The sequence below is a fragment of the Gobio gobio genome, assembly GCF_949357685.1.
Source record: "Gobio gobio genome assembly, chromosome: 5".
NCBI classification, from domain to species: domain Eukaryota; kingdom Metazoa; phylum Chordata; class Actinopteri; order Cypriniformes; family Gobionidae; genus Gobio; species Gobio gobio.
Window position 1 is genome coordinate 35,099,635 of NC_137101.1, and position 117,064 is coordinate 35,216,698.

A 117,064-nucleotide genomic window follows, 5' to 3' on the forward strand; every position below is an offset into this window, starting at 1 on the left:
ACCGCTTGCCAGAGGCGGAGAATGTCCAGCACATATTCCTCTGTCAATATGAAACGCAACTTGGCCATTCTAATTAATGATCGGAAGAACGCGTATCGACCACCGTTACTGTAAAATATGCACGTATGTCCATTTAAACTCAATTTTGGTCAAATGTGGATTATATCATTAAATTGGCAAGAATATGGTTACATGTAAAGATGCCGTACCAAGTATGACAGCGCTACATTCAACTGCTTTTGAAATACAGTGTTTTTTTCACTTCCTGAAAAGTAACCGTTTTGGACATACGTGAGTTTCATCGGGCAGCGACGATATATTTCATACTATATAGTAGGCTACTATTTATACTATATTGTATGGGCGTCAGAAGCAAAAATATGTCGGTGGGTCCTTTAACAGAAACATTTTACTGGAGTAGATGCAATTAACAAAAAATATATTTAAATATATCGGCTTGTTTAAACGTCTGGTTGAGGCAGACACACCTACGGAAAACTAAATTCTCATCAGCAGCGATAGTGTAGGGGTAAGACGCATGGTGTCAAGATTTGACGTAAATTGATCTGAGGTTCGAATTCACCTTTTGCCAAACTCGCTCTGATCCTTTTTCCCATCACAGATAGGAAAGGCATTTATTTTCAATGAAAATGAAGAAAATATTAGAAAGTGAAAATAAAGCTTCTAACGCGTTTAATCAGTGTTTATCAGGGTATGTAAACAGACATGTGCTCAATTAGAGACGATAAAAGTGAGTGGGTCCAATATCATTGGTCTTAAAAATTGTGTGAGGCGATGCCATCTCCTGGCGAAACGCGGGAATTTATTCAATGCACGGCGCGACTCTCACAGTGCATTATGGGTATTCTCTAGCCGTCGAGCATACATCGGTTGTAAATTCGTTATTGTGGTGCATTGTGGGATTGAATGAGTGCACGTAACGTCCACTATGGTTTCGGACACCACTAAATGGCTGTTCCCTCAAATATTGCCCACAGCTGAATAAATCATCCATCCATCTTCCTAATCGCACTGGTCCAGCGCAATATCATGCATACAGGTATAAATTATCCTTTTTAAAATGATTATTATATTGTTTGATTGAGGTTACATGCTAGTTTCCGCGGCAGAGTTCAAGATAAATCTTTTCATTATTACTGGAGCTGCCAAACAGCAAGCACAAACTGCAAAAACTGCAGCCTTTCCGGCTTACTTAGTGTCCGAAATCACATTTTCGAAGTGGACTATATCAGTGGACTAATGTAGGGAATAGTGAATGAGGGTATAGGGGGCGATTTCGAACACAGCCTCTGACATAAACAAAGCTTCCTGAGATCGCTATAACATGCAGATAGACATGTCTCAAGACAATAAACACACAATCGTGACGATTTATGGTTTATCTGTGTTCTTTATACCATGTTGGGTGTATTCATAATAGATTATATTTATAATGCAATGCTATTCGACAAAGCTTTTATAATTATGCAGAATATTGTAAAATAATATATTTTCTGTCTTATTTAACGTAAGTTTGGAGTAAAAACATGGTTTTAATTTCATATAGTGTTGTGTTTTGATGGTGTGCTAAGCTAACATGCTAGCTAGCCCTAAGATGCTCTGCCACCTGGGCAAATACGTTATTTTTATGAATAATTTTGAATAGTAAAACTCACTGAAATGTTTCTATTTTCAACAAGGGCATTTGAGGCAGTTTAGAAGGTGAAGTGAGAAGTTTGATAAAAAAAAAAAAGAAGAAGTTTGAATAGATGTAGCAACAATGGTCTGATTCAATCAGACATCTGGCCGGATGGTCAAAGGATGGGACTCCACACACCAACTCGTGACTTTCCTAATCAAATCAGCCATAAACAAAGGACTTTTTGTGTGTTGATAGGGCTATCTTAAGTTAATTAACAACCCAAGGAGCCACAATGTCTCCGCAAGAGAATGGAGCGTTGAATGTTATAGCCCCGAGACATTCACATGACTTCATGTCCACACACACATCATCTGGTTTGATGATCATCACAAGTTTGTACGAATGGACACATACACACGCGCATTATTTGAACCATGTGGACCAAAAACATGTGGTCTCAATAATGTTCAAATATATATATTTTGTTGATTTAATGTCTTTATACGATGTATTAGAATAACTAGGATGTTTACTGTATGTAAATCAAACCTTGTCTGCCAGTAACTGTGATAATCCTGTATATCTGTACGCTCACGTCGCAGAATGACAGTTCTTGGTATCTCTGTTATCGCAGAGACCAGACTGTACCGAATCTCGTTCACAAATTACAACAAGATGCATTATTACAGAAGTACCAGCTTTCTAAGAAATAGAGGCTTAAAATTACCACCCTATGGATTAACCAAGAGGAGGGGTATCCAAAACAATGGAACACTCGCGCATTCTCTCTCCACGGACGTGATTGGATACCTCCAACTCTCTGGGCGCCCGCCATTCCATCTATAAGAACAGGAGCTGATCATTAACTCTTTGCACTCCGCCACGACGAGACCACCCCGGCCTTTGCCACCTTGAGAGAAGGATCCCTTTTGCATCCCGCTACGGAGAGAGAAACCGGCAGACTTCTGGAGCGACTTTCCTAAACTTCAAAGAAATTCTCCCGGGACCCGCAACTCCTTAGCAAACTTCCCAGACGATTCGAACTCAGACACTTACACGAGAAAGCCCTAATGCAAGTATTCTATTTCACAATCAAACTGCTTGTAAAAGGTTGTCTGAATTATTCCTGATTCACGGAATTGTGAATTTCTTGAGGGCTCTGGTGAAATTGCGGTGAAGCTGTCTCTCTCTCTCTCTCTCTCTCTCTCTCTCTCTCTCTCTCTCTCTCTCTCTCTCTCTCTCTCTCTCCCTCGTTAATTCTCTCTTTCCATCATTCTTTTCCCTTTGATTTTATTTGTTAAGTTTGATTTTTCCTTGTTTGTACCATATCGTTTCTTTTCTCCTACATATATATGCATATTTACCCCCGTGTGACTCGTAGCTTTGTATTCTGTAGTTGTTTTATTAAAACCCAATAATTGCATTAAATTGAATCCGTATTGTTTTGCTCACAAATATCGAAGTCAATGAGACGTACGATTTTAGCTACCCATTTAAGCTTGATTTTCCTGTGTTACTACTTCAGTAATACAAATTGTACAAACATAAGAAATATTATTTGTCCTGATCAAGCAGATTGATGTTTCTTAAGGTTTGTAAGATTTATAATTGATGAAGAAATCAATTTGGATAAAGGTTACTTTTAAATGATTAAAGGTTCCATTATACGTTAATATTGTCTGTACAACAAGCAAATCATATTCATAGACTCATGAATATTTATACCATTTGAATTAATTATTCCCCGAAACTCATTGTTGTTACATAGAACAGTTTGAATGAGTCGTCAGTGATTACAATGAAGACAAAAGAATAAGATAGTTAGAGCCATAACCAGGCCAGAGAGGTGTGAAAGTGTTCTGGGGAGACTGAAACTGAAACAATAGAGACAATAAACTGAATGGTAGCTCAGAAGATGGCAATAAACATCAGTTAACATTTTAGAGAAATCTCAAAATTAAATCACATGACATGATCTTGAAAAACATTTAATAAAATTCAGAGTTTTAGACTTATCATCTTCAGATTTGAAATATAACATGGTCAGACATGTGGCTTCAGCTGCAGTGCATTTCTAAAAAAGGCCAACTTCAATTTTATTTTCATAAAGATTTTAAACAAAGATACATTTCTAATAACTTTACAAAAATGTGAAGCTTATTATAACAACTTTTCTCATTATGACAATAATACATTTTGACTTTACAGTAAACTGCCAAGTGTCTGTTTTCAAATAAGATCACACTTATGCAAAGGATTCATGAACTGTATCTGTTTTAGTCTGGGTATGCCATTTCTTGGGATTTTTCAAAAGCGGGGGTGCAGGCTAACATTAAACATTTCATTTGTGGTATTCTGACATGCGCTTTTTCTGAGTGTGTACACCCGAAGCGCGCTTTCCATACATTACTTACTCTCATGTTGTTTCTAAACCTATATTCATTTATTTTTTCTGCTGAACACAAAATAAGATATTTTGAAGAATGTGGGTAACCAAACATTTGCTTGTCCCCGTTGACTCCCATAGTAGGATAAAATATACTTTAATTTATAATATACAGTTTAATTCTTCAAAAAAACTTTTATGTTCATCAGAAGAAAGAAACTCATTCAGGTTTGGAACAACTTGAGTGAGTGACTAAATTATGAGAATTTTCTTTTTTGGGTGAACTGTCCCTTTAATGTTAATACATTCATTATTGTTATCTTGTTATAGGTCCATCTGATCTGAACTGACGAAAAGGTTTGTTTTTAAATCCTTAAATCGTCCTTGAATCAAGCAACATTATAGTTTTCATAAGCGATGGAAAATGAATAGGTTACTATTGAATGTAACATTGGAATGATTATTCTACCATTTGTTAGCGTTTAAAGCACACCCACACATGTGTAACAGAAAAAACAGTCTCATTTTGCCCCTTATTTTATGAATAATTTTATCATAAACACGAATTCGGTCATTAGCAAGTAGTGATGGGAAAGAGTAAATTAAAGCAAATATTTTGCATGATAATTCACTGTTTAGAAGCGCTAAGGGATAATGGGTGTGTTACATTTATTTTTATGTAAGAAAATACTGTTTAGTTATTTTATATGTAGTTGATTATTCTGCACTTTTGCATGTTGCTAATTTTTGTTCACCAAAATCAATTCAAGTGGGTAACTTGTTTACAGTACTTACATTGTCTGCTGCTTTATTTAGCTACTTTTCAGTACACCACATTAAGTATGCCACTAAATAATGTAAGACTTTGAATATTAAAGTGCAAATTAACACCTGACCACTGTTGTGGGTTTGCTACTGTTACAATTAAAAACCGTAGAAGGGTAAAAACATGCCAAAGACACTGGTATGATGTAAGCAACACAGCTACAACTAATAAAATTGATAATGGGTGTGTTAGATTTATAAATTTTTAACAGTTGGATGCAAGTGATTTTCTCTGGATTTGAAGCAGAAATGTAATGTATTAAATTATTAGTTGTTGTTGTTTTTGCCATCCCAATGAAATCACTGGGTCTTCATTGAAAATGCATCACATTCTTTTTTTTTTTAAGGTACTTAAAAAATACTCCCAACCCATGGAATAAATGGTTTCTGCACCCAAACATGAAGTTTTATTTTAGACTGAATCGACATATTAGATGTGGTACACATTTACTTTGAGGATTTTACTATACAATAGTTGACATGAATTAAAATTCTGACAAACTCTGACATATTTTATACGTTGAATGTGTTTTCTGTATTTAAATCTCAGTGCATTCTTTGGTGATTTGGGAACAGGACTTTTATTTTGGTCTGGCGTAGTGACGTCAGGAGGCTGCGCCGCGGTCCTGCGTCTGTCATACAGCTGAAGAAAGGTTTGTTTTTTAATCCTTAAATCGTCCTTGAATCAAGCAACTTTATAGTTTTCAAAAACGATGGAAAACGAATAGGTTACTATGGAATGTAACATTGGAATGATTATTCTACAATTTGTTAGCGTTTAAAGCACACCCACACATGTGTAACAGAAAAGGTGCGTCTCATTTCGCCCCTTATTTTATGAATCATTTTATTATAAACACGAATTCGGTCATTAGCAAGTAGTGATGGCAAAGAGTAAATTAAAGCAAATATTTCGCATGATAATTCACTGTTTAGAAGCGCTCGAATCATCGCGCTGTGACGACACCTGCTGGTCAGAACGTGTAAATGCAACGAAAACACAAACATGTTTAATGTTTGTAACTTTACAAACCAATAGCAAATATTTTCAATAAAATATAATCTTTTAAATGTAAACTACAAATGAATAAATACACAATATAAATCATAAGTAAGCTTGGAGGTCATTTAAGGCCATTAACTATCACTCCAGTGCACTGACTACTGACCTGGGTGCTGAATGCACAGAGATTTAGTTTGTTAGATTTATTTTTCTTTCTGTTAATTGTTCTCATCTTAAACATGACAGGGTGTCCAAACACACTGAAAAACTCCTGGTGAAGCAGCTGAGATCCACGTGACACTATTATAAAGATGGCGTTTATTAAAGAGGAGAGTGAAGAAATGAAGATTGAAGAAATATTAATTGTGAAACATGAAGATACTGATGAACAAACAGGTTGGTTTCATTCTCAAAGCTGAACTCAGTCATTTGATCCTTAATATGTCAACCTCTACAGAAATGATTTTTTTTAACAAGGCTTAATACGGCCTTCAAGTGCACATAGGAAGGTGCATTGAATTATGAGAAATAATTCAGAAGCAGCCTAATCAAACATATTTTGTATAATACTAAACCCAGTATTGTCAACGTCTGATCTGAAAACAACGAAAGCCATTAATTTGTCACGTTATTATGCAACAGCACCCAACAAAATATTTTGTTTGCATAAAGCAGATATTGAAATGTTGAGTGGTCAATGTCACATACATTATGAACACAACATCACAGTAAATGGGAATCACTGCAGTTACACCCGATGAGTTGCAGAAAGACTGAGTGGAAGCAGTGAAAACATCTAAATGAGAGAGTTGTGTGTGACTGACTGCACAAATAGATTCAACAAGAAATAGAAGCTATCTTTTTACAGATTAGCGAAATGTACAGGAATTAGATGCAAATTGTTTGCTGCAATTTGCAAAAACAACTGGAATTCAGGGACCCAAACATGGATTTGGAGTTGCATTTTTGTGTCATGTATGTAGAATTTGGGGGGTTAAATCATTTACATCCTATATTCTGTGTAACTTTTCAAGTTTTTGTCAGTGTTTATTTGAAAGAAAACATACATTATGATGAGCTTTGTGTTCTACAAAGGTGGTTATTGTTGTCACGATACTGGAATTTCTAATTTCAATACAATACCTTTAAAAATATTGATTTTCAATACAACTGTTTTTAATGTTTGATTATTTGGGTCATTTTGTTGTAATAGCTTACACGCAGCACAGAGGCTTTATTTGAATCATTGAACTACATTAACAAAAGAAAAGTAAACCATCAGTAATAAAATAAGGCTTTAAGTTTTTCGTGTGGGGTCTAACAGTAGGTTATCATACAGGTAAAAAATACTTCAGAAATGAAAGTAATCAAATGTGAAATAACCCTGGATATTTTTCATTGTAAAAATTAAATGCAGATGTATGCTTACGATTAAGTTACAGAAGTTATCCAGTCAAGAGCAGCAGTTGTTTTCTCTTTGTCTTTTGATTAAACGGTTAGTTTACCCATAACTTTTTAATAAAATCTGAGCGATTTCTGTCCCTACAAAGACAGCTATGCAACTTACCACCTTGACACTTAAAGTTCATAAAGAGATCGTAAAACTGACCCTATGAATCGAGTATTTTAGTCCAAATTTTCTGAATAGAAACAATCACTTTATATGCTGAACAGATTTAATTTTGGCTTTTATTCACATTTTATGCACAATTACTGCACATTTCCAATTAAATGTGTCCTCTGTGGCTCAGATGGCTGGAGTCTATGAAGACTCTTATGACAGGTTTTTAGCGAGATAACTCGTAGCTGTATAAGTGTTCGAGTGATCGTTATGCCAAAGTGGCATACATATATAGTAAGTTATATCTACAGTAAAGAGTGGGAGAGTGATCCAACTCTCAAACGTGGATTACACCAAGACTCTGTCTAAATGTAACCATGACCATCCTGTCCATTGTCATTTACACACTCAGGACATCTGCAACTATCAACCCCAAACAGCTGCTGAAAGTGTTTTGACAGTTTCCACCTGGACACTTTAGTCATATTTGCTAATTATCGCTAATGTATTTGCCATGTTTTGACCCGTTTTCTTGGAATAAAAAAAAAAAAAAAGATCATCAACATTGTTTTAAGGAGATAAACATGGTACTTATCAACCTTGATTGGTATGTTTATACAATTATATCACATTATTTTGGCAGTTGAAGTTTTGGGAATTTTTTCCTTGGAGTGGGTTTTGTTGAGCTTTTGGGCTGGAAATCGTCAACCCAATCTGGAAACACTGGACAAGTGGCCAGATGGATCAAAAGTGTGTGAACTGGCGTTTGAGATCTCGTGTTGTTGATGCGTGTTAATTTATGTGCTTTTGAGCTTTCTGGCATTTCGATATGAGAGTGTCACTTCGCCATTGGAGAGAGGAGAGTGAGAACATACAGATGGGATTGGTGTATCGATACTGCAGAAAATAAATATTGGAACAATTTCAGGTATTTCAGTATCGATACATATCGAAATATTAATACTTTTGATAACAGTAGTATTACATAGCAAAGACAGCAAGTTTAGATAGGCTACTGTTTAAAATTCTGACTGATACAAAGGAGTTCTCTACACTGGAGTTCTCTCAAATCTACACTGCTAAACTCACTGCTAAAGTCTCGTCTGGCTGATGGTAACAGCTGACACTTATCCAGATAAATGTTTCTACAACAAAGCTATTCAAACAGCCAGAATATCCACTGATCTTGTCACTTAAATTTTACCCCATCTTGAAGCATGATCAAGCATCAAGTCGAAATTATTTGCATAGCGCTTTACAATACACATTTACAAAATATTACACATTACAATAATACACTCAAAACAATCAAGGTTGTGGGTGAAAAAGATTAACACGTCACAAAATCATGAGGTTAATCAAGATTACTTTGCTGTATTGACATTCATATAATTATTTTAAGTTCTAAAACCGTGTCAGAAATGACCTTTTCCATTAAGGGGCAATATTTGGCCACTGGATTTCCAGGGGCATTTTAAAAGTGCAAATTTGTAATAAATATATGCATCAAGGTTTATTATATATTTCTGTCACAAATTCTGCTAGAATAATGAGACACTATAGGTATTTTGCTAATAAAATGAAATGAGTATCATATTCAGTGAGGAATAAGATTGTGTATACTTGGCTGAAAAGATGCATCTTTAATCTAGACTTAAATTCAGAGCGTCTGAGTCCAAGACAGTGATGGCTATTAAAAGTGTTTAGGGGAGGCCACACAAGGAAGTGAATTTAACAAATAAACATTTAATCAGAAATAAATCAAAATAATATTACAAACATCAACTAAAGATAAAGTAAAGAAAAACAATCCAGGGCTGAAGAGGAAAAGGTGAACAGCACCACAATCTAACCCAGACCCTCTTTTCTCCATCTCCTTCTTTTTCATCCACCACTCTGGAAACACCCTGGGCCATAACATCTCCCCCTTAAAATAGTGGCCCCAAAAAGGGAACTCTGCAAACACTGATTGTACACCGCAAAAAAACAAAACAAAAAAAAACTGATTAAAACTCAGCATTTAAAAAATAAATAAATAAATCCTTTATTTAATCTTAGGCTCACATACAAATTATGTCACTTACCCCTTTTCTCCTCATCACCACCGCCTACCCAAACTCCTCAGGTGCCTTGAAAACACTAAATAGAGCTAAAGACCGAGGATACATAAACAACATTCAGTGGTTTCCGTTCATTTGATCATTCGTCAATCGGGGAACAGGACAACGTATCCGCCATGACATTGTCCAATCCTCAGATATGGCGAATGTCTAAACTGTATGGCTGTAGTAATACCGCCCAGTGAATAAGTCTTTGGTTAGGGCTTCACAATGATTGTAAAAACGTAAGCAGATTGTGATCTGAAAAGATTACCCACCCACATACACCTCAAAATGCTGTAATGCCCACACTAAAACCAACATTTTTGTTTCAATGGTGGAATAATTGATAGGAGTTACATTTCTAATTGAAAATTGGAGGGAAAAAAAAATTTGGTGTATTGACTCCATTGTCATCTTTTTGCAGTAATACAGCTCCTTCACCTATTTCACTGGCGTCTACATTTTTAGCCTTCAACAGATCTGTAAGCAGAACAACTGCAGTGGAAAAATTAGCACAGAAACTGCGATAATATCCGATCATCCCCAAAAATCTCATCAACTCGTTTTTAGTGGTAGGAGCAGGGAAACCATCAGTAGCTCGCACCAGACGCATTTTGCCCTGACCCACCACCTTGCCTAGATAAGTTACGGTAGCTTTTGCAAATTCACACTTCGCTAAATTGATGGTAGGCTTCGCTTCTACAAGTTGAGTAAAGAGAGCATGCAAACAACTAAGCTGCTCATCCCACGTCTGATTTACCCCACTACGTCATCTAAATACATGGCACGCCCTTCCAGCCCCAAGACCACGCGATTCATCAGGTGCTGGAAGGTAGCCAGAGTGTTTGTGGTTTCCTGTAGTGTAACCAGTTTCTTTTGTTATTTTGTTGGTCAGTGTAAACAGCCTTTCCCAACAAGGACTGTTGTCACGTTGCATTGCTCCGGAATTCCATTTGTCCGTTTGTCAGAAGTAGTGCAGGCACTTGGAGTAAGTCAGAAATAGAACAGGTTTTCTGTCTGGGATTTGTTGTCGCGGTTTTCTTAGGTTGTGAGGAAATATGAGATAAATAATATCTGAGTATCATTGTCATATCAGTGAAATCTAATGATAATATTCAAGCAGAAAAGCAGAGGACCTAATACTGAGCCCTGTGGCACCCCATACTTGTATTGATGAAATGATGAAAGATTTAATATTGTTGAAAGATGTAATAGCACTAGAAGAGGCTTTTGATGCTTTATGTTGGTTTTGTTACTTTAATGCGTTCAGGTTGGTTTTGATGTATGTCAGTGTCAATAAACTGGTTAACTTGTATTTGTCATTGTTTTTTACGACTTTAGGCCCTATGGCACTGAAAGAGGAGTGTCAGGAACTGGATGAAATGGAAGAGACAAATCAGTATGAAAAAAACGACGATTTCATGACTGGAGAAAAATCCACACAGACTGAAAATACTACTCCACAAAAAGGTGCTCAGAAAACCGACTCTAAGAGTTTTTTCACCTGCCATCATTGCGAAAAGATTTTCAATCAAAAACAAAACCTTGAAGTCCACATGAGAATTCACACTGGAGAGAAGCCTTTCAGCTGCCAGCAGTGTGGAAAGAGCTTCACTCAAAAACAAAACCTTAAAGTCCACATGAGAGTTCACACTGGAGAGAAGCCTTACAACTGCCAACAGTGTGGACAGAGTTTTACACATAAAGGAAACCTTAATACCCACATGAGAAGCCACACTGGAGAGAGCTCTTTCACCTGCCAGCTGTGTGGGAAAAGCTTCTCACGAAAAGAAAGTCTAAAGACTCACATGAGAATTCACACTGGAGAGAAGCCATTCATATGTGGTCAGTGTGGAAAGAGTTTCAGATGTAAAGTAAACCTTAATTGCCACATGAGGATTCACTCAAGAGAGAAAAGTTTTATGTGTCATCAGTGTGGACTGAGTTTCACAGACAGCAGTCACCTTAAGAATCATGTAATAACTCACATCGGAGAAAAGCCTTTTATGTGCCATCACTGTGGAAAGACTTGTTCAAACAGGGCAATCCTTAAGGTTCACATAAGAGTTCACACTGGAGAAAGACCTTTCATCTGCCCTCAGTGTGGAAAGAGTTTCGCACTTAAAGGGAACCTTAACATTCACATGAGGCTTCACACTGGAGAGAGGCCTTTCACGTGTCTTCAGTGTCAAACAAGTTTCACATTTCACACAGACCTGAAACGTCATTTGCAAACTCATTCTAAAAAGAAATTGTAGTGTTCCTCAGTGTGATGAGGTTTACAAAATAGAGCATTCACTGTGGAAGAATGCCATTTAATTTTGATCAGTGTCATCTCAATTATAGACTGACCTGAAATGGCATGAAGATATTTGTGTTCTTTGTGTGGAAAGAGTTTTAACTTTATTGGCAATTTAAAATGGCACCAGAAATTATGAATTGTTAAAGTAATTTAGATTGTATAAAGCTGTAAATCATATATTTGATTATTTAATACATCAAAATCAATATATTCAATACATTACCTCCCATATTTCTGTGAAATTCCACAATGTAAATGAATTTTATAAATATATGATATAAACTGAACACATTATATTGTAGCCTTCTGCTAAAACACTTAAACTATGGTGCTAGAAAAGTCTCAGAATGAATGTATTTACAAAATATGAATAAATGTATAAGCTAATTCTTATTCCACAAAAAAGCTCATATTTGCAAAAAGCAATTAAAAGACTCAGAACCTACACTGTGTCTACACCGGAAACAAGCGGCAAGACTCCACAAAAGACAATAGAATTCATCATATTAGTGATGCTGCTTACACTGCATGCGGTGTGATGTGACACAAGTCCTGACTGTAAACTGCTTTCTGAATGTTTCTGCATGTACAGACTGATTGTTGAATCTGCATTTGCAAATCATCATGTGTATGAATCGCCTTGTATTTGAGCTTGTACATTTTTAGACTTGACGGGGCTCCAGTTTTTTGTGGGTGTGTCCAGGGCTAAGTTGAACAATTGCCACCAATGGTCTCTACGATCAACTAAGGCTTACGATGCTTTTGGGAAATGCAGCCCAGAGCTGTTAAAAAAAGAGTTGCACTTGCAACAACCTTTGATCTCACTGCCACATGGTTACCCAGTTTATGCTCTCAATAGTTCCAAACAAAGCCGTACTGTCCAACTGTTTGAATGGATTCAAGCGGAGCAGACAGCAGCAGCGATTTTTCAGTCAAAATTAAAAGGAAAATTCACCCAAAAATGAGAAAATTGTTGTCATTTACTCACCCTCATGTCGTTCCAAACACATAAGACTTAAGATTTCAGTCCCTCCATTGACAGTCCACGCAATTACAAATTTGTCGCTTCAAAAAGTTAATAAAGAGTTTGTAAAACTAATCTATATAAATTGAATGGTTTAGTCTAAATTTTCTAAAGAGAATTTATATGATGACCTGATTTAATTTAGGCTTTTATTCACATATAAACATTGATCAGTGAACATAACCGCAAGTTTAAACGTACTTGCTTGTCGCACAAGAACAAACCTCATTGGTTCTTGCATAAGCTCAAACGTACTGCGTAATACATGAGAATTAACCTTATTGGTTCTTGCAAGTCAAGCAAACATGCTTGAGCTTCTGTTGCCCATATCTGATGTGCGTGTTTAGGAATGTCTATGTGAATAAAAGCCTAAATTAAACGTGTTCAGCATTTAAAGCGATCGTGTCTCTTCAGAAAACTCACTCATGTTTCAAAGACGAACGGAAGTCTTGCGGGTGTAATGAATAAGCTCAGAAGTGAAATATGAATAATTATTCATAACACATTATGATTATTCATTATGATTAATTATGAATATATGAATCAGTTAATGAGATTAACTTGATGTAGCTACATTAATATTACAATCAATCGACCAGTTCATCCTGTGAACACTCAGTATTGATTATTAATTAATTCTAAGAGAAGGATATTTTTCTTGGCCACAGAAATAAAAATAATTCTTCAATTTAGAGCGCATAACAAGATAAATAATTTATTGACAATTTGTTTGCAGGCAGGGAGTCAGAACCAAACATATATTGTGCACAAACTTTATTAACTAAATCACGGACAAGACTAAACTTACATAAAACACACATCACATGTACATGGAAAGAGGAAAGTTAAAGTGGTTGAACAACCAGGTCAGAACAGGTGGATGAAGTTATGAAAAGAGTCTAAAACCAGGGAGGACCATCAGTTAAGACAACAAGGGCCTTTGTTAGAACAAAGGGTTTTCCAGCTTTAACTAACTACACAGCGATTTAGTTCATAGTACGTTACTTGCATTTGCCTTGGAAGGCGTCCAGATATACAGTCGCAGGAGAAAGTATTGATGGTTCGGTCCGATGGTTTTGCAGTTGCGATCGATTCCTTCCGTGTTGGGCGAAGGAACAACAGTGAACTTGCAGAGACTCTGTGATGGGCGAAGAAGGTCCACATCGGGTCCCACACACGCACATGGCTTGATGTGTGTGTAGGCCCACCCTGCTTGGGAAAACTGCCGGGAGAAAGCCCGAAGACACAGCTTGTCAGTCGTAGGCGTGAGGGAGAAGAGAGAGGGCGGATCTGTGCGTCTCTCCTTAAACGTTTTGGGAGACGTCCCCAGCCCTTCCGTCAGAGAGCCAATCGTATTCAGGCTTTCGGAGGGAAAGTTTTACGATAATTTGTCTCAAGCAGATCGTTTGCAGATTGGTTGCTGATGAAGGAACTATTAAAGATTCTTGTAATACTAATATGTTGCACAGGTATCAACATATCATATACACAATCAGATCTTTAAATCACAACTTCGTAGACACCAAACATGCCATACACATGATTTTCGTTAACCGTAGTATGCAATTTTGAAACATAAATCGAACAGAGATTGAATTAATACATAGACCAAACCCTATAAAGACAAATCATGAGATGGATATATGTTTATATATTTCTCAAGTGGTTATATATAGGCAATATGGTTTTAAGATGGTTTATTTGTAAAATAATTGAGTGTCACAGCTCTCTGCACATTTTTTCTAGTCGTAAACCTTATCCATTCTTATGTGTTCTGTAACCAGAGACCTCTTCCTGGCTCTCATGGGCCTTTTGGGGGGGATGGGTCCATAGACCTTCAGAGTGAGTTCTAAAGATTATTTGTTAACCTGGACAAATAATTGTGTCTGATTTGTCTGAGTTGGAACGACATGAGGGTGAGTAAATGACTGTAAATTATCCTGAAGAGATTATTCAAGTGTTTTTGATAAGGTCTGCAGAAGAGAGTGGGCCACCCCTAATGACTAGTCCGCTATGGCCAGCTATGTATCCCAATCTTCAAGGAGGAGGAACTGGATGAAATATTCTGAATGATCAATCCACAATCTGACCTGTGATGCAGCCTGGAATCATAAAAACACAATGTTTGTTCATTTGGCCAGTGTTTGGGTTCCTTGACACAGTCACCTTTGGGAATACTTAAAGGATTAGTTCACTTTCAAATAAACTTTCGCCTATAATTTACTCACCCCCTTGTCATCCAAGATATCCATGTCTTTCTGTCTTCAGTCGAAAAGAAATGAACATTTTTGATGAAAAGATTTCAGGATATTTCTCCATAAAATGGAAGTCAATGCCCTCCAAACGGTTCAAGGTCCAAATGAGAGGTTCAGTACAGCTTCAAAAGGGCTTTAAACCACATCAAACGGTACCAGACGATCAATAAGGGTCTTATCTAGCGAAACGATCGGTCATTTTTTTAAAAATAATAAAGTTTAAGTTTTATAAGCACAAATGCTCGCCTTGCTCTGTTCATTGATGCACGCTCGTGACGTCACGTAAAACGTAATTACGTTGAAAAGGTCACGCTAGATGCAGGCGCAAAGACGTTTGAATATGTGTATATGGTCCTCCTTCCGCTCATTTGTAAACACTGACTCGTTACTTACGCCTGCGTCTAGCGTGACCTTTTCAACGTACGTGACGTCACGAGCGCGCATCACTGAACAGAGCAAGGCGAACATTTGTGCTTATAAAACTTAAACTTTATTTATTTAAAAAAAAATGACAGATCGTTTCACTTTATAGCTTATCCGACTATTTAACAATTGAGGGTTTTTTTGCATCATCGCCAATATAATTGAACTGAATTGAATCAACATTGACTCAAAATGAATAATGACTATTGTCTTCTGTAGAGCCGATTATAGCGGAATGGAACTCATTTCAATATTGTTGAGTCATTAAACTGGACTGAATAAACACTGAACTGACTAATGACACCATTGTCTTTTTTAGAGCTGCTTTTACTGCAGATTTGAATTCTGTTTGCATCATTGATCATTATTTTCCTGTTTATCACTGTAAAGTTGCTGTGAAATAATCTGTATTGTATAAAGCACTAAATAAATAAAGTTGGCCTCACTACTGTCATGGTCACATTCCACCACTGGAAGCAGACCATGTCATAGACCTCAGGCTACGTTTACACGTGGGCGGCTATTTTCATAAACGGACATTTTAACCTCTCCGTTTTCAAAAATAACATTGTGCACACATGTCAGTTTTCAGAAAAGTGTTCATTTACACATACTCGTGTATATATGCCGTCAAGAGCATGCCAAACCTGTAGGTGGCGGTGTAACGAGAAGCTCAGGCCCACGTAAGCCAATCAGAATCCCGAAAAAAGACAGCAGTTCGCCCAGGTCGGACCCAAAACCGGTGGCGCTGTCGGTGACGAGGACTGGGGTTTCGTGTTGGAGGGAGAAGTTGTTGCAAAATTGCTGACCTCCGAGCACTCATTCTTCTCTGCTCCTCGAAATAATGGAGCAGCTGTATTTGCAAATGCAAACACATGAGAAGAGTTTGCACCAACATAAATGCGACTGCTACTCTGAACGCTTCCATGATCACATGTAAACATAGGTCGCACTTTTGACGTAGGTGCGAGCTTTGGCGCATACTGTGACGTTGGCTGCCTAAACACCCGTTTGTCTCAGTTTACGTACAAACGTGTAAACGAAGATTTGCAAAATCTCCACTCTGGCTGGAGTTTTTTTTAGAAAGACTCGATTTCAGAGGCGAATTCTCCGTTTGCGTGTAAACGAAGGGAACAAATGAAGGGAAATGTCTCAGTTTTTCAAAATAACCATGTACGTGTAAACGGGGCCTCAGAGGAGACCAGGTCTTGAGTAGATCTTCTAGAGAGAACTGGGAGAAAACATTAGCTAAAGCTGGCAACATAAAATACAACTAGGTTTGTGAGAGGTCAGCTAATGTGGTGGTGCTGCACTTCTGACGACACAGACTCCCGTTGTTTTTGCTGACACGTTAAATTTTAAGTGTTGGTTTGTTACGTTCATTTGTATGTTTATTTTGGTTGAATGAGTTTGTTCTATTTAACTGTTTATAACTCACTTAAAAAATATCGCTTTGAACTATTTCAACTCTTACTAGTCTAGTATGAAGGATACAGATTCATGTGATCGATGCTTAGCTGGGGTCGTACACAGCAGGTTACCACATCAGCACCAGTTGACTGGTCGAAGTGTGGGCTCACCCAGGGTGTCATAAGTGTAGAGATTCCTAGGTCGCCTAGGTCACACTCTCGTCCCCATTCCAACATTTGTAGTAATGATCCTGACACAAAGCAACTATACCTACTCCGGAAATTGTTACGCTTGTTGTAAAGTTTCTTGTGAGCACGAGATATGTCTGTATATTTTTTTTATTTTTGCAAAGGTCCCATAAGGGGCTCCACATTAACTGAATCATATGATATAAATGAGAAAAAACTCATACACTATATTGCCAAACGTTTTGGGATGTCTGCCTTTACATGCACATGAACTTTAATGACCATTCTTAATCCGTAGGGTTTAATATGGAGTTGGGCCACCCTTTGTAGCTATAACAGCTTCAGCTCTTTTGGGAAGGCTTTCCACAAGGTTTAGGAATTTTTGTGTGTTTATGGGAATTTTTGACCCTTCTTCTAGAAGCGCATTTGTGAGGTCAGGCACTGATGTTGGACGAGAAGGCCTGGCTCTCAGCCTCCGCTCTAATTCATCTCAAAGTTTTTCTAACAGGTTGAGGTCAGGACTCTGTGCAGGCCAGTCAAGTTCCTCCACACCAAACTCACTCTTGTCTTATGGACCTTGCTTTGTGTACTGGTGCACAGTCATGTTGGAACAGGTCTTGACTGGCAACACTACGATTCAGCTCGTGTGAGCTTTGCGTGTCCGCCAAACCATTTAGAACAGAGTAATAATCAGTGCGACGAACTCGAGGAAGCGGCCAGGTGGAGCATTGAGTGAAAGCTCGCAAAGCGAAATAAAGCAAAATTACTGACCTCATAAGGTCTTCAAATGCAGGTTAGTTTCACCTGTAAGTAGGTTACTGTGGTTTTGTCTTCTTTAACGTAGTGAAGTATTAAACTGCTAGCAAATGTTAGCACCCCATTACTATCATCATATTAAAAATTGTAAAGTTAAGTAGTAAATAGTAACATAAATATATTGGATATTTAAGACATTTTAAGTTAAAAAAACAACACATGGTCCTAATGTGATTCTGTGCAAACAAATCATAAGGTTTTTTTTTTTTTGCAACTAGGTCTTCCTAACAGTAGACCTGCTGAAGAAGTGACAGCTACAAGAAAAGTAGCAAAAACGTAAACACACACAAGGGAGAGAGTCGAGACAGAGATATATCAGGGAAGATGTAGATAATGAAAAGGGAAGTAAAGATGCAGTTCAAGAGAGAACCTTATTTTGCATTTGCATTTAAACCTTTTTCTATGTGAGGATGACCGTACAAAAAATATGGTTCTCCATGGTTCTAAAACTTGTTGTCGGTGTATGGGATGGCCTGGATGGGTGTAACATTTCCTGGCCTGAAATTTTGTCGAGAGACGAGAGAATTAGGCATTTTATTTCTGGAAAAAATCCTCAGATGACGCAAATATCGTCATTTTACATCATCGGAGGATTTTTTGACCAGAGGCTAAAAACTACAGCCAGTAGAGGGAGCTGTTCCGCATGTTTTCAACCCGCCCACAGGGGAGAGATCTCACTCTCAGATACCCCTTTTCCACCAAGGCAGTGCTAGAGCTAATTCAGAGCCAGAGCTAGTCCCAGTTCATAGTTGGTTCGACTGAGGAGCCTTCTAAGAACCGTTTGCTTTTCCACGGGCTGAGAGCCACAACAGAGCCATGTCTTACGTCACTGTTTACGTCTCATCTTTCTCAGCAACGCTAGCGAGGCAGCGGCAGTGTTGCCAAGTCTGTGGTTTTGCCGCTTGCTGTTTTTTCATGTCCGCGGGATGAAGCGACCCCAATTATGTGATATTTAGCCCCATATTGCGAATTTTAGTAGGCAACCATGCCAAAAAACACATATTTTACCCCCAAATATGATTTTTACTGGGGAATCCCCCCCTGGAACGCGATTGGGCTTGTTTTGAGTAGCAATTGGGCGGGTTTGTTGTGAAAACCTGGCAACCCTGGGCAGCGGGAAACACACACACCAGGCTTGTTCGAGATGCATCGTCACTGCGCAGACCGATCCACGTATGATATAAAAAAAAATGCATGAGTGAATCAAAAGCATAAGGAGTCATATGCTCTAGCTGGACTCGTTATCATATGGTGATCGGTCTCTGCACAGCACCGCTGCGAACAAGCCTTGCATCAACAATGCAAACGTTGCGTTACTATTAATTCACAGGGCTTTACGATCCTACATCGGCATCAAAACACAACGCAAACACAGCGAATCCAACGCATTCATGTAGTTCGCCGTAATTTATATAGACGGAGATTACAAACGAGCAGCAGCTGTTAGCTCCATTAGCTGCTATTTCAAAAATGGCGGATCTCAAGTTTGTGTTCATCTTGTTGACCCCGCCCCCAGCGCCTGACGTAATCGGTTCTTACTTCTAGCCCTGTTCTAGCCCAGCAATGTTTTGGTGCTACTTAAGAACCACTTTTCCTGGCTCGGAGCTGGGGCTTTGTGTGTGGAAACACAAAGAACCGATTTGAAACTAGGCTCTGGCTCCGATCTAGCTCTGGCTCTGCTTTGGTGGAAAAGGGGTAAGAAAGTAAATGCGCTCGGCTCTGCCTCGGGCATTCATAACCGGAGCGCTGCAGAGCAAAGTGAGTGTTTCAACTTTTCAATGAATTCCTATAAAAGTTTAGCTTTCCATATGCGATCAGAAAACGCACCAGACTGGACACATGCTGTGAATGACAGCCGCGCTTATCTCAGCTCTGCTCAGATCTTACTTCCCTCTCGTGATGAATGAAAATCTGACTCCTGCTGTGTTTTTCTTGTGACTTTCGTTCGGCTCACTCACACTTTATTGAAAACACACGTTCAGTTTTTAATTGTAGTGTTTATTCTCTAACTGAACAAATTTATTGTATTATTATGAAGATCAAAATGACGTTGGGGGCGGTGTAGGGAGTGGCCTCGTAGGGCAGCGAAGCAGGTGCATTCTGGGAGTTGTTGTCTTTCATCCACGAGACAAAAATACGTTTTCTGTCTTTTCTCAGTCTAGAAGGCACAAAATTCAAAAATAATTTCACATTTCTACTACATAAATGACACCGTTTAAATACACATTCATCTTCCCAGTGCTGAAGTACCCCTTTAACCTTCTCAGAAAAGGCATGATCGTCTGGCAAGGTGATCTACCTTTGTTGATGATGGAGACTGTGGCTTCATGACGCAAAACATCAAGATACGTTTCCTAGACCACGCGAGACCCCAGATGACGCTAGCTACAGTTAACAAATACATTTCGTGAAGCGCGGATGAAACGGTGCCGGAAGACGGCTTAGGAAAATCGCTCAGCCATTTTTCGGCAAACCAAGGCCCTTGGAAGAATCCCCCGAAGCCGATGGAGGGGGCGGCATCGGTATATATATATAATTGTTCGGATGATTCGAAAACGTCATTATAGAAAAAGGAGATACTGTTCCAATCATTTAACAAGCAGGTACAGAATCTGAGCTCGGACAGACACCCTTCGTCTAGCTTGAGTGGGTCACTTAAATTTGTCACAGAGTGAGCTAGAGTTAACAGGTGAGAAATAAAAGCCCTGCCTTGAGATATAATGCTCATAGTGAAATTAAGGTGACCGAGGGAGAGCATGCCTTGCTTCAGTACGACGCGCAAAGAGGAGAAAGTTCCCAAGAACGACCTGATTCTAATAAGCTTTTCATTTGGAAGAGAAGCTTGCATATTGACCGTATCGAGAAAAATGCCTAAGAATTCTCGGTAGAGGGGCCGAGAGTTTTCTCTTCGGAGAGAGGAACGCCCATATCACTAAAGACTTGCTTGAGCGTGTCGAGAATTGAAGTTTGGGAAGATGGAAAATCGATCAGCAAAAAATCGTCTAGTAAATACAAAACAAATGGGAGCTTACAGATGTTCAGCAGGTTCCAACACAATGCTTCGGAAAGGCAACTGAAAATACGAGGACTGCTTCTACACCCGAACGTGAGCCTTAAAAATAAAATGTTGCATTCCATTTGACCCTGAAAAGTGGCCAGTCTGAAGGGTGAATTGGCATAGTCTTAAAGGCGTTGTGATGTCAGCTTTAGCTAACCAAGCACCTTGACCAGCTAACTTAATTAACTGGATAGCATTGTCGACTGAGGCATAATGCTGGGAAAAGGGGTATACACTCATTAACACTTGCTGTATAATTGGAGTGTCGAGAAGACATGACGAAGATGAGACGTTTTTACCGGAATATTTGCAAGTTGCGATTCCAATGGAATTTATGCGAAAAGGAGAGAAAGGAGGAGAAGCGAAAGGACCAATAACATAACCTTTATTTACTTCTTTGACAAGCTGGGCAGAAACGACGTCTGGTTCTGTTATACGCACTACCGGCGCATCCGAGAACATAACTGTCAATTTCCGCACCGCCCCTTTTTGGGGGAAAACAATCTAGACTTCCCATAGACTTCAATACAAAATAGCGTCCCAAAACAACGTCCATACACAGTGATTTCTTAAGTTATTCATGCTTGCCGGCTATAATTTTACATGTCAAGTAATTATATGTTCTCCCTGCCTGCCATAGAGCGTGAAAGATATATCCAACTTAATTTGAAACTTAATTTGATCAATTTAAAAACATGTCTCTTCATTCTTCCCGCGTCAAATTGGTGTAACAACCCCACCCAGTGGCCAGAGGTGTCTTACCCGGACATTTACTCATACCTCATATAGTCACCAGGTAAACCACTCAATGATTTTACTTAGTTTTTGAAAAGTAAACATTTTTAAATTTATATATTATGTATTTATATTTAGAGTACTGGGTGCACTTTTCTGTCCAGCCGTACAACTAGCCTGACTTAGCTTTCAGTAGCATCATCCGTAATTCATTAATTTCCATGTCCTGCTTTTTAATCAAGTTTTTTATGCAATACATTATTATTGAGATAATATTGTTCAATAATGTTTTGCCTGTCTGTGCTGTGAAGAGTAGATCATACTTTATTTTAATGATGGTGTTGTTTCATTTATAGGAATTTACACTGCAAGCAAAATTAAGAATTATAAATCATTGAACATTGGATTTCATTCTGGATTCCTCAACTTCTCTCCCTGACAGCTGTTTCCTCCCTTTTGTGAACGCTGGTGTAATTAGGCTGGCACCTAACAGTGCAAAGTCTTCTTGAAGGGTCAGCCAAGATCTGTAACACATGTATAGAATAATCCAAACTATTTGTTATGTATGTACAGTATAAAGGATATCCAGAGCACCATTACCTAGCCTCATTTCCCTATATTTATAAGGAATGTAATTTTGGCATAGATGATGTTGATCCACCTCACAAACATGTCCTGGAGAGTAGAGTGTCCTATGTTAAGAATTTGGCTAAGGAGGGCGACAGATGGATTCAGCCTCAGTATTTAGCAATTTAAACAGCCTCCCTGGACAGAACTGGACTAAGTATTCATGCAAGCATGAAAACACTTCCCAGCTAAGCCCTGTCATGTTTTTGCAATTTGAGTCATCTCCCTCTACTGCTTTGACACTAAGGCATTGTCTTGACAAGTTTTCCTGAGCAGTGTCTCTCTCCTGTCTAGCCTCATCTCTCTCTCCTTAACAGATCCATCTCTGCCATCATCTGAGCCCTTTCACTCTCTCCCAAGGGTCTTTCAAATCCAACCGCCAAGGGATCAGGCTGACCTGCGGAGGTCTCTCCATCTTCACTGCTAGACTGTTCACATACTGCCGTTGGCGCATCACACAAAGCCGCAGGAGGACCATCACACACCGAGGTCTCTCTGGTTCTCTTGCGTTTTGTATCACCCTTTGTATTATGTGATGCTCGTTTTATTGTGCTGTGAAAATGACTTGATTGTGTTGCAACAGACACGGCCTGTCTTCGGTGGGGGAAAACTGATGGAACAAAATCGGGGTGAAGTCTGTCGTTTATTTGGCTGCCTGTAATCACAAGAAGCTGACATTAGCTATGATTATGCCAATAAAAGTAACTTATACGACTTACCTATTCCCACCTATCCCCTGTTATCACCCCCAAACAAGACAGTACAGTAGGCTAGGCTAACATAACGTAGCGATGAGTTTTCAGTAGGCTAATTCAAATACATTGATATTTCAGTTAACGCATAACAGCATAATTATTAATGAGACATAATAATAAGCTATTTTAGATAGCTTAGGCCTACCTGATATGAAATGTTGTCCGCAAATATACGTGTGTGGAGTTACAGGATCCCACAGCCTCCTGTTGCTGTCTTCTCGACGTATCGCCTGCAGCCATAATTGCCTTCTGTCCGGAAATTTCTTTTTACATGGCAAAGGAATGAATTTCAATTTGGGGTTTTTATTGGTGCACCCAACCACACAACAACTCTTTGGCATGTTGTAAAGCAAGTCCACTTCCTTGATCCGATACTGCGATAAGCGGTTTGTTTTCTCCTAAAAGTGGGCATGAATCTGTTCAGAGACATTCTATGACGTTGCGCCGGTAGTGTGTATTGCTGATTGCAAGTTTTTTGCAATGTGGGACATAGTAAGATGGGAGAGGATGCCCACCCGCAATCTCTCTTCGAGTGCGGATCCTTGCAGAAGCTACAAACATGGTCAAATTTACATTAAGACTAATAACAGACAGATTAATTGAAATTGTTGCATCTGGAAACGCTGTTGAATCCTGAAATAGGGCAACCTCTGCCGTCGAGAGGGAATCTTACATTTTCAGCACCACGGACAGCGGCCGGAGCTTGGCTAGCAAATGCTTTAGCACTAATGGTGTTGAGTGTCCATGAGAGCTACAAATGGCGCATGCCAAGATTTTTTGGCCGCCAAAATTACGGACGAGCAGTTCGGTGTCGGTAACAGACCAGTCTAATCTTGTGTTGAAGAGGGTAATGAAGGAGGCGGATTTTGCAGAGAATGATTTGTGATATTCATAGAACAAGGTGTCCCCGTATCTTTGGTTGAAATCCACCATCATGGTTAAGTAGAGATCTAACTCTTCCCTCCGATTTGTAAACACTTAACACAGAATGTCTCTGTAAATACTGAACGAAATTACAAATTCGGCAAACGAAAGATTACGTTGCAATCTGGGATCGGAAGTTTTAAGGAAGACTGCCACGTCACCACATTCAACCATTTGCCTGTCAGCTGCAGGCAAAGGAAGCAGTAATGAAGCCAAGTTTAAGTCCTTACCGTGGAATATAGGATCGTAGTTGCGAAGACACAGTAACGGCGGCAGGTGAAACAAAATGCCTACCAAAAACTTGTGCTGGAGCTGCCGTGGAGAGATTGAAATTTGAATTTTCCGGTGGAGCAGAAACTCATTGAAACGGCATCTGAATTGTATGGTGGTGAGCTGGCATTGTAGAAGATGTCGAGGGCCTGCTCGAGGGATCGCTTGATCCAGGAGGAGCAGGAAAACCCGGTGGGATTGCTGAAGGGACCGTGAGAGAATTTGTGTCTAAATCAGATTCTTTGTTTCTAAACCTTTGACCGTTTGAGAAAGACTTTGGGCGGCTTGGATGAGCTGAGAATTCACCTCAGCAGGATCGGAGATCTGAGTCCTTTCCATGTGGTCAATATATATATGAATTGTTTGAATTTACAGAAAAGGTACTATATAGTGATATATTTTGTTATTGGGATATGAGATTGCTTATATCGTGATATGAGATTTGTCATATCGCCCGCCCTGTCCTGGTATGGTTTAAAATTATATACATAGCCTTTCACTGATGTCCTGCTGAACTGGTTTGTCTTAAAAAAACATAATACTGTACTTCTGAGTTTAAAAGAGTACATTTGCATGGGGCGATTTAATTCCTTCAGAAGCATTAGGCTTTATGAGCATTGTTACCCAGTTTTAAATACAAAACAGACAGGCAGTGCATATTTAGAAAAGTTCAAAAGGAGAGCGGACCGCATGTCATGAAATATTCCTCGATGTCTTGGTTGTCCATGGTGCTGACATCTTGTTCTCTGTTCACAAATTTAGTGAGAAGTGAATTTGTGATTGAGAGAGAGATTTCTTGATGTTTCTGTAGAATGGTTAGAAACCCACTGCATATCGTGGTACCTTTACGAAGTATTTTATACAACCTGATCTCACAAATTTCGGTGAAATGAACACGGGCCCCTTAACTCAAAATCCGTGGCAGTTTCACGGAATCGCCGAAAATTCCGTGATGGGTCCACGGAAGTGATGCCTATGTAAGTCAATGACAGTATACAGACGCGTTGGACATGGTTATCATCATGAAACTATGATTTTGAGTGTGATTCTCGATTTAATCAGCCAGCATAATTTTATTTACAATTATATTCATTTTTTATTTTATTTACAGTATTCAGAGACGTTTTGAACACGTAACCCAATCCCTTCCCTAAATCTACCCATTTGTGTATTATAAAAAACAGGATATAACAGGCAGATACGACTGCAGGCACAATTTATTCAAAAAGTACAAATATCCCAAGTGTTCCGAGGCCAAACGATTGATTTGTGTGAAGAAAATCCCCAAAAGTGATCAGCAGCGTCGAGTCCATCCGCCAAAGATCATAAACACATTTCAAATTTTACCGCCGGAAGAAACGTCACGTCAGCTTTGACAGCATTGGCTGTCGTATGTCTCCTGACCAATTGCGTCGTGACGTCGGCTTTGATTGTAAAATGCCATTGGCTCTTGTGTGTCTCGTGACAGATTGCGTCTTGCTAAAGAGTTGTGTGTATCATTTGAATGAGAGTGTGTTCACGGAGCGGCTGGATCATCATTTTAGCGATTAAAACATTAAGATCAACTCTGTTCTTTACATGAAGACATCGTGTGACTTCAGAAGACTTGGAATGCAACATGAGTTAATTTTATACTGTTTTTGGTCAGTTTTTGCAATAAATACCTGTGACTGTACTTGTATCTGCCTGTTATGTGTTTTATATTGTTGAGAGTGGGTAGGTTTAGGGTAGGAGTGGAGTTAGTTGCTCCAAAATATAAAAGTAGCCTATAAATATTCATAAAATCATGTCTACTTTTTACTGTCATTGACTTGCATAGGAATCACTTCCGTGGACCCATCACAGAATTTTCGGCGATTCCGTGAAACTGCAATGGATTTTGAGTTAAGGGGCCGTGTTCATTTCACGGAATTCTGTGAGACCAGGTTGATTTTATAGGTACTGCATCTGTGGAATTTGTCCTTTGAGGTCAAGGTATGTTGGGCGGTATGACGTTTGGGACATTGTTTTTTTATGGTGATTGCTGCACCTGTGATGTCTGTGGTAACTGTATAGTGTAGACGGAGGTGTTTGTCTGTTATCAGTAGTAGGTACTAATATTTTTGTGTATTGGTGTGACAGTGGATGTGTGTGTGGTAGTCAGTGTGGTGTTTTAATTGAATTTCCTGGTAGACACTTTTGTGAAGCAGTATGATTTTTCTACTTCCTGTCGTGGCTCAAAATCACAATGATTGTACTGTGTTGTATTGTATTATGACGGTATTGTTTGAAATGTCCATTGTGTGGACAGATGCTTCCAGTTTGGTTATCTGTAATGAATAAAATAATGTCTGAATTTAAGTACATTTTATGTTCATTGATTAATAACGAAACTATCTTTGCCTATCTTTAAAAATGAAGGCCAGTATAAATTGTTTCAGGATGATCAGGAATTGTTTAACATTCAAATGTGCTTATGTTTTTTTAAATACAATAATTTTGTCCCAGCTGTCGTACTGCACCACTGTCTGGTCTCAGACCAACCAAACCACCCTAAAGCCTCTTGAACTGCTTTAGAATTGTGCTTTTAAAATTTTAGATAAAAAGCCCATCAGATTTAATCACTGTTCTATTTTAACTTAACACAAAATCTTAAACTTTATGAATTTTTGTAGTTTTAGCCTTATAAAGCTTGTATTTAAATGTTTGAATAGACTTGCCCCGAGCCACTTTGTATTTTTTGTAAACGGACTGCAAAGTTTTAGATCTACGAGAGCAGCTACATGTGGATTGTGGCGACTGTAAAGTTCTATTTTGTAAAACATCTTTTGCTCAGGCTGCTTTTTCTGTGAAAGGAGCTATTCAATGGAACTCTCTCCCATCTGAGATAAAGACTTTAACTAAACTACCTACCTTCAAAAAACTGACACAATCCTGGCTCGTACAGCAACAACAGTGTGATCACACATCAAAACGTGTTATTTGTGCTGTTTGGTTTTTGGACCTTTTAATGTATTCACTGTTTTTTTTTTTTGTATCCATCTAGTGTAATATTTAAAATAAAAAGCCTTTCTAGGGACAGGTGTTGCAAATTAGCCTTGGCTATAAACACTATGATACTGACATGAGATTGCTTCGAGAAGATAATCTATGTTCACTGTATCTGTCCCTACCAAATAGATAAATAATTGTTTTAATCAATAAAATAATTAATCTACACTATTATCCCTTACATGTTTTTTGGTTACACTTTATTTCGATAGTCCACTTTAAACATTCTACTAACTATAAGTAACTTTGCAACTACATGTCAACTAACTGTCATTAGAGTATTAGTTGACTGTCAGTAGACTGGTAGGTTATGGTTAGGTGTTAGGGTTCGGGTTAGTAGAATAAGTTGAATTGTAGTTGCCACGTTACTTATAGTCAGTAGAATGTCTGTTGGGGGACCAACAAAATAAAGTTTTAGTAAATATTAATCAGACAGTCTACAAATACTCTAATGACAGTTAGTTGACATGTAGTTGCAAAGTTACTTCTAGTTAGTAGAATGTCTAAAGGGGACTCTCAAAATAAAGTGTTACCTGTTTTTTTTATTGAACTAAATACATTGCCAAAACTAAAACGCATAGCCAGGTTACTTTACTTCCTGAACAAGCGTGCACCGGATTCCGAAGCCACATCCGAAAACCTAGGCAGCTGACTTGTTGCCTCGCTGCTTTATCAAGCAATGACTTGTAAGCGCACGAAAGTACCTCACGAAGCTGATTTCGGACAGACTTCTGAGGAAGCATAACAGTTTACTGAGCAACAGCGAGTTTTGGTGAGAACTAATCAAATATTGAATTACTATAGTAGTAATTTCTCGCTAGAAATTACATCAGAAGTGGAAAACGTTGATCAAAAACGTACATTTACACACAAACTGACCAGAAACCGCAACTTTCAGACGCCAGTTTTCTTTTTCTAGCTCAACTGTCACCGAATGGAATGCATTGTAGGATATTAAAGGTCTATCGAATATCGAAGGATACATGTAAGCTGCCTTCAAAAATCGATCAGATGAAGGTCTCTTGGATGTGCCTTGATGCCTTCCTACATTGAAATGTGTCCTCCGAAGACATTCTTTTCTAGTTTTCGGACGCAGCCCGTGATGCTTTCACATTCACACGAATCATGCCACAGTTCAAGTGCAACCAAACTCAGACCACCTCCTTCAGGTAGTCTCGGGTTCGGTACCCCATTGCACACCCGGGTCCGCATGACAGCTTTCACATTACCAATTTGTTGTGCAAACATGCCCCCGTTCCAAACTAAACTGTCGGTGTGAAACCCCATTCACCGTAAATGCAGCGTCAGATGTCAAAGGCTTGGTCAGTGTTTTCTTTAACTTCCTGTAGTTAATAATTTACTGGGGTTTGAGACTTCTTCACCGCCATAACTCTAGAGCAAAGTTTGCACATTGCATATTTGAACTGTTGTTCTTTTTTCAGATGTAAGATGTTACCAGTATGGCACACAGTTATTGAAATAACTGTTTGGTGCTTGTCTGGTTTGGTCTTCATGGTGAAGGATTTTTTTTTTTCTTGAACTGATTGTAGAATAATGGGTTGTGGTTGTCATAGTTGGTTGTCATAGTTTGTCATAGTTTATTGGAATATTTCAAAGGGCAGTTTTTTATCGATACCTTTGAATTACTGGGGTCTGATGCGCATGCGCGGGTTGTGAGCGCGTTGTTGATGTTAGAGCTCCGTCGAATTGATTCATAATCCTTGATTTTCTCCTTATCACTCGCTTACAAACGATTATTTTCTATTATTTACAGCGTGTGAATATATCTCCGATACGATTCTCTATAAAAAACAATCGGATTGCTTTGATATCACTACTTATATCCGAACTTCCGCTACTAACCGTAGCCCACTAGCATTGCACGCGTGGTAGCTTATTTACACCGGTAGCCCGCTAGCATTGCACGCGTGGTAGCTTATTTACACCGGTAGCCCGCTAGCATTGCACGCGTGGTAGCTTATTTACACCGGTAGCCCGGTAGCATTGCACGCGTGGAACTTATTTACACCGGTAGCCCGCTAGCATTGCACGCGTGGTAACTTATTTACACCGGTCACCACTGAAACCGACAATTCGTCATCGCAGCACATCTGCTACAATGACGAATAACTCGGATGTGTGTCTAATGTTACCTTTGAGTGCAGGCAAGGACACGTTCGAGCTGCATTCGGTGCAGTTAGAGTTGGAGTCGTTGGAGAAGCAGATTCGCGATCTACTAGAGAGACAAGCCGTGCTGAGAGAGCGACGATCAGCGCTTGAAACATCACGCGCCGATGCGGTTAGTAACCTCTTGACTCCGACCTCGTCTACTCCGTGTGTTTCTCTGCACAGGACCAAAGCACCCAGGACGCGATCATCATCCCTGGTTTCGTTCACTCCGGCGCCGACACGACCCTGGGTGCTTCCACAGCGGAAGACGCGAGCCAGGACCAGAGCTAGGACCTCTCCGCCCCTCCCGGTCTTCGAGATCTCCACCGGGAACCGCTTCTCCCCTCTTCGCGAGACGGAACGCGACGCTGTGGTCATCGGTACTTCCATCGTCCGACATGTCCACGCTACCTCAGGTAAAGGCAAGGTAATCACTCACTGCTTTCCTGGTGCTCGTGTTCTCGATGTCGCTGCGCAGGTTCCCGAGATCCTGAACGGTGACGAGCGCATCGGAGCTGTCGTGCTGCACGCGGGAACGAACGACACCAGGCTGCGGCAGACGGAGGTTCTGAAGAGGGACTACAGGAGCCTGATCGAGACGGTGCGCAGAACATCGCCTGAAGCAACGATCGTCGTTTCTGGACCGCTTCCCACGTACCGACTAGGACATGAAAAGTTCAGTAGATTATTTGCTCTAAATGAATGGTTAATGTCATGGTGTAATGAACAGAAGCTGCTCTTTGTAAATAATTGGAATCTGTTTTGGGAGCGACCTAGGCTCTTCCGTCCTGATGGCCTTCACCCCAGCAGAATCGGAGCGGCTCTTCTGTCGGACAACATCTCCAGAGCGCTGCACACCACCATATGACTAGTAAGTCAAAGTCCAAATCACAGTATTTGCTGTCCTAACTTAACTGACATAAGTACCAATGTAGAACATTATATAGAAACTGTGTCTATTCCTCGTTTAGTGAGGTCAAACATTAAATCTACTGTAAGATCTAGGAAAAATCTAATTGTGATTAAACCAGAAAATCTCAATATTAGTGAACAAAAACAATGCTGTCCAAACTTAATTGACATAAGTACCAATGTAGAACATTATATAGAAACTGTGTCTGAACATAACTGTGTAGAACATTATATAGAAACTGTGTCTGAACATAACTGTGTAGAACATTATATAGAAACTGTGTCTGAACATAACTGTGTAGAACATTATATAGAAACTGTGTCTGAACATAACTGTGTAGAACATTATATAGAAACTGTGTCTATTCCTCGTTTAGTGAGGTCAAACATTAAATCTACTGTAGGATCTAGGAAAAATCTAATTGTGATTTGAAGGGTCAAGGGTCAAGCCAAACATCACTTGTCTCTTCATCAGACACATATCTTTCAAGTTCTCTATATTCAATGAGTGATTTTGATGATTGAGGTGTTTTTGCTGTGTGCTTTTGAATTCCTATTATTGTAACATCTATGGGATTCTTTGGGGACTCAGGGAAAAATGTACCTCTTTGATATATCTTCTTTTCTTTATAGAATAGAATAAAGTCACTTCTGCATTAGAGTTAGTATCAGCATGTTTTGGAGAAGTGCCTTGTTGATAGTTAGTTAAGACGTTCCGACCTTGATGGAAACTGTTTTTCTGGGAAACTTTGTGTGTGCGTCTCATGATTCTGTGCAGGTTCAGTATTGGAGATGATCTTTTCGGCAGACGATTCCAGACTTTGTGGCAGCTGTTCTGTGACCTCCGAGGTCATTGAGGACTAATCTGGGCCTGGGCGACACGAAGTCTACGCATTTTTAGTGATATATGTCCCTATCTGTCTACGTGTGGAAAATTGCTTATATTGCCTTTTGTTAGAACCAATCAGAATCATTCCACATGGCAGTAATGACGTGTCTAGACCTTGAAAACAGTATAACTGTTCAGAAAATTGTATGTACGTTAGACGGAGGCGGGGAGACTGTTAGAGGGAGCGCGGCCTACGAACTCCTCTTGAAGCTGGCTTCTGCTGATGAAACTGCAAACTATTCTTCAGTAAATTTTCTTTAATTAATCTGACTCCTGACTCCTGGTCTTCATTTTTCACTACTGGTCCTGGGTCCTAAGCTGTTACCCCAACAGTTTATGGTGGAGATTTGGCGAGCAATCATTCCTTGGTACACCTCTGGCAAACAAGTAGATAAGGTAGTATATTTTTATTATTAGACTTGTCTGACTGGAAGAGACTGGGTTAGGGGAACGGGAGAGCTTTATTTCAATGGGAAATAGGGAATAATTATACTAAGGATTGTGTTTCGGCTACTCTGAGTAAGTCGAGAGCTTTTTGAGAAACACACAAGGGGTATAAGAAGTCGCTCCAGTAGGCCAGTAATTTGGAAACGGGGTGCAACGTAGGCATGCTTAAAGGGGAGAGAGCTGATTAAGGGCTAAGGTAAGGATACCACTCCTAAAAGGGGCATGCGGCACTGGACAAAGGGGGCCAGTGCATCACCGCAAACCTTCTCCGTCTCTTCCAACTCAGATAGGGGATCCCCGAATTTAGGACAATAGACAGTTAGGGATTAAGTTATTAGTTAAACAAAATAAAAATAGATTCAGGGTTGTTTGCCAGGGATGCATCAGGAACGATCCCGAGTAAAATGTAAGGTATGACCCAAATTGGAATGGACCAGTAAGTGACTTTTTCGTATAAGTGTACTTTGCAGTTTCATCACGCAGAAGCCACAGCTGTGTTGGTTAAAGATCGCCGCCTCCATCTCTGCTGGTATAATTTCAGGTGAGTATGAACTTTGACTAAAATGATGGCTAAAAATTTGAGTGACATGATCAGTCCAGATAAAGATTTTGAGACGAAAGACAGCAAACGCTGTAAGCAGCGCTGCTCTGAAGCCCTGACGTCAAATAAATTTGAAATAATTATTAAGTAAATGGGCAGCCAAAGTTTTAATTCTAATTGGAAAAGTTAATCAGAAACTTGGCTGGCTAAAAGCTAAAAGACTGGAAAAATTTTAATTCCTAACTGTTGGTGAGATAAATTGGCAGAAATCACTGAAAATTATGTAGGATTTGGTCTTGAGTAAAAGGACTTGAAGTTGTTTTTGAAAAGAAAAAAGGAAAAAGCAGATATAGTCATAGTCACGGAGGGATTTTAAACAGAGTGCACAGATTGAAAATAAGGAAACAAGTAATAAGTTCATATATTGACGTCTTAAGGAATTCCTTTTAAAGGAAAGATCCATGATCTTTTTAAAATAAATTATGAGGTTAAAAATTAATGGCAGTAACTATATAATTAGAGACATAGAGGGTTTAAATGATAAAAAAATGTTAAAATGATTCGTGAAAAATTCTGATAAAGTTTATTTGACTGAATGTTGGTAAAAACACTGTAGGAGAATTGTGTTAAATGTGTAAATAGTGTTAAAAGCTAAAAACCCTAGAAGCTGATGTTTTGTTTTCAAAAGATAAGCTCCTGCAGAGCTGTAATAAAACAATTTGCTTATCTGAATCTGCCCCACCATGTCATTTCTGGTGCTGTGGCTAAAATTGGAAGAGTAACTAAGACTCAATTTGGATGTTTGAAGTTTAAATTTATTGTTTGGGCAAAAGACAAATATAAAATTATGGTTATTTGGAACCGTCAATTCTGGCAAAAGATAGAGTTAAAAGGAAAATGTCTGTCGCTTATTTGAAAACAATTTTAATTTCTAGCCAGGTCTTACGCTGAGATAGTGTGAAGTCTGATGTTTATTGGAAGATAAATGTGATCTCTAGCCAAGTCTTATGCTGTGCTAGATTGACAAGTTAAAAGTTTATGAAAAGGCAGTACCAGTACTGAATGCATAGGAGTCTCTCTATTTCAAAACCAGCTCAAGGCTGATATCTGAGCCTGTGCCACAGATGATAGAAGATATTGATGAGTAAAAGCACATGGCATCACTTGAAAATAATAAGACATGTTTTAGGGAAAACAGTGTTTAAAAAGGTATGAGATGAATTTCACATTGAAGTTAAAGTCTTAGAAGACTGTTAAAAAGGTTAGAGAGAGAGAGAGAGAGAGAGAGAGAGAGAGAGAGAGAGAGAGAGAGAGAGAGAGAGAGAGAGAGACTGCTTGTGGAAGCAGGGATGGTGCAATTTGTTATCGCCCTGCTAAAGCTGAAACAAAACAAAGAAATGATATCAGAACCAAAACAATCCAGCTGACTTTTGTAGAGACAAATTAATAATGAGCAGATGCAAAAGCTCAGTTTAAATAATAATTTGAGTAAACACTAAAAGTAGAATTTGCGAATGAGCAATTCATGTTTAATGTGTGTGTGGGTGTGACTGCTCTTTATGTTTTGTATGTGTTGTATGTGTTCCTAGAACTGTTCTGTCCTAATTGGGTGTCATTAACCTCTGGAATGAGTATTTGACCATTACAGATGGGTTAAGTTAAACGACAACCTTTAGAGAGACTGATAATTTTGAAGGATTCTGGTGAAAAGATGATCCAGAACACGGGACGAGCTTTAAATGGATTGTTATCCAGCTCTGTCTCTTATGACGACTTTCGTCATTTATGATGTTGATTTGAATTACTCTCTGGATTAGTTAAAGTGGAATTGTAAAGTTAAAGATTGCCGTCCATCATGGGTTAAAACCCTTGTCTAAATTCAAATGAGGGCTTAAATTTAATAATGTCAAGTGATTAAAAATGGTAGGCGTAAATGTTATAGACTTGACGGCAGAGACAAAGTGACAAATTGGCTGAAGTCACTATCTAAATTATCCAGAGACTCCCTCAAAATTCTGAAAGGCCGGAGGGCGACCAAAGAGATAACTTATAAAAATGAAAAGTTTTATTTTTACTTTATTTTAATTTTTTATGATATTTTTATTTATATAGAGAACCACAATTAATGTTAAAGAAGCAAGTGACTTTAAGTCTTTCTGTGTGACTGTGATTGAGATAAGAGGAAAATAATATTTTGGTTTCTGCAGAGCAGGAGAGATAAGAAACAATAATGATCATATTGTGTGGCATCTTCAGATTGATAGAGGAATAATGAGAAATAGCCCAAAGATTAATGTTGTGAAATAGAATTTAGGAACACCCGTAAAGAGTTAATATAGTTATAAATGAGTGATATTGATGAACAAATCATTCTAAAACAGTTTTAAGAAAATTGATGATGACTTATAGTCCAAATTTAAAGTAATATGGGAGATTATGAAATCTGTAAGTTCTTGGTAAAGTTATGACACGTTTGGGTGTAAGTGGCAAGATAAGGCTAGTGAGGTTTGATGAAGTATCACTACCAAGTGACATGAATTAAGAGGTTTAATATTTTGGTCATTTGGAGCTTCCACCTGAAGAGTTTTAATGGACAAGACATTGAGAATAAAAGAAAATTAAAAAGGGTACTTTAAGGAAAACCCTGATGAATGATCTTAAATATTTTACTAATAACATGGTGATTAATAATTTGGTATTTAGTATGATTAAGCATAATGTCAACAAGATAAAGATGAGTGAACAAGCTTATTGAATGGAATACGAATTGATAATTAAGTCATTTTGATGAAAAGGTTTTAACATTAACTATTTTATTTTTATTTTTATTTTTTTATTTTTTATTTTTTGGTTATGTTCATTTATGGTTAAAAATGATGTGGGCTATGATGAGTGAAAATGAGTTTGATGGAAATAGTAAATTTAGCAAAAGGGTTCTTGAGTAAAAATTAGGAACAAGTTTATTTTTTAAGTGGAAATAATGAGATGGATGATATGAATGTTTTATTTTATTTTCTATTCTTTTGAGAAAGAAATGTATAAAGGGTTATGCAATTAAGGTGGTGCATGCTATATAAGACTGAATGCAATTGGATGGACTATTCTGTTGTTTATTTTTATTTATTTACTTTTTTTTTTTATTTTTAATTTTTTTTTTTATTTCAGGCCACTATTGAGTTTTATACCTGAAAAGGTCTGTTTTGAAAAAGTAATTACAATCCTATTTTTAATTGGAAATTAGAAACCAGCCTAAATTGGTAGACCATTAATACCCCCACATTGGCCTCAGTAGAAACTTAAAGGGTGGGTTCTAGAATCCACTGCCTCTCCAATATAATTGTATATATATATCTTAATTAAATTTATAATCAAAGACTTAGTCAATATTTATCTTTCTATATTATTATCATGAATTGAATTATCCTCCCTAGGTATGATTTTGTTTCTTTCTTTATATTGTTTTAAGTTTGTATTTGGTCTCTGAGTTGCGACTGAGGGTCTATCCTAGATGTGTGTGATGTCTCACGAGAACACTCGTATCAGGAAAACTGTGTGATCAGGAACTATTATTAACCTGTCTCCATGTTTTTACTCATTTGAAAGCAGACCCGGGGCTCTGCTGACTCTTGAATGCACTTTCCAAAAGGTTCCAGAGAATATCGGATCCTGTTGAGGGTCAACGATCTTAAGCGATGACCAATGAGCATGAGGTGATTCGCCGATGACGGGTAAGCTCTTCTGTTGGCCAGCGGAGGACAACCTAAGCCAATGGGGGTCACCGCCATTGGGGCACCTCCCAGAAAGGGGGGTGTTTTTATGTGAGGTGTGTATGAGAGGTGAGGCAGATGTCTGTGAGGCCAGCAGCATCACTGTGGGGAGGGGAAGCTGTGTTTCGTAGGGGCCAAGGTCAAGACTGGACACAGCAGCCCCTGCCCTAATATTGGCCCCTCTAAACCGCTCACCAAATACCGCATAATTGAGAGCCAGGAAACACCTTAAAGATTGGCATTCAAGGGTCAGCTGAGATCATTCTGGTCACTTTAACCTTGCAAATTTCAGTCATGTGTTCAGATTTTGGAGGCATCACACACCTCTAACTTGATGGGAATGCAGCAACAGAGATTGCTCATTTAGCCCGGGTTCCAGAGATTAAATATGGATTTGTTTTTCATTTCATTTTATTTTATTTTATTTTATTTTATATTTCCTTCTACTGAAACCCTAAAGAATTGTATGAATACTATTGTACTATATTGTCTGTTCCCCTCTCAATGAGAGAAAGCACGTTATCAGTATGTTGATCAGGGGTTTTGAGAAAAGAAGAACATTGGGGCCCTGTTTGTGAGTGGAAGGGGTAAAAGAGCCTCAAAACGGGGACTGGTCTTTTTAGTGGCCAGCATGTCCGTGATGAGGTGAAGAGACAATTGTAACCCTAAAGGGAAACATGCGTCACCACTTGACCTTCCGTAGAGACCTCACTTGTAGACCAGACGTGGCGGTATGGGACCCCCACATATGGTCTAAAAGGGGGGAATGAAGGGTCAAGGGTCAAGCCAAACATCACTTGTCTCTTCATCAGACACATATCTTTCAAGTTCTCTATATTCAATGAGTGATTTTGATGATTGAGGTGTTTTTGCTGTGTGCTTTTGAATTCCTATTATTGTAACATCTATGGGATTCTTTGGGGACTCAGGGAAAAATGTACCTCTTTGATATATCTTCTTTTCTTTATAGAATAGAATAAAGTCACTTCTGCATTAGAGTTAGTATCAGCATGTTTTGGAGAAGTGCCTTGTTGATAGTTAGTTAAGACGTTCCGACCTTGATGGAAACTGTTTTTCTGGGAAACTTTGTGTGTGCGTCTCATGATTCTGTGCAGGTTCAGTATTGGAGATGATCTTTTCGGCAGACGATTCCAGACTTTGTGGCAGCTGTTCTGTGACCTCCGAGGTCATTGAGGACTAATCTGGGCCTGGGCGACACGAAGTCTACGCATTTTTAGTGATATATGTCCCTATCTGTCTACGTGTGGAAAATTGCTTATATTGCCTTTTGTTAGAACCAATCAGAATCATTCCACATGGCAGTAATGACGTGTCTAGACCTTGAAAACAGTATAACTGTTCAGAAAATTGTATGTACGTTAGACGGAGGCGGGGAGACTGTTAGAGGGAGCGCGGCCTACGAACTCCTCTTGAAGCTGGCTTCTGCTGATGAAACTGCAAACTATTCTTCAGTAAATTTTCTTTAATTAATCTGACTCCTGACTCCTGGTCTTCATTTTTCACTACTGGTCCTGGGTCCTAAGCTGTTACCCCAACAGATTAAACCAGAAAATCTCAATATTAGTGAACAAAAACAATTTCTAAAACTAGGTCTTCTAAACATTAGATCGCTCACACCTAAGGCGGTTATTGTAAATGAAATGGTCACAGATAATAGTTTCGATGTACTTTGCCTTACTGAAACCTGGCTTAAGCCAAATGATTATTTCGGTCTAAATGAGTCTACTCCGCCAGGATACTGTTATAAGCATGAGCCCCGTCTGATTGGTCGTGGCGGGGGTGTTGCAACAATCTATAGAGATATTCTTAATGTTACTCATAAAACAGGTCACAGGTTTAATTCGTTTGAAGTACTAGTGCTAAATGTTACGCTCTTAAATGTAAGAAAGAAATCCGTATTATCTCTAGCCTTGGCTACTGTGTATAGACCTCCAGGGCCCTATGCTGATTTCTTAAAAGAGTTTGCAGACTTTCTCTCAGATCTATTGGTCAACGTCGATAAAGCATTAATTGTTGACGATTTTAACATACACGTAGATAACACAAATGATGCATTAGGGGCTGCATTTACAGATCTATTAAACTCCTTTGGGGTTAAGCAAAACGTCACTGGTCCCACTCATCGTCTTAATCACACACTAGATTTAATTATATCACATGGAACCAACCCAACCGACATAGATATTATACCGCAAAGTGATGTCACTGACCATTACATGGTAACTTGCATACTGCGTACTGCTGAAATCTGTCATGTTGCGCCACGTTATCGACCAGGCAGAACAATCCTTCCAACCACTATAGATAGATTCTCAAATACCTTACCTGATCTGGCTCAGCTGCTCAGTGAACCCAAACAAACAGATGAACTAGAGGAAATGGCTAGCAGTATGAGCACGATTTTATCTAGCACATTAGAAATTGTTGCACCAATTAGATTAAAAAAGGTTAGAGAGAAAACTAAAGCACCATGGTACAACAGTGCTACACATGTTATCAAGAGAGAAACTCGTAACTTAGAGCGTAAATGGAAACAAACAAATTTAGAGGTCTTTAGAATCGCGTGGAAAGATAGTATGTCACGTTATAAAAAGGCCCTAAAAGCAGCCAGGGCTGAGCATCTCCGCAAAATAATAGAAAATAATCAAAATAACCCAAGGTTTTTATTTAACACCGTGGCTAGACTAACAAATAAACAAACATCGCCTGAGCAAAATATTCCGTTACAGTTTAGTAGTAATGATTTTATGAATTTCTTCACTGAGAAAATAGAAAGCATCAGAAACAAAATTGTAAATGTACAATCTTTAATGATGTCTTATGATTCAACCGCAACTATCGCCCGTCAAGAACTACTACACCGCTTTACAACTATAGGACAGGAAGAGCTAAATAAACTTATCATTGCATCTAAACCAACAACATGTTTATTAGATCCAATACCCACTAAACTACTGAAAGAATTGTTACCTGTAGTGGAAGAGCCTCTTCTCAATATTATTAACTCATCTTTATCTTTAGGTCATGTTCCAAGAATATTCAAGTTGGCAGTCATAAAACCTCTCATTAAGAAGCCACAATTAGATCATAATAACCTAGCAAATTACAGACCAATTTCAAATCTTCCATTTATGTCTAAAATACTAGAAAAAGTTGTGTCCGCTCAATTGTGCGCTTTCTTGCAAGAAAATGATATCTATGAAAAATTTCAATCAGGATTCAGGCCGCATCACAGCACAGAAACTGCACTCGTTAAAATCACAAATGATTTACTTCTAGCTTCTGACCAAGGCTGTATCTCAATACTAGTTCTACTCGATCTTAGTGCTGCGTTTGATACTATAGATCATAAACTACTCTTAGATCGACTTCAAAATTATACTGGTGTTCAGGGACAGGCATTAAACTGGTTTAGATCGTACTTATCAGACCGCTACCATTTTGTCTGTCTAAATGGGGAAAAATCAAAGATGACGTCAGTAGACTATGGGGTGCCGCAAGGATCCGTGTTAGGCCCTCTGCTATTCTCTATATATATGCTGCCACTTGGTAATATTATAAGAAAACATGGAATTAATTTCCACTGTTATGCTGATGACACTCAATTATATATTTCATCACGACCGGATGAAAACGCTAAATTATCTAAACTGACAGCGTGTGTTGAAGATATTAAATACTGGATGACGTGTAATTTTCTGCTATTAAATTCAGATAAAACGGAGGTGTTACTTATTGGTCCAAAAAACTGCCCACAAAACCTCTCGCAATACAATTTTACCTTGGAAGGATGTCCTGTCACTTTATCCACTACAGTAAAAGACCTGGGTGTTATATTAGACCGCAACCTGACATTCGAAAATCATATTTCATATGTTACAAGAACGGCATTTTTCCATCTTAGAAACATTGCTAAGCTACGTAACATGCTATCTATTTCTGATGCAGAAAAGTTAGTTCATGCATTCATGACCTCGAGATTAGATTACTGTAATGCTTTATTAGCTGGTTGTCCTGCATCCTCAATAAACAAACAAAATATGATCATATAACACCAATTTTATCATCTCTACACTGGTTACCTGTGAAGTTCCGTATCAATTACAAACTATTGCTACTAACCTATAAAGCCCTAAATGGTTTAGCTCCAGTGTATCTAACGGATCTTCTATCGCCCTACAATCCATCGCGCTCTTTAAGATCACTAAACTCTAGGCTTCTGGTCATTCCTAGGATATCTAAGTCCACTAAAGGAGGGAGGGCTTTTTCACATTTAGCTCCTAAGCTCTGGAATAGTCTTCCTGATATTGTTCGAGGTTCAGACTCGCTGTCCCAGTTTAAAACTAGATTAAAGACGCATCTCTTTAGCCAAGCATTCACATTATAATTATCTTTTTATACTACAGTTAAATCGGATCAAAAGCATTAATATAATATTCTGAACAGCAGCTACGCTAATCATTTCCCATCTGCTTTTCTGTTGTTATCTCGGGACACTAGTCCCGAGGTAAATAGTTAATCAGCTCCAGTTTGTATCCAGCCTCTCATGGAGACTTCGGATGCCCCGACACCTGTGATGAGACGACTCGACGCCTGTAAAGAGACGACTCAACGCCAGCGTTGTTATGGCCTAAATTAATACACGATTGATTAACTTTTTCGAACATTATTCTTTAACATTGTCTTTCTAACATTTTTACTGTACATCTATGAAATGCACTTTCTGTAAAGCTGCTTTGAAACAATGTGTATTGTGAAAAGCGCTATACAAATAAATTTGAATTGAATTGAATTGAATTGAATTAATAAACACTTTATATTTAGTTGGATTTTTTGGCACATGTTTATAAATTTGATCTCCTGTTTCTGATTCTCTCTTTGCCTTTTTGTCTGGATTCTCTTTTATGTCATGGATTGAGTTATTGTGGTTGTTCTCAATTGTTGGAGGAACCTCAGGGTTCTCTATCACCTGAAAGTTGTCACACTCAGGGTATGTCTGTCCCCATTGATCACCTCAGACTCAACTCTATCCATTTCTGTTTAATCTTTTTTCCAGATTCTCTATCAGCTTACTTTTGGTTAGCGGACATTCAGAGTCTTTTATGATGTTAATGTAGTTCTAATATTCTTCCAGTTATATGTCCATATAACAAAAAGCCATTGCCTGTTTTTTTTGGAGTATATTTTCCAAATAATTTGTTGGATAGTGTGTACCAGATTTTCAGATTTCTGAGTAGTGTCTTCAGTTACTATATTTTCAGCTATTAATTTTTTTAATTACCTCTGTTCCTCTGTCAGCTTCCCACAAGTCTTCCCTCAATGCTCTCTTATCTCTTTAGATCATTGTTCAGTTTGATATGTTTATGGACAACTTTGTTTTTTCTAATAGTATGACTGGACCTCCCTGTAGGCCTTTATACACTCACTGATTCTAGAGATAAGGGACAATATATAACATATCCTAAACACAAAAGCCATATTAATGTTTTTACGGCCTGTCATGACTCTGCTATTTTCTCTCCGTTTGAGTTTTATTGTCTAGGTCTGCCCTGCGCACCTGCGTGTTGTTGCTGATTAACTATATTAAAGGGATAGTTCACCCAAAAATGAAAATTCTGTCATCATTTACTCACCCTCAAGTTTTTCCAAACCTGTATGAGTTTCTTTGTTCTGCTGAACAAGAAGATATTTTGAAGGATGTTTGTAACCAAGCAGAGAGAGCAACCATTAACTACCATAGTAGGGAAAAAAATACAACCCCAAATCAGAAAAAGTTGGGACAGTATGGAAAACGCAAAAAAGAAAAGAAAAAAAGAAATGATTTCTAAATTTACTTTGACTTGTATTTAATTGCAGACAATATGAACACAAAATATTTCATGTTTTGTCTGGTCAACTTCATGTCTTTTGTAAATATGCATCCTTTCCTGTCATTCAGACCTGCAACACATTTAAAAAAAAGTTGGGACAGTAAAGCATTTACCACTTTGTAATGTTGCCATTCCTTTTCACAACACTTAAAAGACGTTTAGGGACTGAAGACACCAAGTGATGAAGTGTTTCAGGTGTAATTTTGTCCCATTCTTCCTGCAAACAAGTCTTAAGGTGGGCAACAGTACGGGGTCTTCGTTGTCGCATTTTGCTCTTCAAAATGCGCCACACATTCTCTATTGGACACGGGTCGGGACTGCAGGCAGGCCAGTCAAGTACCCGTACCCTCCAGTACTCTTCCTCCGCAGCCAGGACTTTGTAGTATGTGCAGAATGTGGGTTTGCATTGTCTTGTTGAAATATGCATGGACGTCCCTGGAAAAGATGTCTTCTTGAAGGCAGCATATTATACTCCAAAATCTCTATGTACTTTTCAGCATTAATGGTGCCTTCACAGAAGTGCAAGTTACCTTTTCCAAGGGCACTGACACAACCCCATACCATGACAGATCCTGGCTTTTGGACTTGTTGCTGGTAACAGTCTGGATGATCCTTTTCTTCTTTGGTCCGGAGCACACGGGGTCATTCCTCCCAAAAAATACCTCAAATACTGATTCATCTGACCACAGTACACGTTTCCACTGTGTGATGGTCCATCCCAGATGCCTCCGAGCCCAGAGAAGTCGACGGCGCTTCTGGACACTGTTAACATAGGGCTTCCTTTTGGCACAGTACAGTTTTAACTGGCATTTGTGGATGTAACTACGTATTGTGGTACTTGACAAAGGTTTGCCAAAGTAGTCCTGAGCCCATGTGGTGATATCGCTTATAGATGAATGACGATTCTTGATGCAGTGCCGCCTGAGGGATCGGAGATCACGGTTGTTCAGCTTAGGCTTGCGCCCTTGTCCTTTACGCACTGAAATTCCTCCAGATTCCTTGAATCTTTTAATTATGTTATGCACTGTTGAATGTGAAATATCCAAATCTCTTCCTATCTTTCTTTGAGGAACATTGTTTTTAAACATTTCAATAATTTTCTTACGTATTTGTTGGCAAACTGGCGATCCTCGGCCCATCTTTGCTCCTAAAGGATTAGACCTTTCTTGGATTCTGCTTTTGTACCAAATCATAATTACAATCACCTGTTGACATCACCTGTTTCAAATCACATCATTATTTAACCATTTTACCTCATTACTAGCCCTAAATTGCTCCTGTCCCAACTTTTTTTGAAATGTGTTGCCGGTCTGAATGACAGGAAAGGATGCATATTTACAAATGACATGAAGTTGACCAGACAAAACATGAAATATTTTGTGTTCATATTGTCTGCAATGAAATTCAAGTCAAAGTAAATTTAGAAATCACTTCTTTTTTATTTGCGTTTTCCATACTGTCCCAACTTTGTCTGATTTGGGGTTGTACTATGGTAGTCAATGGTTGCTCTCTCTGCTTTGTTACAAACATTCTTCAAAATATCTTCTTGTTCAGCAGAACAAAGAAACTCATACAGGATTGGAACAACTTGAGGGTCAGTAAATGATGACAGAATTTTCATTTTTGGGTGAACTATCCCTTTAAGGACACTGAAGCGGAGCATGGCAGGAGAGAGGAGATTCACCAGCAAACAAGCTTTTTGTTTTGTTTTGTTTCGTATTCTATTATTCCTTTTTTGGGTTCTTTCTTAAGTGTTTTTTTTTCTTCATATTTGTTGCCTCACTACTTTAGAGTTGTGTGTTAATTATACTTTAGAAAGAAATATCTTATCCTTTTTTCAATTTATTGTGTAAACATTTTAAAACATCAATGGAACTACATGATATTATGTCTTAATTACCTAGGAACATTGGTGATATTTGTTGAATATTAAAAGGAGGGTGGACAATTAGGGAATTTAGAGTTCATAATCAAAAAAGAGAATGTATTTTATGACTTAGCTCCTTTACTGAACATAAATATTGCATATTTGAAGAATTTACAGTTATTGGACAGATTAAATTAAATTAGCGGAGTTGACAATATTTAGAAATAAGCCTGTTCCCTTAGATGGTTCATTTTCTGAGACATACATTTTTAATAATGTGTTGTTTGTTTTTATTTTTTAACATCTAAAAAATGTCTTGTCCCTTATTTCAAGAATCAGTGCACTAAGTAGCAGTAGAAGCTTTTGATCACAGAAAATTAGCAACGTGTCCCCTTGGAATTATAAGGTTCTATCTGACATTTTTGTCAAAATTGAGTTATTCACATATTCTTATTCTGTGACAACTTCTTTACATTATGTGATGTTGTTTTTTACGTGTTTAAGTTTTTTGGAACTTTTTATTTAGAAAATAAAAAGGTTCTTTCTACACAGTCAAATGGAATGCTAAAACTTTAAAGCTCAATATCTCCAAACAAGTCAGAATGCAGATAGAACCTTATAATTCCAAGGTGACGAACGGAATGTGGCTGGTTTGTGTGTACATTACCTGTACATTACAGGTGACCATTGTTCTGATTTCTGTTCGCAAATGAATAAGAACATTTAGAACTATATACTATAATAGATATATATCCTGAGGTTCCTTCAACAATTGAGAACAACCATACTAACTCAACCAGTGACCTAAAAGAGAATCCAGAAAAAGTATACAATAATGTGAACTTATATTGTTATTTAGTTTAACAACATTCTTTCCGAATTCCAAATTTAGTTTGTGAAAAAAAAAGTCCCTGCTCCCAAACATTACAGTTTTCTTAGACTGAATCTCACATTTAGTCAGTACATCATTGGACAAAATGAATTTCAACAAGAAATAAACTCTGAATTTCTCTCACATATATTTTATTATCTGTATTGTGTGTACTTCTACACACTTTCGTGATCTTAGACAGCAGTGGGACTTTTGTTTTGGTCGGGGTGTGACGTCATAAAGCCGCGCCGCGCTACTACATCTGTGCTGCTTCGGCTAAAGAAAGGTTTGTGCGTTTGCTCGTTTAAACTCTTTTAACGTCCAAACTATTCAATTCTTTTTAATAGTTTTACTACCTTTAACTGGTGATGGCAGAAACGGTGCCTTTTGAAATAAGTGAACCAATTGATAGAATGACCGGTTCTAGAATCACTAACGTTAGTTTGAAACAACGTATTCGCAAAAGTTTTTAAAGCTTCACAAAGCGTGTTTTGAAAGCACCCATCACTAACTTTAACTGTAACATATAAACCACAAGTTGCAGTGCATCTAGATTAAGATGTGGTGCATTCAATCACCAACAAATATTTTAACAAATGAAAAAATAAAATTCACAGGTTTAGATGCAACAAGAACAACAAATGCCCATCTAAAGTCATCAAATATCTTGTCTCACCAGTGTCTAATAACAAAAGCAAATACCATAACCATAATATATGGTTTGCAAGTTAACATATATTGACATATGGTCCTTTAAATCATAGGTTATAATAAGTTATATAAATAAATAGGTTTTGACTATTGTATGTTAATGTAAAAAAATATTTGAAAAGGCACACTGAACACAACGTATCATGGCCACCTGACACACAGGGTGCTGGTGTTTGAAACTCTCCCTCTTCTCTTTCAATGTCTGAGCTCTCTTCGTCCCTTAACCCTCTCTCTTCCACCTCTTCAGGCTGTATTTCTTCGGTCTCATCACCTCTATCTAGCTCTTTGTTACATTTACATTTACATTTTTATGCATTTGGCAGACGCTTTTATCCAAAACGACTTACATTGCATTCAAGGTACACATTTTACATTTGGTCAGTTCTTGCTTTCCCTGGGAATCGAACCCATGACCTTGGCGTTGCTAGCGCCACGCTCTACTGTTTGAGCTACAGGAAGCTTTGTCATACATTTCTATATTTCTTTCTTCTGCCACTCCATCTTCTCCTCTGCTGCCTTCCACAACTTAATTTGTACATATAACTTTTTCTGTCTTATCTGCACCTTACACTCCCACATTATCTGACTCTGATTTTCCTTTTCTTTTTGGTTTAAAAAAAACTCTGGATGTCAGCCTTTCTTTTCATATTATCCCGCAAGACGTAACAACAAGTACAAAGTTTAGACTTTCTAGCTCTCTAAATGTACACAACACTCAATAGTTAATCTCCTTAATGAATACAAATTAAAACATTACGCCCGTTTCACACATACTCTGTCTGCAGTCCGCATGCGGTGCCTGATTCGGTGCGTATGCGATGCAGGAGCAGCACATGAACGCCCTCTGATGTCGTGTTTACCACTGGGAAGTTCGGAAATAATTTTGATACCCCAATTCCCGAGATGGGCGTGTCATAAGCTTTAAACATGGTGGCGGGGAGAACTAGACTGCTGTGGCAGGTGTGGTTTTATTATTTTTTTTCCCAAAACAGCTAGGTCGTCTTGTCTTGAAATTAATGTAGTACATATTTACATGTAAGAGTAATCATATGAAGCGTATTGTATGTTTGGTACACAGCGAAAATAGCCTGCATTTGACTGAAATGACAGAATCAGCAGAAAGCAGACTATCTGGAACGTTTATATGGTTGTCGGTGCATGGGAGACTACAAATATAATGTTGGTTTTTAATAAGATTTTCCCAATAAATAGGCAAGAATAACCTGGTGTCCACCATTCCTGTTCACTCCGACAACAAAGCACTTGAATGCAACAAGCTCGTAATCATGACTTCTAAAGTGGGAATTAGGAAATTTCCGATAGCACGTGAAGGCAGCATAATATACGGAAACGTCCTGGGTAATACGGGAAGTTGGCAACCCTAATTCAGTAACAGAAAGCGTGCGTCTCATTTCTCTCCCTGTTTGTCGTAAACATAAATTCAGTCACTGAAGTATTGATGGAGAAACGGAGCTTTTAAAAACTCAACTGAATCAATTGGTTGTGCAAAATTGAAAAATTTGAAGCGTTCAAATCCCCGCATGTGGACGAGAACTGAACGAGAACACAAACCAAACCGTGTGAACTTTTACAAACCAATTCCTATCGGAATTATTTTAAAGTGTATGTTTTAAAGAAAGTGAATTATTTTAAATGCAATACACCAGCAATGATAAAAAAAAACTTTGATAAGTCATTAATACCAAAATAAAATTTCTGTTAATGCACTGACTACTGAACTAGGGAGGTCATTGAGACGCACATAGAGATTTAGGCCCCGTTTACGCTAGTGCATTTCCATTTTAAAACGCATAACTTTTGCTATGGTTACGCCTGTCGTCTACACGACACCGGCGTTTTCGAACCCTTGGTGTTTGGTGGTTATAAATCGCTTCAGTTTGACGGTTTCCCCCTCAGTTGAAATAGCGTTCCGGGGCCCTTAGGGAAGATCCAGACCCTTCATGCCTCTGGGCCCACTGTACAGAGTCCCCTTTCTCAAGCTATGTATTTTGAGTTGTGCAAGTGTTAATATTCACATGTAAAACTGATATTACTACATTTAGACCACATTTTTAACTGAATGTTTTCTTGCAGTACAGGAAACCTGGTGAAGTGACTGAGATCAATGTGAGACATCATAAAGATGGCGTTTATTAAAGAGGAGAGTGAAGAAATGAAGATTGAAGAAACATTTTCTGTGAAACAAGAAGATAGTGAGACACAAACAGGTTGGTTTTATTCTCAAAGTCATTTGATTCTTATTAGAATGTTCAGCACTACAGAAATGTGTGTATATATATATATATAAATTTTTTTTTTTTTTTACAAACTCAAGTAGGGAGCAATATGCATATGAAAATATACACAAATAACATGTAATTAAATCTCCATTTGTATTTCTGTGCATATAGGCCTATGCCTATAAAATAAACAACAGCATACAGGGAGTGCAGAATTATTAGGCACGTTGATTTTCTGATCATATTTTTTTTCCAGGCACATTTGACCAATTCCAAACCACAGTAATCCTAATAACTACTATTGATTTAGTATTTAATAATGTATAAGTGATATATAATTATTCATGAAGGCTGGAAATGAAAATCACCTTATATTCAGGTGTGCAGAATTATTAGGCATGTTTTCTTTTACAGATAAATTGAGCCAAAAAAGAGATTTAACTCAGACTGAAAAGTCAAAAAGTATTAAATGCCCATGAGAAGGATGCAATACTAATGCAATACTAGACATTGCAGTTAAGGCGTGACCATTGGACAGTGAAATGCTCGTTGGGTCAGCAGGGTCAGACAAAAACATGTGGCGGAGAAAAAACACCTGTTAACCGCAAAAGAATTAAGAATTAAGGTGAAGAATTAAGGGTGAAACCATCAGGAACCCTTTAATCTCCAGCGCCACCATTTTCCAAAGCTGCAACCTACCTGGAGTCTCCAGAAGTGCAAGGTGTCAGGATCTCAGAGACTTCAGTTAGGTAAAGAATCCTAAAAAATGACCCCCACTAGATAAGAATCACAAGCTGAAGTGTTGTAAAATACATGAAGAAGGTTTTTTTATAGGCTTTATGGACAGATAGGTTGAGAGTGACTCTTGAAGGACCAGCACCACATCCTCTAATACCACTGTTTGAAGAATTCATCTTCCAGAATCTGGCAGTACGTTTTGAGAGTTCATTTTTAGTCCATCTCTGCAAAACGGACTTCAGGATGGACTAAAATGAACTCCCAAAACGTACTGCCAGATTCTGGAAGATGAATTCTTCAAACAGTGGTACTAGAGGATGTGGTGCTGGTCCTTCAAGAGTCATTCTCAACCTATAAAACCTATAAAGCCTATAAAAAAGCAGGCTTCATGTATTTTACAACACTTCAGCTTGTGATTCTTATCTAGTGGGGGTCATTTTTTAGGATTCTTTACCTAACTGAAGTCTCTGAGATCCTGACACCTTGCACTTCTGGAGACTCCAGGTAGGTTGCAGCTCTGGAAAATGGTGGCGCTGGAGACTAAAGGGTTCCTGATGGTTTCACCCTAAATTCTTCACCTTAATTCTTAATTCTTTTGCAGTTAACAGGTGTCTTTTCTCCGCCACATGTTTTTGTCTGACCCTGCTGACCCAACGAGCATTTCACTGTCCAATGGTCATGCCTTAACTGCAATGTCTAGTATTGCATTAGTATTGCATCCTTCTCATGGGCATTTAATACTTTTTGACTTTTCAGTCTGAGTTAAATCTCTTTTTTGGCTCAATTTATCTGTAAAAGAAAACATGCCTAATAATTCTGCACACCTGAATATAAGGTGTTTTTCATTTCCAGCCTTCATGAACAATTATATATCACTTATACATTATTAAATACTAAATCAATAGTAGTTATTAGGATTACTGTGGTTTGGAATTGGTCAAATGTGCCTGGAAAAAAAATATGATCAGAAAATCAACGTGCCTAATAATTCTGCACTCCCTGTATTTAGTACACATGCTTTTAAACAAAAGCATAATCTTCAAACATTTTAAGGGGGGTTTCAACATTACTTCACCAAGGGATTGATTATCTTTGGATAAGTATTTTATGGATGCTAGATAATTTTTATATTCATTTTTAAAACAAGTTAAAAAGTGTTTGTGGTTTTATTTGCCATGGAGTGGGTTGCCACATATGGAGATACTATGCATGTCATGAGAACCGATACTTCGGTACCAAGTCGGTATCAAGATTTTAAAATCCTAATTGTACTTGTTTTTTTTACACTACCGTAAGTACTGATGGTACTGAACATTTATTCACTATAGTGAAGGGGCAGGTCAGATACCTGTGTCTCTTTTTTTATACACCTATCCTTCTCAATGTTTCTTTTTATTATTTCCAAAATCTGAATAATCAAGGATAATCAATCTATGTATCTCTTTCTCTGCTTTCATATATTTCGAAAATAAACATTTGTAATCCCCTGCGGAAATAGAGGGTTAGACGGTGAGAATTTGGTAAAAAGAAACAAAAGATTATATATCCAGTGGAATACCTCGGAAAGTGTTGTTAAATTCATGGAAATGTGGGGGGTTTGGCAGAAAGGTTGAAAATATTAGCCGAAAATATGCCGCCGTGGCTCTGCTTCCAAAGATGCATAGCTCAGAAGCAACTGCTCAAGGTGCATTGCATTCAAACATAAGTGGACTGCAAAGTGGACTTCACAGGGTGTTCCGCCATCTTAAGTGAGATTCCAATCCGAAGGGAGCGAACATGTTCAGTTCAAAGGGCAATGCGAACGGCCTAGGGAATAAGGGAACATCGGCAGGGCTCTACATAGCGAACATTTTGGGCGCATTTGCGCCTGAAAATTACTGCGTGCGACTGTGAAAAAATATTTAGGCGCACCGGTGCGAGTGACCCGATCGATTCTCATGAATAAATGTAGCCTATAAAACAATCGGAATAAAAACTACAACTGCCAAAGTGCATCAACACTGACTGAGCAACAGTTGTGTTTCGTTCTGCGATCGACTGCTTGTCATGCCTTCTATCAGCAGAGCATGTGCAAAAATGGACTACACTTCACATATTGTTTACCAGGTGAAACAGGTGTGACGCAGCCATGCGCACTTACCAGACGCCTCGCGCTGATGTTTATTTGCAGCAAATCCAAAATAATGGCAAAAATGAATAAATAAATAATAATTGAAAAAAGCCCCTGTATGAGTTCTTGATTTAATCTTTATCAGCTGCAGTCCACAACTTTTCTCGTGGTTAAAAATTACTAGATGTATATGAGAGTACATTATAAATCCATTTTCCAAACCGTGTTTTTATCTTACCCTGAATCACTACGGTACACATATAACAAGCGTTTAAATTCTGACTGTCCAGTTCGGGTCGCATCGCTGCGGAGGAGCACAGTCCCTGTGTGACTCGCCAATCGCCATAGACACACACAGAGAGAAGTAGATCCGGCTGCAGTGTTCTTCCGCAAGATGCACGCAGTTCTGTTTATTAGCGTTAATAAGTTACAAGTTATAAGTTACGGACTGCAGCTTATATTTAAACATTCATACAACATTATTTACCCATGAGCTGCATTAAACAGTCTAAACACCACTTCAGATAGAGCTGCTGTGCCACTTCTACAGTGCAAAGATGGATATTTTGATACTGATTTAATTCGATTGGTAACAGTCTGATTGTGTCTTATTGCTCTAACTGAATTTTATTGTTTAAATTAACATTTTAAAAACAACTTTTCTATTTTAATTGAAGAAATTGACAAGATGATCCATATATTTTTAATAAGATTAGAAAACATTGCTCTTATAATGGTAAAAATGCCCCTGGACAATTTAAAGGGACAAAGATAGTCCTGTAATGGGAAAGTTATAATTGGAATGCGTGTTATTGATCAGAAAGTGCTCCTAAATTTTTGACTGTGCTCCGAATTTTTTTTAAATTAGGAGCACAAGTGCTCCTCAAGAAAAATGTTAGCGTAGAGCCCTGATCGAGACATCACTTCACAGGACGTGGAGAGTGAAAATCACCCAACTGTCATTGCGCACCAAGTCACCAGTCAGAACTAATGATGGAGCAGAGCCGTTGGAACTGTTTTTAAACGGCTCTGCAATGAAGGAGTTTGCGTATACATCTGAGTATTCATAAATATTGTTATTATTATACAAACTAGAGTATTTATGAATGGTTATGGCGATGAATGTTACATTTTGCATATTCTATTGTATGAATATGTAAACTAAGTAAAAGTGTTGAGAAGCAGCTGGGGCGCTGTCTTTTTTTCTTTTAAAACTTTATTTCAGGAATGTTTACTATATAGCTGCTCGTGGGAAAAAAAGCGCTTGAGATGAGACTGCTACAATTATTAAGACCATTGAAAACACACTTAGGCCCCGATCAGATTAAACTTTTTCAGGTCTGACTTCATGTGCTCAGAGCTCTCCTAGAAAAACGCAGAGGCGCAGCAGGCGGTTAAACGCAAGGCGCCCAGGGTGCATAAACAGTGGGCAAAACGCTCCTTGCAAATAGAAAACTATTTGAAAAAAGGTACCTCTCAATTGTCTGATCGGGGCCTTAGACATACTTATACATTTATTTTCATATTTAAGGACAAATACAGTACAGCTTCAAATCTGTTAATAGTCAATTACTACAAGTAGTCAATATTATAAACTTATAAAACTAATAGACTTTGCTTCTTAACACTTTTATTTTGTTTTTATATTCATATAATAATATGCAATTGTAACAAGTGATCCACTCATGGGCTGTATCCGAAAACGTAGGCAGCTGATTTGTTGCCTCACTGCCTCAGGAAATCATGCAATGACTCTGCAGGCAATTTGCGCATGAAGGCACCTCATGAAACGGACAGACTTCTGAGGAAGCGCAATGCTGCGTTTACACCGAACACGAATAGAGCGACAAATTTGCGTCTATCGCATCTAGTTGGACGCTTGAATATTTTGAATTGAATCGCGTGTCCATTGGACGCACGTAGAGTTGCTAGACTACCCAGGCTGCAAATTAGATTTGCTGCCGTCAGGGTGCGTCAAGATTTCTAGGCTAGAAAATGTTGGTTTTTTCCAGTTTTAGGACGCAGCAAAGTTCCGCTCACGCTTTCCATAAAAGCAAAGTCCACTCAAATAACATGCCGGCATGAAATTTCTCTGGCCTTGTTTCTGTTTGTAATAGCCCTACTGTGCAATATGGTATAGGATAGCCGTGCTGGGCAGCGCTGGTAAAGTGAAGCTACCTTATCCTTCACTGATCCACTCCCTACTATCTGCTCACATGTTATGATAGTTTTATAGGACTATACTTTACTTTGATAATTGGTCAAAAAATAAACCTGTTAAATCTGATTCTGTTGCATAGAACTGAATGAAGAATAATATATTGATATTAAGTCTAATAATAATACAATTATACAAACTCGTTTAAAATTCAAGTCTCTGGATGTTGTGGGGCTGTCTTGGCTGACACGCCTCTGCAGCATCGCGTGGCGGTCGGGGACAGTGCCTCTGGGATGGCAGACCGGGGTGGTGGTCCCTCTTTTTAAGAAGGGGGACCGGAGGGTGTGTTCCAACTATAGGGGGATCACACTTCTCAGCCTCCCCGGGAAAGTCTATGCCAGGGTACTGGAGAGGAGAATCCGGCCGATAGTGGAACCTCGGATTCAGGAGGAACAGTGTGGTTTTCGTCCTGGTCGCGGAACACTGGACCAGCTCTATACCCTCTACAGGGTGCTGGAGGGTTCATGGGAGTTTGCCCAACCAGTCCACATTTGTTTTGTGGATTTGGAGAAGGCATTCGACTGTGTCCCTCGCGGCATCCTGTGGAGGGTGCTGGGGGAATATGGGGTCCGGGGTCCTTTGCTGAGGGCTGTCCGGTCCCTGTATGACCGAAGCAGGAGTTTGGTCCGCATTGCCGGCAGTAAGTCAGACTTGTTCCCGGTGCATGTTGGACTCCGGCAGGGCTGCCCTTTGTCGCCGGTTCTGTTCATAATTTTTATGGACAGAATTTCTAGGCGCAGCCAAGGGCCGGAGGGTGTCAGGTTTGGGGACCACACGGTTTCGTCTCTGCTCTTTGCGGATGACGTTGTCGTGTTGGCCCCTTCTAACCAGGACCTTCGGCATGCATTGGGACGGTTTGCAGCCGAGTGTGAAGCGGCTGGGATGGGGATCAGCACCTCCAAATCCGAGGCCATGGTCCTCAGTCGGAAAAGGGTGGTTTGCCCACTCCAGGTTGGTGGAGAGTTCCTGCCCCAAGTGGAGGAGTTTAAGTATCTAGGGGTCTTGTTCACGAGTGAGGGGAGGATGGAACGGGAGATTGACAGACGGATCGGTGCAGCTTCTGCAGTAATGCGGTCGATGTACCGGTCTGTCGTGGTGAAGAAAGAGCTAAGCCGTAAGGCGAAGCTCTCGATTTACCGGTCAATCTACGTTCCTACTCTCACCTATGGTCATGAGCTTTGGGTCATGACCGAAAGGACAAGATCCCGGATACAGGCGGCCGAAATGAGCTTTCTCCGCAGGGTGGCTGGGCGCTCCCTTAGAGATAGGGTGAGGAGCTCAGTCACTCGGGAGGAACTCGGAGTAGAGCCGCTGCTCCTCCACATCGAGAGGGGACAGCTGAGGTGGCTCGGGCATCTGTTCCGGATGCCTCCTGAACGCCTTCCCGGGAAGGTGTTTCGGGCATGTCCAACCGGGAGGAGGCCCCGGGGAAGACCGAGGACACGCTGGAGGGACTATGTCTCCCGGCTGGCCTTGGAACGCCTCGGTCCCCCCCCGGAAGAGCTAGAGGAAGTGTCTAGGGAGAGGGAAGTCTGGGCATCTCGGCTTAGACTGCTGCCCCCGCGACCCGGCCCCGGATAAGCGGAAGAAGATGGATGGATGGATGGGTTTAAAATAAAATAAATTTTTTTTTTTAGTTAAGTCAGTTTTGGTTTTTGGCCATGTGCATCCAGATTTTCATACAAGTGCATCCCTATCTAAAACGTTTTGAGCTTGTCCACTTTCGACCACTTCCAAAGATAGTCAAAAACGCATTCGACCATATTGCTTTTGTAGTGTAAACGCAAAAAAACGCCTACAGAACTAATGCGTAAACATTACGGGAAGCGCACTACCCAGACAGTCAAGTCACCTTTATTTATATAGCGCTTTTTACAATGCCAATTGTTTCAAAGCAGCTTTACAGTGTTAACAGGAAAATAATGCAACAGAATTTGATTGGTCTGACAGCTCAGTTCAGTTCTCATATAGTGTCAATGCAGGCAGATCAGTAATATAGTTGAATATTTAGTGTCCCCAACTAAGCAAGCCAAAAGCCAACGGCGAAGGATGGCAAGGAACTAAAATTCCATCAGGTGACCAAATGGAGGAGAAAACCTTGGGAGAAACCAGGCTCAGTCAGGGTGCCAGTTCTCCTCTGGCCAACGAACAAACAGTGTATGATTATGATTCAGGCAAACATTACAAGTCAGAAGTCAGATTAGATCAGAACATTCAGAATGGTTGTCCAGTTCCATCTGGTTGAAGATCGGAGTCAGGATTTAAACTTTGTCAGGTGAAGACCCAAAACTGGTTTGAAGAAAACGTATCATGCACAATATTCTCTCACTATTCCTGATTTTTAACACACTTACAGTGTTTGGCGTGGTCTTGCGGCTGTAAGAGCAAAAATGAAAGCTGCTGCTCTCCGTGTGTTTTTCCGTTGTCTCTAGTCGTGGTGAATTGCGTGAGCTTATTTTGTCCATTAGATCAAAAGATCTGGAAAAAAAAGCCCATTCATTTACCCACCCATATGCCTCCCCTTGTAGATCATGACAGAAGTGGTTGAAAGTGGACAAAAGTGGCGAATTAAAACACCAGATATAAACGGATATGCGTCTCCCTCATCTACTTGTGATCCTATCGACCAAAACACATTTTAATACCAAGTGCAAACATGGCCAAAAGCTACAGCACGCTTGATTAATTGATTGTTAATTTAAATGGCGATAAATAATGGGAATGAGCATAAATTGACATTCCTTATCACAATATTGTTAACCAATCTGTTTGGTCACTATAATTATCATAGTATTGTTAAAATGCACACTGATATACATAAATTTAGCAGTACTTTGTACTGTTTGCAGAAACATTCAAATAAAATTTACAATGAAGTTACTTTTGTGTAGTTGTTGTGTAGTGTAGGTGTAGCTGTAATCAGATGCCAGAAGCAGACCTGACTCAAGCAGTGTTTGATAAGGGATTTGATAAGTGCCAGCTTGAACGTTTTTGGGAAATGTCCAAACGAAAGACGTTCTGAGATTACAGGAAACACTGGGAACACTTTATTTTACAGTGTCCTTCTTATGCCATTGTTATACTATTCATTGTTGTTACATCTACTTACTATATTGATAACAGTAAATTATGCATAATCACATGCAACTTACCAAAACCCAACCATATAGTATGTTGATAATTGATAATATAAAGTACTTATTTGTGTTATTACACTGTTACCATGGCAGCCCAGCAAACATTATGACGTTTAATGACCGTTGAAAAGACGTCCCTCTGACACGTCCCGTCATGGTTGAAAAATAGTTCCAAAATGAAAGTTGAACGGACGTCTTCGACGTCATCTGGCCGTGAATACCACGTCTTTTCTGCGCGTCCCTGGATGTCTAAATGCGTCGTCTTCTGGATGTTTAAATGTGTTGCTGCATAATTTAAGTGTGTATATATAAGCCTGCATATAAAGCCTGCTCTAAATGGGTGTTGGTGGGGGATGGAAGCATTACTTTCTGAAATAAACTCTCAAAAAGCTACATTAATAGGTTACAGTAATAACTTGTACTGTATAATTAAACGTGTTTAAGTTGAAAGTAACGTTTAGCCTACTAGCTAATTCTAGCCAAAACTCAAGTAATTCTCTGTTGACAACGTGGGCATCATTTCTTTCGGTTCCTTCATGTTAAACAAGTATAACTCAAGTAAATTTATCAAATACTACAAAATGTACTTACCCAACAGTAGATTTTTAATAATATATCAAACTCTCTCCTCAAGTCTTCTCCTCGTGGTTGTAGAAAGGAACGGGAGAACGAACGCATGGACGCTATCTCGCGAGATAATCTATAATATCGCGGGATTTTGAAATATCGCTAGATTTATTAATATCTTTTGTTACTACATCTTGGCAGCACAGTTCAAGTCAGACTTAATGGTGATAGGATATATTACTGTTTTACATATGTATATGCATACATTCCATAAAAATAATAACAACGAATACATAAAATGGGTTGAAATAATGACTCAAATGCAGTGGGTTCACATTCACAATCACTTAACCACACAGAGCACTTTGTGATTTTAAATATATTTTAGCCTATATTAAAAGTAAATTAAATATAGGCTAAATCTTGTATTTCATAAAGTTTTTTTTTTTTATGGGTCTTGACTGGACGTGTACGTGGGACGTCAGTGGACGTCTATTCACAACCTCTTAAAAACTACTTGGGGCACTTAAATTAATTATTGCAGTATTAACCATGCAAGGTGTTAGCAGCTTCTGCATATTTCACAATGATTTCATAGAGGGTCATGATGGACTACAAATGCACATGTAAAAGACGTCACCATAGTGACGTCCTCTCAGAACGGATTCACAACAGGGTATATATTGAACTACACGTAGCTAAAAGTCAAAGTAACTATTATACATGCAACCGGAGAGAACTGTAGACATGTACAAATGTATCTGAGTGCATTTTTAAGAAATGTTCTGTGTTAAATACTTATACCGATTTATGCCGTCCTACCGTGACTATTTTTGGACCAATGTTTGCTGGGAGGTTAATATAAAGTGTAACTAAACCAGCGTTTAACTAAGTGTAACTAAACCAGCGTTTAGTAAACCATACTAAACCAGTATGTTAGACAGTAAGAGGTGTTTCAATGTCTGTTGCTTTGTCTTTTTTTTTTAGACCTGATGACACTGAAAGAGCAGAGCCAAGAACTGAATGAAGACAAAAAGCAATATAAGAATCATCATGATTTCACGACTAGAGAAAAATTCACAATGACTGAAAAGATACCCTTGCAAAAAATTGCTCTGAAGACCAAATCTAATCGTGATTACACATGCCCTCAGTGTGGAAAGAGTTTCGATCAAAAACAAAACCTTAAAGTTCACATGAGAGTTCACACTGGAGAAAAGCCTTTCACCTGCCAGCAGTGTGGGAAGAGTTTCACTCAGAAAGGACACCTTAAGGCCCACATGAGAATTCACAATGGAGAGAAACCTTTCACCTGTCAACAGTGTGGAAAGAGTTTCACTCAAAAAGGAAGCCTTAAAGTCCACATGGGAATTCACACTGGAGAGAACTCATTCACCTGCCAACAGTGTGGAAAGAAGTTCCTTCAAAAAGGATCCCTTAAAAAGCACATGAGAACTCACACCGGAGAGAAGCCTTACACCTGCCAACAATGTGGAAAGAGCTTCACAACAAAACTAAACCTTAGGTATCATATTAACAATCACACTGGAGAGAAACCATTCTCATGTGATCAGTGTGGAAAGAGTTTCAGCCGTAAAGTAACCCTGAATCAGCACATGAGGATTCACTCAAAAGGGGACTGTTTTATATGTCATCAATGTGGAAAAAGTTTCTTAGACAGGAAACGTCTTAACGTGCATGTAACAGTTCACTCTGGAGAGAAGCCTTTCAAATGCCAGCAGTGTGAAAAGAGTTTCCGATTAAATAAAAACCTTAAAAGTCACATGAGAATTCACACCGGAGAAAAGCCTTTCACATGCCAGCAGTGTGGAAAAAGATGCAATCATAAAGTTACCCTTAGGATTCACATGAAACTTCACACTGGAGAGAAACCTTACACATGCTCTGAGTGTGGAAAAAGTTTCAGATATAAAGTAACCTTTGATGCCCACATGAGTGTTCACACTGGAGAGAAGCCTTACGGATGCCCTCGGTGTCAACAGAGTTTTGCATATAAAGCATCTCTTGAAGCCCACATGAGAAGTCACACTGGAGAGAAGCCTTTCACCTGCAAACTCTGTGGCAAGAGCTTCTCAGAAAAAGGAAATCTTAAAACTCACATGAGAGTTCACACTGGAGAGAAGCCTTTCGCCTGCCCTCAGTGTGGAAAGAGTTTCACGGTTAAAGGAAACCTCAAGAGTCACATGAGAGTTCACACTAGAGAGAGGCGTTTCTCGTGTCTTCAGTGTGAGAAGAGCTTCACATCTAAAAAAGACTTGAATTGTCATTTGCAAACTCATTCTGGAAAGAAACTGCAGTGTTCTGATTGTGGTAAGGGGTTTAGAAAAAGGTATTATTTTAAAAATCACCTTTGCATTCACTCTGGAAGAAGGCCATTTAATTGTGACAAGTGTAATAAAACATTTATTTTGCCATTACACTTAAAGATACACCTGAAAAGTCATGAAAATGTGAAACCCTATTTGTGTTTTTTGTGTGGAAAGAGTTTTAAATGGCCCAGTAATTTAAAATGGCACCAGAAAATACGCATCTGTGTAAAATCAAAGCTACGTTCAAACCACAGCTGAATGTGGGCCAGATATGATTGTTCCCCTTCATGACCACTTTCATTTGTATCTTTCACCTCTTTTCATTTGCTTTTGTCATATACATACAGGGAGTGCAGAATTATTAGGCACGTTGATTTTCTGATCATATTTTTTTTCCAGGCACATTTGACCAATTCCAAACCACAGTAATCCTAATAACTACTATTGATTTAGTATTTAATAATGTATAAGTGATATATAATTGTTCATGAAGGCTGGAAATGAAAATCACCTTATATTCAGGTGTGCAGAATTATTAGGCATGTTTTCTTTTACAGATAAATTGAGCCAAAAAAAGAGATTTAACTCAGACTGAAAAGTCAAAAAGTATTAAATGCCCATGAGAAGGATGCAATACTAATGCAATACTAGACATTGCAGTTAAGGCATGACCATTGGACAGTGAAATGCTCGTTGGGTCAGCAGGATCTGACAAAAACAGGTGGTGAAGAAAAGACACCTGTTAACTGCAAAAGAATTAAGAATTAAGGTGAAGAATTTAGGGTGAAACCATCAGGAACCCTTTAGTCTCCAGCGCCACCATTTTCCAAAGCTGCAACCTACCTGGAGTCTCCAGAAGTGCAAGGTGTCAGGATCTCAGAGACTTCAGTTAGGTAAAGAATCCTAAAAAATGACCCCCACTAGATAAGAATCACAAGCTGAAGTGTTGTAAAATACATGAAGAAGGTTTTTTTATAGGCTTTATGGTCCTTCAAGAGTCACTCTCAACCTATCTGTCCATAAAGCCTATAAAAAAACCTTCATGTATTTTACAACACTTCAGCTTATGATTCTTATCTAGTGGGGGCCATTTGGAATTCCTAAAGACAAAGGATGCTGAAGGCCTGTAGGCCAAATGTGTGCCACACCTTTACAGTGGGGGAAGTTGTAATTATCCGATTGGTCAGTTTGAATGTCTCATGTTTGGGTTTAGTCACATGGTCAAGAAAGGATAAAAGAAGATTGTAACTGTTCCTCTGGCTCTTTATTATCTGACTCTCTCTCTTCTTGGGGCCTGCTTTTTGGCTCTTCTGGTCTTTGCTCTCTACTTCTCTTTGTCTCTTTCTCTCCCCCTCTCTCTCTTTCTATCCCTCAGGTAACATACCATTAATCGTACCCAGCATGAATAGAAAACGTTTTTATCATCTCATACATCTATTTTAAGTGTAACCATAACCAGATTTTGTCATTAAATCCTTTCTATTACAAATGATGTGCTAACCAGTTTTGATTTGGTATTGAGTTTGAAGTGCTACCTATTGCAATACATTATAGCAACGCTCTCCCACATATTTTGCTATTGTAACTGCTTATTTCCGTCGTTGGTACAAGTTGCAGTGGGTGGTAATAGATGAGAAATGTACAGTTCCCTTTCGAAAGGGAACTCGCGCTGCGTCAGCTTCGACGCTACGGGGAACGCCTCCAGCGTGACTGGTGCCTGAAATCACATTGAATCACGTCAATCCTATTGACCGGCGACAGCCTATGATGTCATCAAGGTGCGACCAGGAAGTATATAAGGGCGCCTTGCCAACATGACAGTATCTTTTCGTCTTCAGGGACTGTTTTGCCTGTCTTCACGTGAAACGTCTACAAGAAGGATAACAATGAAGTGTGCCACTTCTGCAGGTGTGTTTTGAATGTGTATCTTGCGCTTTGGATACACACACACTTTGCGTTTACTGTCTGGGAGAAGAGCATACATGAGAGGTTTGCGAACCTCTTGTGAAAGTACTTGTGAAAGTATTTGTGAGCGTTGTCCTCTGGAAACGCTCCGCTCTCGGTGGGACCTCTTCTCGAGAGGAGAGGTTTCAGCATCTGGGAACGGCCACGCTCGAGCTGAGGCTGAGCGGCGTCCAAATACCAAAAGCGCTTCCCAGATGGATCGGGCTCGTCGCTTGGAGACAGTTATGGCTCTTGAGGACGATCCAGATCGCGAGAGGCGGACCTCGGAGGAAGGAGCTGGATTTATGTTCCTCCTCCTCGTCTGCTGCTCTTCCACTCGAGCAGAGGATGGGTGAGTCAGTTAAAAATGCTGAAGCTTTTCTTACCATCCTGTCCCATGTACGGGAGGTGCTGGAAGTCATGGAACGCGCTGCGGGTAGACTGCAGCTGCCTTTGCGGTGCGTGAGGAGAAAGGCTGAGCGTCCAAACAGTTCGGACGATCGGTTTCTCTCCGCCCATGACCTCCCAACTCCTGGGAGTCTTCCATTCCTTCCAGATCTCCATCAGCAGATCTCGAGGGAATGGAAGAAACCTTACTCAGCCCCGCATCTGTCGACATCGGCGAGCTAGATGTCGCTGATGTCTAGGGACTGCCTGGCTGGGTATGTGTCGATGCCGCCCGTGGACGAGATGTTATGTTAATCTCGCCTTTGGGCGGCCGGCGACACTATGGCTCCCACCCTGCCGGTCTAAACGCTGAATGGCAGGGCGTACATGTCAGTGGGTCGCGCTGCAGCGGCTTTGCACACCACAGCTGTGTTGCAGGCTGTGTTGCAGGCAGACCTGCTGAGGGACCTCGATCAGGGGGGAGGGACCCCCTGAGGCGGTAGTCGAGTCGCGCCGGACCGCGGTTTTTGCTCTCCGGGCCACCGTTCAGATGGCGGCGAGGGTGGCCACGGAGAGACATCTGTGGTTAAACCGTTTGGACATCGGGGAGAAGGAAAAAATTCTTTCTCCCTGATGCCCCGGTTTCGCCATCTGAACTTTTCGGCACCTCCGTAGAGGCGGTGGTGGGGAGGTTCGGAGAGGCGAAGGCGCGCTCGGCGGCATTCAGATGCATTCCGCTGAGGTCCGGGACCGCGCCCAGGCAGTCGGGTGTCCCCGGCCCGTCCCAGTCTGAGGGCTGGAGACGGGAATAGCGAGCCAACGTCGCCTCTCGAGCGCCCCGCCGCGGAGGACTGGGGCGCAGGGGAGGCGGGACACCCGCGACAGGAAGAGGAAGGAAGCCGGGGCTGGTAACCGGAACCAGCGCAGGCAGCAGACTCCACCCCCCGAGGAGCGCGGAGATGAACGCTGCCTTTTTTCCCTTCCTCTGGTTTTTCCCCCGGGCGCTTTTACATCAGGCCGGTGGCCTATGATGAGCAGAAAATGTAAGATTCTGCCGGCTCGCCTGGCTTGTTTGGTGAAAGCGCCCCCCTCAGGATGGCGGGCGGATACTAGCCTTATGGCTGGCTGGAAGCACCGCTGGGAGCGATCGGTGAGTCCCCCTCTCTGAGGGTGAAACATTTTCAAAACTATGTTTTTCAGAACTCCTATAACTTCGCTCGCCTGAGAGGTTTTCTGGGGAAATTTGGATCGCCGCTGGATCTTCGCAGGGCCTGCAGCTCCCCGTGAGTAAGCTAAGAACGATCTTCTTTGCAACATTATGATGGTTGTGTGTGAATACTTCACTTTCTGCTAGAGAGTTTGCTGCCTAAGCTCCGTGCTATATTTTTTCCCCATTGTTTGGGTAACTGAATCGCGCTCTCGCCTGAGGGCTTGTAGTGTAAGGGGTGAGCTGTGTTTTTTCCTAGCGTAAAGTGAAAAGTAGCTGAAGACCGGGTACGCGCTAATGCACGAGCTGTAGTGAGATCTGCGCCCAGCTCTGCGGAGCTTTGAAAAAGGGGTTTTTTAGAGGTGATAATATTTCTTTCCCGGGCCCTGAGTAGATCTAGTGCGGACTTATGTCGCACCACTTGGCCTAGGCTTTGTCAAGGATGGGGGCGTTTCCCTTTTAATGAAGGTGTTCGCCCCTGGCCTGTCTTTTCATTTAAAAACATGGCGTTGTTTATGCATCCTTGTTTCAGCCTCCTCTGTTACAGAGTCGTCAGGCCAAGGCCCGCCCCCTTCTCTGCGTTCTGGGGTCACGTGCAATGCAGACGAGGATGTTGCAGGAGACAGCGACTTTGTCAGTAGTCGTGGGGTGGAATTAAGCGTCTTTCGCCGGTTTGCGGTTAGACTTTATCTGCTGTTTCCGCCTTTCGGAGCTTGGTGGCCGCCATCTGCTGGCGGCCCCCGGCCTCTTCCTGGAGGATGGTACGGCCGGTGGTTTTTCACATTTCTGTGATATTGTTCCTTTGCTTTATGTCTCTGCTTCACCTCCTTTAGGGCCCGGGTTGAGCAGAACATCGGATAATCCTTCTGTCGGTATGGTTCTGGTCGGATGCTCCCCTGAGGCCCGAGCATTGCCAATGACTGACGCCCTCGCAATCAAGGTTGGCCGCTGCATGGAAAGAAAGACAGCCGCCCCGATGCAGGTGACGTAAGCTGTACTCCCCTCGCTTTAGAGGGTCTTTGCTGAGCACTTCTGCTGAGTACACTGCTGTTGGCAATGTGATTAGGTCCATGTTTGTAGGCCCTGCCCAAGAGACTGCGCCGTCCTGGGGGCCCTAGGACACGACGAAGCTGGTTGTCCCTAGCTGCCTCTGGGATGGAGCCAGCCCCAGGTGCGGGTATAGGAGCCAGCTGGCTCTGAGGGGCCAGCTTGGACGGTCTGGGCAGTTGGACTTCAGGACAGGTAGTAGGCGCTAACCGGCCTCCTTGCAGGAAAGTCCCGACACTATGGCCCACGAGTGGGCCTCGGAGGCTCTTCTCCACTGGTGTCGACGTCAGCAGTGACCCGTCATTGGCCCTGGGGATGAGTCCCCAGGTGTTAACTGGTTTTCCAGGCCTTCGTCAGCAGTAGTCAGCTGCCGTCAGCCCAGGTAGCAGCAGCCAGCATTCTTAGAGTAAGGCTCCCAGTCTGGGTTTCCTTCGCTCAGGAGTTAGGCCCTGTTTGGCCTCCCTGAGAGCCTGCTGTGGTCAGCAGGCACTGTTTGGTCTCCCCTGAGGGGGCACCATAGGCATTAAGTCCCTCGACGGCTGGTACGAGCTGCTGAATAGGTGGTAGGCGCTACTGGGCCTCCATATGGGCCTGCTGTGGGGTAAGCAGGCCCACTTGACCTGCTCTGCGGATGGCGTTCCTGGGCCCCAGTCACTGGATGGCTAGCACGAGTGTTAGCAGGTAGTAGGCCTCATCCGGCCTCCCTGAGTGACCTCCCTGGAGGCAAACTCCCGGAAATGAAGTACTATGAGTAGCAGCTTCTGCTATCAGGTGGTAGGCATGGTGGCCTCCCTGACGATGAGCTCACGGTTCCGGTTCCCAGTCACTGTGGTAATGAGCGTGATGTGCGAAGCACGACGGACGGCATGCTCTGCTACCAGGTGGAGGCATTGCGCCTCCCTGGAATCGTTCCCCGGTCCCCAGTTTTGGTAACGGATCGTAGCATGGGTTGCTATCAGGCAAAGCTGCACGGGCTTCCCTGAGGGGATTCGCTTTGGAGTAGTAGGCCCACGTGGCCTCCTCTGAGGGCACGCTCTGGTCTCGTGGTTCCTGGATAAATCCAGTCAATGAGCAGAGGCCGGCTCCCCGGCCGCTGTGGTGTGCATAAAGTGCTATAAGGGGCACTTTTTTGCTATCAGGTGGTAGGCATGGTACCTCCCTGAAAGCGAGCTCCCGGTCCCCAGCCGCTGTGGTGAGCTTGAGGCGCTATGAGTAGCACACTCAGTTTGGCTATGAGTGCCCGATGTCTTGCAGTTGGTAGGTCCGCTTGGCCTTCCTGATTAAGCGAGTCCCTGGTCTTCCCAGCTACCTCGAGGGCTAGCACGACTGCGATCAGGTATCAGGCCCATTGGCCTTCCTGAGGATGAGCGCTGCTTTGAATGCGCGAGCGGTCTATCAGGTTACCAGGTGGAGGCCTCTCTCGGCCTCCCTGGGGGACGAGTTCCCTAGGCGGGAACACACAACTGGCTTTTTTGCTGACAGCTAGTGGCTACCCGCTATCAGGCACCGGCCTCTGGCCGTTTGCGAGACCTGAAGGCGGTGTTCTTACCCTAGCACGACGAAGTGTCACTGCGGCTATGTGGTCCCGACAGGACGGGACCTTCATAGTAGGCCTACGGCATGGTTGCCTACCGGGCAGGCTTATGAGCTCCTCTCAAACGAGGGTCTATTGTGAGCTTACAGCCTCCTGGGGCTGTTCTATTGGTGGTAGGTCCCGAGGGGCCCCTCCCGATATATTCAGCCTATAAGGCCTTTGGCCTCCTAAGCACGTTTTAAAATAAGTGCTTGGTAGATCCGAGGATCGAGCGGCCCCTCGCTAGCAAAGGTTTGAAAAGCACTTCGCTGAGCGCTGCTCTCCGGGATAACCCGTCCCTGAGGTCCGGCTAGTCGGTGATGCTGCCCTTTCTTGCAGCACCCTAGCGGGATGTCTCTTCGGAGGCGAGTACCAGAGGCTCTGTACTGTACAGACAGGGTTGACCGTATTACGTGTCCCATACTAGACTGGGTCACCTGGTCAGGTCTCCCTGGTGGCATTCGGTGATAATCTCCCGAATAGTGACTGGCATAGGGTTCCCTCGTAGTTCCCTTGCCACGTTCCCTTAAAGGAACCCCTTCTGAGTCGAATGGGTTGGTTCCAGGCCTTTGAGCAAGGCCTGGGAAGGAACTCATACATGTGAAGTTTTCCTTCTCAGGCGATAAGCTTGGGCTTTGACCGTAGGGAGCGCTGTCACTGACAGCCTAACGTGACCAGAAGGGGAGTGGTTCAGGCTTTTCAGCAAGATTTGCTTGTCTTGACAGTTGTCACTGCCAGTGGGCATGCACTCCCGTCGGCATGGCGGCGTTGGTATATCGTTCCCCGTAGCGTCGAAGCTGACGCAGCGCGAGTTCCCTTTCGAAAGGGAACGTCTCAGGTTACAAATGTAACCATTGTTCCCTGAGAACAGGGAACGAGACGCTGCGTCGCTGTGCCATGCCGCAGGGCCTGCCTGCCGAAACAGTCCCTTCAGACGATAGATACTGTCATGTTGGCAAGGCGCCCTTATATACTTCCTGGTCGCACCTTGATGACATCATAGGCTGTCGCCGGTCAATAGGATTGACGTGATTCAATGTGATTTCAGGCACCAGTCACGCTGGAGGCGTTCCCCGTAGCGTCGAAGCTGACGCAGCGTCTCGTTCCCTGTTCTCAGGGAACAATGGTTACATTTGTAACCTGAGACGTTTTCTTCCGTCTTGCTGATAACGTTTCTTTAGTCATTCGGCAACCCTGCAGCCTGAACAAGTGGAGGTGACCCACCCTTACATAAGCAATTTAATAATTTGGTGTACTTATTTTATCATCCATGACTTTTCCATTATGTTCTGATACGTTAAACCATACAATTATAAAGGGTTTTTTCACATGACTATATGTACATATTTACCCGGAACTTCATTTAGACCCTGGTTCCTGCGGTCGAAACACGTCAAGTACCACCCCAAAGTTCCTGGGGAAAGTTCCTGCGGAAACGGGGCTATAGTGATATTCATTCTCAAGTGTATCAAAACAATGAAGACATTTGATGCTGCTCAGGTGGAAGTCTTACACACACACACACAATCACAATTAATACTGCACAATCAATAATATGTCAGCTTTTTACATATTGAATTATGGGATGAGAGGGGATAAATATATCTTTGATCAAGGCCAAAACTAAGGTAGTTGTAAACTCCCCAGTTAGAGCCAATAAAATGCACCGCATTTATGATCAGCTTGAAAAGTGAAGCCAAAGCTTCTCGATCGCCGTATAGGTCATAAACCCTGCCCTCCCTGTGTACTGTAATGGGATGTGGGCCAAACTAAACAATCAAATTACACGTCAAATAATTTTTTCCCAAAGATGGTTTCTGTCATTTTAGGCATATTTTATCATGCTGATGTCTTTTCAAGTGTTCATTTTTTAAATAAGTTTAGTTTTTGTTAGTTATTTGATGCTATAAAAACAGGGGTATGGCGTCATGATTGACAGCTTCTCTTCTTATTCACTGAGGCACTAACAGACTTTGTTGTGGATTTTTCGGGAGGAGATTGGAGCTTTAGCTATAATTTCTACATTTCCATAACTGTTTATTTCTCACGACATGAGTTGTTCTGCATCTGCGAGAGTGTGGGCGGGCTTATCGCGGCTCTACTGTGCAGACTCTGGTCCCGCGTTTACTACTGCGCAGACTTGGGTCCCAAATCATTGCAAGATGTCAGCACCATAATCGGACGTTGGCGGCTTCAGTGGAAGGTAATGAAGACATGTTGTCCAATGTTCCCTCTAAGCTGCACGTGTGCGCGAGAAAGAATAAAATGCCGCGCAGACTATAGACACAGACGCGAAATGTGGGGAGAAATCCATTTGATTGTAGTTTAAATGCGAAATAATTGCAGTGCTCTGTTCTACCGCTATAGAGTTAGTATCGCTATCGTGTTAGGACCGGTGAACGTGGTTTACAGGCTTCATAGAAAGACAATGCTGTCACGTGTGAGCACGTAACAGTGAGTCGTGTTTGTGGTCCAAATATCTCAAAATGAGAGGCAACGAGAAACGCCAAGACGTGAAATAAAACCTAATCATGTTTTAAAGAAGAGTGGCTTGATTAAGTGCTGGAATAGCAGATGATGGACACAGCACGGTAACAAAACAGACATTTACAGCTACACACCCACCACAAGTGTAGCGAGCAAACTCTAAACACCAAATAACACACATACTTTTAAATAGACGTGTGTGTGGTTTGGGTTTCAGGGATGTTTAGATAACTATAAAAGAGTTCACATGTTCCCTTGTACATATTTAGCTATTAGATCTATTTAATTACTTCAGTTAGTTTTTTTTTTTTTTTAAACAAATTGAAGCATTTAAACTGATTTAATATACTATCAGTTTAAATACTTCCATTAGTTTTTATATTATAGGCTATTATAATTGTATTATAGTGTAAGCCTGATAAAAAATTTGTCTCACAAGGGGAGTGTTTAGGGATCCTTGCCATTAAAAAGTTTGACAACCCCTGATATAGAAAATCTTGGAAATTCATACGCAATAAACAAACATTTAATATAGATGGTTTAATGCTGCCTGTTGCCAATAAATGACTGTACAAAAACTTGATTTCCACCTTAATTTTTTTCATACTATATTATAAAGAATTTAACTGTTCTGGGGGAGATTTTAATATTATTTCTTGGTAAAGAAGACTACAGGTAACAGCACTGTAAAATTTGCTTAATTTAGTGACCTGAATTATTTTTTTTTTATTTAATATATCACTAAGTTACATCAATGGTTAAATAAAATAGAAATGGCACATTAAAGTTAAAAGTTATAACTGCATGATGAAACCACTTTTTTATGTGCGTTTGTACAGGTAAAGAATGTTTTTGCTCAGATGACCAAAATATCCGCCCAATAGAGAAAAGTTTTGCTCTGCAAGAAAATAAATTAGAGGGAACATTGGTGTCGACCATATTTTTGTACGGTCTATGGTTGATTAATTTCTGTTGTAAAAAAAGTTATTAATTTGTTTTATCTTTTAATTTATCTATACAGCAGCTCTGAAGAAAACAGTGATGTGATATCGTCCAGTTCAGTTCTCATACAATGGTGTCAATGAAGGCAGATCAAAAATATTAAGTGTCCCCAACTAAGCAAGCCAGAGGTGAGTGGCAAGGAACCCAAACTCCATCAGCTGACAGAATGGATAGAAAAAAACGTTTGGAGGAACCAGGCTCAGTCCAACGAACTCTGTGATTTATGATTCAGGCAGCATTACAGGTCAGGAGTCAGATTGGTCTAGCCACAGGTCCACCATCTGATCTGGATACGGCCTAGATCCGGCTATGGTAAACCTCGGGATAAACAGAGAGACTAATATTAGCGTAGATGCCATTCTTCTTATGATGTAGAGAGTACATTAGGTGTGATAGGAAGTGTTCCCAGTTCCGGCTGACCTAATTTATGCAGCCTAACAATCATTTAACTAATTTGAATAATGTTCTATGTGTATGCCAAGTTAAAGAGATGTGTTTTTAGTCTGTATTTAAACTGACAGAGTGTGTCTGCTTAACGAACTATGCCTGGAAGACGGATCTACCGCCAGCAGTTGATTTTTTTATTTTAGGCATTACAACTGGCCAGAATTTTGAGACCGCAATAGATGTGAAGGACTATAAAGCATTAAGAGCTGGGGAGCTAAACCATTTAGTGCTTTGTAAATAATTAGCAAAACTTTAAAATGTATATGATATTTAATAGGGAGTTAGTGCAGTGTTGATAGAACCAGGCAAATATGGTCATACTTCCTGGTTCTAGTAAGAAGAAGAAAGCTGCTGCATTTTGGACCAGCTGGAGTTTGTTTATTAAGCGAGCAGGGCAACCACCCAGTAGAGCATTACAATAATCTAGCTTGAGCTAACTGTTCAGAAATGGTGGCGCTAGAGGGATTGATTTAGAGACTCAAAATTTGTTATAGTGACAGTTGGGACTATCCTCTATCAGTGTGCCAAATTTCATAACTCTCCCGCAAGCGGTTCTATGGGCTGCCATAGACTTCCATGGCGGAAGAAGAAGGAGAAGGAAGAAGAATAATAAGAATGCTAACGATTTCAATAGGTGCCTTAGCACCTTCGGCACCTTAAATATACATTAAAGTTTATTTTCTAAAATGTCTTTGAATGAGATTCACTTGGGGAGAAATGGATGAGACTTTGATGTTATACCACTGATATACAACTGCTATACCACATATACAACTGAATGTCTGACCATGTTTTGATTCAAATTTGAGGATGATACTCCCAAAAATTTAGTTTCTGTAAGCTTTTAGTCAAGAAAAGTTTAGGTGTCCTTTAGGAGACTCCAAATGGACACCTGGAAACCAAATGACATAAGGAGTTAATACATATGTATATCAATTCAGAACTGCTCTGCCCATCAAACCACATTTAAAAAAAAACAATTTCTGCACAACATTTCAACTAAATAATCTTTATTTTGAACAAAAACCGTGAAGGAAAAAAAAACCCAACTCTCTCATTGCGTGCATATACTAGTGACACACATATTAGTGATAACAGCTCACTGTCATAGTGAATTAACTTACTACAATAGAAAAATATTTTGCAACACTGTATGCATATGTGTGTGAGAGTACTTACCTAGTCCTGCCTCACGCTAGCGTGTCACATTTGTCCAACTGCGCTGACACATAACTCAGAAGAGAGAGAGAGAACAAACAAGCAGGTACAAAGAGAATAAATTTAGTCAAGTCAACTTTATTTATATAGCGCTTTTTACAATGCAGATTGTTTCAAAACTGCTTCACAGTGTTTAACAGGAAAATAACAGAATTTTATTCGGCCGTACAGCCGCTCGGGAGAAAACAGATGATGTCATCTAGCTCATTTCAGCTAATTTCATCATTTAAATTATCATACAGTGACAATGTGGGCATTAGATCAGTAATTAGATCAGTAATTAAGTTTATATGGTTAATTTAGTTTACTAATTAGATTTATTTGGATATTTAGTTGAAAATGTAGTGTCCCCAACTGAGCAAGCCATGCCAAAGGCGGCAGTGGCAAGGAAACCAAAACTCCCTCAGGTGGTATAATGGAGAAAAATAAACCTTGGGAGAAACCAGGCTCAGTCGGGGTGCCAGTTCTCCTCTGGCCAATTAACAAACAGCATATGATTATTATTCTGGCAACTTTAAAGGTCAGGGGTCATAATAGATCGGAATATTCGGATGATCGGACGCAACATGATCGGATAAAACAGAGAGACTAACATTAGCGTAGATACCATTCTTCTGAAGATGTAACGAGTACATCAGGTGTTAAGGGAAGTGTTCCCGGTTCCGGCTGACCTAGTTAATGCAGCCTAACAATCATTTCACTGATTTGAATAATATAAATTGTTAATGTTTTATGTGTATGCCATAGTAAAGAGATGTGTTTGATAGTAAAGGAAGACTGTTCCAGAGTTTAGGTGCTAAATAGGAAAAGGATTGAACGCCTGCAGTTGATTTCGATATTGTCGGTATTATCAACTGGCCAGAGTTTTGAGACCGCAGTAGACGTGATTGAGTATAATGTGTTAAGAGCTCGCTCAAGTACTGAGGAGCTAAACCATTTAGTACTTTGTAAGTAATAAGGAAGATTTTAAAATGTATGCGATGTTTAATAGGGAGCCAGTGCAGTGTTGACAGAACTGGGCTAATATGGTCATACTTCCTGGATCTAGTAAGAACTCGAGCTGCTGCGTTTTGGACCAGCTGGAGTTTTGTTTATTAGGCGAGCAGGGCAACCACCCAGTAGAGCATTACAATAATCTAGCCTTGAGGTCATGAACGCATGAACTAACTGTTCAGCATTTTGCACTGAGAGCATGTGCCGTAATTTGGATACATTTTATCTATATTGATTATACAGTATTATAGTTTATATATTTATAGTATTTAGATATATATATACACAATCTAACCTAAGGGTTTCAAGTCTAGGAAAGATGTGTGCATATGATGGAACACATTAACTCACTATAACAGGAAGAAACAGGATGAAAACGTAAGTGAGAGTGCATCCCTAACCGTTATTGTCTCACACCAGCAATGGCTTCTCTCCCTTCATCTCCCTCCTCGGAACTGCAAATCCACCTAAACTTGGAAACATTTCTGGAACAACAATTAGAATCAAATGCTTTGGACAATGCAACATGTAAATAAAAACATTATGAACTTTATAAACATAATGATTAATATTTTCTACCCTGCTCATGCCAGTCATTGTAGCAGTCCCATTAAGGCAGTAAGCCCAGAGGCACCTTGACTGGTGTCTTCTGATGGCAAAGCCTGTAATTTTGCCATCCAGCAGTGCTGTGTTCTGTAATGTGCTTCGGGTTGTGGCGAGCAACATTTGAAGCCTGAGGAGCAGCTGTTCTTGATTCCAAGCCTGCAAGGTCCAGAACAAGCGTTTCCCTGAGGTTTTTCCTTCCTTGCTATGGCCAGATGTTGATGCAAAATGAAGGTTTGTTAACCCCTTCAGTGTCTTGTGGAGCACATTGTAGTATCCAATGAGGGCATCGGACAGGTCCACTCCCCCCATGAACCTGTTATAGTCCGACACAGCACCAGGAATAGGCACATGCACCAGAGACCACTGCCCATCATTGTCCATCACCCTCCTTTGCACTGTGTTGCCTTCATATGCTTTGTGGAATGTGGAGGACATAAGCACTTCCCGGGTATCTTTCCATTCTACAAACAGCAGTTCATCCTCTCTGAACCATCACATGGACCCTCGTGGACCATTCCACGGTAATCTGTTGGTGACTGTCTTTGGGAAACCGATCCTGTACGGACGAATGGTGCCACATGCCCAAATCTTCTTATAGAGGAGGTCTCTGAAAAGCTTGGGACAGGTGTAACAGTTGTCAACGTATAGCTTGTAACTAGTGCCCAATATCTTTTCATCTACAAGTGTCATGACAGACTCATAGCTCAGCCCAATCTGAGATGGCATGGACTTACCCTCATACACAAAGAACTCTCAGGTGTAGCCACACAGGGAGTCTGCCCAGGCAAACAGCTTGTAGCCCCATTTAGTGGGTTTGTTCTTCATGTACTGCTTGAGTCTAGACCTCGCCTTGGATGCCACCATCCTCTCATCTATGAAGAAGTATGTGGACATAGAAAGGCCTTGATTATTGGGACCTCCTCCAATAATCAGTCAAGGTAGAAACCTTCACAAGACCCATGTATACAACAAGCGCCAGGTAAGACTTCGAATCTTCCACAGAGATGTTATTCCATGGCTTGTGTCCTTCCTGCTGATTTTTGGCCCCATAGCTGGCTTTTGTGTCCTGAATGATGGTCATCAAAAAGGACAGCTAAAACAACTGCAGTGCGGTGTATGATGCAGTTGTCACCAACTGTGGCCAAGGTATACGTGCAGGCCTAAACACAGACTGTGGAGGTCCAATATCATCATCATCATCTACATTGTGCCATCTTTCCTGTGAGGTGCTAGGGGACACAGCAGGTGGCTCCCCCTCCGCCTCTGCATCTTGTAGCGGAGGTTAATTCAGATGGAGATGAAGATTCAGATGATGACGATGACCAGTGTTGCCAACTCTCGCGAGACAAATAAGCAACCGCAGCTTCAAAAACAAGCCCAAAACAAGCCCAATATTATTATATTATTTAATTAATTATTTTTTTTTATCAATAAATGAGCAACATATGAAACTGAAACCTCTCAGAGTGTGAAAAGCAAAAACAGATGTGATTTTACAAAAATCATCAAATTGCAATAAAGGACACACAATATCCTCTGATCAGATGTGAACAGAAGAGGTTTGGAGATGGAAAAAGAGAAAAAGTGACATGAAGGCCAATTATGGTAACCCATAGTCGGAGTTAGTGCACACATATTAGGGGCAGTAATGTGAACACACACACTGCAAACCGTGAAAAAGACAAGCCCTGCGTCTCATTGTGCACACTATCTGCCCTAAATAGTAGGCTACTGAAAATTACTAATGTCACACTATTTAGGATGGATAGTACATTGGGACACAAGCACTAAGGGAGCGCTGCAATATAGCCACATATTTAAAATAAAATAAATTCGAACCATACCTACTGTTATTATTAGTAGACTTGTTTTTTTATAATAGCCTGTAATTTTAAATACATTACAAAAATATTTGTTTAATTAAATTATAGGTGCCTCTCCTCCCTGTTTCCTCTCCATCTCTGTACACTGCTGGTGGTATTGTTTGTAAAAATGTATACGTCTATTTAAGTCTACTAACTATCATTACGTGCATTTATAACGTCACATACCTGCACGTTGAATGTAATTTTTCTTCAATGAAGGGGAGAAGGAAGCGGGATATTTGAGGACGGATTATTACAGCACTTGTATCGTTGCACTGAATGCCTATTAGCTGTGAGAAGACAGTGTCAGTCAATGTATTGGACAAAACAGCGACCATAAATGTAAAGAAACGAAGTTGCTTATTATATTTTCCTAACAAGCAACCACATTTTTTAAATAAGCCCAAAAAACCGCAACCCGCGACTCGTGATTTCTTAACGCGACTTGCCAAAAAAAGAAGCCCAAAGTCGCGTGTTATACGCGGACTTGGCAACTATGACGATGACTGCTGTGGTCTCTTCCGTCGCTCAGGACTGGACTCCGGATTTCAGTCCTCATCTGTGTCAGTTGAAGGCCTATTTTACAGCACAGGGAAAAAAAACATGCACACAAAAAAGCAAAATAGGATTTCAGTTCGAGTCAAATATTAGAGACATACAACTATTAGCAGCATCAATAATCCTATATATATATATATATATATATATATATATATATATATATATATATATATATATATATATATATATATATATATATATATACACACACACACACACACATATTCATACGCATATACACATACATGCGTATATATACATATGTATGTGTGTGAATGATGTCTTTATATTGTGATGTATCTTTGAACAGGATTTATGTCCAGGTATAGCTGTATACTCAAATTGTGCCTTTGGCTCTCCCTTTATATTGTTCACTATATTTTAAATAAAATACAAAAAAATATATTTATTTTGTCCTGTTTTGTCTGTATTCTTTCTTATAGCTCCCTCTCGCATCCCTGACTGAAAGGCTCATTCGTTAAGCAGTTCTTTGTCTCTTCAAGTGTGAATCACTGCATTATTCATGATCGTTCACACCTCTTCGCATATGGCCTTTGTAAACAAAAGTGTCTTACAACATTTAAATCCATATATTGTTCTATGTGAAAGAGTAGGCACAATGATTTAACAATGGCCTTATTTCGCTGACTTAAATGTTTTGTTTTTTTCAAAAGCCACACATTAACATTATTCTCTCAAAAATACAAGCATGTTGCTCACATATTATGTTAGCTCAGTTTGTGCTGAATACAGTGTAATGACACTTTTTCCATTAATATGTTTATAAGCAACTGAAAAAAGCACAAATGTCAGAGCATATCAAAACTTCTAAAGTACCCCAAACCTGCCTCTAAGTCGCCCTTTCAGGTAATACTTGGCTGCACACTGGAATTTTTTTTTTTTTAATAGAACGTTTGTAATAAAACAAATCTGAATTGAACTCACTTAACATATAACCATATAACGTTACCAATTATATAATGATTAACGTTAATTATGTTTATAATTACGTTTGTGTGTGTTTGCATTTTATTGTTGTGGATTACTTGGCACATTGAATAGATCTTTTTCTTTTTTACAAATATGCAGGAAGGTACAAAGGAGCTGAATCGGAACAACATGCTCTCCCTATCAATGGATGGCCCCGCTGTAAACTGGAAGTTTGTTGAACTCTTACAAGAGGAACACAGAGAGCAGTGTGGTGGGGCCCAACTACAAATAATTGGGAGTTGTGGCCTTCACACGATGCACAACTCGTTCAAGAACGGCTTCGCAGTGTGGCAAGTTGAGAAAGTCCTGAAAGCCCTGCATTACCTGTTTCATTGTGCACCTGCAAGGAGAGAGGACTTTGTGTTAGTGACAAAGTGTGTTACATTTCCTCTGCCATTTTGCGGACATCGATGGCTGGAAAACCTTCCAGCAGTGGAGCGAGCCATTGAAATTTGGCCATATATTGTCACCTATGTGGATCAGGTCAAAGCCAAGAAGCTCCCCAAACCAAGGTCATCGTCATATGACACCATCACAGAAGCCCGGATGGATCACTTCATCTTGGCAAAGTTACACTTCTTCATGAGTGTCTCAAGAAGTTTTCAGCCATTTCTCACCAAGTACCAGACAGATGCCCCGATGATTCCCTTCCTCGGCAGAGATTTGGAGGATCTAATCATGGTAGGCCTAATGACTACTAAAAGTATATTAATGGTTTAATCATTCAAGCACCATCATTTACAGAGGATGTGAACAATAAAACAAAGTACTGAGTTTTCAGCATGATGGTGTTTGTAGAAAGTATTGTAAAAACTGTAATACTTTTTCCAATTTTGATTATAATTATTATGCTTGTGCTATTCTCTTTTCAGAGCCTTCTCAGACACTTCATAAAGCGAGACGTCCAGGTTGATGTTTCCCCAGTAAAACTGATCAAGCTTGATGTGACAGACAAAAAGCTTTGGGTCAGTCCAAAGCAAGTGGACATTGGCATGGGAGCCACAGCTGCCCTCAAGGTAATATTTATCTTAGATTACTTTATCTTTGTGCTATATGCGCTGCAAAGTCACCTGACTAGTGAAGTATTTATGTTGAGAAATTAAGAGATCAGGGGCCTGTACCATGATGGTAGTTTAACAAACTCAGGGTTACAGGATTAGTTTAGAGTTGACAAAACCAAACCAATCTATTCAGGCTTTGTTGGTCCCATGATGCTGATCATCAGCTTTCTCTGTCAACTCAGGCTTTGATCCTGAGTTTAGGAGTTTAGCTGTGACATCAGTAGTGAACAGCCAATCACACGCTGTGGATCAGTGAAACTGAGATTCACTTCTCGCGTGAGAAGCAGCGAGATTGATTTCTCTCTTCTACAGAATATTTCATGATTGAAAAATATTAAGAATTGAAACAAATTTACACAGCAAGAAGAAAAGAGCTGTCTATAAAAGAGTACAACTTAAAGAAAATATTCACTACGTCAATGCAAGTAAATGTTATGAAGTTGGTTTAGTTGATATATAGAGAATTGAGTAATGTAGTAATTTTTATAGCTTTGTGTATTGATTTTAAAGCTTATTTGTATGACCTTTGTATAGGCTAATTATATTAATTTCAACTAAGTGCCTATTAATGATTGATTAACTAAAATGATGTGTAATTGATTACGGGTATAATAATTACATAAATTATATCTAAATCATTCAAAATTACTATTATTATAAATAAGCATTGTTCAAATCCAGACACTTTAGTCTTTAATAGCCATTTGCTATGTAGTGACCTTTAATTTGGAGTAGAAACAGGGGGAGTGACTTTATTGCATCAGAGGCGTGTCACTTTGCTCACAGTTGATTGGTCCAATTTCAGTTTGAGATCTCTTATCCAGAACATAACCTGCCCTGGAGCAGGTTAGCCGTGGAGCGTAAGTTACAATGGAGATGAACACTGCTAAAAGCCAAACCACTTTAATGGTACCTAAAACCCAGGATTAGCACAAACTAAGCTTAAACATATCTGGCTAGCCAGCTAAACCGGCTTCATGGTATAGGCCCCAGATTAATTGTTTTGACATCAAGCAGTTGACCTATTAAAGTGGATCTGTCAAATGTTGTGTAGTGGAAGTTACACATAGGGAGAGTTTATTTGATGTTTCAGGTGATGTGACTTTTGTGCTTTTGTCAGGGAATGTCAGGCAGTCAGAGTGGTGAAAGTGAGCGTGAGGTGTTACTGTTCATGCGAGACAGCCAGAGTGCCCTGTCAAAAATTTGTCAGAACCTTCTATTGAAGTGCCCCCTGAAGTACCCCTCTGTCCGAAATATGATGTGCCTGGACCCCCAAAATATGCACAAAGAACCAGACATGTGGCCCTCCATGAACCATGAAAAATGAAGGCCCTCATCATGAAATTTGAGCAGGATAAGAAGCTGTCAGGAGGAGTCACAGCGGGTAACATCTGTAGAGAAATGTGAACAGTTAGCCTAGTGTTTATCAAAGGGAGTCTTTATATATATATATACATATATTAGGCCTACATACATTTATTATATATATATATATATATATATATATAATAAATGTATGTAGGCCTAATATATGTTCTTAGAGATAATAATTGAAATATAGTTGAAAATATGAGATGCATTTTCCAGAGTATAGTAAAAATAAATCTAAGTATAATTTTAACTAGAAAATATTACAGATGTGCTTGTCTTTATCTAAATGCAGGTTATAAGATTGCCCAACAATTTCAGAAGTTCCTCTTCAGTGAGGCAAGAGGAGAGGAATTCATGGCCTTCAGTGCATTGGATGGAAAATCGCGCGTTGACAGCTTCCTGCATAAGGCCATGAATGGATATGCAGAACTTTGGAGCTTTGTGGAAAAGCTGCTGCTTCTGTCCCATGGACAAGCTACGGTGAAGCGTGGGTTATCCATAAACAAGGAGGTGGAGATGTGCAATATGAACAAAGACACTATAGTCTCACAGAGACTAATCCGCGACTATGTGAGGATGTGTGGTGGAGTGGTCTAAGTGCCTCTAACTAAAGAGCTGCTGAATGATTGTGCATCTGCACACAACCGGTACAGGATATTCTTGGAAGATGAGAGGAAGAAAAAGGAAAAGACAAAACAGATGAACAAGAGAAAAGGGGTTGAAGATGAGCTTGAAGAGCTACGCAAGAAAAGAAGAACAATCTCAACTTTACATTTATGCATTTGGCAGACGCTTTTATTCAAAGCGACTTACAGTGCCCTTATTACAGGGACAATACCCCTGGAGCAACATGGAGCCTTGCTCAAGGACACACTGGTGGTGGCCACTGGGATTGAACCAGCAACCTTCTGCATATCAGTTCCATGGTTTAACCCACTGGACCACCATCTCTTCAACTGTGTGTGAAACTCTAGAAAAGGATGCAGATGGCCTTGCAGAGAAGGCTGAGAATACAGCAGGGACCAAGGTGGCAGAACATATCACTAAATCTAATTCCATGAGAGAAATATGCACGAAAAGAGAAGGGAATTGGTGGACCTAGACCATGAAATTGAGAAGAGAGCAGCAGAGCTACGCCACATGTCTTGAGGAGAATTTGGGATGTTACAAAACAAAGGGTTTCTCTCATTAAAAGTCATGTAATAACATTTGTGTTTTCTAACAGTTATGTAGATTATTTGTCAACTTTTTGGCTTGTGAAAGGCTGTTTTGATTATCATTATTGAGCTTATTTTCAGTATTCTATTCTATATGGTTCCTTCATACAAGGCATTGTGTTGTTTAGTGTAATCCAATTTATCTGTTACGTTGTCCCTGTTCTACATCACAAAGGAACAAAAAAAAAAGAAAATAAAAAGGTCTCAAAGAAAAGTATTTTTACTTTTTTTTTTACTTACCGAGTTTACACATTGCACATAATTGATACCAAATTTAAAACTTTAAGTTTTGATTTCCATTATAGGAGGCCGTTAATTGAGTAGCCTGTTCCAAAGAAATTATGAAATTTTTGGGTCTTAAATTATATTTGTTGAGGTCTTAAAAAGGTAGCATGTAGCTTCACCCACAACCAGACTGAACGTGTCATGGGGCAAAGAAGTGGAATGCTACGTAGAGCTGCACGACTAATCGTTAAAAGATTGTGATCTCAATTCAAACACCCACATGATCTTATTTCAAGATGACAATGATTATGTTGTGTCTATTATGTCTTTAGGTACTTTGGCTAACCTTTGACAGTACGATCATCACACTCAGGGACAGACTGGGACTAAAAAACGGCCCTGGACTTTGACTAGGCCCGGCCCAAAGCAATCGGAAACTCGACAACAACAACATTAGCTACTGCATGTGGCATTTTACAGCTAAAATGTTGAAGTTTAGCTGTTTTAACTACTGTAATCATTAAAAATGTAGCAACCTGAATATCACTTCCTAACATCATCCCTAGCAAGTAACTGTCTTTCTACTCTCATGTTCCATAGTATTACTTACTAGCCCTGGATCTGCCTGTGGAACCAGCTCATCTTTCTGTCCCTCATCATCACCACTGGTGGCATGTTGCTGCATAGCTGTCTGTCTCACTTCTTCACTGCTGCTAATATTTAACTGTGAGGTGCTGCTGCTGGCTGTGCTGCTAAATATTTCAGTTAGTTTGCGACATTTAGCGGCTTCAGTATCTAAATTCCGCAATTTTTTTTTCTCTCGCCTTCTCAGCCCCACCCTTTTCTTTCCGTTTTTTACCCGCAGCCGCGTTATGTTTCTATGCTTTTTCTATCTCAGTGTTTCCCAACCTTTTTTCAGTCATGGCACCCTTTGAAAATTCTCCATTTTGTGGCACCCCCTCGCATACGTTACGCTTGGTGTATAACGGTAAAGATTGCTCACGGTTCGGTTTGTATCATGGTTTTAGGTTCACGGTTTCAGTACGGTTCAGTATTTGCTATGTTCAGGGAAAAAAGGGCTACTGTCAAATAAAAGTAAAGAAAATAATAAGATCAAATAATTTAAATACAAGCAGCAGCACAAATAAATACTATTGAGCAAAGATACTAATAAAATAAACTATGCTTTTCAGGTTTTTCAGGTACGTCTAACATTAGTTTTCAGGTAAAGAAATTGATAAAATGTAAAATAACATTGCATATTTGACTGTATAAATTAAAGATTAATCCTATTAAACTTACAAAAGTTATTCAATCAAAAGCAGTGAGTGATGTCCTTGTCTTTTGTTGTTTGACATTAAACAGACAGCAGTAAAGGCTACTGCCCCTTTAAGACCTAATGCATGGATATGTCTTTCTCGACTGTATAAAGTTTACTTAAGGCATATACAGACTATGTCTGCTAGAATACTCAAGATGGACAAGTTGACATACTTTTTGTGTGAGTTTGTCCATTCAAGAGCAAGACTTGAAAGATAACTCAATATTTGCGCTCTGTGAGACGTGTGCGCGCTTTCGGATGAGTGCACAGAGACAAATTTTCTCACAGCGCGCGCAACTTCTCATTCACGTCTTCTGGGTATAAACACTGATGTCTACGGTATAAAAACGGTAACGCCAGGAGGTGGTGACAAGTGAGTGTTTAAAAAAAGAGTTTGTCATTAAATCATTCATTTTAACAAATATTATTCACAAATGCTGATCCATCCAATAAGGAAACAAGGGGTTCAAATCCAAAATGGATCACCACCATAGATCAGGCAGATACGGATCATTTCTACAAGCAATTTGCAATCCCCTTTTAAGATGGCTGAAAAAGAAGTTTCAAATAGACATTTGTATTCACATTTGTTTAAATTTCATTGTTAACATATTTCCAACATGGGTTGGACCCTTGAATAAATGTGAAAATAACTAAATGCATACCTTAACTATCCAGGGCCAGTAACTTTGAATTATCTAGCCCTTCAAACAGGCTCCTGCTCTGTATATCGCTCATTAGGAGATGACAAAATTCCCTTGTTGACCCAACTTCATCCACTGCCTCTTCTGGGTTATTGGCAAGATCCATAAACATGACTCCCAGTGGCTTATATGGGTCGAACAGGCGTCTAGTGAATGCTCATCGTGGAGAGCCATACATGTAATCTCTGCATGATTTAATCATATTTGACGAGTGTCGATCTTCTGAATTTATTTTGTTGGTGAGCTCTGTGAGTATCTCTATGGCACTTTGCCTGAAAGGGAGCAAGTGGAGTACAAAAATGATTTAGAAATGAATCAACTTTACTGAGATATAACATTTGTGAGAAGATTGTAAGAATGTAAGGAATCACTAGAAGAAAATGTTTTTGGGGGAGGGTTTGTTTGTTTACTTGGTGTTTACTGATGAGTCTATTTGGTCAATGAGGTCCTCTTCTGGCCATTCATCCATGTTAGGACTGTATTTCAGACAGTGAATTATTTCAGTAATCTTCAAATAACTAAGCTTGCATCAAGTGGAGGTAAACTGTGACTTCGAAATCATAAAGGTCCATTATTATCTTTTATGACAACACTGTTTTGTAGAGCTACGTTCTCTTGGATGGGAATGTGTGTCAAAACCTTTGACCGGTACTGTACTACAAAATAGCAGAACTTGATTAAAAAAAATGTATAGAGAGATCTGGGCAACCAACTTTTTAGGAAACTTGAACTAATTGAGAAATAACATGCTTGTTAGCTAGATCTAGGAGTACAGTAGTAAACACCTGCAATGACGGTAGGTAGGAAAAGCCTTGACTTCATGCAAAAATCACGATATTTGAGTTGGATTCTGAAGCCATTTAAAGGTTCAGAACACAGACGGCCACATCTTTCCATTTAGGCCTTGTAGGCCACAGCTTTGGTAAACATCAAAGAACAACTGATGAGATTTATACAGTCCCAAAAATCTGTCAATGGGTCGGAGAATGAGACCTTTGCTGTCTAGACCCATCTGAACTTTGGTTGGTCTGAGAATAGTACTTTTTGTTAACATTAATACAAATTATAAAAAGTTATTTTTGTGTAGAATGTGTTCCCTGTAACTCCTGAATTGTTCACTTTGCAAACACATTTAGATTATGTCCACTGGGTTAACATTTTTGCATTGTATGGAGAAGGTGGCCTTTTGACTGTTTAATTTATAAATGTATATAAAATGAAAATATTTACATACCTGTTTATGGAGGCACAAATGTGAAATGTACTAAAAAGAGGAACATTTAACATTGATTTCTCAATGTTAAGTGGTCTCATATATATATGCACAAATTAATGGATTTACATTAATGGATATCTAAACTTATAAAATATATTAAGATATAAGTATAAACACATATTGTCTTCTATTTACATTTAAGACATTTAAATATATGCAAATATTTTATCATTATTATATATTTCAATCTGTGGGACTTCTGTATAAGGTTTTAATTTTATTGACAAAACTTTGTTTTTCATATTAAAATTAGTTAGAGAAAAAAGGTTCCCAGCCCCAAATGTTTCTGCTCCCAAACATTACAGGTTTGTTTTTTAGACCGAATCTCTTTATTTTCATTAATAGCTATTAATATTTTCAGCACATCAGGACTATACTATATGAATTTCAAGAAATAATCTCTGAATTCCCCCCCTCCTCTATGTTATTATCTGTATTGTAAACTTCTATGCACTTTAGACAGCAGTGGGACTTTTATTTTGTTCGAGTGTGACGTCATAAGTCCGCGCCGCGCTACTGCATCTGTTGTGATTCGGCTAAAGAAAGGTTTGTGCGTTTACTCATTTAAACGCTTCTAAAGTGCAAACCATTCAATTCATTTGCATAGTTTTACTAGTAATGGCAGAAACGAAAGCCTTCAATACTTCATGAAGCGTTTTTTAAAATCCATCACTAGCTGTGAAATGAATGAGTTGTTATTGAATGCAGAATTGTGATGCTTTATCTAACATTAATGACCGTTGTTTTTGTGATGAGTAACAAAAAGCGTGCATGGCATTTCACTCCCTGTTTCTTTAATCAGTTTGTTGTAAACATATATTCAGTCAGTCATTGAAGTGTTGATGGAGAAACAGAGCTTTTAAAAACTCAACTGAATAAATGGGCAAAATTTTAAATCTTGAAGCGCTCAAATCACAGCACGCTGAAGAGAACACAGACAACAAAAAACTTTTACAAAATCGAATATTTTTATGAAAGTGCAACCAGGGAGATGATTGAGACACTCATAGATTTAGTTTGGATTTATTTTTCTTTCTGTTAATTATTCTCATCTTAATCATGACAGAGTGTCAAAACACACAGAAAAACTCCTGGTGAAGTGACTGAGATCCATGTGACACTATTATAAAGATGGCGTTGATTAAAGAGGAGAGTGAAGAAATGAAGATTGAAGAAGTATTCTGTGTGAAACAAGAAGATACTGAGGAACAAACAGGTTGGTTTCATTCTCAAAGTTGAACACAGTCATTTGACCCAGTTTAAAATGTCCAGCTCTAACGGAATTAATGATATTTTTGAAGAAAGCCGTATACGTGTTCTAATTAAAGTGATATCATATGGGGCCGGTTCTAGGCACACCCAAATGTCTCTGCCTTGCCCACCCAATAAGAATTTAGGAACATACATTTAAAAAAATCTGTGGGTTGAATATATATAAACATACTCACACACACACACACACACACACACACACACACACAATATTCTACATCACTATAGAATATCTATACATCTGTGTTTGTGGAATTAATGGTCACTCTTTTATTTGTTAAACATAGTCCAGAATCCACTGAATACAAGCTATGACAAAAAATATATTAAACTAGATGAGTGTAGGGGTTAGACAAATCTGATATTAAAGGATTAGTTCACTTATAAATAAACTTTTGCTGATAATTTACTCACCCCCATGTCATCCAAGATGTCCATGTCTTTCTTTCTGCAGTCGAAAAGAAATTAAGGTTTTGGATGAAAACAGTCCAGATAGATATATCGATAGTAGATGCCTCATTCTACTGATCCGTGCAGTCGCTAATGAGGCATCTACGCATACATCTATGACCACGATCAAATTTGACCTCACTCTCCGGAAGTAATGGCGGAGCTCAGAGACGATCGCGTTCCTCTGTTAAGAGGTAAAATAATAGCATAAATACTGCTTGGTTTCTCGCAGAAACTGATCGTTTCGCTAGATAAGACCCTTATTCATCGTCTGGTATTGTTTAAAGCCCTTTGAAGCTGCACTGAAACTGTCATTTGGACCTTGAACCGTTTGGGTCCCACTGAAGTCCATTTAATGGAGAAAAACCCTGCACTGTTTTCATCCAAAACCTTAATTTCTTTTCGACTGCAGAAAGAAAGACATGGACATCTTGGATGACATGGGGGTGAGTAAATTATCAGCAAAAGTTTATTTAAAAGTGAATTAATCCTTTAAAGAAAATAATCAGCACATTATAATCGATTATGGTCTAATACTGTACCGATACCAAATTGTCCTCGTCTGCATCGAAGAAACGATTAATTTCGACACCCCACTAATAACAGTCCTAGGTCCGAACGCAGGACAAATCAAGTCCTCTGTGAAAATCAAAAGGAGCTTCAAAGACTGTGTGTTTAACAAGCAATATTGAATCGTCTCATTTTTTCACTGTCAAAAATGTATGGTCCACAATAAAAATAAAGATAGTTGATGTAGGCCTACCGTTATCAGCTTTTGTTGAGGTTAGGGATGCAAATTATCGATTAATTCATTAATCGATAGTTGGTTGACCTTATCGATCGATTAATGATTAACTGATAAGCGGCTATTTTCCTGAGAATGTAAATTTCTGCAGCCTGTGAGGGACCAAGCAGTCAAGGGCAAAGAACACAGGATTTCCAACCAAAAAATTATATATTAAATGCCAAACAAAGTTACAAATGAAATAACTTGGAAAAACTGAATGAAAATAAAGTCAGGTCTGGGCCCATAAAAAAGGTAAACTAAAGAGAATCAAAACTGAACAATAATCAAACAAACAAACCAGACAAAGAAAACATGGCCTCCCCAAATGCCACACATGGGGAAACTTATATACGCAAAGGACTAGTCCATTACGCACACTGGGAACGATTAACACCAATTAAACCCACCGTAATTCATTCACAAAAAATAAAGAAATGGGTCATAAACAAATTATACACAAACAATTATAATAAACGAAAATAAACAACCCTACATCCCCCCAGCTAATCTGCAACATCGGCTCAACCACTGGAACAAAATGGCGGCCACTGGGGCCAGCCGGTCCTTTATTAGAACGGACCTCCACTGAAGTGCAGCGCTTTGCCCAGACAGCGTCAAACCTTTGCTTTTCACACGTAGGTAACTTAAACTCAAAAGAAATAACTGTTAACTAGGGATGGGGAAATGAAGCCTCATGAAGCAGTGAGGCTTTCCCCTGACTGTTCCGGGAAAAGATTTGAAGCTTCAAGAGTGTCAAGAACAGCGCCATCTGGTGCTTATTTAAAATAAAGTAGCAGAAGCCTGTGGAAGGTCTGTCAGATAAAGCAACCACAACACACTCCCATCGTTTCAATGTTATGTGTACAAATAAAAGCCTTACACGTTTGTGTTTAATTTGTCCATTAAATAAACTCATTCACTCATTAAAGTGTGACAATAAAATATAATATGAGCTTATATGATTCAATAAGATCTAATATAGGCCTACTCTCTCTCAACACACACATAGTGAATAAGGACATTGTGTGATAGGATCATTAAATGTGCTTATGGCTGTGTTCACACTGCAGGGCTTAATGCTCAATTCCAATTTTTTGAAAAAATTCGATTTTTTTTTGCAAGGCCGTTCACATTTCCAATTAAATGCGACCTTTTGTGATCTCCTGTGTGAACGTGAAATGACCCAGAAGTGACCCGCATGCGCAGAAGAGTACTCAACGGTCAACGACGTCACTCGTTGTTTACGGAAGTAGCCAAATATGGGTGTCAGCATTGGAGTTCGTTTAGCTTTATTAAAGTTATTTTCGCAACGGAGCCAGCACCATTACAACCTTCTCATGTTAAGAAGAAAATTAAAAAAGAGGAGGAGAGCAAGGTTTTTGGCCATGGCGTTTTGTGGAGCAGTGGTAGCACAGTCGGTACAGAGAAACGTGTGTGTGCGGAGTCGCAGCCAGGAGTGGTGGGATACTGATGTGAGTGGCTTTACTGATACCGAATTCATCAGTAACTTCAGAATGACCAGATCCACCTTCAATTATGTTTGCGAGCGCCTTCAACTAACTTTGTCACGGGAAGAGACACGTCTGCGGCGGCCCAGAACAGTGCAGAAACGCGTTGGAGTTGGAGTGTATTGGCTAGCAACAGGTGCGTATTTCTTCTTTTATTGGCGGTTAGCAACTATTTCTTGTGCATTACCGCCACCACTGGACTGGAGTAAGGAACGGGAGTTACAATGATGACGTTTGTCGCGTATCAACGACGTGCGGGTCGGATACATGTGACCTGGTAGTTCAGACTGAAGACGCATTTCAAAAGATCGGATATGTATCGGATTTGGACCACATACCCAAGTGGCCTGGGTCGCATTTGAAAAGATTGGATCTGTGTCGTTCAGACTGTCATGAAAAGATCAGATACAGGTCGCATAAGGGCAAAAAAATCGGAATTGGGTCGTTTCAGCCTGCAGTGTGAACGCAGCCTATGACACTTGGCAGTGATGGTGCTTGTGTAACTGTAGGAATGACAGAAAAGTGATAAAGTTTTAAATTATTTTTATTAAGGGAAAAAAAAACAGTTTCACAGTGTTGGAGCTGAGTCTATTTCTCCTCTTAGGCAGTAGAGAAGCATACATACATTGGAAGCTATAAACACAAAATATTCCCAGATAGGGGAAGTCTTTCTTTTTTTGCCTGTTGCCATTGCTCTAAATGCAAAGCCTTCACCAAACATCAACACCCTATCCCCTAATCCCACCTTAACCCCAAATACTAACACCAAATTACCTAGAAAACAACAAAAGTGAAAAGATTTTACCCAAATAAAAAGACACAACAAAAAAATAGTGACAAATACATTTTAGTTATCTAAATGTAATGTATTGATTAACTTTCAAAGTACAGCACTCTCCTCACAAACCCATCAACCAGACTGACTGAGCCAACAAGGACTCTGGGGTTCGAACCTTCTGACACGCAAAACGAAACGCGCACGTGATTGGACAGAAAGTGAGGCTTCATTTGTCATCGATCACGTGACTCTGGGAAACCAATACACACCCCGATACGGAGCTTCACTAGAAATTGTCTCGCATGTGCGATACGCGGATCGAAGCTTCAGGCCATCACACAGCCCTAATTTCATTAATACAATCCATTAAGAGCTGTGCAGTTTTTTTTATATGGAGGAAATACAAAACATATGAGTGTCTGCATAACTGTGAAAACTAATGATATACCTGCAAAGCGTATACAAAGAGAAAAGCAGAGGACCTAATACTGAGCCCTGTGACACTCAAAACTTGTGTTTAACCAGACGTCTCTTCATTTACACAAAGAAAGTGGTAGCGGTCTGATAGAGCCTAAACCATGATAATGCTTGTCTAATAATGGCAACAAAAAGAGATTACCATGGTCTATAGCAGGGGTCTCCAAACTCAGTCCTGGAGGGCCGCTGTCCTGCAGAGTTTAGCTCCAACTAGGGCTGGGCGATATGGCCCAAAAAAATTATCACAATATAATTTCCCATATCAGTCGATATCGATAATTAGCACGATAAATGTCAAATCTTTATTTATTTAAAGTTTAACGGCATATTTTTGCTCCTGAGTGAAAGATGTAGAAAACAGACAGTCAATTATGGTTTTAAACTATCCTTCATTGTCAAAACATGACAAACACTTCCTAAACAGCTGAACAATTTATCAAAACTGAGATTTTTTTTATTACTAATAAAATCAATATTAATAGAGTAGAATATTATTAATATAAATAGAATATATAAAAATAAATATCTATAGTAAAATCTAGAATTGTAATAATATAAAATTTGGCTCTGCTGACTGTAAAAGCAAAGTTAAAGTGCTTTAAAGATAATGTTTGTCAATAAACAAAAAAATCTTTCTGGTCAGAGAAATCTTAACTGTGGTCAGCATTTTTGTTACTCTACACTCTCTATATATAAATAATATAGTTATATACTTTTTAAGTTTAGAAACATTTTGAGTCGCCCCTCACTTGCCTTACAGTGGATTGGTCCACCACGCACCTCACCGACACACACAACTGCGGTGGGCTGGGAGAAAGTACAAAGTTCATTAGTTGTGGAACTCCAGTAAGGGCTGTCAAGTCTATTTTATTCACTTTAAACAACAGATGAAATTATTTTATTTCTCTTTAATACAGGCAATGCTGAGTTATTAATAAAGCACCAAAGACTAAACCGTATTTTTCCATAAGTCCGATGTTTTAGTGATTATAGTTTGGTAACGTTAGTTTGTTGTAAGTCACCCACTACAACTAACAAGGCGATAAGTCTATGCGTGACCTGATATTAGGCTAATGTAATTAAATAATTATATTACCGTGTGGTGAACCTATAAGCAGTGCATGTTGCTGTTTTATGTCGGATTGCAAATAGCCACAATATCTCCAAACCACTGAATTCGAGTGACCTTTCTTTTCAATGATATCTGAATTTTCTTCACTATCGCTAATTTTTCTTGCTCCACTCCACTCTCATCATCCAAGCCTGTCAGCCTGTCGGCCACTGTGACTGTCAACAACACTGCGTGCGGCACCCAGAAGCCCGGTCTGCAAAATGCATGTGCAGCATTACGCATAGTTCGTCTCAGCCATCTCACGGTCATAACATACGTTGTCTTATTTTAAATCTAGCTTTACGAGCTTTCAGAATACGCTTTAATATCAGTGCTCGTCTCTTTTCTGCAGTTTTGTTAATTACCTCTTTAGTAAACCAATTCATAACCAGCAAAAGCAGCACAGCTTGAATCTCAGTCACGTGCAGTCCTACGTCACGGACTAGTTTGCCTAATCTTCACGGTACTTTAGACCGCAGTGGAAACGCAGACAGTAGCAGGTCTGGGGGAAAAAAAGTTCCTGGTACAAATTGTTCCGAGTAATCTCGGTGGAAACAGGGCTTAACTATTATTTATTTTTGCCCTGTAAGGCCCCGTCCACACGGAGATGCGTTTAGCTGTATACGTAAACATTTTGTACCGTATCAGCATTTCGTCCACACGGATCCTGCGTTTTGGGAGCAGGAAACCGATATTTTTTGAAACTGGGTCACATAGTGGATAGATCTGAAAACGACACCTTTGCGTTTTCGTGTGTACAGCCAATCCGTATATTTTGTGAAACGGTGATGTCATCACACCACGTCCCGCACGGGAAAGACTAGAAGGGAAACAACTATGTGTACTGAGCATTGGCACAATAATATTGCATAAATTCATTAATGTATTTACATTATTGTAAGGGTAGGTTTAGGGTGTAGGCATTAATAAAACACATCTGTTTAGTAGCACATTTATTTATTGTTATTTTATTGTGAGATTTTGCCTCACTTCCCACCATTGCTGTACCACTTCTAGCCACAACTATTCTACTCCGTTTTTAGTGTATTTATGTGGTAGAATTACAGCACCACATACTGGCCTGGTATGGATACTACATCGCTTTGAGTTGTTTTCAGTGTTCTCGTGAGTACGCAGATATTTTTTGAAATTAGGAAAAAAATGATCGGATAGGGAAAGCTCTGGCTTCGTGTGGACGGGGCCTTAGACACTGATTAGCTAGTTCAGGTGTGTTTATTTGGGGTTTGAGCAAAACTCTGCAGGACAGTGGCCCTCCAGGACCGAGTTTGGAGACCCCTGGGCCTGTATTCATAAAGATTCTAAGAGTCCTCTCAGAAAACTCCTAAATTAGCTTAAAAACTTTTACGTTGGAGTCTTAGCTGAAGAGCTATTCGGGACCGATCTGAGAGCAACTCTTGAGCAAGGAAAATACAAAAACGTTTATCTTAGTGAAGAGGCGGGGCTGACCCCGTTGCTACGTATGACACAGTCTTTTGAAGACTGTGATTGGTTGGTTGGCCAAAAAGGGGAAAAAAGGAGCGCTTTTAAGTATAGGGTCTATTCTAAGCCTTCACTTTGAAATTACAAGCGCAAATTGTCCTATTTTACCGTTCTCTCTCACTCACACACACACACACACACACACACACATTATATATATGTACACTGAAAAAAATGATTATGGCCCGATTTAATTAAGCATAATTAATTTGTGCTCGTTTAAATAATTTAAATGTAGTTTTTTGATTTTAATTTGAAAAAATTAATTAATTTTATGGGAATTGCATGTGTTTTTGTTTTAATTGAGATCAAATAAATTGATTGCGACCACTTACGATAACATTTTTTAGTAAATTCAACAAATAATTTTTTTCAGTGTATATAAATCCTTTTATTATTTACCAAGCTGTTAATTTCCTATAAGGTATTTGATTGGCTTAGAATTATAAACATTGTTCCACTCTTTCCAATTACACTGATTGCTGGCATGTCTATTTAATTGGTGGTTTAAAAGTTGGGTTTAATGCAACAAACATGATCCCTGCACGATCTAATCTATAGCGTCTTATTAAGTCACTGTTATCCATTGTCTGCAACACATTTCTTCTCCCTCTTCGTCTTTCTGCCATTTTCTCCGCTACTAAAGAAACTCTTAAGCCTCTTAAAAGTCCTCATCTGTGCTCTTAACAAATGTGACCTTAAGACCTCTCTTAAAGGGTTAAGATGCTTTCTGAATTACTTTTTTCTTTACTAGGATTTTTTAGTTAATTTTAAGAGTAAACGCCCACATTTCTAAGAATTTTCTTAGAATTTTGTCACTAGGAGCTACTCTTTGCATTAAGATTCTTTATGAATACGGGCCCTGGTATATACTGCCCTACAAAAGCTAAGTGCAGTAACTACGCAAACACTGAAACTGAGAAAAATGGCTTTAAAGTTTTTTACACCAGCCAGTCAAACATGTTGTAGATAGATTATTGGTAATGCATTCATGTTTTGCCTTCTTAGGAATAAATTTTTTATAGATAAAAACCATGACCACCGATGTGATCTTTAACCCCCAAAATACTGCACTCTGCCTTTGGATGACCTTAAACAACTAAAACACTATTGCAAAGGCAAAGTGCAGTATCTACAAACTAAATGTGTTCATCCAATTTTTTTTCATGCTTCTTAATACATGTTTATAGTAATAATAAACTTTATATAATACAGAATTTTCATTTTCGGTTGAACTATCCCTTTAATATGGCCATACATCATTTCCTAGAATTAGAGGTTAGAGAGTAAGTTAACTTAGGTATTTCTTCTCCCTTTACCCTAACTTCTAAGCTATTCTCAAACATGTACATTTCCTATTTATGCTATCTACACCCTTAAAAATATAATTAATAATTAAAATATAATTATTATGTATTCTTAGCTAGCCTATCTGTGAAATCCAAAAAACTGATAGGCACTTTTTTTTTTTGTATATTAAGTAGCCTACGAAATTAGTGCGTGAAAATAGAGTACTTTCAGTACATTATGCAAGTGTACTTTTTCACCTAGTGTGCTTGCTGTCGGCCGGCTGCGCTCGTCCGGTTGTCCGTTTGTCACCTGCTGACTGGCGCCGCTAACTTTTAGAGTAACTTTATCTAACAAGATAACTTTACCCAACTCAGCTAACTTTTGAAGGAGTAACCCCTGTCAATACAATTGGATTAGCTGCTTGAAACGGAGAGATGTTCGAATCAACAAACACCAACGTGATTAAATCGGATTATCATTACGTTGTCAGAGGATATTGCCTTTAATAGAGCAGCACATGTACGTCAAAATTTGCTAGCGGCTGGCTAGTCAATGTTAACTGATTATAAAGCTGTCAGTTGCCTTACTATGAGTTATTATTTTGCTATCATCCTTACCAGTCTTTGAATATTTGCGTTTTAACGCGAGTTCAACCATCATATGGCTGCGGGATTGTTTCTGTGTGTTACGATCGGGGCAAACCGCATACAATCCCGATCGTGACGATGCTGAAACCGCAGTATCTGCGGTGTCAAAAACGGGGGGGAAACAAAGCTAGAACGCAGTAACATCACTTACTGCGGTTTGCCTTGGTATTGGCTTGGATTTTGTAGTTACTGCAATTTTGACACGCTCGTTTCTCTAAAACTGGACACAATTGAACCAGCAAACTTTGTCACAAGACAGAACAGATGTCACAAAGCCCATTTCAAGTCTTAAAGGGTTAGTTCACCCAAAAATGAAAATTCTGTCATTAATTACTCACCCTCATGTCGTTGGACACCCGTAAGACCTCCGTTCATATTCGGAACACAAATGAAGATATTTTAGTTGAAAGCTGATGGCTGAGAAAGGCTTCAGATAGGCCTCCATTGGCATTCAGTACATTGACACTTCCAAGATCCATGAAAGGCACTTAAAACGTCGTTACAAAGTCTATCTCACCACAGTGGCTCTACAATAAGTTTACGATGCGACGACAATAGTTTTTGTGCGCAAAAAAAAATCAAAATAACACCTTTAACCAACTTGTTCTCGACTTCCGTGTGTGCCTCAATGACGCATGCGCGAGAATAAGACGTAGCGCCGGTGTTCGTGAATCCATGAAATACACACTTTAACCCCATTTTGAGAACTACGCCGAGACCTAAAGCACGATCAATGTAGAATCCAACAGCTTAGACACGCGCGTCTTCCTCTGCTCGTAAACAAATCGCTTCTGGGTCATATGTCCGAACGCCGGATCTGCGTCATATTCTCGCGCATGCGTCGTGGAGGCATACACTCAAAAAAATATTTTGGTCTAAATATAAGTTTTATGTATTTGAATTACATTACAATTTTCCATCCATTTGGACTACATAGTTTTAACATAAACAAACAAATAAACTTAATGTGATTCATATTTGTCAGTTTTAACATAAACAAACAAATAAACTTAATGTGATTCATATTTGTCAGTCAAACGTAAATGAAATAGGTAAGTTTTATGTAATGGTACACAGAAAAATGCCCATGATAAATTAACACAGCCTAGTGCACACTACTGAGATAAAGTACCATTGAAGCAGTGTTCAAGTTAATGAGATAATTGAGTGATGATTGAGAATTAATGATGAACACCTGATGATAATGAGCAGAATCACTAACGGAAAGAGAAACACAAGAACTACAACTGACTTCAGCCACAGCCTTAGATGAAATCAACTGAAGATAAAAGAAGACATTAAATCTCTGAAGATATCAGTAGATGAGGATTAAACAACTTCACAAACAGCATTATGAGCTTCACGCATTACTAACCAGACTGACTTTATTTCTGTAATTTCTGTTTTAATGAAAATAATAGTTTCATAGTATGGAAGTCACCATGCTGGAGATGAGTGTCTGCTTTAGTTGGGCTCTTGACCCTTAATTTGTTTAGCTTTAGTTTTTCTCTGGCTCCTTTAACTGTGTGTTTATAAAGCACATTTGTTATTTCAAGGGAATCCAAGAGAAAATATTATCAGGTGATGTTGGCTATTTGTTTTTGCCTGAATCACTGCTCCAATTTAGAGGCTAATTTGCTGGTTATAGAGGTAATGTGTCATTAATTGTGTTGTATTCATAGTATTAGCCATGGGATTATGCAGCACAAGATACAGGACGGTTGTGTTAATTGAATAATATCCAGATAAAAAAAAAAAGTGCCCAGAAGGTCTTAATCTACGGCATTACTTAGACACACACAGACATCATGAATCAGCGTTTGAATTTCTACAATGGTGACAATAAAAAAAAAATTAAGATAAACAGATCAACTTTGAACATAAAACAAGCAACTAAAATGTCACGACAAAAACAGCAAAAGTAAAAGCAATTAGTTAGTATCAAAGAAAATTTGTCAATTCAGATGCATAATTTATTCATGCCGCAATGCATGCTGGGACATATGGGGGGGGGGTGATTGGTGGTACCCAACATGCACTGCAGCTTGAAGATTTTAATTGATTGTCACCATTGTTGAGATTCATACATTGATTCTTGATGTCTGTGTATATCTAAGCAAAGCCATAGATTTAAATCCTGCATATTATTCGAATACCACAACAGTGCTGTAACTCATGCTGTAGAATCACATGGCAACTATTATGAATAAAACAAAACTATTAACACAGTATCACAATAACCAGAGTATTAGACTCCGAATGAGATCAGTGATTTAGCCACACGATGTCATTAACAATATATAAATAGCCAACATCACCAGATATTCTCTTGGATTCCCTTGCCATAACAAATGTGCTTTATAAACACACAGTTAAAGGAGCTAGAGAAAAAAGTTAAAGAGTTAAGAGCCCAACTAAAGCAGACACTTATCTCCAGCATGGTGACTTCAAACAAAACTATAAACAGAAAATTACAGAAATAAAGTCAGTCTGGTTAATAATGTGTGAAGCTGGTAATGCTGTTTGTGGAGTTGTTTAATCCTCTTCTGCCAAGATCTTCAGATTTAATGTCTTCTTTTATCTTCAGTTGATTTTATCTAAGGCTGTGGCTGAAGTCAGTTGTAGTTCTTGTGTTTCTCTTTCCGTCAGTGATTCTGCTCATTATCATCAGGTGTTAATAATTAATTCTCAATCATCACTCAATTATCTCATTAACTTGAACACTGCTTCAATGGTACTTTATCTCAGTAGTGTGCAATAGGCTGTGTTAATTTATCATGGGCATTTTTCTGTGTACCATTACATAAAACTTACCTATTTCATTTACGTTTGACTGACAAATATGAATCACATTAAGTTTATTTGTTTGTTTATGTTAAAACTATGTAGTCCAAATGGATGGAAAATTGTAATGTAATTCAAATACATAAAACTTATATTTAGACCAAAATATTTTTTTGAGTGTACACGGAAGTCGAGAACAAGTTGGTTAAAGGTCTTATTTTGATTTTATTTTGCGCACAAAAACTATTGTCGTCGCATCGTAAAATTATTGTAGAGCCACTGTGGTGAGATAGACTTTGTAACGACGTTTTAAGTGCCTTTCATGGATCTTGGAAGTGTCAATGTACTGAATGCCAATGGAGGCCTATCTAAAGCCTTTCTCAGCCATCAGCTTTCAACTAAAATATCTTCATTTGTGTTCCGAATATGAACGGAGGTCTTACGGGTGTCCAACGACATGAGGGTGAGTAATTAATGACAGAATTTTCATTTTTGGGTGAACTAACCCTTTAACTCAATTTTGACCAAATGTGTAGTTACTGCACTTTGCCTTTGGACGGCAGTATAGTGTCAAAAGATTTAAAAGCACTTGAAGAATGATATAGCTGATCAGATACCAAAAGCAGACCTGACTCTCTGTTTGATAAGGGGTTTGATAAGTGCCAGCTTGAAAGACACTTGAAAGTGTCCAAAAGAAAGGAAATAGTTAACAATATTGAGAAGACGTTCTGAGATGACAGGAAACACCGGTGACACTTTATTTTACAGTGTCCTTGTTTATACCATTGTTATACTATTCATTGTTGTTACATGTACTTACTATATTGATAACAGTAAATTATCCAAAACCTAACCATATAGTATGGTGATCATTTATAATATTAAGTACTTATTTGTGTAATTACACTGTTACCATGGCACGTTAAGATAAAGTGTAACTGAAACACCTCTTACTGTAGCTTAGTGCTTATATGATCTAACACAGGTTTTCTCAACCTTTTGCCTACTGCGACCCACTCTTTTTTGGTATGCCAGTCATACGACCCACTAAGGCTGGAAATAAATAAATAACTTAAATTTTAGACCTAGGCTACACCGTTTGCTTATTATAATTAATTTGGTAACACTGTACAATAAGGTTGTAATAGTTAACACTAGTTAATGCATTAGTTAACATGAACTAACCATGAACAACACCTTTGTTCAGCATCAGTTAATCTTTGTTAACATTAGTTTATAAAAATACAGCTGTTCATGGTTTGTTCATGTTAGTTCACAGTGCATTAACTAATGTTAACAAGATTTTAATAATGCATTAGTAAATATTGAAATTTACATTAACAAATATAAATAAATGCTTTATAAGTGCAGTTCATTATTAGTTCATGTTAACTAATGTAGTTAAATAATGTTAACTAATGAACCTTATTGTAAAGTGTTACCATTAATTTCACGAAAACACACACTTTTTCAATAATTAGGCAGACTATGAGGCAAACTGATTTATTTATTTTTACTCACATTAATGTGAAATTTGAGACTGCCGCTCTAAAACAATGTATCCAGACACGGTGGAATTGGGGAAAGGGCCACTCGTAGTGTTGCACTCAATCTAGCTGTTGTCAGCCTATTCCTGCTTTTTGTTTTCGTTGTAGTCACTGTTGAAAATCCCGACTCGCAAAGATAGGTGGTGCTGAATGGCAAGAGAAACTTTGTTGCACAATCTGCGAGTTCTGGATATTCGTGTCTGGTTTGAATCCAGAAGGAAACCGCTTACATAAAGAGAGTAGGACCTTGTACAATAGGAGCCATTTGCGGCAGTGATAAATTATTGTAATAGGACAGTTTAGAAACAGCGTTAGAAAGTTACGGCAATAATGATTCAACATACAACATTCTAAAATATGAGAACACAGAGAAAGTCTCGCGACCCCCTATAGAATGATCCACAACCCACTAGTGGGTCGCGAGAAACACTAATCTAACATACATGAAACTGGTTTAATGTCTGTTGCTTTGTCTTTTTTTTAGACCTGATGACACTGAAAGAGAACAGCCAAGAACTGAATGAAGACAAAAAGCAATATAAGAATCATCATGATTTCATGACTGGAGAAGAATTCACAACGACTGAAAAGATACCCTCACAAAAAATGGCTCTGAAGACCAAATCTAACCGTTATTACACCTGCCCTCAGTGTGGAAAGAGTTTCAATAAAAAACAAAACCTTAAAGTCCACATTAGCGTTCACACTGGAGAAAAGCCTTTCACCTGCCAGCAGTGTGGGAAGAGTTTCACTCAGAAAGGACACCTTAAGGCCCACATGGGAATTCACAATAGAGAGAAGTCTTTCACCTGTCAACAGTGTGGAAAGAGTTTCACTCAAAAAGGTTGCCTTAAAGTCCACATGGGAATTCACACTGGAGAGAGCTCATTCACCTGCCAACAGTGTGGAAACAAGTTCACTCGAAAAGAATCCCTTAAAAAGCACATGAAAATTCACACCGGAGAGAAGCCTTACACCTGCCAACAGTGTGGAAAGAGCTTCACAACAAAACTAAACCTTGGGTATCATTTGAACATTCACACTGGAGAGAAACCATTCTCATGTGATCAGTGTGGAAAGAGTTTCATCCGTAAAGTAACCCTGAATCAGCACAGGAGGATTCACTCAAAAGAGGGCTGTTTTATATGTCATCAATGTGGAAAAAGTTTCTTAGACAGGAAACGTCTTAACAATCATGTAACAATTCACTCTGGAGAGAAGCCTTTCAAATGCCAGCAGTGTGAAAAGAGTTTCCGATTAAATAAAACCCTTGAGAGTCACATAAAAATTCACACCGGAGAGAAGCCTTTCACATGCAAACTCTGTGGGAAGAGCTTCTCAGAAAAAGGAAATCTTAAAACTCACTTGAAACTTCACACTGAAGAGAAACCTTACACATGCTCTGAGTGTGGAAAAAGTTTCAGATATAAAGTAACCTTTGATGCCCACATGAGTGTTCACACTGGAGAGAAGCCTTACGGATGCCCTCAGTGTCAACAGAGTTTTGCATATAAAGTATCTCTTGAAGCCCACATGAGAAGTCACACTGGAGAGAAGCCTTTCGCCTGCAAACTCTGTGGCAAGAGCTTCTCAGAAAAAGGAAATCTTAAAAATCACATGAAACTTCATACTGGAGAGACACCTCATCTATGCGAGTGTGGAAAAAGTTTCAGATATAAAGTAACCCTTAATGCCCATATGAGTGTTCACACTGGAGAGAAGCCTTACGGATGCCCTCGGTGTCAACAGAGTTTTTCATATAAAGCATCTCTTGAAGCCCACATGAGAAGTCACACTGGAGAGAACCCTTTCACCTGCAAATTCTGTGGGAAGAGCTTCTCAGAAAAAGGAAATCTTAAAACTCACATGAGAGTTCACACTGGAGAGAAGCCTTTCGCCTGCCCTCAGTGTGGAAAGTGTTTCACGGTTAAAGGAAACCTCAAGAGTCACATGAGAGTTCACACAAGAGAGAGGCGTTTCTCGTGTCTTCAGTGTGAGAAGAGCTTCACATCTAAAAAAGACTTGAATTGCCATTTGCAAACTCATTCTGGAAAGAAACTGCAGTGTTCTGATTGTGGTAAGGGGTTTAGAAAAAGGTGTTATTTCACAAATCACCTTTGCATTCACTCTGGAAGAAGGCCATTTAATTGTGACAAGTGTAATAAAAAGTTTATTTTGCCATTACACTTAAAGATACACCTGAAAAGTCATGAAAATGTGAAACCCTATTTGTGTTATTTGTGTGGAAAGAGTTTTAAATGGCCCAGTAATTTAAAATGGCACCAGAAAATACGCATCTGTGTAAAATCAAAATTACGTTCAAACCGCAGCTGAATGTGGGCCAGATATGATTGTTCCCCTTCATGACCACTTTCATTTGCATCTTTCACCTCTTTTTACTTTGCCTTGTGGCTTTTTATTTTCTTTGTCATACATATGTATCCACCTGTATCTACTTCACCACCCCACATGCTATAGTTTGAGTGGTTACGGTAGACAACATTTAATTTTGATTGTATAGAAACCTCATTTCATTCCATATATTGATACCTCAGAATCAAATATCAGTTAAAATTGTCTTGCTGTGCCTTGGCCGACGCTGTTTACGTGAGCACCACAATGCATGTAATTCTGATGTAGTAGCTGGCCAAACAAAGCCAGAGTTCTGACATAGAACTTGGAATCGCTGTACTGTTTAATGAAATACAACAAATAAAATGTATCAAGAAAAGACCCTAGTGAACAAATGTGTTTTGAGAAACTATAAAAGTGCTTCACGAGTTCGTGTGCCCATATAATCTTAGTGAAAGTGGTAAACAGATTTGGCTTGCTGTCTGCTATAGAGGGGCTCGGAGAGGATATTCTACCCGAGCTCCGATTGCCCCCCTATAACAGGCAAAATTGTACAAAAGGAGGAGCAGGGGAGGAGGAGGGATGCTGCAGGAACTAAAAATGGGAAGAGGTAAGCTGCTGGTTTTATACCTTGGTATTAATTGGAAGATTAGATGGGCGTACTCCTCCCGAAATTACGTTTAATAACTTCACTTATTGCTTATTACATTCACATGAGCTTTAATGACATCCCATTCTTAATCCTTAGGGTTTAATATGGAGTTGGCCCAGCCTTTGCAACTATAAAAGCTTAAACTCTTCTTGGAAGGCTTTCCACAAGGTTTAGGAGTGTGTTTATGGGAATTTTCTTCTAGAAGCTCATCTTATGAGGTCAGGCACTGATGTTGGACGAGAAGGCCTGGCTCGCAGTCTCCGCTCTAATTCATCCCAAAGGTGTTCTATCAGGTTGAGGTCAGGACTCTGTGAAGGCCTTTCAAGTTCCTCCAAACCAAACTCGCTCATCCAGGTCTTTATAGCCCTTGCTTTGTGCACTGGTGCGCAGTCATGTTGGAACAGGAAGGGGCCATCCCCAAACTGTTCCCACAAAGTTGGGAGCTTTAAATTGTCCAAAATGTCTTGGTATGCTGAAGCATTAAGAGTTATTTCACAGGAACTAGGGTCAAAGCCCAACCCCTGAAAAACAACCCCACACCATAGAGGACCCAAAATTGAGCCTTGAGGAATGCCACAAGAAATGACGTAACGCTACTAGGTGCCCAGTGGAACATAGACTGGTTCAGATCTTACTTAAGTAACAGGGAACACTAAGACAGCATTTGATAGAGCGGCCCAGGTCTGAAGTCGGTCGAGTATAATCTCACGATCAACGGTGGCAAAAGCAGCACTCAGATCTAAACGAATGATGATTGCCAAGTTTCCAGAATAACTTGCAGATAATTTTAAACCCTAATCAAGGCTGTTTTTGTGCTGTGGTTTGCCCGGAAGCCAGACTGAAATGCCTCATTAGGTGTATTGGCATTGAGATTATTTAGTGGGTAATAGGTCTAGAGCAGGGATGCCCAATCCTGCTCCTGGAGATCTAGCTTCCTGCAAAGTTCATCTCCATCCCTGATCAAACACACCTGCACCAGTTAATTAAGATCTTCAGGAACACAAGTGCTGAATCCAAAATCACTCCTTCACTCCTTCACTCCAAAAAACAAGCTACCAGAATGTGCAGGTGACAAATCAATAGCACCTAGGCAGTTTGGGAAGTAAAATTTTCCCCCAAATTTGAATGCTATAGCTCTCTACATGTCCTCTGTTGGTCTAGGGAACTGTGATGCCATCATTTGCTACTCAATTGCTCTACAGGACAAGTGGACAGACTCCACAATGGTGCTTATCCCTAGACGGTACTGGAAGGCCAGGCTGGTGAAGCTCTCTACAGTTCCCAGAAATCTGTGGAAGACATAAATAAATATAACATGCGTTTTTTTAATCTGTATGACAAATACAGTACCCTGGCCAAATTTGCCCATTGGCCTCTGTCCATCATGGCCTCCTAATCATCCCCAGCACTGCCTAGCACCTCCACACCACAAATAACAGCTCACAGAGCTGACATCCAAACCCCAACTACAACCAAGCAACAGTTATTGGACCTAATAACACAACCCACTACTCCTGGACCACCAAATATTCCCAGACAGAAGGACGAAATGTATTATTTTGCCCCTCAGTTTAGTTCCAAAACTGAATCGGCTGCTTCCCAGACACCATAACCAGGGCACAAATACATGTAAATCTTTAGATGCCTATAACTATGTGCTGAATGATTGAGTGTATGATGTGCAAACACTTCTTTCATTATAGTAGCGCACAAGTGAAGAGGAAGCTACAGGATTGGTACATACAGTCGCTGAAGATAAATAAACCTCACTTAGCTGTGTCTGTCTTAAGTTAGCCATGAAGATGTGTTTCTGTTTCAGTAGGCAATAAGAACTATTTGTACAGCTACATGAGAGTGAACTGGGCCAAAATACAAAGTCAAACATTCAATGTGATGGCTAAGATATTAACCTATTTTAAGATGCATGTAATGGCCAAAGAGATATTTTAAAGTATATTCCTCCTGTAAATGGTGTAAATTTAGAGGAACATTACAGTACAATTTTAAAGTAAGATGTGAATATGTTTTAGAACGAAAATTCCAGACAACTCAAACTCATTTTTAAACTGTATTTGATTGTTCTTTCTGACCAGGTTCTTACATTTTTCAGTCGCAACAATATATAAAATCACAGATGATATGAAGTGTGTGCTGAAAACGCTAGCATTTTGATGATTGTTTCTGTCCAGTCCGCTCTTTTTATTGCGTTTAACCACAGCTGTCGTCGTTTTTTGTTAACAAAACAGTAACAGTTAAGCGATAAAATCTCTAATTGGAGTTTGTACTCCATCTATTCTGGCACCCAACAACACAGTAAGATGGTATTTTAAGTTCCTTATGTAGTCGTCTCTGCTGGTTTGTATTGGCCGGCTCCAGTTTTCCCTTTGTTTTGCCTCCAGCTAACGCTGTGACGTAATTGTGAGGTTGGCACATAAAGGGTCTAGATCTAACAGGCGATCTTTGGTCTCATGAATCTATACTTTGTTCCCTGGAAAATCATTTTGGCTGAGGGCAAAGTGAAGTTTCATAACTTTATTTATTTAGGCTACTAGCGCTGACTTTGTATGTCTGACTGAATCGTTAGCTTTATTTCTCATTGTATACCTTTTACTTATGCTTTTATAATGGCTATTATTGATTGACATTTTATAACAGACCTGGCTACCAAAAGAAGACTGGCTGTTACACATGACTCTAAACGCAAAATTTAATGGAGATTGGGCAATAGGTGAAAAATTGCAATGTTCCTATGATTATAATGACACGTTCCCTGAAATTGCCATTATAAACACCAGATGGCAGCAGAGGACCACACATTGGCTTATTCTGATCACTATATAGTTTTTTTCAAGGTTTTAGTTTATTTAAAAACATATTTAAACTTTATAAAATCATTATAATAACAATACAAATCACATTTTGTCAAGGGTTACCACTTTATTTGTTCATTTCTATTGAAGTATTGGTATTGACAATGGTGTTACATTATTAGTGATGTGAAACCTGAAAAAGACTTGCAGTAAACATTTTGTTACTCATCATATATTTCAAATATCTGTATCTACAACAAAATGTGTGTGTGTGTGTGTGTGTATCAAGCATTATTGTTTAAGGCTCTCTTTTCTCTGTGTTTTAGCATATTCTTTTTCAGGCATATTTTATGGCTAATTGCTGCTCTTAGATATATTTATTTCACTATGCCAATAAAGCTATTTGAATCTTGAATCTTGAGAGAGATTGAGTGTGTCCGAGAGAGAGCGACAGTGCGCGAGAGAGAACATGCTTTAAATACAGAATTAAATAATCTCAAAACTAAATGATATTCTGAAACATAATAAGTTTAATTGTTCAGTTTATGGAAGAAAGAGGTTCAGTATGAGTTAAAAATACATTCCAGTAGTAAATCTCTTTAAATGATACAAGTACACGTGTAAATGCCATATATTCAAGTAGCCAGGGGTGTCATGGATTGGCCTGAACTTAAAGTGTGCAGGTTCCACTGCTGGTAAAACTCTCTCGCTGATCGCTGTATCCTCCCAAGGTACACAAAATGTAAAGCCAGTAAGTGGACTTCACTTGTGGCGTCCAATATGTGTTCCAAGAGTGTTCCATATACTAGAAAAGTTGTTTATAGAAATCTGACACCACCCTATTGACATCAGCCCAAAGGTGTTCGATTCTCTGATTATGAACACTTCGCCCGACTTTAAAACTGCATCTTTCACTACCCTGATTGTTTATCATGTACCTGGCAACTTCAATGTTCTCACCACCTTTATCCCCTCTGACTCTGTAAGGCAAACCAAATCTTGACACACCCTTCTTGAAAAAGGTACAGTAAGTACTGTATATCCTCTGTTGTTTGTACAGCACTCTCAAGGTAAATAACAGTCCGGCTATATCCATCAATGCACCTATGGGACACAAATCTCCATGCAATTCATTTGTGGTTTGAATCAATATGCCTACAAAAAAAGAGAGAAGGATTTGTAAAAACTTACATGTATGTATTATGTCTGCATAATATGACTGATATACCAATGTCACTGAAATACATACCAAAGATGATTTGGTCCTCTAACATTATAAAGCCTCCTCCTAACTGCACATCTTGTACGGATCAAGATGCCAACAGGGTCAACTGCTGCCAGTCTCTCCCGGACAAGCCTTTTTTGAATAGAGTCCTCTACTTCTGAGACTTCCTACAATGCAATTAAACAACGTCAGCATCATCAGTATAACCACCGATGACATTAAAATGACACATGATGAGATATCATTAATATTCTATATGCTGCCTGAGTACACTTGCCTAGGACTTGTGTGACTCTGTCATTAGATGTTTGATAATTGAACGAATCGGTGCATCGAGGTCAATATCTGAAATAGTGCTGAAATTAGTCTCAATGCCATACTGAAGACATCGTCTTCACACTGTTCAATAGCACACTCCCAAACAGGTAGAAATAGCTGTCCATGACATTCCTGTCACTCTCAGCTGGGTCAACTGCCCTCTGGTCAGATCATACCTGTGTAAGGATATAAATGGAAATACAGACTTTTATTTAATGCACTCATGTGGAATTATTCCAGATAGACTGTAAAATGAACTGTCACATTGTAATTCTGTTCTACCCAACTCTCCTCATAAAAAAGTTGTTCTGTATTGCCTATTGCAAACTAAATAACCCCATCAAACACCTCACCAATGTCCAATCTATTTAACTTCTTCCCCAGCTGTTCACCTTGCTGCAATAAAAAATACACAGCACACAAACTATGGAGAAGGGGACATACACTCTCAGTAGTATCAGGAAAATTGCATATAAAATATAGGTTATTTCAGAACGACCACAATGCTGGACATGTGTATATGTTTGACAAATCAGAAAAGTTAATTTTTATGTTTGATTTATTTTGGGGTAGCCTGTCATCAGAAATGTGTTTATTAATAAAATCACAAAGAGGAACATAATCACCTTGGTTGCCCACCAGTCCTAGAGACATATATTCGGAATGTTGGGGTGTGCTAGGGGTGGAGGATTATGTCCAGTTGCAATAGCATTTCTGAGAGAGTGTTACTATGATAGCATGGACGTAATTTGATTATCCTATAAAAAGAGAATATGTTAAACTGATACTATCTTTTTCATACATTGGAAAAAGTCATGCTAAAATACACGCGTAAAAAAAAAAAAAATAAGCCCTCTAGGTTCTCCAACCTTCCCTCTAGGTTGGAGAATGGATTAAAATAAAGTGTATTCCCATTAAGATAACGTGGTTCTCAACATTTTTTAACACAAGGCCCCCCAAAGGAAATATTCCAGGACCCTCAAACACAAGACTTTTTGACCCCAGAAAAGCTTAAAGGGGTGGTAAAACACATTCTTTTGAAGGCTTGACTGTGTTTGTGGGGTGCACTGTAACATGTGTTCATGCTTCGTTTTAAAAAAAATTGCCTTATTTTTCATATATTTGACCTTTATTCTACACTGCTCTGTCCCTCCTTGTAAAACGGTCTGATGCTTTCCGGGTTGTATGAAGCCAGTCCCTCAAAAATACGCAGTGGGCTCTGATTGGTTAGCTGGCCCAGTGTGTTGTGATTTGCTAACCGCCTAGTGTACGTTTGTCGGAAACGTCACGCCCCTTACCGGAGGCTGTGCTTCGGTCAGTATCAGAGCCATAGAGAGAGAGGCTCTCTCTATGGCTCTGGTCAGTATTAGAAACAACGGCGTCAATTAAACCATATGAGCCCGAATCAGACCCAGAACATTTGAGTGAAGATGATCGAGCAGAACCTGTTCACTCCTCAAGAGTAAAGACTGCGGATCTATAATGATCGCTACTGAATGGCACTTTAACTTTTGTATTTTTAGAACGATTATAGCCAAATATCTGTCGCAAGAACTAACCCAAAACGAACACTAAGCACTGGCTTTAACTAGTAACTTAGCCAAATCACACACAGAACCATGTTTAGCATGCCTGTAGATAAATAATACATAAAAGCTCTAATCAAAGAATCATTTACACTAATGCCAAGTTCGCTGTTGAGATTTTAACGTTAGTGTTTGTAACGTTAGGTGTTCGTCGGATAACGTTAAGTATGAATGAGCATTTAACAGACTGGTTTGCAGAAAAGTGTTGTCATCTGTTTACTTCCTTGCTACAACCTATTACAGGAAAACACATCGATGAAAAATAAATCAGACTTACAGGTTGTGGCCCGTAAACAGCTTCTGTTTGTAAATCCAGCTTTCAGGACAAGCCGTTGTACATATCCTGTATTGAACTCGCGAAGTTTGTGGAAGTTTGTGTTGTCCTCCGTGAAATGTGCAGCGCGCGCGTCGTGCATCCACGCACCGGCAGTGTTTTTTTCACGCAGCTGACGTTGTGCAAATCTGGCATTGAAATTGCGAAGACGGTGGATGTTTTCCTCTGTTAGATGTGCTGCAGGGAGCCCTGCGCGCGCCTGATTCCCCGCTGACTCAAACACACGTGCATATAACATGCTGTATGTTAAACGCTCTGCAACGCACCCCCGTCCCAAGGAAGGCTGAACAGAGCAAGTACCCCAGACCTGCAATCCGGATGAAAATAACAGCGTTTCCTTGGCATCGCGGCAACAACACTCCAGCCCATACCACAACAGCGCCGCGATACAAAATGAAATCACCCCCCCTTATTTAATATTCTCGGAGGAGGGGTTTATGTAAATATTGAGCCTGTTGATGTCACCAACCCTGGAGGAATGTGTGTAGTCGCCTGCTGGCCGTTTGCTGTAGTTCTTAGAAACGGATTTCTTTAAAAGCAAATATCTCCCTTTGCTTTAAACTTTGAACGTTGTAACTTTGCAGATTTTGTTTATGCTCAAGCAGCAACATTACACGCTAGCTAAAGTTAGAATAGTGAAATTGTGGTTTACCACCCCTTTAAAAAGTGATTCAAAACAGCTTTTTGCCATTGGTAGTAAAATTTAAGCTAATGAATATGGGGCCTGCCCAGCTTTCAAATTAAAGCACAACAGGCATATACAATACACACAAATTATAAAAGTATAGGCCTACAAACCAAATCCACACCATTTTCAAATCATCATCCATACATAGCTTATTAATAGTCTATACATTATAAATAATAATAAAAAAACCTCTGAAAAAAAATTCTCAGCTGAAAGCTGATTCCACTTTATCACACCACTGTATTCAATTCAATTTTATTTATACAGTGCTAATACATAAAGTTATCTCATACTATTTGTAATGTTTACAGAGACTAAACAATTCCCACCAAATACTTTGCATTAATATATTTTTTATGACCCGGAACTGGGTGTTTCTGCAACTTTTAAGTCCCAGCAGTGAAATTTTTCACATTTTCATTTGCAAAAAAATATTTTAACACTTAAGTTGAGATGATTTACACATTGAAAATGTTTTATATTAGTATTTACAAAACTGCATCAAATTTGAAAAAGATATTTAAATATATTACATTTTTATAGAAATTATTAAAGATAAATGTATCAAATGGACGTTATTGTAACGTTGCGGTAAGGACACTTTTTAAGAAAATGACCCGAAAAACATAAAAAATAAACATGTTCCATATGTTCTTGTTCTTAATGACTACATTCAATTTTGTGAAATTTTTATATGTATTACAGACTGTGATGGTTAAAATTAAAATTCATAGAGGTTGATTTTTAAAAGATTGGGATAGTCAAAAGTGCCTGTAGTTGCAGAACACCCAACTATGTTTGAGCAAATTTATTTAATTTTATTTTTATGTTGTGTTAATTTGTGTAGCTCTTATAACCTATTATGATGATGTCCGTATGCCAGCTGTTTTTTAATACTCGTAATAGTTTATTACACTTTGGAATAAAAATAAATAAATGATAAATAAAAAAAAAATGTTTTTAAAAAACGTCTTGGGTTACGTATGTAACCTCTGTTCCCTGAGAACAGCGAACGAGACGCTGCGTCGGAAAGACGCTATGAGGAACGCCTCAGCGTGACAGGTGTCTGAAGCTACTATCGAATCACAAACTCATTGACCGACGACAGCCCATGACGTCATCAACGTGCGACCCAGAAGTATATAAGGGCGCCTTGCCAACACATACACATCTTCTCGTCTGAAGGGACTGTATGGCAGACAGACCCCGAGGCATGGCAGGCGACGCAGCGCCTCGTTCCCTGTTCTCAGGGAACAGAGGTTACATACATAACCCAAGACGTTCCCTTTCGAAAGGGAACTCGCTCTGCGTCGGAAAGACGCTACGGGGAACGATATACCAACGCCACCAGGCTGAGGGGAGTGTCTGACAACTGTCAGCACAAGCAATTTCAACTGAAAAACCTGAGCCACTCCCCCTCAGGTCACACTGGGCTGTCAGTGACAGCATCCCCTACGGTCATAGCCCAAGCTATATAGCCCAAAAGAGGAACCTTAATGCAACTGCATGAGGTCCTATCCAGACTGCTCAAAGGCCCGGGACAAACTACTTCAACAGAAGGGGTCCCTTTAAGGGAACGTGGCTAGGAGACCCGAAGGAATGCCAGCCAAATCACTATCCGGGGAAACTATTCGCCCGAGTGCCACCAGGGAGGCCTGACCTTCTGCCCTAAGTGTTTGGACACTTCGATTTGGCCAACCCTGTCTGTTCAGAAACAGAGCCTCCGGACGGTGCCTCAGTGAGGCAACCAGACTAAGGGGCTGAAACACTGGCAGTCCTTCTTAGCCCGGATCTCAGAGACAGGTAACCCAGAGAGCAAAACTCAGCATAGCGCTTTACAACCCTTGCTAGTGAGGGGAGTCTAACTGCTCAAATCAAGGATCTATCAAGTACTTGTGTTTCAAAGTAACAAGGAGGCCGGACAGGCCTACGGACTGATCTAACAGGGAGGCCTCACGAGAGGCCTGCAACCGTCTGATCAGACTCAGGCGGCTGTGTGCTCAGACGACCCAGTGAGGGGAGCACCTTAACCTGCCTGGCGGGTAACCACCAGCTGTAGGCCACACTACCAAAGGTTCTACTCACAAGAACTGGTAACAAAGAAGTGCCTGCACTTGGGAACTTTGCCCTCAAGGAGGCCCAGCGGGGCCAACTACCTGATAGCAAGTTTCTCAGGGAGGCCTAGCGAGGCCTACCACCTGATAGCAATTTATGCTAATCCCAAGCAGCTGAGTTCACCTCCAGGGAAGTCCGGTGAGGCCTACTAGCTGAAAGCAATTTATGCTAACTGTTAGAGTGACCAACAAACCTGGGAGCTCACCCTCAGGGAGGCCTAGTAAGGCCTTCCACCTGATAGCCTGCAAGGCTAGTTATCCAGATGCCACACATCGGTACTCGCCTTCAGGGAGGCCTGGTGAGGCCTTCTACCTGATGGCAAGCCTTTAGGGAGGCCTGATGAGGCCTACCACCTGATAGCCTGCCAGGCTAGTTATCCCGATGCCATACATCAATACTCGCCTTCAGGAAGGCCTGGTGAGGCCTTCTACCTGATGGCAAGCCTTTAGGGAGGCCTGATGATCGAGGCCTACCACCTGATAGCCTGCCAGGCTAGTTATCCCAATGCCATACATCGATACTCGCCTTCAGGGAGGCCTGATGGGGCCTACAACCTGATAGCCAGCCAGGCTAGCTGTCCAGATGCCAAACATTGGTACCAGCCTACAGGGAGGACTACCACCCAATAGTAAGTCATGCTAGCTGCCTGAGCACCCTGCCTCGGGAGCTCACCTTCAAAAAGAGGCCTAGCAAGGCCCTCTATCTGATAGCAAGCCTCCTAGGGAGGCCTGGTGAGGCCTACTACCTGCTAGCATCAACTGCTAACCGTCAAGTGACTGAGACTCAGAGCATTCCTCCAGAGAGGCCTAGTGAGGCCTACTAACTGATTGCAATTATGCAAATTGTCAGAGGAACTAAAAAGACCATGGGGCTCATCTTCAAGGAGGCCTGGTGAGGACTACTACCTGATAGCAAGCCATGCTAGCTACCCGAGTATCCAACTCTGGAACTCACCTCCATGGAGGCCTGGTGAGACCTACCACCTGGTAGTAAGTTACAACTGACTGCTAAGAAAACCTTGACAGTTAGACTACTGGCTGACTAATAACTACCCATTTCACTGATGGGGACTTGTCCTCAGGAAGGCTTCGTAGAGCCTACTAGCTGGTAACAAGTCTTCACAAAACCAAAGGCTTTGGGAAGCATATCACACCAATTCTTGAAAAGAACAGTAACTTCAGTAACTTCCTCCTCCTTATGGTTGACGTAAAACCCATACTCTATACAGGGAACGAAGGTCTGTAAGAAAAACCTCTTTTAGTGTTATCATAAAAAAAATGACCACTCTCACCTGCGGCACATAGAGTGAAGACTCACCACGCAGTTTTCACCGTGATGTTCTACCGCCCTTGCATGCCTGAAAGCGGCGTTCTCACTAACCAAGCCAAAGTGGGCCGTCAGAACATAGTTCCACTCATCATAGGCCCACCTCAGGCCTGATGTAAGAAGAGCCTGGGAATTAAAAAGAGATTAAAAAGGAAAAAGGAGAGGGCTAAGATGTAGACGCCCTCAAGGGAAGTGATCCATCACCAACGCCGAGCGCGTTTGTCCTGGATCACCTCCCTCAGATCCTTTTTCCTGCGGGACTCCCGTCTCCTCTGTGTCCTACTCCTCCAGAGGGGGCCCACGAGAAGAGACGCTATCCCTCTGGTCCTGCCTACGGCCCTCAAGCCGTGAAGGACCAGGTCCCGCCTGCCCGGGTGTGGACGCGGATCTCAGCGGTATGACCGTCTTGAATGCAGCTGAGCGCGCCTTCGCCTCCCTGAACTTTCCAACCACCGCCTCCACGGAGGTGCCAAAAAGTTCCGTTGGCGAAACCGGCAAATCGAGGAGAAAGCCCCGATGTCGACCAGGCTCAACCATAGATACCTCTCCGAGATCCCCCAGCAGATCTGCCTGGTACGCCTGCTGCACCGGCATCGTGTGCAGGATCGCACCAGCCTGACCTGCTGCCGTGCACGCCCTGCCATTCAACCGCGAGGTCGCTTTCAGCGGTCTGGATGGCAGAGTTGGAGCTCTCAGTGTCGATGTCCGCCCGGAGACGAGATAGTTCGCAAACGTCTCGTCCATGGGGGGCATCGATACATACCCATGTTCACCCATCCCCTCAACATCAGCGAAGCTAGCTTGCTGATGTCGGTGGATGCGGGCAGAATACGGGTTCTTCCATGCTGCTTGGACCTCAGCATGAAGGTCCGGGAGGAATGGAAGGCTTGTCTGAGGTGTTGGTCTATGGACGGGGAGAAAGCGATCGCCGAGTCTGCCGCGAGCGATCAATCCCCTAGCGCACCACCAAGGCAGCTGCAGCCTGCCCGCAGCGCGCTCCATAGCATCCAACAGCTCAGCGTACGCGGGACAGGGTGGCTGAGAGGATCCAGGCTGATCCTGATCGCTGTTACCACCCTCCTCAGCCATCTCCTGCCCGCCCAGAAGAGCACTCGCTGCAGAGCTCGGTGGAGAACTCTCATTCTCCACGTCAAGCTGCAGCTCACCCTCGTCAGCCGCCAGATCATTTGAGAGAACAACACCTCCCTCCAGACGATCGGCGAGCTCCATCTGGGAATCCCAGGATGTGTGTCACCGCTCTGCCTCAGCACGAGCGGGACTCACACTGGTAGCACCAGATGCTGTGCCCTCCTCCCTCGAGAAGAGGGCCAGATGAGAGCGGAGCGTTCTAAGCAGAAAACGCTCACAGTTTGCACAGGCAGCTCCCTCAAGAACTGCCTGTGCGTGCTCTTCACCCAGGCAAAAAACGCACAGAGTGTGTGTGTCCTCCAGTGTCAGAAACCTCAGACACGGGTCAGCACACTTCCTGAAACTCTGCCTCTTCTCTGTGCGTTTCAACTTTCCTTTAGTTCGCTATTCTTTTACCAGTAAGTTGAGTTGAGTCCCATACACGATTCTTCCTAGAAGTACACTAAGAGGGTTAGGGGTATGGTGAGACGAGATGAGATGAGACACAGGAGTCTAGGAAGAATCGTGTATGGGATATATTCAACTCAACTTACATTGTTTTCTTACTGAGGTGGTCAAAAAGAGAAATGTGGCTCATTCTCATAGAAATACTACAGGTGTTTGAGGTATTTGTTCTTACAAGGCAATTAGGACACTGGTGCATCAATCACAGAATACTTGAAGCTCACTCACACAAGTCTCACAGAATTCCTCCAAGTCAATATCTTTCAACCATTGGCAAACTTTGACAGAAGTCCAACATGTGAAGTCTGACATAACCTGCAGAGAGATAAAAATAAGTAATTGAAAATTATCTTTAATCCAATTCATCAACAGTTAGATAAAGTTATGTTACTATGGCTATTATGTGCTGCTACCCTTAATTTTCAGTGTGTATTTGCTATGGCTTACTATAGTTACTAACACCAGTATGATGGTCTCCTTCTGATTTCTCTGTTAGGTACCTAAGTCATCTTCAATATATTGCACTTCTGTCGATCGTGATAACAGACCACCCATTCCTTAGGGAAAGTCTTGGATCAGGATATGTAAGTTTTCATTTGCACTAAAGTTGTTTCCATGCTGAATTAATTATTTAAAATGAGTTTATATTTGCAAGTCATATAACAGTTTACAAATGAATAATAATAATTACAAATTAATTATGGGGGCAGTCTTTGTTTTGTCAAGGATACACTCTCTCTAACCAAGCAGGGCCCATTTGGTATTTTATTCCATGGCACTAAAACATTTTATGTGGAAGAGAACTGTGTATTTTTATATGATGCATTAAGAAAATTCTAAACAGTGTGTTTTTACTTCTATAAGTCAAATTTTCCAACAATTGTCACAGACACGTCAGGTTCCACCCTCCACCAATCACAGCGCACTCCTTCCCCAGAGTACTGATCACCATCACCTGCACCTCATCACCACACTCATCACCAGCACTACAAGACTCACAACCACACAGCACTCCACGTCCGGTCTCGTTCGCATATACTTCAGGCTATGCTTACCTCAAGGACTCTACTACTGATACTTACCTGTCTCCAGCGTGTCTCCTTCCTTCCGTGTTCCTTGTCTGCTGTGTGGGTGTGTTCCTGTCCGTCCCTCAGTACTCCAGCGATCTCCAGTCTCCAATGATCTCCAGTCTCCAGCGACCTCCAGGCTCCAGTGTCCTTCCATCTACAAAACAAAAGACAGTAACTCTCTCTCTCTCTCATATCACCTTCTAATCTACCAACAACCGGTTTACTCACCTGCTCCACAACACCTGCTCTACTGTGGTCTAATAAACTACCCTTACCTGTTAACATCTGTGTCTGCCTCCTGTGTACTTGTAACAGAAGACCGGAACTTACCGAAGACCCAGTATGAGCCAACTGGATCCATTCCAGGAATTGGTAGATGCGCTTCGGCGTACATTTCCTCCACAACCCACTCCAGTTACTGTTCATTCACCTGCACCAGCGAACACTAACCCATCTGTCAACAACCCTCCTTCACTACCTATGTATGCTAGTCCCATGGCCAAACCGGCGCCCTACTCAGGATCGGCGGAGAATTGCAGCGGCTTCCTGCTGCAATGCACACTGGTCCTGGAGATGCAGCCGCACTTGTACCCGAGCGACACTTCCAAGATCGCCTTCATTATCTCTCAGCTCAGCGGCAAAGCATTAATGTGGGCCGATTCCATCTGGTCACAACAGGGTGCGGTAACGCAATCATATGCAGCGTTTATTTCCCACTTCCGGGAAGTGTTTGGAAAACCGATCACAGATTCTTCAGCTGGTGAGAAGCTTTATAATTTAAAACAGGGATCCATGTCTATTTACGATTATGCTTTGCAATTCAGAACGCTTGCAGCAGTCAGCGGATGGAATGAACAGGCGCTGATAACATTTCGGCAAGGATTGGAACCTCGGGTACGGCTGCATCTCGCTGCATGCGAGGACTCCATCGGCCTTGAAGTTCATCCAGCATTCCATTCGCTGCGCCACTCGCATGCAGGCGTGCTTCCAAGAGCACCAGGACCAGTATCCCTTCAACGTGCCCTTCCGCCGATCCGAACCCGTCAGCACCCCAGAACCAGCCCACGAACCCATGGAGTTAGAGAACTCCCGACTAACCCCTGAAGAACGCCGCCGTCGGCTAACCCAACGTCTCTGCCTGTATTGTGGTGAGCCTGGGCATGTCATAGCTGCATGCCCCACACGACCTCCGTGACCCATGGTGAGTGCCATTATTCCTGCTGATCATAAAATGAAACCACTCACCACTGTCGTCACCCTTACTGCCGCTAATGTCTCCCTTTCAGTGGTCGCGCTCCTCGACTCGGGGTCAGCCGGCAACTTCCTCTCCGGTGCCATCTGCCGCCAGTTACGCCTCAAGACCACTCCGTCTCCGACCACCTACAGGATCAGCTCAATAACCGGAAGACCCCTCAGTCGCAAGCACGTCCGTACCGTGGCTGGACCAGTCACTCTCCAAGTAGGGCTTTTACACCGGGAAGAGGCTCACATGCTGGTTCTGGAGGATTCGACTGCTGACGTGGTTCTGGGGCGCCCCTGGTTGGAGCAGCACAACCCTACCATCTCCTGGAAGACGGGCGAAATCCTGAAGTGGGGAGACACTTGCTTCTCTCAATGTCTAACTGAAGCGAGAGAGAAGCACCGAACATCAGGGAGATCAACTAGTGTGTGAGTTTCTGTATTCATTTTCCTCACTTGATCTGTAGTTCAACTTTTGTTTAGAACATTGTATGTGTGCTGTAGTTGGCCGTTTGTTGTAGTCTCGTTTGTTATCGTTTGACCTCGTGCGAGCTAACGCGTTTCACTGGGCGTGGCCATAAGCCAGCGTGGTATTTAGAGCGTGCACTGTTTACATTGTGTCAGAGAGAAGCACCGAACATCAGGGAGATCAACTAGTGTGTGAGTTTCTGTATTCATTTTCCTCACTTGATCTGTAGTTCAACTTTTGTTTAGAACATTGTATGTGTGCTGTAGTTGGCCGTTTGTTGTAGTCTCGTTTGTTATCGTTTGACCTCGTGCGAGCTAACGCGTTTCACTGGGCGTGGCCATAAGCCAGCGTGGTATTTAGAGCGTGCACTGTTTACATTGTGTCAGAGAGAAGCACCGAACATCAGGGAGAACAACTAGTGTGTGAGTTTCTGTATTCATTTTCCTCACTTGATCTGTAGTTCAACTTTTGTTTAGAACATTGTATGTGTGCTGTAGTTGGCCGTTTGTTGTAGTCTCGTTTGTTATCGTTTGACCTCGTGCGAGCTAACGCGTTTCACTGGGCGTGGCCATAAGCCAGCGTGGTATTTAGAGCGTGCACTGTTTACATTGTGTCAGAGAGAAGCACCGAACATCAGGGAGATCAACTAGTGTGTGAGTTTCTGTATTCATTTTCCTCACTTGATCTGTAGTTCAACTTTTGTTTAGAACATTGTATGTGTGCTGTAGTTGGCCGTTTGTTGTAGTCTCGTTTGTTATCGTTTGACCTCGTGCGAGCTAACGCGTTTCACTGGGAGTGACCAGCTGTATTCACTAACGACACTTACCGTGAGTATAAATTGAGTAGTACTCCGCGGCAGCGGAAGCGGCAGCCCTCGTGTGAAGCCCTCCTCGTGTGAAGACCGAAGAGTGTAAAGACATCGACTCTACTCTGTGCGACTCCACTCGAGCAAGGACACCGACAAGGCACTTAAGTATAGCTTTCCTTCTACTTTGTCCACTTTTGTGTTTTGCTTGTTTTCATCTGTTTATTTGTCTGACCTGTTTTCATAATGTGCTTCCAAATCTCTACTATTACCACACACACCCGTAAATCACGCTCAGGAAATTCTAGACGCCGTAATCCCAATAATCTGCGTAGTGTACCTATTTCCTCTGCTACATTAATGTCCATTCCAATTGGTCTCTGGAATTGCCAGTCTGCTGTAAACAAAGCAGACTTTATTTCATCTCTTTCCACTCATTCACATCTCAGTCTCATGGCTCTAACTGAGACATGGATCAAACCAGAAGACACTGCCACCCCTGCAGCTCTCTCAAATAATTTCTCTTTTTCACACACCTCTCGCCCGATTGGGAGGGGTGGAGGTACTGGTCTGCTCATTTCAAAGGATTGGAAATTTGAGCCCATCCCTTCTCTATCTGGCAACAGTTCATTTGAATCACACTCAATCACGATCACTCACCCGGCTAATATCCATGTTGTAGTTATTTATCGCCCTCCAGGTCAACTGGGTAACTTCTTGGAGGAGTTGGATATGTTACTCTCTCACTTCCCCGAGGATGGCACTCCTCTGGTACTGCTCGGTGACTTCAACATTCACCTTGATAAACCACAGGCTGCAGACTTCACCACTCTTCTGACCTCATTTGACCTTAAGCGAGTATCTACTGCAGCTACTCACAAATCAGGTAATCATCTGGACCTTATCTACACGCGCTACTGCTCCACCGACGACCCTTTAGTTACTCCATTGCACACCTCAGATCACTTTCTCATCACTCTTAACCTCCTACTGACTCCTGACACAACACACACTCCTCCCCAGATCACCTTTCGGCGTAATCTACGCTCACTCTCTCCCTCCCGTCTATCCACTATGGTTTCATCCTCACTCCCTCCACCTGCTCGGTTCTCAGCACTGGACACTAACAGTGCTACTGACACTCTTTGCTCCACTCTAACATCTTGCTTGGACAACCTCTGTCCCGTTTCAACCAGGCCAGCCCGCACCACTCCCTCTGCCCCCTGGCTGTCTGATGTTCTCCGCGAACATCGTTCTGGGCTCCGGGCGGCAGAGAGGAAGTGGCGAAAAACTAAAAACACTACTGACCTGACCCTGTATCAGTCTCTCCTTGCTTCTTTCTCTGCTAATGTCTCCACTGCTAAATCTACATACTACCACAACAAAATCAACAACTGCTCTGACTCTCGTGCACTTTTCAGAACATTCTCTTCACTCCTTTGTCCTCCTCCCCCCCCCTCCTTCATCAACTCTTACAGCTGGCGACTTTGCATCATTTTTCACAAATAAAATCTCCTCCATCAGCAGCCAATTCTCCGCACCACAAACCGACACGCACATCTCAACAACCATCACACATACGCTCCCCTCTTTTTCTCTGCTCTCTGAAGCTGACATCTCCAAACTCATCCTTTCCAACCACCCCACTACCTGTCCACTTGACCCTATCCCCACTCACCTCCTTCAGGCCATCTCTTCTTCTGTTACTCCTGCACTCACTCACATTGTCAACACCTCTCTTCACACCGGGACTTTCCCCACAGCATTTAAGCAGGCTCGGGTAACCCCACTGCTTAAGAAACCCTCTCTGAACCCAGCACTTTTAGAAAACTACAGACCGGTATCCCTTCTGCCTTTCATTGCAAAGACACTCGAGCGAGTTGTTTTTAACCAGCTCTCTACGTTTCTTGAACAGAACAACCTCCTGGATATCAACCAATCTGGCTTCAAAAGTGGCCACTCAACTGAGACTGCCCTGCTCTCGGTTACCGAAGCACTGAGACAGGCAAGAGCGGCTTCCAAATCCACAGTACTTATCTTACTGGATTTGTCTGCTGCTTTTGACACAGTTAACCACCAGATACTCCT

The 117,064-nt window shown here is 40.2% G+C and overlaps 3 protein-coding genes across 4 annotated transcripts; all 3 read left to right on the top strand.

Moving 5' to 3' along the window:
• The first annotated feature begins 5,451 nt into the window (after positions 1-5,451).
• LOC307126726 (uncharacterized protein) lies at positions 5,452-12,778 on the top strand. Its single transcript, XM_079817391.1, has 3 exons — positions 5,452-5,506; positions 6,103-6,252; positions 10,861-12,778. The coding sequence occupies exons 2-3, from the start codon at positions 6,168-6,170 to the stop codon at positions 11,775-11,777; spliced, it is 1,002 nt and encodes a 333-aa protein (XP_079673517.1). The 5' UTR covers positions 5,452-5,506; positions 6,103-6,167; the 3' UTR covers positions 11,778-12,778.
• Positions 12,779-44,890: 32,112 nt separating this feature from the next.
• On the top strand, positions 44,891-60,222 carry LOC307126458 (uncharacterized protein). Of its 2 annotated transcripts, none has more exons than XM_079816971.1 (3): positions 44,891-44,976; positions 47,496-47,629; positions 57,399-60,222. In XM_079816971.1, exons 2-3 carry the CDS (start codon positions 47,545-47,547, stop codon positions 58,997-58,999), a joined length of 1,686 nt encoding a protein of 561 aa, XP_079673097.1. In that variant the 5' UTR covers positions 44,891-44,976; positions 47,496-47,544; the 3' UTR covers positions 59,000-60,222. The 2 variants fall into 2 exon arrangements, with proteins under 2 accessions (XP_079673097.1, XP_079673098.1); XM_079816972.1 differs by having other exon boundaries at positions 44,897-44,976; positions 47,501-47,629.
• Positions 60,223-82,724: 22,502 nt separating this feature from the next.
• On the top strand, positions 82,725-99,118 carry LOC307126163 (uncharacterized protein). The gene is made up of 3 exons (XM_079816569.1): positions 82,725-82,789; positions 83,310-83,459; positions 96,879-99,118. Exons 2-3 carry the CDS (start codon positions 83,375-83,377, stop codon positions 98,726-98,728), a joined length of 1,935 nt encoding a protein of 644 aa, XP_079672695.1. The 5' UTR covers positions 82,725-82,789; positions 83,310-83,374; the 3' UTR covers positions 98,729-99,118.
• The last annotated feature ends 17,946 nt before the right edge of the window (positions 99,119-117,064 follow it).

Excerpts from the sequence above, each read along its gene's own strand:
- LOC307126726 (XM_079817391.1), top strand. The coding sequence starts at position 6,168 with ATGGCGTTTATTAAAGAGGAGAGTGAAGAAATGAAGATTGAAGAAATA. Across the intron at positions 6,253-10,860 it reads AGATACTGATGAACAAACAG|GCCCTATGGCACTGAAAGAG; the intron begins GTTGGTTTCATT and ends TTACGACTTTAG.
- LOC307126458 (XM_079816971.1), top strand. The coding sequence starts at position 47,545 with ATGGCGTTTATTAAAGAGGAGAGTGAAGAAATGAAGATTGAAGAAACA. Across the intron at positions 47,630-57,398 it reads AGATAGTGAGACACAAACAG|ACCTGATGACACTGAAAGAG; the intron begins GTTGGTTTTATT and ends TTTTTTTTTTAG.
- LOC307126163 (XM_079816569.1), top strand. The coding sequence starts at position 83,375 with ATGGCGTTGATTAAAGAGGAGAGTGAAGAAATGAAGATTGAAGAAGTA. Across the intron at positions 83,460-96,878 it reads AGATACTGAGGAACAAACAG|ACCTGATGACACTGAAAGAG; the intron begins GTTGGTTTCATT and ends TCTTTTTTTTAG.